At 44.5% G+C, this 142,047-nt stretch overlaps 5 protein-coding genes, 2 long non-coding RNA genes, 2 other non-coding genes and 1 pseudogene across 47 annotated transcripts; 5 read left to right on the top strand and 5 right to left on the bottom strand.

Annotated features, from left to right (window-relative positions):
* Nucleotides 1-23,181: 23,181 nt before the first annotated feature.
* SH3BP5L (SH3 binding domain protein 5 like) lies at nt 23,182-36,467 on the bottom strand. The gene is made up of 7 exons (XM_047730930.1): nt 36,361-36,467; nt 35,308-35,920; nt 29,335-29,397; nt 29,045-29,173; nt 27,337-27,498; nt 26,428-26,601; nt 23,182-25,895 (listed from the first exon to the last, which is right to left on the bottom strand). Exons 2-7 carry the CDS (start codon nt 35,488-35,490, stop codon nt 25,449-25,451), a joined length of 1,158 nt encoding a protein of 385 aa, XP_047586886.1. The 5' UTR covers nt 35,491-35,920; nt 36,361-36,467; the 3' UTR covers nt 23,182-25,448.
* Nucleotides 36,468-36,822: 355 nt separating this feature from the next.
* Nucleotides 36,823-56,869, top strand: ZNF672 (zinc finger protein 672). Of its 21 annotated transcripts, XM_047730910.1 has the most exons (5): nt 36,823-37,030; nt 37,287-37,478; nt 50,259-52,237; nt 52,949-53,052; nt 54,293-56,869. In XM_047730910.1, exon 5 carries the CDS (start codon nt 54,554-54,556, stop codon nt 55,928-55,930), a length of 1,377 nt encoding a protein of 458 aa, XP_047586866.1. In that variant the 5' UTR covers nt 36,823-37,030; nt 37,287-37,478; nt 50,259-52,237; nt 52,949-53,052; nt 54,293-54,553; the 3' UTR covers nt 55,931-56,869. The 21 variants fall into 21 exon arrangements, with proteins under 21 accessions (XP_047586866.1, XP_047586885.1, XP_047586883.1 ...); XM_047730929.1 differs by lacking the exon at nt 37,287-37,478 and having other exon boundaries at nt 52,115-52,166; XM_047730927.1 differs by lacking the exon at nt 37,287-37,478 and having other exon boundaries at nt 52,115-52,171.
* A 535-nt stretch (nt 56,870-57,404) lies between these two features.
* On the bottom strand, nt 57,405-65,888 carry ZNF692 (zinc finger protein 692). Of its 8 annotated transcripts, none has more exons than XM_047730902.1 (12): nt 65,764-65,888; nt 64,928-65,115; nt 64,614-64,645; nt 64,009-64,272; nt 63,361-63,409; nt 63,128-63,253; nt 62,589-62,810; nt 62,424-62,501; nt 62,246-62,324; nt 60,732-60,846; nt 58,003-58,102; nt 57,405-57,882 (listed from the first exon to the last, which is right to left on the bottom strand). In XM_047730902.1, exons 2-12 carry the CDS (start codon nt 65,101-65,103, stop codon nt 57,579-57,581), a joined length of 1,545 nt encoding a protein of 514 aa, XP_047586858.1. In that variant the 5' UTR covers nt 65,104-65,115; nt 65,764-65,888; the 3' UTR covers nt 57,405-57,578. The 8 variants fall into 8 exon arrangements, with proteins under 8 accessions (XP_047586858.1, XP_047586859.1, XP_047586862.1 ...); XM_047730903.1 differs by having other exon boundaries at nt 65,671-65,773; XM_047730906.1 differs by having other exon boundaries at nt 63,128-63,250; nt 65,671-65,773.
* A 147-nt stretch (nt 65,889-66,035) lies between these two features.
* LOC125100617 (uncharacterized) lies at nt 66,036-82,223 on the bottom strand. The gene is made up of 3 exons (XR_007127609.1): nt 82,213-82,223; nt 66,452-66,456; nt 66,036-66,361 (listed from the first exon to the last, which is right to left on the bottom strand). It is a non-coding gene; the product is annotated as an uncharacterized LOC125100617 (long non-coding RNA).
* Nucleotides 72,524-75,424, bottom strand: LOC125100616 (homeobox protein NANOG-like; annotated as a pseudogene).
* On the top strand, nt 76,346-76,451 carry TRNAL-CAA (transfer RNA leucine (anticodon CAA)). The gene is made up of 2 exons: nt 76,346-76,383; nt 76,406-76,451. It is a non-coding gene; the product is annotated as a tRNA-Leu (tRNA).
* On the top strand, nt 76,749-76,820 carry TRNAE-CUC (transfer RNA glutamic acid (anticodon CUC)). Its single transcript has one exon. It is a non-coding gene; the product is annotated as a tRNA-Glu (tRNA).
* LOC125100618 (uncharacterized) lies at nt 76,749-81,052 on the top strand. The gene is made up of 3 exons (XR_007127610.1): nt 76,749-76,823; nt 79,498-79,501; nt 81,028-81,052. It is a non-coding gene; the product is annotated as an uncharacterized LOC125100618 (long non-coding RNA).
* A 27,024-nt stretch (nt 82,224-109,247) lies between the features above and the next one.
* Nucleotides 109,248-140,719, top strand: PGBD2 (piggyBac transposable element derived 2). 12 transcript variants are annotated; one of them, XR_007127562.1, is made up of 4 exons: nt 109,347-109,455; nt 115,855-115,968; nt 123,014-123,075; nt 140,644-140,719. XR_007127562.1 is itself a non-coding variant. In XM_047730654.1 (4 exons), exons 3-4 carry the CDS (start codon nt 123,059-123,061, stop codon nt 134,833-134,835), a joined length of 1,767 nt encoding a protein of 588 aa, XP_047586610.1. In that variant the 5' UTR covers nt 109,347-109,455; nt 115,855-115,968; nt 123,014-123,058; the 3' UTR covers nt 134,836-135,071. The 12 variants fall into 12 exon arrangements, 9 of the variants coding, with proteins under 9 accessions (XP_047586606.1, XP_047586611.1, XP_047586607.1 ...); XM_047730654.1 differs by lacking the exon at nt 140,644-140,719 and adding an exon at nt 133,086-135,071; XM_047730652.1 differs by lacking the exon at nt 140,644-140,719 and adding an exon at nt 133,083-135,071.
* An 83-nt stretch (nt 140,720-140,802) lies between these two features.
* LOC125099671 (olfactory receptor 56-like) lies at nt 140,803-141,750 on the bottom strand. Its single transcript, XM_047728951.1, is given in 1 exon segment — nt 140,803-141,750. A coding segment is annotated over 1 exon segment (948 nt).
* Between the last annotated feature and the right edge of the window lie 297 nt (nt 141,751-142,047).

Below are 142,047 nucleotides of genomic sequence, written 5' to 3'. Positions count from 1 at the left end.
CATATGATTCTTGTTCTTTCTTTTATTAATGTGTTGTATCACATTGATTGATTTGCGGATGTTGAACCAACCTTGCAGCCCTGGAATAAATCCCACTTGGTCGTGGTAAATAATCCTCTTAGGTACTGTTGAATCCTATTGGCTAGTATTTTGGTGAGAATTTTTGCATCTGTGTTCATCAAGGATATTGGTCTGTAGTTCTCTTTTTTGATGGGATCCTTGTCTGGTTTGGGGATCAAGGTGATGCTGGCCTCATAAAATGAGTTTGGAAGTTTTCCTTCCATTGCTATTTTTTGGAACAGTTTCAGGAGAATAGGAATTAGTTCTTCTTTAAATGTTTGGTAGAATTCCCCCGGGAAGCCATCTGGCCCTGGGCTTTTGTTTGTTTGGAGATTTTTGATGACTGTTTCAATCTCCTTACTGGTTATGGGTCTGTTCAGGCTTTCCATTTCTTCCTGGTTCAGTTGTGGTAGTTTATATGTCTCTAGGAATGCATCCATTTCTTCCAGATTGTCAAATTTGTTGGCGTAGAGTTGCTCATAGTATGTTCTTATAATTGTCTGTATTTCTTTGGTGTTCATTGTGATCTCTCCTCTTTCATTCATGATTTTATTTATTTGGGTCCTTTCTCTTTTCTTTTGGATAAGTCTGGCCAGGGGTTTATCAATCTTATTAATTCTTTCAAAGAACCAGCTCCTAGTTTCGTTGATTTGTTCTATTGATTTTTTGGTTTCTATTTCATTGATTTCTGCTCTGATCTCTATGATTTCTCTTCTCCTGCTGGGTTTAGGGTTTCTTTCTTGTTCTTTCTCCATCTCCTTTAGGTGTAGGGTTAGGTTGTGTACCTGAGACCTTTCTTGTTTCTTAAGAAAGGCTTGTACCGCTATATATTTTCCTCTCAGGACTGCCTTTGTTGTGTCCCACAGATTTTGAACCGTTGTGTTTTCATTATCATTTGTTTCCATGAATTTTTTCAATTCTTCTTTAATTTCCTGGTTGACCCATTCATTCTTTAGAAGGATGCTGTTTAGTCTCCATGTATTTGGGTTCTTTCCAAATTTCCTCTTGTGATTGAGTTCTAGCTTCAGAGCATTGTGGTCTGAAAATATGCAGGGAATGATCCCAATCTTTTGATACTGGTTGAGACCTGATTTAGGACCGAGGATGTGATCTATTCTGGAGAATGTTCCATGTGCACTAGAGAAGAATGTGTATTCTGTTGCTTTGGGATGAAATGTTCTGAATATATCTGTGATGTCCATCTGGTCCAGTGTGTCATTTAAGGCCTTTATTTCCTTGTTGATCTTTTGCTTGGATGATCTGTCCATTTCAGTGAGGGGAGTGTTAAAATCCCCTACTATTATTGTATTCTTGTCGATGTGTTTCTTTGATTTTGTAATTAATTGGTTTATATATTTGGCTGCTCCCACGTTAGGGGCATAGATATTTAAATTGTTAGATCTTCTTGTTGGACAGTTCCTTTGAGTATGATATAGTGTCCTTCCTCATCTCTTATTATAGTCTTTGGCTTAAAATCTAATTGATCTGATATACGGATTGCCACTCCTGCTTTCTTCTGATGTCCATTAGCATGGTAAATTGTTTTCCACCCCCTCACTTTAAACCTGGAGGTGTCTTCGGGTTTAAGATGAGTTTCTTGTAGGAAACATATAGATGGGTTTTGTTTTTTTATCCATTCTGATACCCTGTGTCTTTTGATTGGGCATTTAGCCCATTAACATTCAGGGTAAGTATTGAGAGATATGAATTTAGTGCCATTGTATTGCCTGTAAGGTGACTGTTATTGTATATTGTCTCTGTTTCTTTCTGATCTACTACTTTGAGGGTCTCTCTTTGCTTAGAGGACCCCTTTCAATATTTCCTGTAGAGCTGGTTTGGTGTTTGCAAATTCTCTCAGTTTTTGTTTGTCCTGGAAGCTTTTAATCTCTCCTTCTATTTTCAATGATAGCCTAGCTGGATATAGTATTCTTGCCTTCTGTTTTTCTCGTTTAGTACTCTGAATATATCATGCTAGCTCTTTCTGGTCTGCCAGGTCTCTGTGGATAAGTCTGCTGCCAATCTAATATTTTTACCATTGTATGTTACAGACTTCTTTTCCCGGGCTGCTTTCAGGATCTTCTCTTTGTCACTAAGACTTGTCAATTTTACTATTAGGTGACGGGGTGTGGACCTATTCTTATTGATTTTGAGGGGGGGTTCTCTGAATCTCCTGGATTTTGATGCTTGTTCTTTTTGCCATATTGAGGAAATTCTCTCCAATAATTCTCTCCAATATACCTTCTGCTCCCCTCTCTGTTTCCTCTTCTTCTGGAATCCCAATTATTCTAATGTTGTTTCGTCCTATGGTGTCACTTATCTCTCGAATTCTCCCCTCGTGGTCTAGTAGCTGTTTGTCCCTCCTTTGCTCAGCTTCTTTATTCTCTGTCATTTGGTCTTCTATATCGCTAATTCTTTCTTCTGCCTCATTTATCTTAGCAGTGAGAGCCTCCATTTTTGATTGCACCTCATTAATAGCTTTTTCTATTTCAATTTGGCTATATTTTAGTTCTTTTATTTCTCCAGAAAGGGCTTTTATATCTCCCGAGAGGGTTTCTCTAATATCTTCCATGCCTTTCTCGAGCCCAGCTAGAACCTTGAGAATTGTCATTCTGAACTCTAGATCTGACATATTACCAATGTCTGTATTGATTAGGTCCCTAGCCTTTGGTACTGCCTCTTGTTCTTTTTTTTGTGGTGAATTTTTCCGCCTTGTCATTTTGTCCAGAGTATATGAAGGAGCAAGTAAAATACTAAAAGGGTGGCAACAACCCCAGGAGAATATGCTTTAGCCGAATCAGAAGAGATCCCAAATCGTGAGGGGGGAGAAAGGGGATAAAAAGGTTCAGAAAGAAAAAAAAAAAAAGAAAGAAACAATTAAAAAAAGAAAACCAATAAAGAAAAAATATAAAAAGGGGAAAACATATTAGATAAACTAGTTAAAAAACGTTAAGAAAAGAAAAAGGTAAAAGTTAAAAAAATTTAGCAGAAGAAGAGAAAAAAATTGAAAAAGAAAAGAAATTAAATTAACTGCAAGACTAAGGAGTCATGGGGAGAAAGCCATGAGTTCCATGCTTTGCTTTCTCCTCCTCTGAAATTCTGCCACTCTCCTTGGTATTGAAACTCCACTCCTTGGTAGGTGAACTGCGTCCTGGCTGGGTTTCTTGTTAATCTTCTGGGGGAGGGGCCTGTTGTAGTGATTCTCAAGTGTCTTTGCCCCAGGCGGAGTTGCACTGCCCTTACCAGGGGTCAGGCTGAGTAACCCGCTCGGGTTTTCTTTTGGGAGCTTTTGCTCCCTGAGCGCTTTCCGTAGAGTTCCGGAGGACAGGAATGAAGATGGCGGCCTCCTGGTCTCTGGCCTGGAGGAGCCGAGAGCCCGGGGCCCCACTCCTCAGTGCGCCCTCAGAGAACAGTGCCCAGTTACTCCCATCACCCTGGCCTCTGGCCGCACTCTGAGCTGACCAAGACTGCGACCAGTTCAAGGTAACCCTGAGCTTAGAGCTCACTCCTTGGCTCTGTCTCTGTAGCTGGCTTCCCCGTTCTAATACCTGTAAGCTCTGCGACACTCAGACACCCCTGATCCTTCTGTGACCCTGCAGGACCTGAGGCCACGCTGACCCTGCGTGGGCTTCACCCCGGTTAAGCCTCTGGAGCAATGTCCCTCAGGGGAACAGACTTTTAAAAGTCCCGATTTTGTGCTCCGTTGCTCCGCCGCTTGCCGGGAGCCGGCCCCTCCCCCCGCGGTCTATCTTCCCATCGCTTTGGATTCACTTCTCCGCCAGTCCTACCTTTCAGAAAGTGGTTGATTTTCTGTTTCTAGAACTGCTGTTCTTCTTCTCTTCGATCTCCCATTGGATTTGTAGGTGTTTGCAATCTTTAGATAAGTTATCTAGCTGATCTCCTGCTACCTGAAGTAGTCTCAGCCTGCTACTTCTCCACCATCTTGACTCCTCCCCCCAGTGTTTTTATATTCTTTGGATAAATAGCCAGTAGTGCAATTACTGGGTTTTAGGACAGTTTTCTTTTTAATTTTTTGAGGACCCTCTATACTGTTTACCACAGTAGATGAACAAGTTTGTATTTCCACCGGTAGTGCAAGAGTGTTCCCCATTCCCTACATTCTTATCAACACCTGTTGTTTCTTGTGTCATTGATTTCACCCATTCTGACAAGTGTAAAGTGATATTTCATTATAATTTTGATTTGCATTTCCCTAAGTATGAGTGATGTTGAACAACATTTCATGTTCCTCTTGGCCATCTGTATGTCTTCATTGAAGAAATGTCTGTTCATGTCTTCTGTTCACTTTTTTTTTAAAGATTATTTATTAATTTATTTATTTATTTGACAGAGAGAGATCACAAGTAGGCAGAGAGGCAGGCAGAGAGAGAGGAAGGGAAGTAGGCTCCCTGCTGAGCAGAAAGCCCAATGTGGGCCTCGATCCCAGGACCCCGGGATCATGACCTGAGCCGAAGGCAGAGGCTTAACCCACTGAGCCACCCAGGCTCCCCTTCTGTTCACTTTTTAAAAAAGATTTTATTTATTTATTTGAGAGAGAGAGTGAGCATGAGATGGGAGAAGGTCAGAGGGAGAAGCAGACTCCCCGTGGTGCAGCGAGCCCAATGTGGGACTTGATCCCAGGACTTTGGGATCATGACTTTAGCCAAAGGCAGTCACTTAACCAACTGAGCCACCCAGGTGCTCTTCTGCCCACCTTTTAATTGGATTATTTGTCTTCTGGACTTTGAGTTCTATCAGTTCTTTATACATTTTGGATATCAACCATTTATCAGAGGTATTATCTACAAATATCTTCTGCCATTTTGTAGATTGCCTTCTAATTTTTTTTATCGTTTCCTACACTGTGCAGAATCTTTTTATTTTTATGTAGTCCCAATAGACTTCTCTTATTAGTTTCGGAGGTAGAATTTAGCAATTCATCTTTTGCAAATAACACCCAGTACTCATTACATCAAGTGACCTTCTTAGGCCCATCACCCACTTACTCCATTCTCCCACCCTCCTACACTCCAGCAACCCTCACTTTGTTTCCTATAGTTAAGAGGCTCCCATGGTTTATGTTCTTCTCAATTTTCATCTAATTTTATTTTTCCTTCCCTTTCCCTCTGTTTTATTTCTTAAATTCCACATATCAGTGAAATCATACAGTATTTGTCTTTCTCTTACTGACTTATTTCACTTAGCATAATACCCCATAGTTCCATTGACATCATTGCAAATGGCAAGATTTCATTCATTCATTCATTCATTCTTTTATTACTCCATCCTTCATGAGGATGAGCAATATTCCATTGTATGTATATATACTACTTCTTCTTTATCCATTCATATGTTGATTATATCTGGGCTCTTTCCATATTTTGACTGTTGTGAACATTGTTGCTATAAACATTAGGGTGCATCCACCCCTTCAAATCACTGTTTGTATCCTTTGGATAAAGGCCTATTAGTGCAATTGCTGGGTCATAGGATGGTTTTATTTTTAACTTTTTGAGGAAACTCCATACTGATTTCCACAATGGCTGCAACATTTTGCATCCTCACCAACAGTGTGAAAGGCTTCCCCTTTTTCCACATCCTCACCAACATCTGCCGTTTCTTGTATTGTTAATTTTAGCCATTCTGACCTTTGTGAGGTGGTATCTCATTGTGGTTTTGATTTGTATTTGCCTGATGACAAGTGATGGGAAATACTTTTTTCATGGGTATGTTGGCCACTTATAAGCCTTCTTTGGAGAAAGGTCTATTCATGTCTTTTGAACATTTCTTGACTGAATTTTTGGGGGGTTTTTTGGTGTTGAGTTTCAGAAGTTCTTTATAGATCTTGGATACCAGGCCTTTATCTGATAAGACATTTGCAAACATATTCTATTACATAGGTTGCCTTTTAGTTTTGTTAACTGTTTCTTTTACTCTGCAGAACATTTTTGTCTTGGTGAAATCCCAATAGTCCATTTTCTAGACACATCCAGAGATGTTTCTAGAAAGAAGTTGCTATAGCTGAGGTCAACAAGGTTTTAGGATATTGAGGTATGTTTCTTCTACCCTTAAGCTGTGGAGAGTTTTAATCAAGAAAGGATGCTGTAGGAGAAGAGTTAAGATGGCGGAGGAGTAGCAGATTGAGATGACATCAGGTCGCAGTAGTTCAGCTAGATAGTTATCAAACCATTTCAAACACCTACAACCCCAACAGGAGATCAAAGAGAAGAATAACAGCAATTCTAGAAACGTAAAATTGACCACTTTTTGAAAGGTAGGATGTACATAGAAGTGAATCCAAAGTGATGGGAAGATCAACCACAGGGGAGGGGCTGGCTCCTGGCAAGTGGTAGAGCAACGGAGCACAAAATCTGAACTTTTATAAATCTGCTCCACTGAGGGACATCACTCCAGAGGCTAAGCAGGGGTGGGGCCCTCACAGGAACAGTGTGGTCTTGGGTCCCACAGGGTCACAGAAGGATCAGGGGTGTCTGAGTGTAGCAGAGCTCAGTGGTATCAGAGCGGAGAAGCCAACTACAGAGATGGAGCCGAGGAGTGACCTCTCAGCTCGGGGTCACCTTAAACTGTGATCCATGGCTCTTAAACTGCTCTTGGGCAAGGACCCCACAAGTGGCAGATCCAGGGAGACCCACCATCCTCTGCCAGAAGAGCAGCACGGTAGGAATCTGCTGGGTTTGGAGACTCTGAAAGGGGCTGTGTGCCAGAGACAGAAATGCTTGGTCACAGCCAGGTGAGCTTGGAGCATGGCTGGAGACCAGGGAGACGGGAGTGATTGACTGCTTTTCTCTGACGGTGCACTGAGGAGTGGGGCCCCAAGCTCTTGACTCCTCTGGGCTGGAGATTGGGAGGCCACCATTTTCATTCCCTTCCTCCAGAGCTCTATGGAAAGCATTCGGGGGGAAAAAGTTCCCAATAGCAAACCTGAGCAGATTACTTAGCCTGGCCCCTGACAAGGGTGGTGCAATTGTGCCTTGGGCAAAGACATTTGAGAATCACTACAACAGGCCCCTCCCCCAGAAGATCAGCAAGAACATCCTATCAAGATGAAACTCACTGATTGAGAAGAACAGAATTCCAGAGCTAGGGGAAAGCAAAGCATGGAATGCATGGCTTTCTCCCCATGATTCTTTAGTCTTGCAAAGTTAATTAATTTTTTTAATTTTATTTTTTTCTTATTCTAATTTTTTTAACTCTTCCTCTTTCCTCTTTTAATGTTTTTTAACTAGTTTATTTAACAATACCTTTCTTTTAAAAAAAACTCTTTGAACCTGCACTATTATAGTCATATTTCATCCTTCAATATATCTAACTTTATTTTTTGTATACATATAGGGTTTTTTTTTTTAATTTTGGGATACAACTTCTTCTGATAGATCAAAATATACCCTAATCTAGCACAGGGCTCTGTTTGAGTCTCCAACCTGAGCAAATATTCTCCACTTTTTTATTTTCCAACCAACTTATCAATTCCTTTTTTAGAATCTTTTTAATTTATCTTTATGGTAATATTCCATCCCTTCCTCATGCTTACCCTTATTTTGGTACATATGTTTTCCTTTCTTTAAAATTTTGGGAGATAATTTCTTCTAAGAGACCAAAATACAACCAAAATCAAGTGGGTGGCTCTGTTCCATTCACCAGTCTTTTCCTTATACCCTTTCTTCCCCTGCAATTTGGGATCTCTTCTGATTTGGTTAGCGTACATTTTTCTGGGGTCTTTGCCACACTTTTAGTATTTATTCTCTCATTCATATATTCTTATCTGGATAAAATGACAAGGCAAAAAAACTCACCACAAAAAAAAGAAGAAGAAGAAGAACAAGAGGCAGTACTGACAGCTAGGGACCAAATCAATATGGACATTGGTAATATGTCAGATCTAGAGTTCAGAATGATGATATTCAAGGTGCTAGCTGCACTCAAAAAAAGGCATGGAAGATATTAGAGAAACCCTGTCTGAGGAAATAAAAGCCTTTTCTGGAGAAATAAAAGAGAACTAAAATCTAACCAGGCTGAAATCAGAAAAGCTATTAATGAGGGGCAATCAAAAATAGAGACTCTTACTGCTAAGATAAATGAGACAGATGAGAGAATTAGTGATATAGAAGACCAAATGATGGAGAATAAAAAAAAAAAAAAAAAAGACCAAAAGATAGACAAACAACTACTGGACCATAAAGAGAGAATTCGAGAGAGAAGTGATACCATAAGATGAAACAATATTAGAATAATTGGGACTCCAGAAGAAGAAGAAAGAGAGAGGGGAGCAGAAGGTATACCCGAGCAAACTATAGTAGAGAATTTCCCTAATATGGCAAAGGGAACAAGCATCAAAATCCAGGAGGCACAGAGAATACCCCTCAAAATCAATAAAAATAGGTCCACACCCTGTCACCTAATAACAGTAAAACTTAAAAGTCTTAGTGACAAAGAGAAAATCTTGAAAGCAGCTCAGGACAAGAAGTCTGTAACATACAATGGTAAAAATATTGGATTGGCAGAAGACTTATCCACAGAGACCTGAAAGAACTGCATGATATATTCAGAGCACTAAGCGAGAAAAGCATGCAGCCATGAATACTATATCCAGCTAGGCTATTATTGAAAATAGAAGGAGAGATTAAAAAGCCTCCAGGACAAACAAAAACTAAAAGAATTTGCAAACATCAAACCAGCCCTACAGGAAATATTGAAAGGGGTCCTCTAAGCAAAGAGAGAGCCTAAAAGTAGTAGACCAGAAAGGAACAGAGACAATATACAGTAACAGTCACCTTACAGGCAATACAATGGAACTAGATTTATACCTTTCAGTAGTTACCATGAATGTAAATGGGCTAAATGCCCCAATCAAAAGACACAGGGTATGGATAAAAAACCAAAACCCATCAATATGCTGTCTACAAGAAACTCATTTTAGACCCAAAGACACCTCCAGATTTAAAGTGAGGGTGTGGAAAACAACTTACCATGCTAATGGACATCAAAAGAAAGCTAGGGTGGCAGTCCTCATATCAGATCAATTAGATTTTAAGCCAAAGACTATAATAAAAGATGAGGAAGGACGCTATATCATACTCAAATGGTCTGCCCCACAAGAAGATCTAACAATCTTAAATATCTATGCCCCTACCATGGGAGCAGCCAACTATATAAACCAATTAATAACAAAATCAAAGAAACACATTACGATAATACAATAATAGTAGGGGACTTTAACAGCCCCACTCACTGAAATGGACAGATCATCTAAGCAAAAGATCAACAAGGAAATATAGGCTTTAAATGACACACTGGACTAGATGGACATCACAGATATATTCAGAACATTCCATCCCAAAGCAACAGAATACACATTCTTCTCTAGTGCACATGGAACATTCTCCAGAATAGATCACATCCTGGGTCACAAGTCAGGTCCCAACTGGTACCAAAAGATTGGGACTATTCCCTGTATATTTCAGACCAAAATGGTCTGAAACTAGAACTCAGTCACAAGAGGAAAGTTGGAAAGAACTCAAATACATGGAGGCTAAAGAGAATCCTACCAAAGATACAGATGTAGTGAAAAGAAGGGCCATCAGTACCCCAATGTTTATAGCAGCAATGGCCACGGTCACCAAACTGTGGAAAGAACCAAGATGCCCTTCAACGGACGAATGGATAAGGAAGATGTGGTCCATATACACTATGAAGTATTGTGCCTCCATCAGAAAGGATGAATACCCAACTTTTGTAGCAACATGGATGGAACTGGAAGAGATTACACTGAGTGAAATAAGTCAAGCAGAGATAGTCAAATATCATATGGTTTCACTTATTTGTGGAGCATAACAAATAGCATGGAGGACAAGGGGAGATGGAAAGGAGAAGGGAGTTGAGGGAAAATGGAAGGGGAGGTGAACCATGAGAGACTATGGACTCTGAAAAACAATCTGAGGGTTTTGAAGGGGCAAGGGGTAGGAGGTTGGGGGAACCAGGTGGTGGGTATTAGAGAGGGCACGGACTGCATGGAGCACTGGGTGTGGTGCAGAAACAATGAATACTGTTACGCTGAAAAAAAAAAAAGAATGAATGGGTCAACCAGGAAATTAAAGAAGAATTGAAAAAATTCATGGAAACAAATGATAATGAAAACACAACTGTTCAGAATCTGTGGGACACAGCAAAGGCAGTCCTGAGAGGAAAGTATATAGCGATACAAGCTTTTCTCAAGAAAGAGGAAAGGTGGGGCACCTGGGTGGCTTGGTGGTTTAAAGCCTCAGCCTTCGGCTCATGATTCCAGGGTCCTGGGATCAAGCCCCACATTGAGCCCCACATCGGGCTCTCTGCTTAGTGGGGAGCCTGCTTCTTCCTCTCTCTCTGCCTGCTTCTCTGCCTACTTGTGATCTCTGTCTGTCAAATAAATAAATTAAATAAAAAAAAAAAAGAAAGAAAGAAAGAGGAAAGGTCTCAAGTACACAGCCTAACCCTACACCTAAAGGAGCTGGAGAAAGAACAGGGAAGAAAGCCTAAACCCAGCAGGAGAAGAGAAATAATAAAGATCAGAGCAGAAATCAATGAAATAGAAACCAAAAAAAAAATTAGAACAAATCAACAAAACTAGGAGCTGGTTCTTTGAAATAATTAATAATATTGATAAACCCCTGGCCAGACTTATCAAAAAGAAAAGAAAAAGGACCCAAATAAATAAAATGATGAATCACAACCAACACCAAAGAAATACAATTATAAGAACATATTATGAGCTACTGTATACTAGCAAATTTGACAATCTGGAAGAAACAGATGCATTCCTGGAGATGTATAAACTACCAAAACTGGGAACCAGGAAGAAATAGAAAACCTGAATAGACCCATAACCATTAAGGAGATTGTAGCAGTCAACAAACATCTCCAACAAACAAGAGCCCAGGGCCAGATGGCTTCCCAGGGGAATTCTACCAAACATTTAATGAAGAATTAATACCTATTCTCCTGAAACTGTTCCAAAAAATAGAAATGGAAAGACCACTTCCATACTCATTTTATGAGGCCAGCATTACCTTGATCCCAAAACCATACAAAGACCACATCAAAAAAGAATTACAGACCAATATTTTTGATGAACACAGATGCAAAAATTCTCACCAAAATACTAGCCAATATAATCCAACAGTACATTAAAAGGATTATTCACCATGACTAAGATGGGATTTATTCCTGGGCTGCAAGTGTTGCTTCAACATCCACAAATCGATCAATGTGATACAATACACTAATAAAAGAAAGAACAAGAACCATATGATACTCTTAATCAATGCTGAAAAAGCATTTCACAAAGTACAGCATCCTTTCCTGATCAAAACTCTTCAAAGTGTAGGGATAGAGGGTACATACCTCAATATCATCAAAGCCATCTACAAAAAACCCAAAGTAGATATCAACAAAGAAAAACTGAGAGCTTTTCTGGTAAGGTCAGGAACATGGCAGGGATGTCCATTATCACCAGGGCTATTCAACATAGTACTAGAAATCTGAGCCTCAGCAGTCGGACAACAAAAAGAAATTAAAGTCATCCAAATTGGCAAAGAAGAAGTCAAACTATCACTCTTTGCAGATGATATGATACTTTATGTGGAAAACCCAAAAGACTCCACTCCAAAACTGCCAGAACTTGTACAGGAATTCAGTAAAGTTTCAGGATATAAAATCAATGCACAGAAATCAGTTGCATTTCTCTACACCAACAACAAGACAGAAGAAAGAGAAATTAAGGAGTCCATCCCATTTACAATTGCACCCAAAACTATAAGATACCTAGGAATAAACCTAACCAAAGAAGCAAATTATCTGTACTCAGAAAACTATAAAGTACTCATGAAAGAAATTGAGGAAGACACAAAGAAATGAAAAAAATGCTCCATGCTCCTGGATTGGAAGAACAAATATTATGAAAATGTCTATGCTACCTAAAGCAATCTACATGTCTAATGCAATCCCTATCAAAACACCACCATTTTTTTTCAAAGAAATGGAACAAATAATCCTAAAATTTATATGGAACCAGAAAAGACACTGAATAGCTAGAGGAATGTTGAAAAAGAAAGTCAAAGTTGGTGGCATCACAATTCCAGACTTCAAGCTCTATTACAAAGTTGTCATCATCAAGACAGTATGGTACTGGCACAAAAACAGACACATAGATCGATGGAACAGAATAGAGAGCCCAGAAATAGACCCTCAACTTTGTGGTCAACTAATCTTCAACAAAGCAGGAAAGAATGTCCAATGGAAAAAGACAGTCTCTTCAACAAATGGTGTTGGGAAAATTGGACAGTCATGTGCAGAAGAATGAAATGACCATTTCCTTACACCACACAGGGAAATAGACTCCAAATGGATGAAAGACCTCAATGTGAGACAGGAATCCAACACAATCCTTGAGGAGAACATGGGCAGCAACCTCTTTGACCTGCTTTTCCCTCCCCTGCTGTGATCTCTCTCACATTTGCTCTCTCTCAAATAAAATTTTTTTAAGAATATTTAAAGGACTAGCATCCAAAATCTATAAAGAACTTATCAAACTTAACACCCAAAAAATAAATAATCCAGTTAAGAAATGGACAGAAGAGGGGCACCTGGGTGGCTCAGTGGGTTAAGCCTCTGCCTTCAGCTTAGGTAGTGATCTCAGGGTCCTGGGATTGATCCCTGCACCAGGCTCTCTGCTCAGTGGGGAGCTGCTTCCCCCGCCCCTCTCTCTCTGCCTGCCTCTCTGCCTATTTGTGGTCTCTGTCTGTCAAATAAATAGATAAAATCTTTTAAAAAAATGGAAAAAGAAATGGACAGAAGATATGAATAGACACTTCCAAGTAAGACATCCAGATGGCTAACAGACACATGAAAAAATGCTCCACATTACTCATCATCAGGGAAATACAAATCAAAACCACAATGAGGTATCATTTCACACCTTTCAGAATGGCTAAAATTAACAGCACAGGAAACAACAGATGTTGCAAGGATGCAGATAAAGGGGAGACCTCTTACACTGTTGGTGGGAATGCAAATTTCCAGAGTGCAGCCACTCTGGAAAAGAATATGGGGGTTCCTTAAAAAAATAAAAATAAAACTAACCTATGTATGATCCAGCAATTGCACTAGTAGATATTTACCCAAAGGACACAGAAGTACAGATCCAAAGGGGTTCATGTTTATAGCAGCATTATCAACAACAGTCAAACTATGGAAAGAGCTCAAATGTCCATCACCTGGATGTGATATATAGAGAGAATGTAATACTATTCAGCCTTCAAAAAGAATGAAATCCTGCCATTTGCAGTGATGTGGACAGAACTATGCTAAGCAAAATAAGTCAATTAGAGGACAAATACCACATGATTTCACTCATATGTGGAATTTAAGAAAAAAAAAATGAACATAGGGGAAGGAAAAAGCAAACCATAAGAGACTCTTAACTACAGAGAACAAACTGCGGGTTTCTGCAGGGGAGGTGTGTCAGGGTTGTTCTAAATGGGTGGTAAGTATTAAGATGGGCACTTGTGATGAGCACTGGCTGTTATACGTAAGTGATAAATCACTAAATTCTACACCTGAAACCAATTTTATCATATGTTAAGTGAGCAGAATTTAAAACTTTAAAGAAAAAATAATTTGTTCTTTCTCCTTATAAAGAGAGCTTAAAGTAATTAGGCTTCTTTGATATGTTATGTTACATGGGAAGCATTGTTAAGTAAGGTGTAATACTAAACCTTCTTTATGTTGTACTTATATAGGTATATGTAATGTGTTCCAGAAATTATATGGAATTCCTGGGAATCTGTTATCATTAATAAATTTTTTAATCTTTTTTTAAAAGATTTTACTTATTTATTTGAGAGACAGAATGAGAGAGGGAGAGAGAGAGAGCATGAGAGGTGGGAAGCTCAGAAGGAGAGGCAGACTCCCTGCTGAGCAAGAAGCCTGATTCGGGACTCAATCCTGGGACTCCAGGATCATGACCTGAGCCAAAGGCAGTTGCTTAACCAACTGAGCCACCCAGGTGCCCCTATCAGTCATAATTCTAGTTGTTACATTAAAATTTTGTATATATAAGAAATAGCTACATTTCCTTATCATTTGAATTCTCATATCTTTAATAATGGAAAATTTTTAGTCCTTTGTCATTTGCAAAAAGTTATTGGGGTTTTTTCCTAATGTTTTTGCAAAAGCGAGATTCCTAGAAAGGGCTTTACCAGCTGCTCTTGACCACTAACATTGTGAAACAAAAGGCATTGAACCTTCGGTACAAATCTCATAGCTGAAGAATTCAGCTCTACCTGTCATCTAGCCCTGTAAAATCCTAGAGACCTCCAACTCAAATTGATATGGAAGAGAAGTACCTGGCATAGAGGGAGACTGCTTTCTCCCAAGATAACAAATCAAGGCTTTCCATTTTAAACATGAAACCCTTGAGGCACTTGGGTGGCTCAGTGGTTAGGTGTCCAACTCTTGATTTTAGCTCGGGTCATGATCTCAGGGTTGTGAGATTGCGCCCCCATGTCAGTCTCCACACTCAGCATGGAATCTGCTTTAGATTCTCTCTCTCCCTCTGCTCCTCCCCCATTTCACACTCTCCCTCTCTCAATAAATAAATAAAATCTTTTTTTTAATGACATTTTTTTCTTCTTTTCTTTCTTTCCCTGACTCTGACATTGGCTTGGAATGATAATGCCACTGTGCATATCTCCCAGGCCTGCTAAAGGCCATTCAGTCTTCTGGATTTGTCATCAAAAATTATTGTCTGTCTATATTGTACCCTTCTCTTTTTGCAGCATTATTTACAACAACCAGGATATGGAAGCAGCCCACAGATGAATGGATAAAGATGTGGAGTGTGGTTTTTATACACACACACACACACACACACACACACACACAATGGAATATTTCTCAGCCATCAAAAAGAATGAAATCTTGCCATTTACAGCCAGTATGGATAGACCTAGAGGTATAATGCAAGTATAAGAAGTCAGTCAGAGAAAGACAAATACCATATGACTTCACTCACATGTGGAATTTAAGAAACTAAACAAATGAACAAAGAAAAAAAGACAAACAAAAAACAGATTCTTAAATACAGACAACAAACTTGTGGCTGTCAGAGGTGAGGTGGATAAGGGAATGGATGAAATAAGGAAATTAAGAGTACACTTACTTTGGGATACATGAGGCAGTTTAGTTAAGTGTCTGCTTTCAGCTCAGGTCATGATCCCAGTGTCCTGGGGTTGAGTCCCATATCAGGCTCCTTGGTCAGGGGAGAACCTGCTTCTCCCTCTGCCTGCCATTCCCCCTGCTTATACTCTCTCTCTCTCTCTCTCTCTCTAACAAATAAATAAAATCTTTTTAAAAAGTACATTTATCTTGAAGAGCACTGAGAAATGTGTAGAAATGTTGAATCATTATATTGTACACCTGAAACTAATATAACACTTTGTATTAATTATACTTCGGTTAAAAACAAACAAACAAAAACCATCTCAGATCTGTCCATGATGCTAGAGATCCCCTGGTTCTCCCTGTGACCAATTTTTCTTCTACCCTCAGTGTCATCATGAACTAAAACCAACCCCTCCTATAAGTTACTTACAGGACTTGACTTTTATGGCCAGAGCACCCAGTGCTTCATTTTTACCTTACTCCAACTATAACTGTCATACTTGACCAGTTAGACACAACCTACACAAACTATAGTAAATTTGCACTCCCATGTTCTTATTATTATCTAAGCTGGACTACCCCCAACCATGAAAATCTTTCCAGCAGCACCCATTGTTTGCAAGAAACTTAGAACAACCTTTATACTTCAAGCTCAGAGATTCATTTCCTGAATATGCTGAAAATATCACTCACTCCTGGCTTGAATGGACAAAACTGTTGTGAACAAATTCTATTAATAGTGCCACATTAGTGGGAATGGTTTGTGCCCCAACAGAATTTATCCTTGTCTCGGGTGGTTATCATTTTTCTTTGGCCTATGAACACCTAGATGGCTGGCGCATAACTGGGCAATGCCTTTTATGTTATCTAATTGTGCCCCTAACTGTCCACAATCAAACTGAAACACTCATTAGTAAATTTCCCTAAATTTATGTCATCAAGTTAGAAAGGATGTACCAGGAGACATTCATAAGTCAGGATTTACTTCCTTTGGCAGGTCCTTACTTCCTTGGTTAGGAGTATGAATGAGCTATAATCAGGAAACTTTCAACTCTTGAAAACACTGCAGATACTGTTAAAGCAATCACTGCCCAAAAAAACTTCTTAGACTCTCTGCCCAAAATAGTTCTTGATGATAGGACAGTTCTTGACTATCTTTTAGATGAGCAAGGTGCCTGTGGTATAGCTAACACCACTAGCTGCACCCAAATTAATGCTTTTGCGCAAGATAAAACTTAGCTACATCAGGTCACTAAACAAACCACTTGGCTTAAGTGAGTCCCTCAGTGGGATCCCTCTTTGACTTAATTGATCTTAATTCATCTGAGCCTTGGGGACCAGGATTCTAAAGTTAATCCCAGACACTGGGAATTGTCCTGCTTATAATAATTACAGTAGTCTCCCTGGCACATTGTATTCTCTCAAAAGCTTTATAGTCATGTTCACCACCACTAACCACCAAAAAAATGATCTCCCTAAAACTGGAATGTCAGAAAATGAAGAGAATAACTGATTTTAAAAATGTTAACCTGAAGTTGTGACCTATGAATACCATAGAGATTTAGCAGAAAGATGTCAAGGCCCATGAATACCACACAGAGGATCAGCAAAAACTGTGAGAACTTCAGCAAAGTAGCTAGGAGGGGCACTAATGCCTTAAATTTTGATCACATCTCTCAGTTAAGGGGGGAATTGCTAAAAATAAAACAACAGACCCAAAATAGTCACTTATGTTAGTCCCCATGTCAGGCAAACTGAGACTCACTATTTAACTACACTTTCAGCCTCTCCCAAGAATGGAATCTTAAACCAGTCCAATCAGAAATGACCTGTTCAGCACTAGTGAGGTAATCCACAGGACAGATCCCTGCCATTCCCTAAAAGTGACCTTGCCACAACCAATCCATTCTTTGTTAGTATCGCTTCCTTGTCCTATTCCATTCTGTCCATAAAATTCTTTCGTTTTGTACAGTTCCTCAGAGCTCCTTTCTATCTACTAAATGGGATACTGCCTCATTCATGAATCATTGAGTAAAGTCAATAAGGTCTTTAGACTTTACTCAGCTGAATTTCATTTTTTTAACAACTCATCATATGGTTCTTATTATTAGATCTCAAACACTGTTGGAGTCAAGAGAGGGTGAGGCATGTCTGAAACAAGATTTATCAGTGAGTTCCCTGACATCAGAACCATAAATCTCTACCTGGCAGTCAGCTACAACTCCAGGAATAGACCCACACCTACCAATCTTTTTTTGTTTGTTTGTTTGTTGGGGAGAGAGGCTACATGTTTTTATTTAAATTCTAGTCAGTTAACATATAGTGTAATATTGGTTTCAGGAGTAGTGATTCACTACTTACATTAAACACCCACTGTTCATCCTCAGTACCTCCTTAATACCTATCATCCATTTAACCCATCCCCACCCACCTCCCTCCATCAACCCTTTTTGTTCTCTGTAATTAAGAATCTCTTGTGGTTTGCCTCCTCATTTCTTCCCCCTTCTCATATGTTCATCTGTTTTGTTTCTAAAATTCCACATATGAGTGAAATCATATGGTATTTGTCTTTCTCTGACTGATTTATTTCCCTTAGCATATTCCCAAGTTCCATCCATGTCATTGCAAATGGCAAGATTTCATTCTTTTCCATGGCTAAGTAATATTCCATTGTATATGTATGCCACATCTTCTTTATCCATTCGTCTGTCGATGGATATCTGGGCTCATTCCATATTTTGGCTATTGTGGACACTGCTGCTATAAACATTGGGAGGAATGCATGTACCCCTTCAAATCAGTACATTTGTATCCTTTGGATAAATACCTAGTAGTGTAATTCCTGAGTCATAGGGTAGTTTTATTTTGCACTTTTTGATGAACCTCTGTACTGTTTCCCAGAGTGGTTCCACCAGTTTGCACCTCCACAGTGGAAGAGAACTCCCCTTTCTCTGCATCCTCACCAAAATCTGTTATTTCCTGTGTTGTTAATTTTAGCTGTTCTCAAAAGGTGTGCAGCCCACACCTAGCAACCCTGAGACAGGTCAAGATAAGGGAGAGTGATAATATTTGACCTGCACTCAATGTCCAGGTACCTCTGAGCATTTCTGGTACTAGCTCAGTCACCTGGATTTTCCTCTTCTTATCTCAGGTCCATCCCTCCAGATGACTACATACATCTTCATGTCTCTCTTCCTCACTTCCCTACTTCTTTTACTTTCTCCAATTCTTGTGGTTCCTCTAGTTACAGAGTGTTTTCTCTCATTCCTCCCCACCTTTTTATGCTTCCAGATGAATTTGCCTATCTTTGAGATTCTGCCTTCTTGTCTTGTTGCTTTCTCCCTGGAAGCATCTTTTATATTTTTTAAGGAAAACTAATTCAATTCAGAAATAAATAACGTATCTAAAGTGGCACATGAACATACCTGGTAGCACTTTTTAACTTTGCATTTGTGTTGGTGCCATGAAGACATAGCTTCCTCCCTCTCTAAAGGAAACAATACCAAGGTCTCGTGTACTGTATTGTTATTGGGAGGTACCCCTTCCGACTGGGTAACTTTACACATTGTTTTCCAATAAATGCAACTAACTGTTTGAAAAAGGAAGAGTTCGTGATCAGAGGGGCTTAGGAAATCATGTCCAAAGTGGAATTGGTGGTTGGGTAAAGATCAGCTGGAGGAAGGCCAAATGGGAGAACAAAAACTCATACTCCCACCCTGTGGTGCATGGGCAGGTGCACTTCTGGCCTCTCTCTCCAAGGAGAGTGGGAGGCTGAAACCACAGCAGTACTACTGAGGTCAGAAGGAGAAAGGGGTGACTTTGAGAGACCTTCATTCTCCCCTAGCCAGCAGCAGCCTCTGCAAGTCCTGCAGCTCAAGGAGCTTCATACCAGGAAACCCTCTGTTTCCACTGTTTCCTCCACTGCTCTCTCAGTCTCCCAACCTCTGTAAGAGTTCCTGCCTCATCTCAGGGTGTTGAGAAGACCTTTCCTGTTAGCATGTTATTGCAGAAATCACAAGGAGAGAGAAAAAGGGACAAGGTGGCCTAGGACATCGCCGCAGCTAAGAAAGGATGAATTTGTCTGCTCTTAACAAACTTCACAGTCCTTATCTCCATGCCATCCTAGATCAAAATGTTGTCTCAAATGGGGAAGAAACTTGCTTTTATGCCCCTCTTCCCAACGATGTTGATGAAGTCAGCTGGCCTATCTCCACTGTGGGCAATAACCACCTGCCTGCCATGAGGAAGGAAAAATCACTGCCCAAGTTCTTTGACACCACCTCATGTCCAAGCAGAAATGTCTAGCAGCTCTTTACTGCTTCCAGGCTGGGCCCTAACCAACCCTGGACTTGGGAGTCCTCATGCTCAGACCCTATAACTCTCTACAAACACATCCACCATCTGACAGCCTTCACCAAAATACCTCTCACAGGCCCCAACCTCCTCCGTCAGCTGTATCATCTTAGTGCTTTTGATAAACTGAGGTGGTATCTACACAGTCTGGCCCCCCTTCTTGAAGACTGGAACACCAGAGCCCAGAGGAGCTAAGTTCCTCATCCATATGCACACACCCTTGCATGACAGGTCTCTCTAGACAGTACAGTCAGTGCTTTTCAGTCCTGGTTGGATCTGCCCCCTTCCATACTCAAGTGTCCCAGTTTAGACTATACATAATGTATGCTCACCCTATTTTGTAGAATGCCTATTGTACCAAGTTAAGTGTTGAGTGAGATGGAGTCAGGGACAACACCAGGAGTGACACTGAGCCAGTCCCACAAGTCAAAGGAACCTTGGGGATTTGGTCCGAAGTCCATGTGAGCTGGGCCTCAAACCACAGGCAGAAGTCTAACAGGTTAAGCAGGGAGAAAAGTTGTGCCAAGAGTAGCACAAGTATAAGCAAATCAATGGACAGATGTCTGGTGAAAAGTATCCCATGCCAAACCCTGAAAACACCAAGATAGGTCACCTCACCAGAGGTCAGGTCACCACAGGTCACCACAGGACCTGACCAGAGGAGCCTAGGACAATTTCAGAAGAGTAAGGCATGGGGACAAGAGGACTGGTAAAATGGAGTGCAAGGGGAGGATTCTTACCACCACCTCTCCAGTCTGAGGACAGGGGCTGGTCCAGAGCTTCAGAGAGTAGGTCTCTGCTCTCTGTTCAGAACAGTTCTCTGTTCTCTTTCTTAATTTCCCAGACCTCTCCTTGGCTACAGCCCTCTTCAATTTATCTATTTGTCTGGGACACCTGGGTGGCTCAGTCAGTTAAGTGTCAGACTCTTGGTTTCAGCTCAGGTCATGATCTCAGGGTCACAAGATTAGAGCCCCAAGTCAAGCTCCAAGCTCAATGGGGAGTGTGCCTGAGATTCTCTCTCTCCCTCTTCCTCTGCCCCTCCCTCGGCTCTCTTTAAATAAATAAATCTTAAAAAATAAAATAAACACCTATTTGTGTACTACCGTGTATGACCTCTTACCTATATCCACCTGTGTTCCTTAACTGGATGTCTAACCCATGATTATTATACCTTCTGGTATTCCTAACAAGCCCTACCGCAGTGTTTGCAACTCTAAAAGATACTGCCAAATATTTAACAAACTACACACTCTTGCCAGTCAGCAAAATGGTCCCCTGGTTCCCTTAATTCAGGGTATGGTGCTGTATGGCAGCCCAGGGCTCATGGATGGTGGACAAAGGGGAAGCCCAAGGCTTATGAGCTGTGGTAGAGGGAAGCCAAAGGGACTTCCCAAGAGGGGAATATGCAAAAAGGTGAAGGAAGGGTAGAGGGATAAAGCACTAAACAAGACAAAGAAGGAGGTGAGTTCTGAGAACAGGACATCAAGAAGCACAGAACATATGGCCTCAAATGACCTGGTGCCCCCCAACCTGAAGCAGTTTTCACACACAACAGACCATCCCAAGCACATGAGGGATGCAAGAAGACCACGTGGGGACAGACAGGGTTGCACTCTAATGCATACACCCCATCTCCTACCCCCTCCAGGTTCCCAGGACCACCTGCCAAGTGTTAAGGAGGCAAACCTCATAGGCCTGCAGGAAAATGAGGACCAGGACCCAGCTGACTCAGATTGCTCTCCGTTCACTTATTCACTTTCTGGTGGCTGGTGCCCTCTGCTGACAGAGCGGGACCAAGACAACCGGCAAAAAGCACGTCTTCACTGCACACGAGGAAAAGGTAAGGGTGACTACCAAAACTACAACGGGACAAAGAGGTAAACCTTTATTTAAAAAAGAAAGAAGGAGAAGGGAGGAAAAGAGGAGAAAGGGGAGGAAGGGAGGGAAGAGGGAAAGGAAAAGGAAAGGGAAAGAGAGAGAAAAGCTTCCTTCTCTAGCACTAGACTGAAGGAGGCCTCCTAATGTGACCCTTATTTCATCTGGAAGCTGCTAATATGGGATCATTGTGGCTGACACCCACCGACCTGGCAGAGGGTTAGGCATACCCAGATTTTCTCATTTTACAGTAAATTGGAGCTTAGAGAAATTTGAGAACGACCCGTAGGGACATGGAGATATAATCACATGGCTGTGGATACAATGCTGACCTCCTAGCAACAGTCTAACAAAGTAACCTGGCATAGATCTGGACTGGGGGAAGAGGGAAATGGAAAAGTATGTTTACTGAACATTTAGTGCCAGGCATGTATTATGTGCTGGTGAGACTGAGGCCCAACTGCTCACTTGGGGAGGACATAATTTAGGAGAAATTATTATTATTACCAGCCATGTTTTGACATGGTACAGGAACGGGGGAAATGAGACAGCCTCTCGGTTTGACCATCTCTTGCTCATTTTGAAACAAAATTCCTCAAGCTTCCTGATACTTCTCACTTCCCCTCCCCAATAACACTTCTTGAGAGGTGATTCTGCCCACTCCACTTTCTCACCTCTGGTCCCTGTGGACTCAAGTCCAAATGCCTCCTTTACCTTCTACAAGGCTGGGGGAAAATTGGGCATCCCCACCTGTACTAGCATCTATGAAAAGACAATCATGGTGCTACCTACCTTGTAAGGTTGTTGTGGGAACAGGTAAATTCATATCCTGGCACGAGTCACAGTGGATAAGTACAAGACACTTGGGATAGGATAGGGGGATGGGGGAGGCATATTTGCTGTGGCTATTTTCTTCCACATGGAAGCAGCACCATTGGCTCTTAACTCTCCTACTAGCTCTCCATTCTTATCTAGTAGGTGATTTGGTGAAGAGAAACTGAGTGGGCACAGCCAGCCCCTCTTTTCTGGGTCTCATCCACACCAAGTGACTTGCAGGACTGGGTAGGAAGTATGATCCTGGAGTGTCATCTCAGAAAGCCTACTTCCCCAAGGACATAGGCCATGTATTCTCATCACAACTTTTCCAGTAATAAAGGGAATATTTTGGCACCCATCTGCCTCACCACACTTTATTTCTCAATTAGAAAGAGAGGTCAGTTGAAGGGCATTCCGGTAAGCAAAATGGTAGATTAAATCCAGTGATGTTGTAATGGAAAGACAGGATCAGATACCATTTACATTGTTTATTGTGATGACGTGCTTTTGTGCTGTTATGGACTGAATTGCGTCTCCCTCAGAATTCATATGCTGAAGCTGTAACCTAGTCAGAATGTGACTGTATTTGGAGATAGGGTCCTTGCAGAAGTTATGAAAGTAAAATGAGGTCATTAGGGTGAACCCTGATCCTATATGACTGGTATCGTTATGAGAGAGAAATCTGAACAGACTCGTACACAGGGAAGATGAAGACACTGGGAGAAGACAGATCTGCAAGTTAAGGAGAGAGACCTGGAACAGATCCTTCCCTTACAACCCTCAGAAGGAATTAATCCTACTCATGGATTGACCTCAGGCTTTTATCCTCTGGAACTATGAGAAAGACAATTTGTTAAAAAAAAAAAAAAAAAAAAAAAGTCCAGGTTGGGAAAGGTAGTCTCACACCTGGACAGTACCTGTCGAAGGGTAAACAGTGCATGTTCAAAATGCAGTGGCTCCTGATGGCCCATCCGCCACCTGAGATCACCAGGGTCACTGCTCTGCCCTTCCATCTCAACTTCTGCCCTTCACTCTTCCCCTCAAGGGTCTTCAAGACAACCATTTCCCATCAAGTTTCCAGTGGGTCTCCTGCCCTCCTCCCTGGCAGTGCCTTCTCCACCCTTTGGATGATGTCCTCCTCACCTGGCTCGAAATGTAGGCGCACCTCTGGGGCTGGGGCTGAGGGTGCTTGATCCAAACCTTTCACTCTACACATCCATGGCTCCCGAAGTTCTCATCCCACCCCAACCTGATTCCACTAGATATTTCACAGGCTGTGGGTCCAAACACACTCAAATCCTTTGCACCCCACAACAGATCAAGTCGTGATTTGAGTGTCACCTCTCATCTACATTAAATTTTAGATAGACAACATAAAAACAGTATTATGTCCTAAACACTGCAGGAGGCAAAAACTATCTGAAATTTAAGTCTCCTACAACCCTACTTTTGTCCCTCCCCTTCCTTCATGCTCAACTGCAGACACATCCAGGACTGGCACCTTTGTCTTTTCTGGACCACTAGAACAATGTCCTCTCCACACTGCCGACCCCTCACCACCTGAAAGGTGGGAGGAGGAGGCATCTCCCCTGCCCTGATTCCCCCATCAAAAGCCCCCCCACACACACACTCTGCCCTCTTCCTCCCTCCCCTGACAGGGACAGCAAACATTACTGATACATAAACTATTTTATTTAAATAAAATCAGGGGCATACCCTTTTCTCTCTCTCTCACACACACACACACACTCACACACACACACACTCTCCCCCAGCATATGCACACACGCATGCCCACGTCCTCCCTCCCTTTCATCCCTTCACCCATGGCCACCTCAAACCAATGGTTCTCATAGTGACCACCTTAGCACAGGGAAACACCCTCCATATGAAAGCCCACTCATCCCAGGTGACAACAGCAGCACAAAGGCCTAGGTGCAAGCTGTCCTGCCCAGAGTCCAGCTCTCAGACCTCTTAGGGTAGCAAAGGAGGAAGGACCAGTTCTCACAAGGCACCCAGATCTAGCGTGGCTTCCCCACCTTCCCCACCATAGGGCCTGGAGCACCACCAAACACCCAGAGCTGCTCCCCATGGAGGGTGGGCTCCCTCACCCCAGAGCAACCCATACCTACAACAGAGAAGGCTGTGCAGCCAAACTTGAGCACTTCCCTAAGGGATCCTGGAGTAGGTATTGTTTGGTTTGGGAGAGCGAGAGGGAGAGCAACTGAGCACCAATTACCCCGCAGGAGGGTGCTGAGATTCAGCTCAACATCCTCTACCCAGAAAAAGTAAACCCAACTCTGCAGCAGGAATGGCAAGGGCTTCAACCATCAGGACCTCATTACATGTTCACCTGCCAACATGGACCCTTGTTAGAGACCCACTAGCACCTTAGCAATGTTAACGGCCCAGCCCAGCTGGGGAAAACACCATGCACATGGGAGCCTATCTGGAGCGGGTGGTGTCCTCTGTGTTGACAGTGGGGTTGGGTTTCACCTTCTCTTGACGCTGGTACCCTTCAAGTCCTGCTTTGTGGCACACATAGCAAAGTGGCTTAGGTCATGAGGAGGGAGCACTGTAGGGATCAGTAGTGTCTTCCAGACGTACACAGTCCTACAGCACATTTCAGGTTCCATATGGGCAGGCCGGGACAGAGGCCAAGGGCACAAGTCTGCCAGAAGAGCTCTGTAGCATCCCTAGATCTTGGAAGATAGGGAGGTGGAAGGAACACCTATTTCCTCGAGCTAGGGGCCAAGATGCCAGGACCTGGGTCCCACACCCACCTTCTCCGATGGACTTCCCTGTGCCTTCTAGACCAAGTTCCCTGAGGAGAAAGCCAGACAGATGGAAGGAAAGCAGAAAGAGGGCAGCAAAGGGCATCAGACCATGAGGAGCTAGCAGGAGAGGGCAAACGTGAGAGCCAGAGAAAAGCCTTCTGAAAGGGTAAGGCAAAGAGAGCTGCCACCTGCGAGGAGGGACCTGGGAGGGCAGGGACGGGGAGAAATCCACCAGAGGCAAGGACCAACCTGACCTCTCCAAGGGAAACAAGGACCTGAGGAGAGGGAGCACGGGGCCTGTCCAGCCCTACGAGGGCCAGTGGTGGTGAAAGGACAAGCCACCCTGAGCATGGACTACAGGCTGATGCTGCGCTGGTGGCGGCCCCCACGGCTCCCGCTCCGGGTACCCAGCTCCTGGCCGTCCAGACTGGTGTGATCTGAGAGGCCCCGCAGGTGCTCTACAGAGTCACATTTCTGCAGGTCCGAAGCCACCGTGCGCAGGCTCAGCAGGCTAAGCGTGTCTGTGTCGGGGGCAGCCCCAGGACCCAGGCTACTGCCCTCCTCCAGGCCCCCGCCTTCAGCCCCCTCGATGATCCCACTGTCCCCATCCTCCCCACCATCAGGCCCAGCCTCTGCCCCGACAGGGGAGGAGCGCCGCTGGCCTGGGACATGCAGGGGCTGGCCCCGGCGCCGTGCGTGAATCTGCTCGCTGATCTGCTCCAGGTTGCGCAGGGCAACTGAATAGCGAGTCTTGGCCTGGGCCACCTGCTGTTCCAGCTCTGTCACCTTGGCCTTGTGCTCCTGAGGAAGGAGGAACAGAGTAAGGTGATCAAGCACTCTGAGCCCCCTGAGCACTCTGCACAGTGCCCAGACCACCCAACACAAAACCGCAGGGCTCTACCCCACTCAGCCCAGCCCCCCTCGGTCCTCCTCTTTGGATTCCTCTTCCCCAGCCTTCCTGCCCGGCTCCTTACCTAAACCTGACCATCTTAAGACCTTCCCTCCAGGTCCTCATTCCCACCTACTCCTCCTCTCCCCACTGTTCCCTTTCCCTTTCTGGCCAGTTCCTGATCCCCATTCTCCCTGGTTTCCCAATTCCCACTTTCTCTCACTTACCTCCTTTCGACTCCATTTTCTGCCAGTACCCATCCTCCAAGCCCAACTCCCACTCCTGTGGGTCATTCTAAACACCTGTCCTACCACCTGTCCCACCACACTGGTCTGGCAGATGGCCCGGAGAGGCACAAACATCCCCTCTAACTGCCCTCACTCTCCATGCCTGTCCCGTTCCTGCCTGTTCACAGACCCTCCCCCTCTCCCACTCCTCCCCTACCTCCAGAATCTGGCTGAACTGGGCCTTGAGCTCGAAGTAGGGGCGGCTCTTGCCAATGGCACGCCGGAGCGTCTTCTGCAGGGCCTGGACCCGAGCTTCAGCCTGCTGGCACAGCCGGGTCACCCGCTGATGCTCCCGCTCACCACGAAGCCGCTCCTCCTCTGCTTCATTCACCTAGCCCAGACAGGGCAGAGGACATCCGTCACTGACCGAGGACGCATGCTTTTGCCTCTTGAGACATGATCATCCTTCAGGAGCTGGCATTTGCTGCTAGAGACTAAATGTTTGTATCCCCCCAAAATTCCTATGTTGAAATCCTAACCCTTAAGTGATGGCATTGGATGTGGGCCCTTTGAGAGGTTGGGGGGGCAGTTTAAATGTGATTAGTGCCCTCATAAAAGAGGTCCTGGAGAGCTCCCACTCATCCCTTCCATCTCAGTGAAAGCTTTTTCACCACACTGAAAGGACCTCCAGCTGTCTAGGAATCAGGAAGCAGGCCCTCACCAGATACAAAATGGGCCTGCACCTGAGCTTGGACTTCCTAGCCCACAGAACCGGAAGAAATAAACTGTCGCTTAAGCCACCCAGTCTATGTGATTCTGCTGTAACAACTCCAATGGACTAACATCTTCACAAGGTGAAGGTGGCTGACAGCTGATACCAGGGATCCTCCCATACTCCCCTCTCCTTTGAGTAGCTGAGAAATGATACACAAACTACGCTTCAAAAGGTACACTAGCAAAGCCCAGCAGGACAGAGAGCAAGGAAAAGGTTTGGCCTGAAACAGAATCAAGGCTGAGGAAAGGCCTGAGTGGAGAAGACAGAGAGGAGGCAGGAGGGCAATGGGATGAAAGGATAGCAAAGGAAGCAGCTGAACCTGGGAAGACCTGCTGACACAGCCTGGCTCACCTTGCAGGTGGCATGGTTGAGCATCTCCTGCCAGGTGGGGTCTAGCCGGTTCTTGTCAGCCATGACACCCTGCTCAGCCACAAACACCATCTCCCGGGCAGCATTGTGCATGCTCACGGCCCGCTCGTACCGCAGCGCTGCCTTCTGGGTCTCTTGCTGGGCCTGGGAAGAGAGGGCCATCAGGATGCGGAGCCCCAAGGACCCCCGCCCGCCCATGGAGACCCCACTTAGATGAGGACAAGAAAAGGAGGAAGGCCAGTTGCAATGTCGGCTTCACTTCCCAAACTGCACTGAGCATGAGGGCCAAAAAAGTAACATTTTACCTATAAAGAGTATTTTGTAAGGCTATGACTTAAATAAAGAAAAGTACAAACAAAGATTGGAAGATGATACTGCCACTAGAGGGTGAGTGTGTGAAATCGGCATTTGCAAAGGCCACCGGCCTTTAGATGCAAGGTGGTTAGTGACACAGAGCAAGTCTTACAGAAAACACACCCCTGATTTCATCAACTCCAGCCCAGCAGGTAAGCTGAAGGAAGGAAGACAAGCACTCAGAGACAGTCATCAGAGCCATGCTTACCACAAAACAATGGAAACCAACCTAAGTTTTCAGTTACAAGGAACTGATTAAATGAAAAATAATAATAAAAGGAGGAAATATTAGGCAGTTCTTAAAAATTACAGCATCTGGATATATATTTTTTGACATGGAACCATGTCATAATATAAGTAAAATAAAGGAATAAAAATAGCACATACCATGTCATCTCATTTTGGCAAAATATATACCCCCCTCCCAAAAAATTAAGGGGTTATCTGTGCTGTATTAAGTATGTTTTTTATTTTCTATATTTTTTGATGCTTTGAAATCTTGGGGGCCTTGTGGCCCTTCCAGGGCTAGCTAACTCCTAAAAATAATAAACTCCCCTATGAGCACACCTCTCAAATGCAAACCAACCAATCCAAATCCCACCACTCCCTTTATCTAACTCTCACACACCAGCCAGTATTTCCCCTGCCCTATGTTACCCCAGGGCCGGGCACCAAAACACAGAGACCACCCCCATAGCCCAGAGCCCACAATTATTCAAGCTATCGAATTCTAAATTTGCTAAAGGTTGCCTACCCAGGTTGCCTACCCTGCCTTACCCGTTCCTTCCCATTATAAGCACAATAAAGGCTCTAAGCCAAGGTTTCCTCTAGTACCTTCCGTCCCCTACATGGTGTGGCATGTCCTTTCTTCTTGGAAATGTTAATAAACTCTCCTTTCAAGGCAGCTGTCTCTGTGTCTGCCACCCTACCATACTTGACTAAAACAAATCCTAGGTACAAAAAACATGAAACATGCACATGGTAGGATTTGGGGTGATTTTGGTTTTCTTCTTCTTTTTCAGTTATGGTTACATTACAATCTTCCAATAATGAACCCACAGTATTTGTGTAGAAAGAAAGAAAAGAAAGAAAATAAGGGGAGGGATGGGGAAGGGGAAGGGAGAGAAAGGAAAGGAAAGGAGAAAGAAAGAAAAAGAAGGGGAGGAAAAGGGTAAAGGAATGGCGGGGTGAGCAAAGAAAAGAGAAATGAACCAAAGGGAAGAGACATAAAAAAGAAATGAGAAAGTGTTCCGTCTCACACCCCACACAGAGACAGAAGAGTCCAGGGCCAGGCTCTGCACATGGCCATTCTGGAAGGCACATCTGCTGGCCATACCTCCTTAGCAAGCCGCCGAGCCTCATAGTAAGGCCGGGCCTTCTCGATGCAGCTCCCCAAGTGGGAGCCCTGCGTGTTGAGCTTCCTTGCTGACTCCTGCAGGATCCTCCGATAGGTGGTCCTGGCCTCCTGGCAAAGGGATAGGGACACAGGGCAGAGGGAAGGCATATGTGTGGGTTCCAGCTCCTCCAGCTTTTCATACATGCCCCTTCCCTGCCGCCATATTGAACAGCGAGAGGAGACACCTCCAGGAACAGCCCAAGGGTATAAAGAAAAGGAGCAACACTCACATCCAGCTGTAGCTCCACCTGGTTGATCTCCTCGCTGGCCTGGTTCAGATGCTCTAGCTCTTCCTGCCGGAGAGAGGCAAAAAATTAGAGCAGTAGAAAGTATCCTCATGCGAACCACGTGGGCTGGAAGGGCAGTGCAAGGAGGGAAAGTCCACCTGACCAGAGAAGGGAAGAGATGCAGGACGCTCTGTGGAATGGCTCCCTTGAAAGAGACCTAATAACATAGTCTCCTGCAATCCTCCCCAACTCTATCTCTGCATCCGATCATTAAACCCCCATTTTAACAATGAGGAAATCAACATTCAGCAAATGGAACACACATGAACCCGCAGCAAAATGGCAGCAAGCCTGCCCTCTCTTCATCAGATCGTGCCACCTTCTCTTCACACTCTGGCCAAAGGTTTCTGCGGAGCTAAGTCAGAGACCGCTACCCCTAGCTATTCACCCATCACAGGTTTTTTACATATGCATCACAGCTCAGCATTGCTGAGACCCCAGCACTCAGAAAACAAAGAGGTGGCCACTCTCCGCCCAGTAAGCAAGCAACACGCCCTCAGCAGTGTAAGCAGCTGTAAGAGGTGGGCATGATGGGGGCAGCAGGGTCATCTGCCTTGGCAGGAAAGGCCAGGGCAGGATGCTCAAAGTACTTGCTCCTAGGCTGGGCCTTGATGGGATACAGAGAAAAGAAAACCACCAGTGACAGGAAGGAGCCAAGAATCAGAAGGAGAGCAGGTGCCTGGGGCAGGGAGCTTGTCAAGTAAGAAGCCAGCAAGGCTGGGGCACAGGGAAAGGATACCACAACTTTTCCCAGTGGCAGGGGAAGCCCCTCAGAGTGTGGCACCACCTGGTCTGTGGTTCAGGAAGGCAGATCTGAGCAATACGAGGGACGTTTACAAGAGCCAAGGAGAGGCTGTCTGCAGTATTCCAGGTGGGTAAGGACAGGGAGGATACCAGACGAATGCAGGACACAGAATTATGAGTCTGACAGGTAAGTAAGGTCAAAATTAGGGAGTATCACATGACTCAAGAGGCTTCTAGGCCTGCCTGGGCAGTGGGCTGTCAGAGACCCCAGGTCCTCACATAACAGAGTCTGTGGCAGGGAGGGATAACCTCAGGGAGAAATCATGAGCCCACAATGCCAAGGACACTCCTGAGAAAGAGCAATGCCCAGTGAAATTCCTGACACTCAGCTACGGGGTCCTCTCCCAGAGGCCTTGCAGCCCCTGGACAGGGTGGTGGAACCCAGCCTGAGTCTGCTTGCTGCCCACGACCCAGACATGACCTGCACTTGGCAGTGAGTGATGCTGCCATCACTGGCCCCCACACACCTCATCTGGCCCTTCCAACAACCCAGTATATGATCCCCTTTTAGTCTTTTTATTTCTATGCCTTTCCTCAACCCCTAAAAGGTTTGAGTCAGCAATTAAGAATCCAGGAAACCAAATTATATGCCCAAATTACAGTGAAAGGAAGAAATATATAACAGAACCAGGAACAAGGATAGGGAAATATGCACGCCGACAACAATGCACGCCCTGCCTCAAAGAAGGCCATAAATTTGGCTCCTAACTTAACAGAACAGAACAATCCAACAAATATATGTGAGCCTCACATTGAATTTTTAGTTTTCTGGCAACCATTTCTTAAAAAATGCAAAAGCAAACAGGTTAAGTTGTTAACAATACATTCCATTTATCCCAAATACCCAAAATGTTAAAATTTTAACATGTTATCAACATAAATTATAAAACATTTTTACATTCCTTTCAATCTATGCCTTTGAAATCCTTGCACATTTGAGCCTTAGGGCACATCTCAACCTGACCAGCAGCATGTGACTCCCACCCTGGACACTGTGGGTCCAGAAGCTGGTGCACGTTAGTCACACAACCCAGTGACCATAAGATCATATCAAAATGCTGTGGAACTACAAGAAGTGATATGACTCAAAGGACCCCTGAAGAGGACCAGGGGCAGAGCCAGCACCACCCGACACACAGCTCTGAGTTTCACAGAACTTTCCTACCCAGGACATCGCCTGCAGTCGATGGAAAGATTCCTCAAAAACCACACTTCTTGTCAGGATGAGAGGCAACCTCTCCCACCATGAGCCTACTCTCCTCTAGCTCGATTAGGCCCACAGCGGGTTTCAGGCTATCCGGGAGAGGAAGTAACAGTGCTTTCAGCAGCTCCTGCAAGAATACTCTTTCTCAGCTCATTCAAATTTGCTAGATCGGAAACAATAAAGCAGGGAATTAGGGGCAGAATTGAAACTGGACCTAGGACCTGATGAAGAATCTAGCTGTCCCGCTACTGTGACCACCATCCTAGAACTAAGGACATCTTTGGATGGATGCCTCAGAGAAGACAGGAGTACAATCACCTAGAAAAACCACAGCCTTGGTAGGAAAAGGACATGCAGGCCTCAGGAGGCAATAAACTGAGCCTAGAGGAGAAGAGGAGGTCAGTAAAGGCCATCTTGCAACATTCCCATGGGCAAACCAAGGTCCGATACTGGATCCCATTCAGTTCCATGGCCCAGCGTGCTCCCAGATCCTAACAAGATCATCGCAGGAGTGAACGGCTCTCCACAAATCATCCCACTGGGAAAAGGATGTGAAGGGCTCCAGCTACCGGCAAAGGGCAGGAGTGGGCACATCTTCCTGTAAGGGAACTTGTGCCCACACAGCATTTCTAGCGACTAAAATATTTTGATGATGAGGTCCACCACTCAGCAGCAAAGCTCTTTCTAACAGGACCAGGAGACCGGGGAACAGAATAGGCTAGAGGGCAGGGTGGACAACCAGGCTGGGGCAGACCCAGGGCAAGGCTGAGTGGGAAGCCAACGAGCACTCAGGGCCCTGTTTGGGGAAGCTGGCAACACATTCCATTTGGCCTGCTCCACCAGGGACTCCTGGCACCCAGGTGAAACGGAATTTGAAAACAATGAAGTCTGAGTCAGCACACATCATCCATCAGGGAGGCCGCAACCAGCAGGGAGGGTGACCTTCCTGGGGCACACCGGGCACATTCCAAAGATGCCAGGCCACTGAGTCAAAGGCACGGGTGCTCAGCCGACAGATGCTCCCGCCCACCTTGCACAGGCCACTGAAACACTTAAGCCCATGGTGATGTAGGGCCAGGGTGATGCATGGCCCAAGGATTGAGAAATAGGGGAAATTGGACTGTCCTGTGAGAGCTAAACTGATACTTGGGAGGAGGATGAAGAGGTTACAAAGTCACTCTGAAGAGCCTACAGAGGAGGTAAGTGACTGTGCCCACTCACCTGAGGAGGATGAACATGCCCATCACAAACGGAACTGAGAAAGTCGCAGGGGAAGAGACGCAGACCCATCCTAGCACCACCCTCCTTCATTTCTTCCCTCCACTGCGACCCTTGCGGAAAGCTGAGTACCAGACTGAAGGCCTTAGAGAACTATGCTGAGGTCAAGACATGGAGACAAAGCCAGTGGCCTTCCCTGGGGAACATCACACTCCAGGCAGGCCTAGAGCTGGCCTCCAGCTGGCTTCCCTCCAACTTCCAAAGGCATCCCACCAGACAACAGCGACACAAACTGCCTGCCAAGAAACCCTACTCCCCACAGGAGTAAGAGCCTTGCCTTAAGAGTGACCATTTCTGGGAGTTTCAGAAAATAACAGAGTCCCTAGCCTTTGGGATATCCCCTGGCTCAGCAGAGACGTGTAGGCTGCATGTCAGATCCACTTCTCACCCCACCAACCCAGAATTCACATTTCTGGGCATGGCTCAGGAACGGGTCTTTTTAAAACCTGCTGGTGGATTATGACAGGTCTGTTAGTGGAGACCCACAAAATACACTGAGAATCCATTTAAAGTACTGAGACAGTTACTCCCGAATAACATGGTCTTGTGTACTGTCAACACCAAGAGGGAGCTCACATGACACATGTCCCAATGTCTTCCAAACACAGAAGGGCTGAATGCTACCAGCTTTCTCTGTGAGAGGTGCCCCTCACATCGGGCTACCTCTCCCACATGGCAAGAAGATGCAAAGGCCCTGCTAAGGGCAGAGCACCGGCCCAGCCACAGTGTGCCACCCAAGGTGGAGGCCCATACGACAAGACCTACCCTCCATACATGACCCACACCATTCCACAATGTGCCTCCCTGTTTAGCAAGAGAGACTACAGTCTGCCTGTCCCTCTCGCTCCGGTAACACTGTGAGCTCCCTGGATTCAAGGCAAATCTTCTGCCTTCGTAGTACTCTCCGGCCCTCATCCAGGAGGACTCTGATGGTGGAAATTGTTCTACCTCTGCAATACCAAGGGCAGCTGGAGAACTGCAATTCTATTTTTTATTTAATTTTTATTGATCTTACTGAAGTAGCCATATGCAGCTAACAGCTACTTTATTGAACAGCACAACATGAGAGTGCCTCTTCGTGCTGCGGCCTTTGCCTGTGTGGGCACTGGAAAAACACACAGGAGCAGGAGAGCCTGAGCAAAGAAACCACCCACAGTAGATTCTCCCCTGGAGCAGAGCAAGGAGCACTGGAAGGAGATGCATGAGGCGCATCACCCAGCCGTCCTCCCCACAGAACAGAGAGGGATCTCTTTCCCAAAGTTCTACCTTCGAACTTTCACCAAGAGATAAGCAGAAGAGTTGTGAGAGCCAAGAATCAGGACCATGGCAGAGCAGAGCGACAAGCTGAGCCAATCAGCTCCACCAACTCCTCACTTTATAGATGAAGGAGGTGAAGCTCGGAGATTACATAACTCGCATGAGAATCACAAAGCAGGGGGCTGGAGGTTGCTCCAATCTCGGCCCAACGCGTTTTTCCCTACAACTTAATTCCTCAGTAGAGGACGAATCTGTGGAATTAGCAGGAGAAACTGAGCTGTTTTCTATGCGACACCCATGAGACACGGCAGAAATAAATTACTGGCTCACGCCAGTAAACAAACAGCTCACCACAGCTCCAGTGTAAGCGTGGACACGGCTTCCTGCCCCCACGTCCAGGGAACCCCCAGCAAGAGGGCAGGAGGATACTAGGATCAGATTTTATCTCTTCTTGACTCACAGAAACAACCTAATAAAGGCCTGTTGGCAGAGAAGCCCAGGAATGCAAGCCCAGAGATGCTTTTGCTCATCTACAGGTGTGAGTCACCTCTACATCCACATCTTGGAGATGCTGCCAGACCTTACAGCAGACTCAGCCCCCAACACACGGGAACCTCCCGCCTTCACCCGCCCAAGCAGCTTTCCCCGTCATTGCCCGGAAACACTACAGTCCCACCTCCGCTGACCAAGCATCTCACCCGCACCAGTGCCTGTCCTCCTCCCCCACAGCTCCGAGGTCCCCTTCAAAGATCTGCCCATCCTAACAACTACTAGCCTTTTCGATACTCCAAGGTAATAAATCGGCTTCTTTGTTCATGGGTTGTAACCAGCATCCTCAGAACTGGGAATCTGTGTTATTAAGACCTGACCATGGCTCACAACCACTCCTTAAACACATCGGGACTTCCCTGGAGGCCTCCCTCTGTGGAGCCACTGCAGGACGTGTCCTGTCCCACCGTTTACAGATGCGACCGTCCCTGGGGAGGCGCTGATCAGGAAAAGAGAGAAGATTCGAAACTGCCTCCCGATCCCAAAACCACCGCGTCGCACAGCGCGCCTCTGAGCTGAGAGCCCCTTCGCTTGTCTGGAAAGGAGAACGAGTCCTCCTCTCCGCTGACCCAGAGGAGGCCCTGCATCTGAGGCCGGTCTGCGGCTTCGCGGTCGGGAGGCCTTCAGCTGCGGACCCTCTCTGCCCTGGCATCACACACAGCGCTCTCAGCACCGGCCATGCCGTCCTGCGACGACCTGCTGACAAGCCTGCCTCCCTTTCCTGCCCCAGTGCACAGGGCACGGGACAGAGGGTCAGTCTGACCCTTCGCTCATCGGACAGCTCTCCCGGAGAACTGGAATCTGGGCGCCCTACGTCTTCTCACCTGTATCCGAGGATCCAGCTCTTCCTCTTCCCTGGGAGACAGTTTGGCCTCGCTGCCCTGGCTGCCGCCTCTCCCGGGCTCCTCAGCGACCGGGCTCCGCGGGGCTTCATCCTCTACCACCTCGGCCCGAAGCTCCCCCTGCGGGGTCTCCCGCCCCCTGGGCGCCGGCCTGAATTCGGCCATGCTAACGGAGAGAGGGCACAGCCCTACGCACAAGAGAGGACTGACATGCTGGGACCAGGGCCCCAGCTTGGGACCTCCCGGGCTCTGGGCCGCAAGAAGAAGGGATTCTCCTCTCGGCGGGTGGAAGAGAGGACAGAGGGACAACCCCACACCGGGTTAGAGGCCGAGATTCAAGGCGTCGGAGGCGCTCCTGCAGCGATAGCCTTGTCTGTGGAAATGTTCTTCCCTGCCCGCCACGAGTAGTCCACCGGGGGAGACCCGGAGCAGCCGCTCCGAGGCAGGGGGCAAAGGGGGTCTGGATCCCAGGCCGAGGCCTGCGAGGAGTAGCACCATTCGGGAGGGCGGAGGCAGGCGCCTCCAGGCTGTGGCGGCAGCTGGAGAGACAAGGCTGGGCCCGAACCGAGGCTGCTGGGTGCCGGTCTCCGGGGAGCTGCGGGGGAAACAAAGGCCAAGTGCACGGGCAGCGTCAGAACACCCTCGGCCCCCCGGGAAGCGCACGCTCGTCCTCGCAGATTCCCACATCCTGAGCAGACCCCGGCGAGACTACTTTCCCCGGCCCACAAGGGCTTGAGGTCCGACACCTCCGCCGTCCCAGCCACTCCCCGGCTTCCCTCCGAGCTCCCATCCTCTCTCACACCCCCCCTTCCTTCAGCCCGCCCCTACTCCACCCCACCCCCGACCCGGGCTCAGCAATTCCCCCAGTAACCCGTCCCAGCCCCGCCCCACCTCCTCTCTTCAAACCTGAGGACAGCCTGAGCCTCCCGCTCCCAACCCCACTCGCTCCCTCAAATCCCGAAGACCCTGCCCCCAGTCCTCCTACACAGCCCGGGGCAAAGCCTCCACCAACCCCCCACGCGCACCGAACCTTACCTCAGTTTACCTTCCCGTATGCTGAGCTCCTCTACTGCAAACAATCTTCCCCCTCCCTCCCCGCAACAAGCCCGTCCAACCAAATGCGCCTGGGCCGAGAGGAAGCGGAAATACATCATCGGCTAACCCCCGCCCCCCCTTTCGCCCCTCCGTACACGCGCTCTGGTTTGTGCGGCCACATCTGGGTACCCCAGTACGTCGTCCCCGCCGGACCTTTGGTCTCCGTACGAAATGGCGTCCTGCGGTGCTCATGGTCGCCGCCGTACATTGCCTCTAGCCCATCCTGAACCCCGGCTGAATGAAATGGAAACATCAGCGTGTTGTGCTGAGAAACGCCGGATCTGGGATAGCAGTCGAGAGTCCCTGGTGGTTGGGGAAGGGGTAGAAATAAAGCGAAGATCGGACAGTCCCTTCGAATAGAATGCTGCCATCTTGCTTCAGGCGCGGCGGCGCAGGCGTCCAGAAAGCTACTTCCGGCCTCTCCCGGGAAGGCCGCAGCGGCGCCTGAAGTGAACCTGTTGGCTACCGCCGCAAAGGCGGTGTGGCGGCCGGAGTGCTGGGACAATCCCGCTCCGCAGTTAGGACGGAAGGTCGTGGTCCTGAAGTAACTGATCACTCCGGGAAGTCAGCGGTGCCTTAGTAACGATGGCTGAACTCACAGCTGTAATAGGTAAATGTGACCCCTCGGGGTCGCCGGCCGGCGCCATGACTGTGGTCCCGGCGCGGCGCCTCGGCAGCCCCGTGCGCGGCCCGGCCCGGCAGTCTCCCACAGGCGGGAAAAGAAGTTTCCCGCGCGAGCACCCGTTAGAACCCTAGGCCACCTGAGCTCGGTGCTTCAGAGCCCGCGAGGAGTTTGTTATCTTGCCTTGTATGTCGGCGAGGGGACCTGACCTGAACGACCCGGTTGGGGGTGGGGTTACTTCTAGGTACCGGCAGGCGAGGCTTACGGGGAAGACTTGAGGGCTCCGGTCTTATTTTTGCAAAAGACCTAACTTACTGAGAGCCGCCTCAGGGGTTGCCCTGATCGCCTCAGGAAAGGCGAGTGAACTGAATGTTCTCCCTCGCCTCACGAATGACCACATCCAGGAATAAATGAAGAAGAAGCGGTGGAGCCAAATGTATCCTTTTAAAAGTAATTTAAGGAGCGCCTGGGTGGCTCAGGTCATGATCTTGGGGTCCCGGGATCGAGCCCCACGTGGGGCCCCCTGCTCAAGGGAAGCCTGCTTCTCCCTACCCCGCTCCAGTTCTCTCTCTCCAATAAATAGATAAAATCGTTTTGGTTTTTTTTAAGATTTTATTTATTTATTTGACAGAGCTCACAAGTAGGCAGAGAGGCAGACGTGGGGGCGGGGGGTGCTCTCCGCTGAGCAGAGAGCCGGATTCGGGCTAGATCCGAGGACCCTGGGATCATGACCTGAGCAGAAGGCAGAGAGGCTTTAACCCACTGAGCCACCCAGGCGCCCCCAGATAAAATCATTAAAAAAAAAAAAAAGAAAAAGAAAATAAGTGATTTAAAACGGATTTTTTTTTCTACAAAGTTGGAAATTTTATTTTTTTATATTCTAGAAGTGACTTCTCCACTGAGTCAGCGGAAAACTGAGTTAAAGCGTCTAAGTGGACGGATCTCGTGGATAATGATACCTCACGTTCCTTTTTTGTTACTAAGGCAGCCAGGAAAATTACATACCGAAATTAGAAGCAATGTATTTCTTTGTCATTTGCTAGTAACTGATTTTTTAAAACTGGAGTTTCACCGTAATGACTCCCACTTTACCCACGGTCTTCTGTCTAACCTGGCCTGAATTCTCCAGACCTTTTCTAGCCAGCACTACTTCCATACCTGTCCTCCTTACACCTTGTGTTGCAGTCGGTGGTTAACAGTGGTGAGCTGCTTCTAGTTGTCAACATACTTCTCTTGGATCAGGTGGGATAACACCACATGTAACCTAGATCACATCCTCAAGTACACTAGCCTCCCTGTTATCTCCACCGGCCTTTCCTAGGGTTAACTCTTACTGAGACCAAATGTAGTATCATTGATTAATTGTCATCTCTCTGGCAGTTTTGGGATTTTGTTGCGGGGAGGGGTGTTTTTTGTGTTTTGCTGGATTTGGATAATGTTTCAAGTAGGAGGAGTTTGGGAGCAGTGTGCACTGGCTTGTTTATGGAGGTCAACACAAACATGATGAATTAAAACTTTTCTCTAGTACAGCACTCTCTTACTGCAATGACAAATGTTCTGTGTCAGCCCTGAGCAGTATGGTAGCCACTAGCCATAGGTGGCCATAGAGCAGTTGACATGGAGCTAGTATTATTAAAGAACAGCATTTTAAAACTTAATTCTAGGGACACCTGGGTGGCTCAGTTGCTTAAGTGTCTGCCTTCAACTCAGGTCATGATCCCAGGGTCCTGGGATCAAGTCCCACGTCAGGCGTCATGCTCAGTGAGGAGCTTGCTTCCTCCCACTGCCTGCTTTGGCTGCCGCTCTCCCTGCTTGTGCGTGCGCGTATGTGCGTAGGCGCTCGCGCTCTCTCTCTCTCTCTCTCTCTGACAAACGTTTCTTAAAAAGGTGACATTAAAACTCATCATAGAAAGTTTTTAAAAAAATTAACTCTAGTTTAAATAGTGACATATGGCTAATGAATGGAATCGTTAGTTCTCGAGCATGTCTTTCCTACATCTCTTCCAGGCACATACTCAGCTTTCACATCTTCAATACAAAACAGATGTCTCTCCATTGTCATTTTCCTCCTTTCTACTCTCCCATTTACTTCCACAGTCTAGCTTCTGCTTCTGTCAGTTCACAGAAATTTCAGACATAAGGTCATCACCCATGCTCTGAATATCAGCAAATCACTGACATCTGATACTAGGTTATTTATTCTCTCTCACCGTTCTTTAGCTTCTGAGTCACCCTTGTCCTGGGTTTCCCCTTCTCTAGCCTGTTGATTATTCCTTCATGTATTATGTCTATGAGTGTCTACTCTGCCAGGATTTTATGTAATGAAGAAAAAGACACTTGTTCCAGTTTGCATGTAGCTTATAGTCTGTGGTACTTGTTTTATAAATCAGTGACATTCAAACTAATGGGACCACAACCCAAAAATGTTTTACCTTGTAACCCAATATATGTGTATTTGTGTAAATATAACAAAAGTTTCAGGAAGAGATCTTTACTCAAATTTCCTGCAAAGCTTAAGCTTATTAAATTTTCTGTACTTTTTTTTTAATGATGGTGGAGACCTGTGCCACTGATTTCATGACCCACTCATGTTTGAAAACCTTACCCTACATGCCAGGACTTCTCAGGCTCTGATGCTAGCCTACAACCATCTCATGCATCATGCAGCCTGCTTTCTCTGAGACCCCTTGCTAAAGCGCATGGCCCCTACCCATGGCTACTATTCCTTTCTTAGAACACTATCTCCACCCAGACCCCCCCCCATAGATCACATTTTGAGATCCAGCAGCTTCTTTTCTAATTTTTTTTATTTTTTTTCTATTTTTTTATTAACATATAGTGTATTATTAGCCTCAGGGGTACAGGTCTGTGACTCGCCAGGTTTACACTTCACAGCACTCACCATAGCACATACCTTCCCCAATGTCCATAGCCCAACCACCCTCTCCATACCACCTCCCCCCAACAACCCTCAGTTTGTTTTGTGAGATTAAGAGTCTCTTATGGTTTGTCTCCCTCCCGATCCTATCTTGTTTCATTTATTCCTTTCCTACCCTCCAAACCCCCCACGTTGCCCCTCAACTTCCTCATATCAGGGAGGTCATATGATAATTGTCTTTCTCTGATTGACTTATTTCGCTAAGCATAATACTCTCTAGTTCCATCCACGTCGTCACAAATGGCAAGATTTCATTTCTTTTGATGGCTGTATAGTATTCATTATATATATCACATCTCCTTTGTCCATTCATCTGTTGGCAGACATCTAAGTTCTTTCCACAGTTTGGCTGTTGTGGACATTGCTGCTATAAACATTTGGGTTCACGTGCCCCTTCAGATCACTACGTTTGTATCTTAAGGGTAAATACCCAGTAGTGCGATTGCTGGGTCGTAGGGTAGCTCTATTTTCAACTTTTTGAGGAACCTCCATGCCGTTCTCCAGAGTGGTTGCACCACCTTGCATTCCCACCAACAGTATAGGAGTGTTCCTCTTTCTCCACATCCTCACCAGCATGAGATCCAGCAACTTCTCAGACCAGTGGCCTTTGCAAGGATTACCTCTCACTGAGTACAAATCTGATTTCATCCCCTTTCCCAACTCCTACTTCTATATTTTGTTGGTGAATGGTTCTACCATCTACCCATTTACCTGGGGAGAAACATAGAAGACATTAAGAGACAGAGTGCTAGTGGGGGTGGAGGGGGTGGGAAGAGGCAAGGAGAGAGGGAGAGAATCTTAAGGAGACTCCACACCCAGCATGGACCCTGATGCAGAGATAATGACCTGAGCTGAAATCAAGAGTAGGATGCTTAGGGGCGCCTGGGTGGCTCAGTGGGTTAAGCCACTGCCTTCGGCTCAGGTCATGATCTCAGAGTCCTGGGATCGAGCCCCGCATCGGGCTCTCTGCTCAACAGGGAGCCTGCTTCCTCCTCTCTCTCTGCCTGCCTCTCTGCCTGCTTGTGATCTATCTGTCAAAAAAAAAAAAAAAAAGAGTAGGACGCTTAGTTGACAGCCACCCAGGCAACCCATCAGGCTTTCATTGGTAACTTTTATTTTTTTAATTTCTTCACAGAAATACTTTAAATTACCTTCATCTTTAAAAACTCTTTTTGTGGTTAACTACCCTTCTATGTTCTTTGATATTTTTTCTCTACCCTGAGTCAGATATTTAATACATACCAGCATCTGCTAATGAAACATAATAGTTTACTAATGGATAGTGACAGAAGACAGATAGTGGTTGCCAAGGGGAGAAAAAGGAAGTAGTATAAACTGGAACAGAGAAATTTGTGGGTAGTCGATGTGTTCTCTATCTTGACTGTAGTGAGAACATGGTTTGTATCTACATGTCAGGACTTTTCAAATTGCGCATTTTGCAGTGCAAATTACTAACCACTGTAGGAACACAGCGAACTACCAGGCACCTGCTCAAATTGTACATTTCAGTATGTGAGATTTTATGTCTATTATACTTCAATAAAGCTTTTTTTTTTTAATTTGGAAACTTGCTCTGCGAAATATATAATGTAAAATTTGCTAATAAATGTTAATTAAAGGGGCAGCCTATATTACTAAAATCCCTGAATCATTTCTACTCTTGTTAAATCTGCTGAGTTTTTGAGAAATAAATTATTTTCCCCTTAGCTTGTCATCTCATTGAACAATAAAAACACCAAACATATGTTGTGTTAACCCTCTACCAGGTACTATTGAGTGGGTTTATTTCTATCATTGTTCCTCACAACAACTAACTGAAGTATATTGTACCTCCATGTTTTAATTGAGGAAATATAAAGACTAAAGGTTAAATAACTTGCCCAAGATCATATTGCTGGTAAGTGATGGCACTAGTCTTTGAACTAAGACAGTCCAGGCCCTTAGTCACAATGTTAAATTGCCTCAAGCTTTATATAGAAAAGTATTTAATATTACTTAAAATGTTTTGAGTAATACATCATATTTTAGGTTTAACGGTACCTACTTAAATTTTAAATGCCTCGAAATCTGAAGGGAACTGAAATCAGAAGATTTTCTAAAGATACTACAGGTTTGCGTGTCATACTAGCAGTGTTTTACACTTCTGCTCCTAAAGTGCCTTTAAAGTGATTTCAATCATAAAACCTGATTTTATCCTTATCATGTATTTTACTTCAATTTTCCCCCAGAAGTTATGCCTCATAATTTTAAGCTCATTTTCCAAATCTTATTTTGTGAACCAATGATTCTTACATGTGAGTTTTGAATATAATTTTTATCTTACATAACATTTTTAAATTTATTTAAATTCAATTTAACATGCACTGTATTAATACCTTCAGGAGTAGAATTTAATAATTCATCAGTTGCTTAGAACACCCAGTGCTCATTACATCAAGTGTCTTCCTTAATGCCCATCATCCAGTTATCCCTTCCCCCTGCCCACCACCCTCCAGCAAACCTGTTTCCTAGAGTTCAGCATCTCTTGTGGTTTGCCTCCCTCTTTTCATCTTACTTTTCCTTCTCTTCCCCTATGTTCACCTGTTTTGTTTCTTAAATTTCACATATGAGTGGAATCATATGCTATTTGTCTTTCTCAGACTGACTTATTTCGCTTGGCTTAATACCATCTAGTTCCATCCATGTTGTTGCAGATGGCAGGATTTCATTCCTTTTTGATGGCTAAGTAATATTCCATCATGTATATAGACCACATCTTTATCCATTCATCTGTCAGTGTACATCTGGGCTCTTCCATATTTTAGCTACAGTGGACACTGCTGCTATAAACATTGGGGAGCATGTACCCCTTTGAATCACTATGTTGGTATCCTTTGGGTAAATATGTAGTGCAATTGCCTGGTCATAGGGTAGCTCTATTTTTAACTTTCAAAGAACCTCCATACCATCTTCCAAAGTGGCTGCACCAGTTTGCATTCCCACCAACAGTGTAAGAGGGTTCCCCTCTCTCCACATCCTCATTAACATCTGATGTTTCCTGAGTTGTTAATTTTAGCCATTCTGGCTCATGTGAGGTGGTGTCATTGTGGTTTAATTTGTATTTCCCTGATGCCAAGTGATGTTGAGCATTTTTTCATGTGTCTAGCATAACTTTTTTTTTTTTTTTAAAGTTAGCACTAAGGACTAAGAAATTTCAGGTGAAGGGGAAGAAAAGACAGAAATTTCATCACTAAGGATTTAGACATCATCCATATCTAGTTTACTAGAGCCTTTCACAGTTAGTTTACTTACATAAATGTAGAAATAAGTAGCAGTCTCTGAATCCGCAACTGAGACTTTTAAGTTGACTGCAGAATTTGAGCTGCACAACTTCTGGTCACTTCCTATTAAGAGTGCTATTTATATTTTTCAATTTTTTATTTAAATTCTAGTTAGCTAAAATAGACTGTAATCCTGGTCTCAGGAGTAGAATTTAATGATTCATCACTTACATATAAACATCAATTACTGAACACAAGGGCCCTCCTTAATACCCATCAACCATTTAGTCCATTCCTAGCCCACTTCTCCTCCACCAACCCTCAATTTGTTCTCTATATTTAAGATCTCCTACAGTTTGCATCTCTCTAAGAGTGCTGTTTAAATTAAAAGACATTTAGTCTATACTGCCCAAAGCAAACCACACATTTAATGCAATCCCTCTCAAAATACCACCAGCATTTTTTCACAAAGCTAGAACAAACAAACCTAAAATTTGTATGGAACCAGAAAATACCCCAAATACCAAAGCAATCTTGAAAAAGGAAAGCAAAGCTGAATGCATGACTATTCCAGACTTCAAGCTATATTATAAAGCTGTAGTCATCAAGATATTATAGTACTAGCACAAAAACACACACACAGATCAATGGAACAGAATAGAAAACCCAAAAATGGACTCACAACTACATGGTAAACTAATCTTCAGCAAAGCAGGAAAGAACAATCAATAGAAAAAGACAGTCTCTTCAACAAATGGTGTTGGTAAAACCTGACCACTTTTTTACACCATACACAAAAATAAATCCAAAATGGATGAAAGACCTAAATGAGGAAACACCAAAATCCTAGAGAACATAGGCAGCAATCTCTTTGACCTGAGCCATAGCAACTTCTTACTATTTAAGATTTTATTTATTTATTTGAGAGAGAGGAAGAACGTGTGAACTAGCAAGGCAGAGAGTAAGAAGTAGGTTTCCTACAAGCAGGGAGCCCAGTGAGAGGCTGGATCCCAGGACTACAGGATCATGACCTGAACTGAAAGCAGACGCTTAAATGGCTGACCCACCCAGGCACCTCTGCAACTTCTTACTAGACACGTCTCTGGAGGCAAGGGAAACAAAAGCAAAAACGGACTATCGGGATTTCATCAAGACAAAAAGCTTCTGCACAGTGAAGGAAACAGTAAAGAAAAGAAAACTAAAAGGCAGCCTACAGAATGGGAGAAGCTATTTGCAAATGATAAATCTGATAAAGTGTTAGGATCCAAAATCTGGAAAGAACTCAAAACCCCAAAACCAAATAATCCAGTTAAAAAATGGGCAGAAGACATGAACAGACATTTTTCCAAAAAAGACATCCAGATAGCCAACAGACACATGAAAAGGTGCTCAACAACACTCATCATCAGGGAAATACAAATCGAAACCACAATGAAATACCATTTCATACTGTCAGGATGGCTCAAATTGACAACACAGCAAACAAGAGATGTTGGCAAGGACTGGGAGAAAGGGGAAACCCTATTATACTGTAAACTGGTGCAGCCACTCTGGAAAACAGTATGGAGTTTCCTCAAGAAGTTAAAAATAGAGCTACTCTATGACCCAGCAATTGCCCTACTAGGTATTTACCCAAAGGATACAAATGTAGTGATTCAAAAAGGCACCCCCAATGTTTATAGTAGCACTATCCACAATAGCCAAAATATGGGAAAAGTTCATATGTCCATCAACTGACAAATGGATAAAGAAGACGTGGTGTGTGTGTCTGTATACGTTTTGTATACAGACACACACAAAATGGAATATTACTCAGCCATCAGAAAGAATGAAATCTTGCCATTTGCTGTGACACAGGAACCAGGCTGTGTGATGGTAAGTGAAACAAGTCAGAGAAAGACAAATACCTTATGATTTCACTCATGTGGAATTTAAGAAACAAAACAGATGAGCATAGGGGAAGGAGAAAAAAGGTGGGGGTGGGGGGACAAACCATAAGAGACTCTTAACTATAGAGAACAAACTGAGTGTTGATGGAAGGATGGGGGATGCTAAATGGTGTTGGGTAGTAAGAAAGCACTTGTTATTAACAAGAACTGGGTATTATATGTAAGGGATGAGTCACCTAAATTCTACTCCTGAAACCAATATTACACTGTATGTTAACTGGAATTGAAATAAAAATTTGAAAAACTGTATTTAAAAGACATTTAATCCTCTGTGTCACATCATTAAAATTAATATGTATATTATTGATGTATTTTATAAGTTGTTTCTCTCTTCCTGAAAATCAAAATCAAAATTTTTGATTTCGATCAAAATCAAAAATTTTGATTTGGCTTTACAAGTTGCAAATGCAACTTGGAATTAATAAAAAATAAAAATCCTCATTGCTTAAAAAAATAAAATCTGCAATTCAAAATTTTATTAGGTTACCTGTTCTTTCCTCTCTTCATTATAGATTGTTAGATTTCGCTTTTCCATCCTTGGTCCTTTCTACTATTAGAAAACTGTCAGTTGACATCTGTGAAATTATCTGGGAAACAAGAGAATTTATCATGTTCTAGAGGCCAATGTTTTTATTGTAAATGGGACTAAAATTGGAATCCTTGAAGAATAGAAACATTGTATTTAGTAATACAGGAAGTAAATGAAGTTGAAACTCTCCTCAGTCTTTATATCATTGTAACAGCAAGCCTTCCAAATTTTATTTGATCAGGCTCACATTTCAAATAACAGATTGAAATAGTGGTCTATACCCTTAACTCTGCTTGCTTACCTTTCATTTTCCTCTCAACTGTAATGCAAAGCATGTGCTATCTGCCACATGCCCACAATGAATATTTAGTTCTTTTACTCCCCTTTCTGTCTGTCTCTTCTTAAACCACTAACAGTGCCCTCTGGCCAAACCCAATGAACTGATGTTGCCATGACATTACTGCACTTACGCAAGCTTTACGCACTGACTGTTTTCTCACATGGGATCCAAAACCTCACCCTGTCTTGGGGTGCCAGGGTAGCTCAGTCAGTTAATTGTCCAAGTGTTGGTTTCAGTTCAGGTCATGATCTCGGGGGCCTGGGATTGAGCCCCGTGTCAGGCTCCATGCTCAAGGCAGAGTGTTCTTGGGATTCTCTCCCTCTCTCCCTCTACATGCACCCTCTCTCACACACAAATAAATGAATCTTATTTAAAAAAACAAAAACACCTTAGCCTGTCTTGAACCCTTCTTTTTATCAAAGTCTTTAGTGCTTCTACAGCTTCCTCCTTCCAGAGACCAGTGCTAGGCTTCTATCCTCAGTCTCTTTCTTATCCACAGCCTCTCTGGGAAATGTCATCCATTCTCATAGCTTCATTTTTTCACTTCTAACTTCTTGGTCCTTACAAAACCTGATACACCATGGCTCCTCCCCTGCCCAATGAGAGAAGTCCAAACTCTTGAATGTAGCATCATTTCTTCTAACTGTACTGTAAGAGCATGTTATGAGCACATTTCTATATTCCCATTGCCCAGCCAGGTGAAACTGGGTGTGCCCTCAATTAAAGTTTTGTGGGAGGGAGGGATTCTTTGAATTAGCCAAAGTACTTTGAGTTTCCTTTCTCAACACCTCTTTCCCCTCCATTTCCTAGAACTCCTGCCCTGTCCCACTCATCATCCTCCACAGAATTCTGATCTGTATCTGCTTACATTTTGTCCTCATTCTAGAGCAAGAGTATACAAACTCCTTTCCTGCTTATCCCATCTCTCTGTCCCAACCCAATCCCAGCATCTCTACATTGGCAGAAAGCTCCCACGGTGTGGAAATCATTATCATCATCCTAATACAAAATCTTGGCTAGGTGTTAAATCTATGAAATTTGCTGATGACTTATAGCAGAATTCTGTTCTAGCTTTATACCACTTTACACTTGACATATAATGGGAAGGCATTAATCATGGAGGTCTGTCTTCCCACACCACTCCTCAAGAGACTCAATTTCTGTTTTGTCTCATACTCAATTCACTTCCTTGAATGTAAGCAGGCATTCAGGAAAGAGCAGTCAGTAAGAATGCCTTCAAGCTTACAATTTAGTAGGGGAGATAAGATGTACATAATTCTAAAGTGTATGGTAAATTATAATAAATTCAGACAGTGTCTTATGCCTCTTATGGCCTGTAAGGACAACAAATACTGTACTGAAAGGCAACGATCTGGGTCAGAGATTTTCAAGGTGACAAATATGCACACAAATTCTTGACCTTTTTTCTTTCACTAAACTCAGTATTCCTGTTCCAGTTATTATGCCCCTCTGTAATGACTCCCACAGGAAACAAAAATCCACACACACCCCCACATTTTATCTCCACTGAGTTCTTTCCTCCATAGTTACAGGGAAAAAAGTTATCTGATCCAGACCTCTTTCATATGACAGTTTGTCAAATTTTGTGTACAGTCATGAACACGTTTCTCCTTTGCAGGTTAAATATACCCAGACCCTTCAATTATGTAATTTATCACTATCCTAGTCACTCCTCCAGAACTGGCCAACTGTATCACATGTCATCAGTGCTGAAAAATGAGTCCAGAAATGTCCTAATTAATCCCTTTTCAGGCCTGAAAGTCTTATTCTCAACTAGTACTCTTCTGCATAACTACCTTACCTGCATATGGCACTTGACAGCAAGCACGTTTTTTCTTTCCTACTCTCCCACCTCTATCCCTTCCTGGTTCAGGCCCTCATCACCCCAGGCCTGTGTCCTGTGTCCATTTTTTTGCTTCCCTACCTGCTGGTGCAATCCCTGGACTCCTTACACAGCACTGTCACATGTGAATCAGCGAACACTCCATTGAGCTGTGCATCACTCATTGTGATGTGCAGTGCCTATGCTTCAGAGCATCAATTATGAGCAAGACAAGGCCTTTAACTACAGAGGTGACGGCCATCATCTGACTATACCAACGTGTAGAGAGGGTTGCATTGTAGCATGGGTGCACACCCAAGACCGAGGGTGGAAAACAGCATTCCAGCATAGGTTAATGGAGACGGCATTTGACTAAACTTTTAAGAATGGTTGGAATTAAAAGCAGGAGAGCATTCCAGGCTGAACCAAGAGGTGGGGCCTGAGGAGTCACATGTACAGTGGTTTACTGGGCTCCTGAGCAGAGCAGAGGGATGGAAACTCTGGATGTGCAGGAGGAGCAGTACAAAGTGTTCTCGAAAGGAACATTAGGGCAGGTAAAGAATGACCCTGAGTGCCATCCTCAAGAGTCTCTTCTGGATAATCCTTGAAGAAGGGGCTGTTGGGCTCCCAGTTGCATTTCCATCTCTCAGTGGAAGACACTGCAGTCTCAACATTTGGACAAGAAGCCCCGCCTAGCAGCTCTTATAGAGGAGGCTGGGAAGCAGACCGGAGGCTGAAAAGCAGTTTGGGGAAAGTGTCCCCAAACCTGGCAGTGCGCCTCTGGGCGAGTCGCCAATTCGCGGGAACCTCCAGGGCCGAGCTGCGGGGAGGATCGCACTGTTTCCATAGTGTGGCCTCACTATAGACAGTCACTGACTTCTACTGGGACGATTTGGGAGGGTGGCCCCCGCGGTCCGTCCACAGCAGGAACCCGTTGGCCGGGAGGCAGCTGCGGGAATCCCGTGCGCGTCCCCGCGGGCGTGCGCGAGCAGCTGGAGGAGCGGACTGGGCATGTGGAACTCCGCCACAGCAGGCTGAGACCGTGCGCAGCGCCCTTTCCTCGGATTGGGCGGAATCATGCCCGGAGAAGGCAGAGACTGGTTAACCCTGGGAAGAGGGCGGAGCCTTGTCAGGGAGGGAGGCGGGACTTGGCTGCCAGTGGTAGCCCTGCCCCCTTGCGGCGTCTCGGGCGCGGGCTGGCAACGGTGAGCAGTCCGGGGAGAGTTTAGGCCTCCTAGTCATCCCAGCAACCGGTGACGCGGCCCTCATGAGGCCCACCACTGGCCAGCCGGGGAAAGCGGGGCCAGAACGTGACTCCCTACCCTGAGGAGACTCCCAGCTCCCCACTCGGCGGCCGCGCGCTCCGCCAGCCCCTTCCTCCCTTCAACGCCCTAGTCCCGAAGTCCGGGAGGCGGGGGTCAGCGAGCCAGCCGAGTGGGAACTGCGCGGTGTACAAGGAGCCTGTCGGCGACCGGTGAGGGGACTGGGGCTGGGAGGGCAGGGTTGGCACGGGGCAGTGATCCCCAGATATCGCCCGTCTTCTCCCCTCGGCTCCCGGCGACTAGCGTCTGCGGCAGAGGCGAGCGCGGCTCGGCTACGAGTGACGCTGCGGCGGGGCGGGACGAGCGATTGGCCAGTTCCCGCTCGCCAACGCCGGCGGCCTGCTCCTCCCAGGCCTTGCCCTCTGCCTATCCTCCCCCGTCTTCCCCTGCTGACCTTCGGGGCCGGCGGCCCCACGACGCAGACATCGCCGGGCTAAGACGGACTAAAAGGGTAGTGTCGCCCACCAGGCCCCGTCGGCGTTAATCGTCTCCGACTCCTCGCTAGGTTTTCGATGGGCTGGCGCCGCGGGCGAGGAGCTGGGGTAGGACTGTGGGTAGGAAGTTTCGCCCTTGGAGAATCTGCCTAGCGACTGGTGATGAAAGGTGACTGAGGCGCCCGGATTGGCTGCCTTGCGACTTACTCAGGTGTGGCCTTCCGCTTCCGGTGGATACTTGCGCGCCCTTTCCGTCAGGACTAGGTAACAACCCTTAAGCTAAGTGACCCGACTCCCTGATTTCCTCTGAAAGCTCCCGGGGTGTGTCGTGGAGCTACAGTACAGAATGCCCACACTGTTCTAACCATGTGAAGCAGGGTTCTTTGGGGGTCAGGGAAGGACTTACAAAACTTGCAGAACGTTCAGAATCCTTGAAGTAGAGCAAGGAGTCAGCCCCCGTGCTCGGGATCCTCTTCAGAGGAGCTGTCCTGAAGAGGGTAAGACCTAAAAACGCAGCCACCACAGTTCTCAGACTTACACATACCTCAACCGTCTTTTCATATGAAATGTTGTGATCGCTTCCTTTACTGAGTTCTCCCAGACAGGAGTGTCTGACACCTGTCGTCCCCTGTCCAAGGTTACACAGCTAATAATGGAAGAAGCAGAATTTGGACACTTGCCTACGCATGTTACAGTTCCATTTCAGTAAACCAAAGCAGAGCATTTGCAGCATATGCGGTATATAGGGCTATGGAGGATAAGCTGACTGGTGAGAGGCCTCCTCCTCCAGTACCCTGCCATTGGGAAGAACTGTATTCCAGATGAACACATCATGTTTAAAAAGCACTGGATGCCCAACTTCTTGCTAGGCCCAGGTAAGTTGCAAAACACCATGTATCATCCCTTCCCACATCCCGGTTCTGAGATGCTCTGTCCCCCTTTGGGTTGCAGTTTTGCCCATGTGTCAGAGGAAGTAAAGAATAGACTATCCTATTACGTGTGTTCTCTCCCTGCCAAGATCCCAATCTTCTCCACGGTTTCCAGTTCACAGGAAAATCTGTGTGAAGGCAAAACATCCAAAACAGCGTACTTGGATCATGATCAGGCTAGGGCACTTGGGATGGAAACCAGCTGTAATTCCTATTTCTAGCAGTTCCTTAAACATGCCAGACTGAATCTGAAGCTGAAATGGGGCACTTCTTTTGAAGTACTGGACCTTGTTTCTGTTAGGTCAGGAGTGGCTATTTTGGTTCTCTAGATTCCACACTCCATCCTTACTTAGAAAAGGGGCTGAAACCTTCCTGGAATGGATGGGACTACTATTCCCTGTTACTTTCCTTGATTACTCAGAATAAAGCCAAGTAAGGGGACGGGGCTGTGGGGTGTGAAGGTGCTCAGCAGAGCTTCTCTTAGGAGGGGTTATTGGAGCAGAGCCCTGAATAAAGAGGCGAAGGGACTTTACAGCTGGAACTATAAATGGGAAGGCCCCAAAGTAGGCAATTAATTTAAATAATACATTTCATTTAGCCCAATATATCCAAAATATTATTTCAATATATAGTCAACATTAAACATTGAGATATTTTGCATTCTTTTTTTCATACTAAATCTTTGAAATTAGGAGTGTATTTGACCCTTACAGCCTATCTCAATTTGGACCAGCCAGTCACATTTCCAGCGCTCAGTCCCATATGGCTCATGGCTACTGTAGTGCACAGCACATCTGGGGACAGCCCTCAGCCCCACTCCTGCACCAGCTTTACCCGGCTGTGGCTTCAAGATGGAGGAATTGCAAGATGATCACTTGTCTCTTCATCCTGCCCCAGAAGTATTGACCTGGCGGAACAGATAGCCAGGAAAGAAAATCTTTGTACTAACTGAAGGACACAACTCAGAAGAAAAAGAACTAAGCTGCTCTCGTAGTAGATTGTTAGTTAATGTACTAAATGCTGGTTAATTACCACACTCTTGATCTGTAATATGTTAGATATGGTTAGATGGGAAATGAAATACCTGCAATATCTATATAGAAACAAAAATAAAGTGATATATGAAACTCCGTTTATTTTTAATCAATTGTGAATGTTAATTTTTTTGTTAGCTTATCTTACTTAGTACCTGTTTTCAGTTACATATATAATATTTGTACATATTTGTACTTATAACTATTTAATATAAATGCTTGATAAGTACTAAAATATTTTAAGTATTAAACGATTAGGACTTTTCACCAACTCACATGTTATTATCTCCTTCCCTCTTTCTAAACCCTCCTGTACTTATTTTTTTTTCCTCCTGTACTTACTTTTTTACTTAAAATGAATTTGGTGGTATAACAACTTATAAAACTCTCAGTCAGAAAAAAAAAAGAAATTCTCAATTGGGAAACTGGTTAGGATAGTCTAGAAATCTTTTTTTTTTTTTTTTTGTACAATAATAATATTTTTTTTCTTTCAGATTTCCTCCCAAGCATAGACCCTTTTGCTTCCAGGGCAAACTCCAGCATGGGGTGAGGTACAGAAGAAAGACTTCAGGGGTGTACTCTGGCACTCAGTTACCAAACCTGCCCCCTAGATCAGGGTCTGTCTCACCACATCTATAATGGGGGAAAATTTTATCTTTGTTTATATGCCATTTATGTATGCATGTTTGTGTTTGTGCATTCTTCTTACCTTCCTTGGGCCTGTGCCCTGGGAGGCAGAGGGTAGGTTCCCAGAAACTTGGCCTGAGAGGTGCCATGGTCCCTGGTGTCCCTCAAGTGAGGTGGAACCCTCACCAGCATGGTGCATTGCTCTCTTTGGCATTTGGATCAAACACTGAGTCCTGAGGGAAGTTTTATTCACATGAGGGCAAACATTCTTTTGAACTGACAACCCAGAATAGACAGGCCAAGTATCTGGGCTGAAAGTTCCCTCTGGAAGAACTGAGACATTCTCTTTGAAGACTGCTTTCAGGTCTGCAGAGGGGCTCCTGTCCCTGCTTTCAGCTTTTGCTTAAACTCATTCTCTGTGAATAAAATGTCTGGGATTTAAAATACCACAGGCCAAAAAAAAAAAAAAAAGAGAGAGAGTGTGTGGGAGAGGAGTGTGATAGATGAAATGGAATAGCAAAATGTAGATAGATATATGCTAAAGGTGAGGGATTCATATTATTCTTCAGTTTTTTATATTTGAAAATGTCCATTTAAACAATACTCTCCTCCAAAAAGTACTCCTCTCTTCTTTCTTTCCCTGCCTCTGTCCCCTTTGCTCATTGTAAATTCATGTTGTCCCTCTTACTTCATCCCTGCAGGGTACAGAACATTCTGCTCCAAAGGCATGAGAAGAGAACATCATATATTGGCCACTCCTGCCCAATGTGGAGGGGAGCAGAAACTCCAGAGCCCATCCCTGAAGGTTTGTGGCTTTCAAGGCTTTTTGTCAGTGGATCCCATTTTTTGGGGTATTTTAACCTGAGCTCTGGGTATTTATGATGTTTCTATCTGCCAATAAGAAAATGACTGCTGATCATTTTGTTTGCTTCCTCTCCCTGATCTATTGACTGACATAGCCTATAACTCATAGCAACTATACCTAATCTCCACTGAATTTAGCTGGGACCAATCCATGAACCTTGAGGAGAGTAGTCAGTGATGAGGCCCACAGGAGGTTCTGTACAGAAAGGCTGATCCTGCTCCCAGACAACCACCTGGACCAACTTGTCAAAAGGACTCAGGGATAACATTTGAGATAAAAAGGATAGCAGATCAGATCCCATCCTCATAAAGGGGTTTCTCTGCTACTCTGGGTTCTCAGATCCCTGGAGCTAGGGCAATGAGAAAGGTTTGCAGAATATTTACAAACAACTTGGATGACCTGAGAATTAGGAAGGAATGCGTCTTCCTTCTCCACAGTTTTCCTGAAAATGTGAAAAGCACTTCTAGGGTAATGCCATTAACTTTCAGTATTATTCTTTTTGGATTATTCATGTTCCTTTTTGGCCTTTTCCTGGATCCTGAGTTGCTTTATCAAGACTAGGCCAGGGAACTTTGAGGCCCTGTACTGGTGTGGAGTGATTATCAGCTACTGTCCAAAGCCAAGGCAATACTTTGCCATTTCTTGGATAACCATCCCTTGCCCAGGCCCAGCCCCTCCTGAGATTTTTGCCCAAACTGCTGCTTTTCTACAGGTTTATGCTTCATCTCATTGCCCTCCTTGTCTTTCCAGCCTAGATTTGGCTGGGTTCACATTGGTGACTTTAGAAATCAGGGTCTCAGAGGAAGGTGTTGATGTAGTTGAGGCCCAGGGGCCCTCTCATTGCCTGTCCCTCCTTGGTGTTTTCTAGTGCATGTCCAGGCCAAGACCTCTGATCTAAGAACAGAAAACAGGCTGCTGCGTACTCCTCATTCCCTGCCAAGCAGAGTTTTGGAAGCAAACTCCCTCTCTGAATCCCTCCTGCCCTTCCTGATGGCATGAGGACCACCCCCCAATACTTCTAGGAGTCCTATGGCTTTGCCTCCTCTTGGAGAGTGGAATCCAGGAGATGACCTAGCTGAGGAAGTTACAAGAAATAGGGGCCCTGTGCTTGCCTCTCCATTCCCCCAAGGTGTAGCTGTTGCAGCTGTTACTGTGGCTTACAGTGACTCTCTCCCTATAGGGTGAAGGGTGAAGGGTGAACCTGGCTGCAGTCCACCCTAGAAAAAGCTGCAGAGCCTGCCCACAAAAGAAGGAAGCTGACATCTGCAGGCCAGTTTTCCAGGCCTCCCCTTCTTCCCTCTGCTACTCCCTTTGTAGGCCTTCAGGAAACTGAAAATAACACGCAGTTTGAGGCGGTGGACCCCGGCGTGGGAGTGGCACACATCCCTGCCAGCCTGGCCCCCAGCCTGCGTCCCGAGGGCACCCCAGCCTAGCTCTCACCATGTTCGCTGCATCAGAGGCGGCGGTGGTGGCCGCGGCGGCAGCAGGAAGGCCTTACGTGTGCGGCGAGTGTGGCAAGAGCTTCAGCTACAGTTCGGTGCTGCTGCGCCACGAGCGTGCCCATGGCGGCGATAGCCGCTACCGCTGCCTCGACTGCGGGGAGCGCTATGCACTGGCTGCTGACCTCCGTGCACACCGACGCGCGCATTCTGGCCAGACGCTCTACATCTGCAATGAGTGCGGCCAGAGCTTCCGTCATAATGGCCGCCTGGACCTGCACCAGAGCACACACAGACAGCGCGGCCGCTCCTGCCCGTGCCGCGCGTGCGGCCGCAGCTTTCCGCACCTCTCAGCTCTGCTGCTGCACCGGCGCCGCCGGCACCCCCCCGAGCGGCCCTGCCGCTGCCCCCTGTGTGCGCGCGCCTTCCGTCAGAGTGCGCTCCGCTTCCACCAGGCGCGGGCACACCCGTGGGGTACACCAATCGCGCCTCTCGACCCCCTCCACCGCTGCGCACAGTGCCCACGGGCCTTCCGCAGCTCTGCAGGGCTGCGGAGCCACGCTCGCGTCCACGCGAGCCAGCGTCCGGCTCCTGAGCCGCACGCGCTGGGTGCGCACCAGTGCAGCGTGTGCGGGAAGAGCTTCGGCAAGAGCTCCACGCTAACACGACACCTGCAGATGCACTCGGGTGAGAAGCCCTTCAAGTGCCCGGAGTGTGGGAAGGGATTCGTGGAGAGCGCCACGCTGGTGCGCCACCAGCGAACGCACACGGGGGAGAAGCCATACGCGTGCGGGGACTGCGGGCGCCGCTTTAGCGAAAGTTCCACCCTGTTGCGCCATAGGCGCAGCCATCAGGGGGAGCGGCCGCACGCATGCGCCACGTGCGGCAAGGGCTTTGGGCAGCGCTCAGACCTGGTGGTGCACGAGCGCATCCACACTGGTGAGAGGCCCTTCCCGTGCACCGAGTGCGGCCGCCGCTTCAGTGACCGCTCTGACCTCACCAAGCACCGGCGCACGCACACCGGCGAGAAGCCCTACCGCTGTGAGCTGTGCGGCAAACGCTTCACATGCGTCTCCAACCTTAACGTGCACCGGCGCAACCATGCCGGCCATAAGCCCCACAAGTGCCCCGAGTGCGGCAAGGCCTTCAGCGTGGCCTCCAAGCTGGCGCTGCACCGCAAGACTCACCTGGGCGAGCGGCCGGCACAGTGCGCCGAGTGCGGCAAGTGTTTCAGCCACAGCCGCTCGCTCTCCCAGCACCAGCGGGCGCACACGCGCGCTCGAGCCGCCGCCGCTGCCGCCCAAGCCACCGCAGGAGCTGCACTCATCCTTGCTGGGCGAGCAGAACAGGAAAAGCCGGACTTCTTGTGTCCCAGCTGAGGGACACTTGCTGAGAAGCTTTGCTATAGTAGACTGGGCACGTATGGATGCACTGCCACAGGGAGGTCTGTGTAAAGACAGCACGGCCGGCTGTCGCCTTTCCCCATCTTCCATGGTAGCCCTTCACCTGGACTGGGTCCAGGCCCCTACATTTACTTCCCTGGTCAGCTTTTCCTGTCCTCCATCCTTCCTGTCCTTCCCCTGGGGTGTAGGGAAGCAGGAAAACTTCCTAGACAGGAAAGAGAGCCCAGGTATGGGTATATTCCCACTGCTGCTGTTGTGCCCCCCAAGGTTTTTCTGCTTTCCGACCTGGGTTCGAACTTCTCTTGTCCCATCCCCTTTTCCACCCCGAGTCTCCTCTAGCTCTCCTTCCCGTGTTCGTTTGTTGTCCTGCCTCTTCAGATAATGATCACAGATGTGGCCACAGGGACAACCCACCCACCTTGTGGTCTTCTTGACTCTTGGTTCTACTTGAGCCTCTGCTGCTTTCTCCCTAGGCTCAGAGATGGGAAATTTGTAGGCAGAGAGATGATGGGACAGCACATTTCAGTGAAAGACATCATGCCAGAAGCCACCAGCCTGCTTCCTAGCAGAGAAGGCCCACCACAGTGAAGCTGGGTGAGAGCCCTCAGCAAAGCAGCCATCAGTCCCATGGAGCACACCTGATGGTATCCATATCAAAGTGCCTCTCAGGGCAATATTCTCCAGCTAGGTTGGGGGACATTAACTTTCAGACCTAGACCGAGACCCTGTGGGGTCTATAAAGCAGAGTACTGCCAAGGGGAGCATCAGAATACTATTTCCAAATCAAGCCTGGAGCCATGGGCAAATGGAGCTCCACAGAGTCAATAGTGCAGGGCAGAAAATCTGGAATTGGCCGGTGGTTGTTTTGCTTACGACTGGTGAAATAAAGCTTGGTGTTTGGGAGGGTTCCAGAAACCAAAAGCCTCCTTTGTCATATCAGAGGCTACCATCTTTGCAGAATTCGGGAGTGATCCAAGAGCCAAGCCGTTTTGAAGTTCTAAGATGTCCCCTCCCAAGGTAGCTCAGTGATCTTGCATGCACAGCCCGCTTGATTTTGCACTGGAAGGCAAGACTCTTCAAGCATGTACGTTTGGTTCTCTTGATCAATGCAGAGTACCAATGTGGCTCAGGCTCACATGCTCCATTCCTGTTCCAGCTAATCCACTGGATTGACCCAGTGCTCTGGGTCACTGGAATGACCCAGTGCTCTCCATATGTCACAGCCTGTCCTTCTTGAGTGCAAGAACAGGTATGACACTCCACAGAAAAGGACTGCAAAGTGCCAAAGCAAACAGAGAAAGAAAGCTGGGTCCTTGAGGTAGGGGCCTGCAGAGAGAGCAATACAGCCCACACCCATGGTAAACTCAGGCATATTCTAGCAGCGCCTGCTTCTAGAGAAATCAGGATTCCTACACTTCAGGTGCCAAAATACTCACTCTGCCCACGTACGTCCATGTGAAATACTGGGTTTATTCTGTCCTTTAGGAAGACTAAAGTAGCCTGGCTTTTCTGCCCCCACCCTAAACTCCCTGACACCCTGGTTTCTGGGAACCAGGCACCTGGCACTTCTCTTCCTTGCTCCTCTTCAGTCTCCAGGGTCTGGTTCCTCAGAGCTCAGGAATGCTCACTGCTGAGGAAGCACGGTCAGAGCCTGAGGAACCACAGAGGGCCTGGACTCATCACCAGACCCCAGGGTCACAGAGGCAGAGATGCTGGGACAGGGCTCCAACGGGCTGGGTGACTCTTGTGGGACTGGGAGCAGGGCTGGATGGCTTTTGCTGCAGTGAGCTGCAACGCTGTCTGGCTTCTCGAAACGCTTGCCGCAAAACTCACAGGGGAAGAGCAGAGTAGCGGCTGTCTCCGCATGCTTGCGCCGGTGCCAGTTCAGGGAAGCCTTCTGGCGGCAGGTGAACCCACAGATCTCACACCTGAGCCAGGGACAGCGGAGGGAAGGACAGGGCTTCAGCCCATCGTGACTTCCCCAGGGGCTCCCCCTCCTTCAGCTCTGTCTTGCTGGCCCACCCGCAGTCCAACCTCCCCACACTCACTGCAGGGGTTTCTCTCCAGTGTGGATGCGCCGGTGGATGACAAGGTTGCTGCTGGTGCGGAAAGACCGGGCGCAGAACTCACAGATGTAGTCCCGGGTGTCTGCGGGTTCACAGGGGTCACCCCAGCATCCATCCCCAGGCCGTGGCCCCTCCTCAGCCCAGCCCACCTGCCAACCCTCACAGGAGTACTGGCCCCAATCAACCAGCTTATGCACGCCCCCCCAGGCCCCCAACAGTGCCCCTTGGCTGTCAGCTGCCAATCTGTTCCATTTTCCCTGAACCTTCCTCCCTACCAGCACTGACCACCTGCCCTCTGTGCTTCTCTGGCAGCTCTCACAGTCCTGCTGTGGTTTTTCTCCTATACCTCCCAAGTCTCTAGGCAGGCTCTACAGGAGGTATCCCTGCTTCTTGGGGCATTCTTTAGACATCTGTCTCACCACCACGTGTATAACCCCACACGTACCCCTGCAGCCTTCTTCCCCATTACTCCATCACATTCCCCAAACCTCTGGCCCTAGGCCCTCCCCTCAGCCATTACTCGTGCTATTGCTTTGCCTTTGCCTTCTACACGTCCAGTACTCCACATTTCTGTTCCCGGACCTGCACTGACCTGGTCTCCCACCGCTCTCAGCCACCACTCCCAGGGCATGCCCCATCACTGCACCTCCTTGAAATCGCCATTTTAAGCATCCCAGTTCCAGCAAGGGCCTTCTACTTTGTCCCGCTACAATAAGCCTGTGACTGCAGGCTGCCAGTTCAGCAGCCTGTTGCCTTCCCACTGTCCCCCTCCACACTCCTTACCCAGATCCCTTTCTGGGGTGTCTTTGTAGCCTCCTTCGCTCACACTATGAATTCACTGGCCACTCTCTCCCTGAGTTGTACCAAGGTAAACACAACCCTTGGCCTGTTCCAGGAATACACAGGTGTGGTATGGGGAGCAGAAACACAACCCACAATCCATTCACCTACCCCTCAGCCTTTCCTTTTCATTCACAACCACAAGTCCCAAGGGCCCACCATATGCCTCTGCATTTCATGGCCAGTTCACTCTGCCGCTCTCAAGAGTCCAGAAGGCAATTTTTCATACCACCTCCTCTCTCTGCTAGCTCATTCAGCAGTGGTCTCATTCTTCAAGTCACCAGGGAGAGAGAACCCAGAGAGATTAAGCACATAGTCCCCTGACCTCATCCATCCGCCAGCTCACCTCTGCCCATATACGTGACTATTCCTTTCTCCGTCCACTGCAGTCGCCTTCCAGCTGTGCAGAGACCCACTGCTTCTCCCTGACCAGAGGTTCCCTCCTTCCCCCCCAAACCCAGACATCAGTAAGCCTTTTCTCTCAGTGGGATCATTTCCATCTCTGTACTCCCAAACTCACAGCCTCCAGCTAAGACCCCATTTCTCTACCTGTCTTCACAGCAACACTCCAGAGAGTGGCCCATACTTGCTACCTCTACTTCCCCAGCTGCTCCCTGCCTTGAACTCACTTCATTCTGGCTGTCCTCCCTTGTCACACACCACCTTTGTCATCTAGTCAAAGGTGGCTTCTTACCACCACATCCAGTGGCCTGTTCTCATCTTACTCAGTCTCGTAGCACTGGCACAACCCACCCCCCACCCCCATAGAACAGTCTCTCCACTTGGGTCCTCAAATACTGCTCTTTTCATCTGCTTCACCAGGTGCTTGGGAGCTGCCCTTCCCACCTGCACCGCTCAGAACTCTCTTCTACCTAAGCTCACTCCATGTAGGTACCCTCTATCCTCAACCCCAAACACCACCCACCTGCTTGTGATGAACACATTTTTCCCCCCATCATCTCTGAACTCCAGATTCACATCTTCTGGGATGTCTAAATTAGCACGTCCCAAATAAAATGTCCCTTTCCTAAAGCCTGCCTCTCCCTTATTTCCAGGAAATCTCATCACCTCTGCCCAGTTGCTCAGGCTGGAATCCTTCAAGTCAGCCTTGATGCCCTCCTGCCAATCCACCTGTGGCCAGTTTGTCCTTCTCACAGTGGCCGTTGGGCTCTACCTTCACACTCCCATCAGCCTCCAGCCACGTCCCCCGACCAACCCAACTGGACCTGCTGTCACTGTGTGCTGCGTGTTCCTACAGTCCCATTTCTCCACATGGCAGTCACTTTGCTCCTCTTAAAGTCAGTTGTGTCCTTCTGCCATACACGACTTTATCTCGTTTGGCCAGAGGCCAAGCCATGCTGATGGTAGCCTTGGAGACCCCCAACCACCTGTCTGATCTCTTTTCCTTCCTTTCTAATTTCCTGGCCTCCGCTCCCTTCCTGGAACACACCACACAGAAGCCAGGTCAGGGCCTTCCCAGTGCTGCCCATAGACATGGACAAGCCTCAATTTCTCCTTTCACTTAGGTTTTTGTTCAAAGCATCTTCCCTTTCTACCAGAGAGACTCCTCCCTTGTGCTCTCCCTCCCCTTCCAGACTTTTACATCTCTTTGTACCCCTCTTATCACTAGAGTGGACGTCTTATGAAGTAAGGATTTCCTTCTTTGTTCACTTTTGTATCTTAGCACCTAGAACAATCTCAGGCAGGCGGGTGCTCACCATACAGAGAACATGAATATGAGAGTCATCCCATGGAGGGGTGATGGGACATGCAGATAGGAGGTGATGGGCCCCACAGGGAAGTGAAGGGACCCATAAGGGCAGGGGATAGCACCCACAGGAAGAAAATGAGGAGGCATTTCTACCACTCACCACTGTGCAGTTTAACATGCTCCTTCAAGTGTTTCTTAAAGTTGAAGGACTTCCCACAGGCTGGCTCTGGGCAGGAAAAAGACTTTTGGTGGATGTGCTGGTACTTCTTGTGGTGCTAGGAAAGGAAACAGGTAATGTCAGGGAGGCCACCAGAGCTGGCCCAGCAGGCAAGGCTCCTCTGCCCGCCCCCTTTCCCCATTAGTTCTGTCACCACCAGCTCCCATCATCCTGGCCAGTCCTCATCTGACTGCGAGCACCCCATCCCATCCTGACACCAAACTCTGCCCTCATCCTATCCTGTCCTTGACTTGCATTATCTCACATTTCTGCCACAACCTTCCTTACAAAGCCCAGTTCTCTGAACAAAAGGCCATTCTGGTGACACTCTTGGTTCTCTAATCATGAAGTTGCTGTCTGCTGGGAATGAGAACACAATCTAGGTAGGTATGACTACCTTCAATATCAGTGTACAAAAATATTGCCCAGACTGCCTACTTTATTAATAGCTCATCACGGGTATATATTATATGACGTTTTCCTAAATCTGCTTTGGAAACACACATACACACACACACACACATGCATGCTCTCAACCTGGAACACTTTAAGGGTAGTGTGTTCTTTAACTCCCAGAGTATGTCTGGGAAATTGTTCTCCTGTCTGACCGAATTTTACATCCTGGCTCTGTAAACTGCATGGGCTGTCCCCTTTTCTATAATCCCACTTTCCCGTAGTTAAACTGCTGCTTGAGGCTGCTTCAGTCTTCTTCATTAACAGCCTCCTGTTTGACTAGCCCCACTAAAGTCCTTATCCCAGAGCTTTCCTACCACAGGGGGCTGACGTACCCGTTTCCTCTCCCAAATCCCATCCACCACCGCTTCGCCATCCCTCTGATCTGGGCTCTCCCTCAGCTTCAGGACGTCATCTGGGAGGGCTCTGGGTTAGGTGTGGGTCTGTGGCCCTTCCCTCTTTGTGCCTCAAACCTCTCCTGCAGCTAGACTGCATCTTCTGGTCCTCTGGCACTAGAACTACCCACTCCAGCCAGCAGGACCCAGTGGCTGAGTGCAGACTCTGGAACCCCAGCACAACCATGCACTAGCTTTCAGTGTGCCTCAGTCGCCTCACCTGTAGGAGGAACAGTCTTGGCACCTACTCCCTAGGGATGTTTTGGAGACCAGAAGTTGATGATCCACATCAACTGCTTAGAAAGATGCTAGCACTCCAAGACCCTGAGGAATGCCACTGTCATCCCCATGTGACCCTTGGAGGGCCCACACAACCAGCAGTGGCGAGCAACAGCTGTGCACCTGACGCTTGGTTTTCTTATCTACAGCTGTCTGTTGAGTGATTAACTCTAGGTGAGCTCTGCAGGTCCAGCTCTTCTCTTCCTCCAAATCCACCCACACCCCAAGCTTCTTTGCTTCCGCTTCTCCTTCACCTCTGCATTTCCTTAAGCCATTCTCATATACCTCTAAGGCCACATAGAGCCCAGTCTGTGACCCTCATGTCCTCACATTCAAATACTGCCGGTTGGAGAAGATCCTTCCACAGCCAGGGAAGTCACAAGGCAGCAGCTCTCTTTTGGCAGCTTTCCTGGGGGGGAAGGATAGGCAGGAGCATAAGGACTCCCACAGGCTCTCCTCAGCCCCCTCTTCTCACTCCCCTCCCCAAGGCCCCCTCCCTGAGGCCTACCTAATTCTCTTGGGGCCGATCTGTGTCGTGTCCTCCTCCCAGGCCAAGGTCAGAGCAGACTGGGCCTGACTCCCAGGGCTACGGGCAACAAAGAGGGAGCAGAGGGCCTCGAGGAAGGGCCATGTCCCAGGATGCCCCTGCCCTCTGTCTCAACCATCAGGTTACCTGGCCAGGGGCTCAGTCTGCTGGGCTACTTGAGGTGTCCCTCTGAGTTCTGGCTGTACCCCAACTTCCATAGGCAGAAGAGCTCCAGAACCCGATGAGGATGTTGATGAAGATGGTACAGCAAGAGGATTGAGGGGAGCTGCTGGGGCCGGGGGTGTCTCCCCGTCCTTAAGTGCATGGGTGACAGGGGAAGGAAGTACTCTGGGGGCATCTGGATCACTGCTGAAAAGAGAAGGAAAAGAAGGGCATTATCTCCCCGGGCTCTCAGCTGGCCTTCAACCCAACCCCAGCCCCTAAATTGCCAAGATCCCAATCTCAGAACAATGCTACTCATACCCTAGGATCTATGTGCACACCTACTTTCGTCTTTCATTTTCCTCTGAGCCTACCTTCATCCCCTTTCCCCAATTCAGAGCCTCCAATTCTTTCTGCCTTCCCCACCAATAAGCCTTTCCCTTGAGTCTGGAAAGCCTGGGATCCCTGACCAGCTGTTCCCTCCCTGCTGCTCTGTTCAACATCTTTCCACAGCCCCAACTTGCTCGTCTGGGGAGGAGCTGTAGGTCCATGGGCTGGCATCACTGAGCATCTCCTCTTCATCCTCATCTTCCTCCTCCCCGTCTTCTCCTGGGGTTGGGAAGGTCTCCAGTAGGGGTCCCACTTCCCTGCTGGACCAAGAAAGGGAAGCCTCAGGCTCTGCTCCCTCACCCTCGATATTCACCCAAGTCCATCCTTTCCCTACCACCCCCACCCACCCACCCCCACCCCACCTCACCTGGGCAACTTGGCCTCCGGAGTCCTCTCATCATGCTCAGATGCCAAACCTGCTGGCAAAGGTAGGGTCAAAGGGGAAGGAACTCTGGGCTGGGGGCATGAGGACACATACATTTCTAAGGTCCGAAGTGGTGGGAGGACTCTTGGGAAGGAGGAGGAGGGTGCAGAGGCTACAGGAATCGGAAGGGGTATTTTCTTTGGAGAGGATATATTCACATGGTTCAAAAAATAAAAGTATAAAAAGGTACACTTTGAAAAATCTCTTTTCTGATACTGTCCCCCAATCACCTAGTTCTTCCCACAGAAAACCTGGCTTCCTACATGCCCTTATACATATATATATATGTATATATACATATATGTATATATACATATATATACATCCATTATATATATATTATATATAATATATATATGTATATATATATATATTCATTCTCCTCTTATTTTTCCACCAATGGTAACACAACATAAATCTTATTCTGTATTTTGCTTTTTATACCTAAAAATATATTTGAGGATATACTTCCTTGTCAGCGTAGTTTCTCCACTAAGAAAGGATCATTTTTAGAAAATGGGGCTCTAAGCCACAGAGATGGGAACCATTCTCCCTCGCTTTTCTTCGTAACTCTTCTTTCCTGAAGCCTACCTGCAGGCTCCTGCCCGCTCCTGGCCTCCAGACACCAGCTTCTCAGGGCAGTATTTGGACAGGAAGCTGGCTTGGACTTCTCTGGAGATATGGAGCCTGAAGAGGGGCCCCAGGAGAAGGTGTGGCCTGCAGAGCACTCCCACACAAGCCCCCCATCTTGGCCCCCGGGCCCCCGAAGCCCTGGCACCAGGCTGCACTCTCGGCTGTGGGCATGAGACAGGAGCACCAGATACTGCAGACCCTTGGGAGGCAAAGGCTCAGGACCTGAAGTGGTGAAGGCAACAGTCAGGGCAAGCTGGGAAGCCTCCCACTCTCACCCTGGGACACGCCCTCACAGCCCTGTCCCCCAACGCCCTGGGCAAGGCCAGTCCCTAGTTCAGTTTACCATTCTTCAGAGCCGAGAACCCCCAAGGTTCTGAGACGTTGCTGTCTTCTCCGCAGGCTGCCCCCATCAAACTACCCTGGGCTCCCCAACTCCCCCACCTTTTCCCAAACTCACTCAGGGTCCCCTCTGCTCCAGTCCTTCCTAAGGCTGCTTCTGGGTCCTGTTGCCCCTCTCCCCTCCCTGGCTCCAGAACTCCTACCTCTAGTGATCTCCTCCCTACCTGCACAGAGCACACAGCCTGAAGAAGTGTACCTGCGAGGGGAAGGGGGCGGGGGGAGAAGACAGGCAGTTTAGGGAGGGATCCCGGCCAGCGGGTGCCCTCAGCTCTCAGCAAGCACACACTTTCGGGCGCCCTATTCGCCGGGGACCAAGAGGAGGGAAAGGGACCCACAGAAGCCACCATCGCACAGGCCGTTTGGCCGAAACGAGGCCCGTGCAGGTGGGGAGGAGCAGAGGGCCGGCCCCAGACCCGGGAAGGGGACTGGGCGTGGTGACTTGGGCGCCCTCCCCCGCAGCCCCGCGCCCGCCCCTAACCGGTCCAACAGGAACTTAGCGAGCTGCGAGTGCAGGGAGAAGCCCAGCCGCTCTTTGAGGAGGCACCACTGCTCCATGTGGCCGCCCAGGCGAATGCGGCACTTGCTGCGGCGCGCGTCCAGCTGCCGCCGCTTCTCCTGCCGCCTGCGGGACGCGTCCACCGGGGAGGAAGCCATGGGCACCGGGACCTATCGGGCGGAGGAGACGCGGGTGTGGGCGGGCCCAAGTCCCCGGCTCCGCCCGCCGCGGGGGCCGCAGTTGGCTCGTCCGCGACCTGGGAGCCGGACCAAGTCATTCCGGCGGCGTCCGCGGCCCCGGCGCCCTCACCGCCCCGGCTGACGTTACGGCGCGTGGAAGCCAGCGCCGGGCGGCGGGCGGCAGCGAGACGGGGTCGAGGCCGAACGATGGCCGGACCCGAGACACCGAAGCGCTGGCACGGGGCTGGGCAAGGGCGTGAGACTCACGGAGGACTTTCAACTGGGGCTGCTCGGGGGGCAGGAGCAGTTTCCCCCTGAGGAGAGCACGGGCCTTTACTGGCGGGCGAGGGACGGGGAGCTGGCGCCGCCTGGGGGCGCTCTTCGTGGCGGGGCGACCGTGGCTGGGGCCGGTCTGGACGGCGCCCCCACCCCGGCTCGGGCCGCCCCACTTAACGCTCACTGTGCGTAGGACACGCCGATTCCGAAGGCAGCGCCCAGGCCACCGAGAGCGCCAGCCGCGGTCCACCCCCACCTGGCTGGCCTTACCTGCGAGCCCCCACCCGCCCTCAGCCCGACTGCGCCTGCGCCTCCCCCGCCTCGCGCGCAGGCCCGGAGAGCCGCGGGAGGACTAGGGCCCACCTCGCGCCTACCGCCGCCGTTTCTCTTTTAAGAGGAACCCGTCCCCCTCCGCGTCGGTGGCTGCAGCACGGAACAGAGGTCGGGGCGGCTGGGAGGGGACGAGCCGAGGCCTCGGCGTGCGCCTGCGCATTGGTCGCGGTGCGCACTGCCTGCCGGGAGGCGTAGTTCCCGCAGGGATGGCCCGAGCTTGCCTCTGTGCTGCGGGCAAGCCGTGCGGAGGTGGTTTCTGTCGCGAGTGCCTGCGCTTGATGCGGGAAATGTATAGAGCCAGGTCCTGCCCCCTGGGTGCCAGCCCCAGCCCCTCCAGCCTGCTCAGGGATGTCGTCTCCACAGCTGTTCCTGTTTTGTACCTCACCAACAATTTCTCCCTCTCAATTGCCACCAACATGCAAACACGTGCCGCAGAATCAGCCAGCCTGAAAACCACCTAGACGTCTCTCTACAACCCAAGGGCCCATCCAGCTACGGACCCTTCCCTCTGGGGCATCAAAAGTCCTCTGAAAAGTTGCCCAGATTCACTATGGACTCTTTTTCACTTCCATTCTCTCTTCAGATGACTCCGGGGGAGAGTTCCTCCCCATCAAGCCATTGGAACGGCCTCTCCACCTTCAGAGCAACATCTGACAATGCCGATGTTTCCCTCCATACTCCTCTACCCCAAACCCCAGTGGCTTCTAGGACTTCACACTTTTCCTGGTTTTCTACCTTCCTCATTTGCTCCTCCTTTCCTTTGCTGGACCCTCCACCACTGTACCACCAAAATACTCTGTCCCCATGGATTGGAACCAAGATCAAATATTCTCTTGGATCTTTTCTTGAGTGATCTACTTGTCCCATGGATTTTTTTTTTCTTCTAAGTTTTTTATTTAACTTGCAGTTAGTTAACATACAGAGTAATATTGGTTTCAGGTGTGGGATTTAGTGATTCTCACATATAACACAGTGCTCATCACAACCTGTGCCCTGCTTTATATCCATCACTTATTTCACCCATCTCCCACACCCAACTACCCTCGAACAACCCTTAGTTGATTATGTATAGTTAAGAGTTAGCTTTCTGGCGCCTGGGTGGCTCTGGTCATGATCTCAGGGTCCTAGGATTGAGCCCCCACCCTGACCTGCCCTCACCCCCCTTGCTCCTATGTGCTTTCTCTCTCAAATAAACAAGTAATTTGGGGGGGGGGAAGAGAGAGAGTCTGTTTTTCCTCCTTGTTTTCTTCTCCCTACCTGTTAGGCTTCTTAAATTCCACATATGAGTAAAATCATTTGGTATTTATCGTTCTCTGATTCACTTATCATAATATACTTTAGCTCCATCCTGTTGCTGTAAATGGCAAGATTTCATTCTTTTTGATGGCTGAGTGATAGAAGTATATATATGAATATATATATATATATGAATATATGTATATCACATCTTTATCCATTTTATCCATTCGTTAGCTGATAAAATGAACATTTGTTCTCTTTCCATAATTTAACTATTGTGGACATTGCTGCTATAAACATTGGGGTGCATGTACCCCTTCAAATCAGTATTTTTGTATCCCTTGAGTAAATACCCAGTAGTGCTATTGCTGGATCATAGGGTATTACTATTTTTACTGTTGGAGGAACTTCCATACTGTTTTCCAGGATTACTGCAACAGTTTGCATTCCCACCAACAGTGAAAGAAGCTCCCTTTTCTCCACAACCTCACCAACATCTGTTGTTCCCTCTGTTAATTTTAGCCATCATGGCACTGTGAGGTGGTATCTCATCATAATTTTGATTTGTAGTTTCCTGATGATGAATGATGTTGAGCATCTTTTCATGTGTCTTTTTTCTTTGGAAAAATGTCTATTCATGTCTTCCACCTATTATTTAAGTGGATTATTTGTTTTTGGGGGGGTGTTTAGTTTAATAAGTTATTTATATATTTTGGACAGTAACCCTTTATCAGATATATCATTTGTAATTATCTCCTCCCATTCCATAGGCTGCCTTTCAGTTTTGTTGCTTGTTTCTTCCACTGTGCAGAAGCTTTTTAGTGATAAAGTCCCAACAGTTCATTTTTGCTTTTGTTTCTCTTGCCTCTGAAGATGTGTCTATTAAGAACTTGCTACTGCTGAGGTGCCTGGGTGGCTCAGTGGGTTAAAGCCTCTGCCTTTGGCTCAGGTCATGATCCCAGGGTTCTTGGGATCAAGCCCTGCATCGGGCTCTCTGCTCGGCAGGGAGCCTGCTTCCTCGCCTCTCTGCCTACTTGTGATCTTTGTCGGTCAAATAAATAAATAAATAAATAAATAAATCTTTAAAAAAGAAAAAAGAAAAGAACTTGCTACTGCCTAGGTCAAAGGGAGTGTTCCCAGTGTTCTTCTCTAGGATTCTGGGGTTTCCTGTCTCACATTTAGGTCTTCCGTCCATTTTGAGCTTATTTTTGCATATAGTGTAAGAAAGTGGTCCTGTTTCATTCTTCTGCATGTGGCTGTCCAGTTTTCCCAGCACCATTTGTTGAAGAGACTGCCTTTTTTCCATCAGATATCCTTTCCTCCTTTGTCAAAGATTAGTTGATCATATAGTTTTGGGTCCATTTCTGAGCTGTCTATTCTCTTCCATTGATCAATGTGTCCATTTTGCAGCCAGTACCATTCTGTCTTGAGACTACATTTTTGTAATACAGCTTGAATTCAGAATCCTCATGCATCCAGCTTTGGCTTCCTTTTTTGAGATTGCTTTGTTATTTGGGGTCTTTCGTGGTTCCATACAAATTTTAGGATTGTTTGTTCTAGCTATGTGAAAAATGCTCCTGGTATTTTGATAGGGATTGCCTTAAATGTGTAGATTGCTTTGGGTAGTATAGACATTTTAGTTTTGTTTAGTTTAGTTTCTAGATATGCAATTAGCCATTATTAGCTTTTGATGTAGTGTTCAATGATTCATTAGTTGTGCATAACACCCAGCGCTCATCATATCACATGCCCTCTTTAATGCCCATATCTCAGTTACCTCATCCCCTCACCCGCCTCCCCTCTGAAATCCTCAGTTTGTTTCCTGGAGTTAAGAGCCTTTCAGGGTTTGTCTCACTTGCTGATTTCTCCCCATTTAGTTTTCCTTCCCTTCCTCTATGATTCTCTGAGCTATTTCCTATATTCCACATATGACTGAAACTATATGATAATTGTCTTTCTCTGCTTGACTTATTTCACTTAACGTAATCCCTTCCAGTTCCATTCATCTCGATGCAAATGATGGGTATTTATCCTTTCTGATGGCTGAGTAATATTCCATTGTATATATGAACCACATCTTCTTTATCCTTACATCTGTTGAAGAACATCTGGGCTCCTTCCACCGTTTGGCTATTGTGGACATTGCTGCTATGAACATTGGGGTGCATGTGCCCCTTCTTTTTCTACATCTGTATCTTTGGGCTAAATACCCAGTAGTGCAGTTGCTGGGTCATTGGGTAGCTCTATTTTTAAAGTCTTGAGGAACCTCCATACTGTTTTCCAGAGTGGCTGTACCAGCTTGAAGCCATTCTTACCACCAACAGTGTAAGAGCGCTCCCCTTTCTCCACAGCCTCACCAACATTTGTTGTTCCTTGTCTTGTTAATTTTAGCCATTTTGGCTGGTATAAGTTGGTATCTCATTGTGGTTTTGATTTGGATTTCCATGATGACAAGTGATGTGGAGTATTTTTTCATGTGTCTGTTAGCCATTTATATATCTTCTTTGGAGAAGTGCCTATTCATGTCTTCTGTCCATTTCTGGACTGGATCATTTGTTTTGTGGGTACTGAGTTTGATAATTTCTTTATACATCTTGGATATCAGCCCTTTATCTGTAACATCATTTACAAATATCTTCTCCTATTCCGTGGGTTGCCTCTTAGTTTTTTTGACGTTTCCTTTGCTGTGCAAAAGCTTTTTATTTTGGTGAAGTCCCAAAAGTTCATTTTTGCTCTTTTAGGATGGAATGTTCTACATAGTTCTGTTAAATCTTTCCACAGAGTCCCTGTGTTTATTGTGGGGGATGGGGGTGGAAAATGGCACCTGCCAGCTCCCTTGTTTTCAGAAAAGTCCTGTAACATGTTCCAAAATCATTACAAATAGGTCTGTCTCCCATTTGCCCCCTGGCATTGTGTGAACTGCCATTTTCATGTTGCCTTCCATGTGGACTACTATCTCTTGAAGGGATGCAACCCAGCTATCACTCACACCCCTGGCCAACCCTGTGGTGAGTCAGCATATTTTTTAAGCTCTAGGCTCCAAGTCCCAACTGTTTTTACAAACTCGTGGATTTCAGTCCCTCTGGTTTTTAAAGCCAAATGTTATGTGGTTTAGTATTACCCCTCTGAGCTCAGGATGGGAAAGACCATTTCTCTGCCCTCTCCATGTGTGTCCTCCTTGGCGCAGTCTCCCTCCACCTTTCTGACCTTCGTAACCTATGAGATGCAGCTTCTTCACTGTATTTAGTGGTGGAGTTTGTTCTGTCAGTCTTTGGATCACTTCCTATTTTATTGACTTGGATACTGACTTAGTTTTAAACATGGGATGTGCTGATCTCAGGGTCCTCCTACTGGGTCATATTCCTGATTTGTAACTTGTGTGAAAACATATGTAGCCCTGCCTCAAATGTTTTTCCCCAGAGTACTCCCTTCTTTGTGATGATTGTGTATCCTAAGTTGCTGTCCTTGGATACAATTCGAGTCCTTGGGCTCAAATAAAAGTCTTCCTTATTTTTTTTTTTTTAAGGTTTTATTTATTTGTCAGAGAGAGAGAGAGCAAAAGCAGGGGGAGCAACAGGCAGAGGGAGGAGCTCTGCTGAGCAAGGAGCCCAATGTGGGACTGGACTCGAGGACCCTGTGATCATAACCTGAGCCGAAGGCAGATGCTTAACAAACTGAGCCACCCAGGCATCCCTCTTCCTTTTTTTTTTTTTTTTTTTTTTTTTTTTTAATCCTACAAGGTTTGTTCATTTTGTGTTGACAACAATGAGTCCCAGCTGTATCCAGAATTCAACTCTCTCTCACTGCTTGGCTTGCTGCCACCCAGTTTAGTCAAAGGGCCTTGTAGTAGCCTGTCAGTTGCTCTCTCTGCTTCACTCTTGCACTCTAGTGTCTAATCACCACACAACAGCCAGGACATCCTGGGACAGCAGACCATACCTCAGCTCAAAGCTGTCCTCTTCACTCTGTGTCTTGCACAGACTGGCATCAGTCCCTCTCACTCAGTTTCAACCATACTGTTTTCTGGCTTTCCTTGTTGGCCTTTGTATTTGCTCTTCCCTCTTCCTGAAGCCCTCTGTCCCCAGATACTTTACATGGTTGCTCCCTGACTCTACAAATTTCTGCTCAAAAGGAACTTCCTGAGAGGTCTTTCTCATCACCTGCCTCTACCTTTCTTTCTCTGCTTTATTTTTTGTCACAATACTTATCACTCCCAACATATAATAATTTTGTTTATTCTAGGTCTTCCTCTCCTGGAATATAAGCTTCTTAAGAACAGATACTTTGTTTTCTTCTCTGCTGCCTCCAGGGTCTTAGGTAGAGTAGGGCCTTCTCTGGGCATGGCTGGCAGTGGGGGTGAAGGCAGACCAAGCAAGCTGAGGAAAGGCAGCTAGCTCACTGGGGCACATGGGAGACCGTGTAGTGGGGTCAAGCTGGCCAAAAGGTCACAAAGGCCAAGTAAGCTACCAGAGAACTTGAATATTATCACAAACAGTATAGAAAACGCCATCTCCAAATGATCATGTCCTCCCTTCAGTCAGGGGCACAATGTGGTAAGAAATGATTATCCAAAAGTTGTAAATAGACAACACAGATAAATAGTGACAAACATTCTCCCGACTCAACTTTACTTAGGCTCCTCTTGTCACTGGCCTGACCCCCTGAACTCAGGAAACTTCTAGTAGAAGCTTCTGTGTACTGTCAATCTTTCTTGCAGAAACTAAACTACTAGAAGCTCCTGTGTAGCTGTTAGTCTTAACTTTTAGAAACAAGCTAACAAACTACTAGAACAGAAAAAGAAACATTTGAGGGAGAGCCTGCCCAGATGAATCAGAAAGTGCCAGGAGTGACCAACAGTGACTTCAGCCTCATTATATTGTTAAAATCCCTTTCTGAATATTCATCCCGCACCCTAAAAGAGCCAAAGTTTCCTCCTTTGCGGAGACACAGCTTTGGAAATTACTCCCTGTCATCTCCTTATTCATACAAATAAAGATGGCCTTGTAAGGCAACTCCACCTGGTGTAATCTCTGTCTGTAACTCACTGGGGAGCAGGCGCACTTTGGTCCAATAACTCTTTGAGCCCTTTTTTCAACGAGGCCTCAACCTTGGGCTTCCACGTTCATCCTTGCACTTTTTTTTTTTTTTTTTAAGGTAAAGTGGTATTTATCCCAAAGATACAGATGTAGTAAAAAGACATCGAAGCCTTCAGTTTAGGTCATAATCCCGGGATCCAGGGATCCAGTCCAGGGATCAGGTCCAGGGATTGGGCCCTGGATAGGGCCCTGGATCCGGCTCCCTGCTCCCTGTTCTCTCCTCCCTTCTTGGCAGGGAGCCTGCCTCTCCCTCTCCTTCTACCCCCTGCTCATGCTCTCTCTCACACTCTCTCCCTCTTTCAAACAAATAAGTAAAATCTTAAAATAAATAAAATACAAAACCTCTTTCTACAAATAGTAGAATAATGAAAAATCAGGAGTTGTAGTAAAACAGCACAAGGGGCAGAAGAAATCAGAGAAGCACATCATAGTTTAACTCTTTACTGTAACACCTGAGGTTGTCAAAAAGTAAAGCCTCTCAATCTTAGAAAATACGGGTAATCCTTCATCACACATCTCTTTTTACTTCCTATTTTATTTTTGTTTTTAATTTATGTTAGTTAACATACAGTGTAGTATCGGTTTCAGGAGTAGAATTCAGAGATCCATCACTTCCTATTCTTGAGGTTAGATTCTAGAACCTAAAAATATTCAAATTAGTATTATATCTAGTTATCTACTGCCAGAAACATCTTCTGTTATGTTGTCCACAGCAGCTAATGCTACTGAAACCTCTTTGATTAGACTCCAGTCATACCCCCTCAACTGCTTAAAGAGAAACAATATCAAGGCAAATGTACGGGACCCTAACAGACAAATCCTAGGAGAAGTAATACAGCCACTACCCAAACTGAGATTGAATAATATGCTCATTGTCACACATCTCCAGGCTGTATGCTCACAGAGTACTTCGGGGAAAAAATCCATTATTTGCTAGGTACTAAAATACTGGGCAGTTTGCTCTTTTACACTATGGCTTTCCCCAGCAGTTTTGAAGATAGATCCCAAATCGTTGACAGAATTTTGCTGGAATTGGATCTGGGGCTACAGAGATTCCTCTCCACAGCTGATTGTTCCATGCCTGGTTGTTCCAGGCTTGGGGCCACCGGGTCTGACTATTCCAGGAACAGTTGCTCCAAGACTGGCTTTTCCAGGTCTAATTGCTCCAGTGTGGGTTATACCAGGTCTGGCTGCTCCATGTTCGAAGGTTTCCAAAAGCATTCATCAGGAATCCCTGGGAATAGGCATATAAACTTAGGTATTCTATAGTTGCTGAGCTATTCTGAGTCACACTGTTGCTATTCATTGGCCAGTTGTTTTCCTGCTGCCTCTTACATTTCATTCTCTGGTTCTGGAACCAGGTCTTCACCTGCTTATAGCAAAAGTTCAGAAAGTTAGAAAGTTCTCGCATCTGCTGGAAAGTGAGGTATTTCTGTCTCTGAGATCTGTCACTGAGTACATATAGCTGGGTCCGAGAGAATATGGTTCTGGTCTTCTGTTTCTTGCTCTGGGCTGTATCTTCCTTCTTCACTGTGCTCTCTACGGAAATCGGTAGAAGTTTTACTCTAGGGCTGGTGAAAAAATCAAGGTGTCCTGAATAGGCAGATCCATGGAGGAGGAAAGAGGAGAGACGGTCTCCATCTGGGTGTCTCTGTAGATGACATTTGCAAGGATCATAATTTTCTTCAGGCCTATAAGTCTCAGGCATTGAAGAGTCCCTAGAATTGGGTGGTTCAGGATGAGGTGGGCACTGGGACTGAGCTGTATCCACACTTATTGCAAGGCCATTGTGATGCAAAAGGTAGCTGCCAAGTTGTTCAGACTGGGTAGGGAATAGTTTCCTGGGGCCACAGAGCCTTAGTCTGCCCAGAGCTATGGAGTCTAATTTTAATAATCCTAATAATAATAACAAATGGATAATTTTAATAATCCTGATAGTTCATCCAGGATCCTTTCCTCTTGATATTTAATTGCTCTCCATATCTAATCATATACCTCATCCCCCACCATCCTCCAGGTGGTATCTCATGACTGGCCTGCCTTTAGCAGAAATCCTGTTAGCAAGAATCTCCCTACTCTCTTTTCTCAATCATTTTTCATCCACTGACTCTCATCCCGCTCCTTGACTACAAATTCTGGCTTTTCCTTGCTATATTTAGAATTGAGCCCAGTTCTATATGAGATTTCATGTTCCCTACTACAGCATTTTCTGAATAAAATCTGTTATTACTACTTAACTACTGTCCAATTCTTGTCCTCTTGCATGCTAGGTGTCATAAGAGTGGAGTACTTAGCCTTGTGTAGCAGACCTTTTGGGAATTAACTGATTCCATGGGCACCTTTGATTAACTTGGCTATTTTATAATTTTGCAGGTATAGCGGTTAACTTGGAGAAAAGTGATAGCAATACAAAATGATTTCTCTTTGAGAGCAAGGCCAGAGATTCCTACTTAAGCAATACAAATAAAATTTGTCAAGAGATGCCCCTGAATTCTCTCTGGTAAAAAACAAACAAACAAAAACAACAATAACAAAACCCAAAAACCCCAAACCCAAGTAGAAATCACAACTTTAAGCACCATAGTTTATTACTGATCCTTGGGATCTTAACCTCTCTTCCATCTGTTAGCAATCTTTTTTCAACATTCCTTTGATTGACTCATTATTAAAAAATTTAAAAAATTCTTCAAAATTCCCTTTGAATTGGTCTTAGCACAATTTGTGTCCCTCATTAATGAACTGAATAAAATCTTGTCATGTGTGGATCATATATTGCATGAGAGTCATGTCTTTTACTTCTCAAAATTATTTTTGCAAATGTCACTTCAGCAGGCCTTACTGATCATCCCAGTCTAAAGATACAACCTGCTACTTCACTGCCCTACTTTTGTTCCCACAGCCCGTGTATTCATTGTGCAGATTGTTTCTCTCACTAGCAGTCAGTTTTCTGGGGCGCGGGCTTCGGAGTTTGTTCATTGCTGTATTTTCAGTGGAGCCTCAATACTCAATGAATGAATGAACCAGGGAGGGTCTAGAGCAGAGGAGCTGGGCCTTCCCACTGGTTGCGAAAACACACTAGCTGTTTTTGCACACTTTTGTTAACCGTCCCCCTAACTTATTTTCCGGCTAGGCCTGACTTTTGGACTTCCATGTCTGTGTCTGCACTGTCCAGTCTTAGCAAAATTCCTGCTGGATCAGGTTAGCCCAAATCTCCCATCCTTGATATCTGATCATCCTGGATATCTAATGGGGGTTCCTCATCCTCCACCACCCCCCAAGGTGGTATCGTACCACCCTGTCCGGCCTTTTGAGATAGAATTCCCCCCCTCACCTTTGACGATGTTATCTCTTACTAATTTTCCATCCACTGACCCCCCCCCAAATCTGGCTCCTTAGCTACAAAATTTCAAAATTTCACTTATCTTTGTTGTCTTCGGAATGGAGTCCAATCTCTCCCCCCACCCCCAATGCAAGACCCCACTGCAGTGGTCCCTACACCTACACCGCCCTTAGATAGTCTTCTTTACTGTACTTCAACAAGTGTCGCGAATGAATATTCTTTTTTCTTTAATAGTTAGCATAATCGTTATCTTTAGCACTGTTTCCCCGTTATCTCCAACCACGAGTGTGCGACTTAGCAGAGGAGAGGCGGATCTTGAAGGGCGGCTGGGCAGGGACAGGAAGGCAGAAATACCGAATCACAGTGAAAACTCGCCACTTGCTCTGTGGCGAGTATATTTCCACGAGCTCTCCCTGGATTAACTGGCCGGGATTTCACCAGCGAGGGCCAGGCACGAGCGGCGGAGCCAGGCGTCTGGACGGGGCAAGTAGCCGCGCCCTGCAGGAGCCGGGATTTCTCCTTGCCTTCGCCGCTGCAAGGGCAGCGCCTTCGCTGGGTCCGACGCCTGCGCAGTGGTCGCCAACCCGTTTAGTTTTTCCAAGGGGTTTGGGTCCCACGCCTGCGCAGTGGTCGCCAACCCGTTAGGTTTTCCAAGGGGTTTCGGTCCGACGCCTGCGCAGTGGTCGCCAACCCGTTCGGTTTTCCAAGGGGTTTGCGCTTGGTTAGTTCGAGTCCCTGCGCGGGAGACAAAGGTTAGACGGTTCCGGGTGCATCAGAGACCCCGCACTCTTTGGAATTCTAGGCGAGCCGCAGGCGGGAGAGCGAGAGTCAGCCCGCGCGGCGGCGGCGGCGGGGGCGGGGCGGGGCGGGGCGGGGCGGGGCAGCGAGGCTACCCGCACAGGAAGCGGGTTCGGCACAGCCAGGTTTCGTTCCGGGTGTCAGGATGGCCGAGTGGTCTAAGGCGCCAGACTCAAGGTGCTCACCTTCCCTGCGGGTGTTCTGGTCTCTGAATAGAGGCGTGGGTTCGAATCCCACTTCTGACACATACCCTTTTTCCTTCCCCCAAAGGACCCCAAAATCATCCAGTGGCTGCTGACGCTTTCTTTTTTCTTTTCACTTCATTTCATTTCATTTTTTTTTTTTTTTTCTCAGAGGGCAGCCATTCTCAGAATATAATGCCGCCGCAGCCCTCCGTTACCTCCCTTTCTGGCAGAGGGACTGCTACTAGAAGAAGGAGGAGGTTCAGGCACCTAAAATTTAGCCAATCGTGTTCATGGCCTCAATTTGTGTCATACATGGTATATTTAGTCTAGCTTATCAGAGAAGGTGCAAGTGGCTCTTCCCTGGTGGTCTAGTGGTTAGGATTCGGCGCTCTCACCGCCGCGGCCCGGGTTCGATTCCCGGTCAGGGAATGGGTTTTGGTGGTTTTTTTTTTTGTTTTTTTTTTGTTTGTTTGTTTTTTTCTTCCCCTTTTCTTTTCACTGTAAAACCTCTAACTATATCGGGTAACTTTCACTTTTGGCAAAAAATAACGATCAGAGGACGGTACTACGGTTAGTGAGCGCTGGCTGTGTGTCTGGCATTGTCTTATACCCCGACGCAGGCAGCACCAAATGATTCGAAAAGATATCCCTGGGGTTAAGAAGTCTCTCCAGGTGTCCAAAAGACATTTAGAACGGGACCTTTCACATAGAGGGGCTTCTCAAGGGGGTCTTAGCTTCTCACAAGGACTCAGGTGTTGGAAAGCAGTCTGGTCATTCTCCCCCATACAACATCTACCTTTTTATTCTGAAGATATGTTGAATAGTTAAAATACTGATAAAATACTGACAAAACAAACAACCGTGTTCTCTCTACATAGATACGACATTGGTTAATATTTTTGCCGAATTTCTAGAGAGAAATTTCTTTTACTTGCATCCCCAGCTTGGCACCCATGTGAAAGTTGCAGACATCATTAGGCTATTCAACATTAACATATTATCATGTGCCAATTCATATTCAAATTTCTCCCAATTGTTCCCAAAATATCTTTTGTATCTTCCCGCATCTTCAAAACGAATTGGAAGGGAGCGAAACATATATAAAAACAAAGGAAAAAGAAATTTGAAAGGACAAACATCTAAATGTAACTTATGTTTTTTTATGATTTTCTATAAGTGGTACGATTATGAAAAGTCTTAATTTTCTTTGTTGTAATGTTATGCATATGCTAATTTTTCTACCATGGGTATATAAAATTTATTAGCAGATGAATCACTTTATTTGAAAAACTGGTCATATTTTACACAAAAATCAGCTCAAAATGAATTACATATTTAAATATTACATATAAAACTATAAAAATTTTAGGAGAAAATCGTCAGGACTTAGGGCTTAGTGAAGAGCTCTTAGATAACAACAAAAGTATAATCCATAAAAGAAAACATCATTAAATCAGACCTTGTAAAAATTAAAAATTTATTCTGCAGAAGACCTCATTAAGAGGATGATAAAACAAGGTATAGATAGAAAAAATATTTGTAAACCACATATCTGATAAAGGATTCATACGTAGGATACATAGAGAACTCTCAAAACAGTGGTAAAAAAGTAAAACAATCCAATTTTTAAAATGAGCCAAAGACATGAAAAGGCATTAATATATATTTTATTGAAGTACAAATTAAAATCACAATGAGATACCACCACTCTCTTTGCAGAATGGCTAAAATAAAAAGTAGTGATAACACCAAATGCTAGTGAGGATGAAGAGAAACTGGATCATTTATCATTGTTAGTCAGAAGGTAAATGGTACTGCCACTCTGGAAGGAGTCTGGCAATTTTTTACAATATTAAACATGTACTTACATTACAACTCAACAATTACATTCTTAGGCATTTATCTCAGGATTGATAGAGAAACAGAAATGAAAAACTTAACGTTCACAAAAAAAAAAAAACCTTTACAAAAATGTTCATAGCATATTTATTTGTAACAACCAAAACCAGGAACAGCTGAAATGCCAGTCTGTGGGTGAATGGTTAAACAAACTGTAGAATAGGATTGCATAGACTAGCACCATAGAATACCATAGAATGCTACTTAGCAAAAACAACACATGAATTATTGATATAGGCAACAGCTTGGATAGAGAGCTCAGGTAATTATGCAGAGTGAAAGAAACAGTCTCAATCTCAGAAGGTCAAGTACTTTTATAACATTGCAGGGAGTAGAGAGTTAGGGCCTCCCTGCCCAGACAAGTGCTGGGAGGAGAGAGCTTTGGAGGAAGAGATGAGACACTGACTCACACTCTTTAGGGTTATTAGGAAGACAGCTTCCCATTTCTCCATCTCTGCTGACTCAGTCTGACCTCAGAAGCCCTCTTCTGAAGCACTTAATGGACTGGTTAAAACAGGAAAGACAGGAAAAGTACTCATCTGTCTGAATGGTGGGCTGGAAACTGGCTTGAAGGAGGCTTTGTCATCTTCCCTGGACCTTCCTTTTTCCTCCCTTCATTCTTTCGTTCACAGTTAAAGACTGATTGAGGAAATCATCAACAAAGCGCCAGGCTCTGTGTTACCTTAAATGTCTGTTGGAACAAGGGGCAATTGAATGAAGAAAGGAGAGAAGAAGGAAAGAAAAGAGACTGGGAGGAAGGGAAAAGGAAGGAAACGGAGAGGGAAGGAGGAAGCGAGAGGGAGGGAGGGGAAAAATGGCCAAATGGACATGCAGAGTTAATTAAAGAGTAGACACGTAATAGTGTTTATTACATCACTGAAAAGAATAAGAAAAAGCCCCTACCTCTAAGACCTTCTTATTTGCATAAGTAAATAGCTGTACTGAAAAACAGCTCAACCACTCAATCCATCCTTCATTCAAATCTCTTCATTTACTTACTCTGAAATCTGCCTGAATACCTGCGGAGCACAGGGACTCTCTTCCAGAAGGAGGTTGCCCTGCAGTTGCTCCATCTCTGACCAGGCTTCTAGTGCCCCCCTGGAATTCCCAGAACAGTAGGAACTCAGCAGGCAAGGTCCTCCTTCCCCATCTCAGGGCTCCTTTCTCAGGCCTAGGCACCGGAGTACCTCTGATTCTCCATCAGCAGCTTGGTTTGGGTGGATGTGGGTGGCGAGAAGAGGGTGTGGGGGGTGATTACATGGATCTCTGGGGTGAGCAGGGGTAGCGTTGTGGGCTTGGTGTGGACGTTTAAGTCTACATTACTGGAGGTAATTATCATGTATTTTGTGTTGAATAGAGAGATGGTGGGTAGATGCAGCCACCTGTCTGTGTGAGGGTGTGTATGTGCATCTCTGGAACCAGTGTGGAGGTGAATATATGGGTTTATGTCTCATAGCCTATGCCTTTCTTTAATCTCTCAGTCGGAATATGGGTACTGCAACATTCCCAACATACATGTGTGGGAAGTGGCCACTGAATTCTGCTGTGTGTACCCAGAGCTCCAGAAATCATGCCCTAGTCCACAGAGAACTATAGGCAAAGGAGGAGAGTCTCTCACCCACTGCCCCTCTCTTTTATCACATAGCATGCAGGTATATTATATTTAAAACTGATACACAAAGATAAAAAGGTGAAAACTACATAATTTGTTTATTGTCTCTTGGACAAAATTATTTATTTATCTTTAAAATTTTTATTTATTTATTTGACAGAAAAAGAATGCACAAGTAGAGGGAGCAGCAGGCAGAGGGAGAAACAGGCTCCTTGCTGAGCGGGGAGCCCGTGGTGAGGCTCAGTTTCTAAGCCTGGAAGATCATGATCTGAGCTGAAGGTGAACGCTTACCTACGGAGCCACCTAGGCGACCCCAAACATTGTAGTTTAGACTGACACATAACATTGCAACAATACTGTTCAGTTTTGAAATCAATCTAAAGGGTCACGATGTACCAGTTATTTTATTTTATTTATTAATTTAATTAATTGTCTCATCCAGAAACACTCCCACAGACACACTCATGTTTTTTTTATTGAGATATAATTGACATATAACATTGTATTAGTTTCAGCTGTGCAAAATAATGATTCGATATATGTATACATTGCAAAATGATCAGCACAATAAATCTAATTCACATCTATCACCTTACAGAGTTACATTTTTTTTCTTGTGATGAGAACTTTTAAGATCTACTCTTTAGTAACTTTTAAATATACTCTTGTATATTGTATTACATTATTAAAAATAGTCACCATGCTTATATATACACAATGGAATACTATGCAGCCATCAAAAGAAATGAAATCTTGCCATTTGCAACGACGTGGATGGAACTAGAGGGTATCATGCTTAGCGAAATAAGTCAATCGGAGAAGACAACTATCATATGATCTCCCTGATATGAGGGAGAGGAGATGCAACATGGGGGGTTAAGGGGGTAGGAGAAGAATAAATGAAACAAGATGGGATTGGGAGGGAGACAAACCATAAGTGACTCTTAATCTCACAAAACAAACTGAGGGTTGATGGGGGGAGGGGGGTTGGGAGATGGGGGGTGGGGTTATGGATATTGGGGAGGGTATGTGCTATGGTGAGTGCTGTGAAGTGTGTAAACCTGGCGATTCGCAGACCTGTACCCCTGGTGATAAAAATATATGTTTATAAAAAATAAAATTTAGGGGCGCCTGGGTGGCTCAGTGGGTTAAGCCTCTGCCTTCGGCTCAGGTCATAATCTCAGGGTCCTGGGATCGAGCCCCGCATCGAGCCCCGCATCGGGCTCTCTGCTCAGCAGGGAGCCTGCTTCCTCCTCTCTCTCTCCCTGCCTCTCTGCCTGCTTGTGATCTCTCTCTGTCAAATAAATAAATAAAATCTTAAAAAAAAAAAAATAAAATAAAATTTAAATTCTGCAAAAAAAAAAAAAATAGTCACCATGCTATATAGTAAGTCCCCATGACTTATTTATTTATTTATTTATTTAAATTTTACTTAGTTAACATATGGTGCAATATTGGTTTCTGCAGTAGAATTTAGTGATTCATCACTTAACGTACAACACTCCCTGCTCATAACAAGTGGCCTCCTCAGTATTCATCACCCACTTAGCCCATCCCCTACACACCTCCCTCCATCAACCTTTAGTTTGTTCTCTATAGCTACAAGTCTCTTATGATTTGTTTCCCCCTCTCCTTTTTCCCCCTTCCCTTATGTTTATCTGTATTATTTCTTAAATTTCACATATGAGGGACATCACATATGAGTGACATCATATGGTATTTGCCTTTCTCTGCCTGACTTATTTGGCTTAGCATAATACTCTTTACCTCCATCCATGTCATTGCAAATGGCAAAAGACTTATTTATTTTATAACTGGAAGTTTGTACCTCTTAACCGTCTTCATTTCACCCACCCCCACCTCCCACCTCATTTAAACTCAACTGCCTCCAAAGGCCCCATCTCCAAATACCATCGCTTTTCGAATCAGGGCTTCCACGTATGAATTTGGGGAAGAATGGATGACATTCAGTGCATAACACCTTTCACCCCTCTAGTTCTCCTTGAAGGTAAGTGCATTGCCCCTTCTGTGTGTTGGGAGCCTCATGGGGGCAGACCTTGCAGGCTTAGCTGCCAGGGTGGGGTGGTGCTGGGGGGGTAAAAGAGGGGAGAGGAGGGGCAGAGTCCCAGCTCACAGCTGTTTAGGGAACAAGCGAATTGAATCACTCTGGCCACAGTGTCCCCAGGGCAGAAGAGTCTCATGGTTGAGCACTTCTTCTGAGCCAGGTCTGTATCTTCAATACTGTAATTCATTTAATAGGACAGCACTATTGCCTCAAAAGCAACAGTGTGCCTTGTACGAAAGCAAGACTCAAAGACACTAAGTAACTTGAAAGATCACACCACATATCCAGAAATGGTAGAAACAGCAGAGCCTGGCTCCTGGTTGCTCTGTGTCTTCTGACTCCCCTCAGCAGTGGAGTGGGTGAGGGAAGAGATGGCCCCCTGGGGCCCACGGTGCAGAGGCAGCCAGAGTGCTCAGGGAGCAACATAATTGCATCAGTCAAGCATGCATGGGGTCCCTAAATGTCCTGTACAATTTTTTCCCCCTGCTAGAAATCCCTTTAATGGGCATCAGACTAATCTTTCCACAGTTGGGCAGACAAAAGCACAGTGCTGTTTGCATTGAAGCTTTTGGAAACTAACTCTTCAGGGTGAGTCAAGGAGTTTCTGGGATTTCCTTGGCTCTGCAAGAAGTGGGTAAAGGACAGAGGACCTGGAGAGGTGGAGAGCTGGGGTACTAACATGTTTATGATGAGGCAACATCAGCAGAAGCTCCCAAACCCTGACAATTCCAGCTGCTGTGTGATCCTTGACTGGGTCCTTCTGTAGCTTCACTGATTTCTTGTTTGGTCAGCGCTGCAGACAGTAGAGGGCCATTTTGTTACCTAGGTGGCACTCAGCGCTTGTGAGGGCCCTCCCTACCTCCCTGCCCCCTTCTTCCTCCCTCCCTGTATGTTAAATAACTAAAATTTAAATAAAACTTTTAATTTTATTTATATACTTTTATTTATTATTATTTTATTTTTAAATTTTAAAAAGTGTAAAAAATTAAAACTTTTAAAAGAGAGATATTAGCTCACACCTGTCAGAATGGCTAAAATCAACAACACAAGAAACAAGAGGTGTTAGATAGGATATGGAGCAACAGGAACCCTCTTGCAGTGTTTGTGGAATGCAAACTGGTGTACAGCCGCTATGTAAAACAATATGGAGGCTCTTCAATTAGTTAAAAATAGAGCTACAATTTTGCAACAATTGTACTACATTTGGAGAATAATATAAGACAGATTTATATTCTTGGAAAGGAGTTAAAGAGGAAAATCAGGTATTTACCCTGCCTTCCTTGTGTGTTTTTAAACAATGGGTAAACAAAAAGGAAAGAGGGAGAAATATTCTTCATAAAAGTACTCTCACTAAAAAGAAAAAAAGAATAGTTTTTAAAAAATCATATTTTTAGTCTCCAATAAAACAGTGGATTTAATGGATTTAAGCACTGAGGATCAACAGCTGCTAATATCACAAAAGACAAATTAGGCATGAGGAGCCTGATGAAGGAACACAACAGTATCCTCCATACTCCTGTCAATTTGCAACCAAACTTGCATCCAACTGAGCCTCTGAACCAGTCTGCAGGAAACTCGGAGGACAGAGAAGCAAGCGGAACAGCACAATGAATCCACAAACAGCAACATCCACGCTGGGAGAAACTGCAGGTCCAATGACAGGGACCTTTTAACAGATAAAGGAAAGAAGAGGTGGAGGAGGAACTTGCAAATTAAAAGAGACTTAAGACATTTTGAATTCTGAAAAGCGTGAAGGATGGGACTTAATCATCATGCCCAGGCATGTTCTTTGGGTGATATAAAGCTATAAAGAAACGCAGAGATGGGAGTGAAGATGACAGAGGGTTAGTCTCCTCCTTGAATACAGCTAGATAGTCATCAAATTATTCTGAACCCCTGCACAGTCAGTCAGAGGTCTGATTGAAGAAAAACTGCAAGTCTACAAGTGAAAAACTGACCACCGTTTGGAAGGTAGGAGGTGCGGGGACTTGCATTTGGGGAGATGGAGCTGTGGATAGGGTGGCAGGGAGGGAGCCTGCTTGCAGAGGGTATACTAAGTACTACCTGCAAGCAGCTGAGTGCAAAATCTGAACTTTCAGAAGTCTGCTACAGTGGGGGATGGGCCTGACCTACAGGTGCTCAGGTGGTGAAGCAGGGCAGAATCCCAGGGGACAGTGGGGTCTGAGGATCCCCTGGGTCACAGGAAGAACTGGTGATGCCCAGGTACTGTACCGTTCCCCGGTGTGGGAGCCTGGTGGTGGAGATGCTGGCTTTCTGCTCTGTGTGGCCATAAACTGGGAACTGCTTTGTGGTCCTGTGACCGCTTTCCTAGCATGGCCCAGCAAACAGCAGAGGGCTAGCAAGACACCCTCCCTGGGAGGAACAGCATGGGTCCAGGCCTGGAGGGAGTCCCTAAATTTTGGAGGTTTGAAACTCAGTCGCACACCTGAGATAAAAAATGCTCAGACACAGGCAGGGTAAGCACAGGATTCTGACGAAAACCCGCAAGATCAGAGTGACTGAGTGCTTTTCTGCGAAGGCTCACTGTGGAGTAGGGGAGCCTGCATTTTCAGCTCAGGGACTTGACAGCAAGGCACTGCCATATTCTGGGCGCCCATCAGTGCTGAAAAACTTCAGGGAGCAAAACACCACCACCCAGTGGAGACAAGAGCTACACTCCCCAAGCTGGGCCTCCTTGTGCCCTGGAGGTGTATTTCCATTAGGGCAAGTCCACCGAGATTCATGGCAGCAAGCCCCTCCCACCAAAGCCGGCAGGAACTACTCCCTCCCACTGAGTGTACTGATAAAGGGCCACCCAGCTTCAGCTCTAGGGGAAAATAGTATCTAGCCTCCTTTGTACTTTTTAAATTTTTATTTATTTTTATTTTTGTATTATTTAAATTTTAGGTAGTTAACATACGGTGCATTATTGGTTTTGGGAATAGAAGCCAGTGATTCATCACTTAAATAAAACACCGGGCACTCATGGTAACCAGTGCCTTCCTTAATCCCCATTACCCATCTCCCATCCCCTACCCACCTTCCCCCAAGGACTTTGTTCTCTATAGTTAAATTCTCTTTGTTCTCTATAGTCTCATGATTTGTTTCCCTCTCTTTTTCTCCCTCTCCCATATGTTCAACAATTTGTTTCTTAAATTCCACACAGGAATGAGATCATGTGGTGTTTGTCTTTGTCTGACTGACTTTGTTTCACTTAGTATCACATCCTCTAGCTCCACCCATGTCATTGCAAATGGCAAGATTTCATTCTTTTTGATGGCTGAGTAATATTCCATTGCATACACACACACAAAATAAAATAATAAAAATAAGAATATATATATTTCTATATCTGATATATATACACACCATATCTTCCTTATGCTTTATCCATATATATATAATAGATATAATAATAGATATAAATGTATCTATTCACATCTGCTGCCCATTACTTATTCTGTTTTTTGGGTATTGACAGTGATAAGTTATAGCTAGATTTTGAAAATTAGCCATTTACCAGAAATTTGTAAATATGTTCTCCCATCCTGAAGTTTGCCTTTTAGTTTTCTTGATTGTTTCCTTTGCTGTGAAGTTTTTTTTTATAGATGAAATCTCAATAATTTATTTAAAAAATTTTTTTTAATTCAATTACCCGGGTCACCTGGGTGGTTCAGTGGGTTAAAGCCTCTGCCTTTGGCTCGGGTCATGATACCAGGGTCCTGGGATTGAGCCCTGCATTGGGCTCTCTGTTCAGCAGGAGGTCTGCTTCCTCCTCTCTCTCTCTCTCTCTCTGCCTACCTCTCTGCCTACTTGTGATCTCTGTCAAATAAATAAATAAAATCTTTTAAAAAATAAATAATTTCAATTACCCAACATACAATACATCATTACTTTCAGATGTAGTGTTCAATAATTTATCAGTTGCATGGAACATCATGTACCCTGTCAATGCCCATCACCCAATTATCCCATTCTTGCACCCGCCTCCCCTCCAGCAACCCTCAGTTTGTTTTCAATAGTTAAGAGTCTCTCATGGTTTGTCACGCACTATGATGACTTCCATTTAGTTTTCCTTCCCTTCCCTTATGATCCTCTGCACTATTTCTTCTTTCCACATTTGACTTATTTCGCTCAGCATAATACCCTCCAGTTCCATCCACATCAATGTATATGGTGGGTATTCATCCTTTCTGATGGCTGAGTAATATTCATTGTATACCACATCATCTTTATCCATTCATCTGTCGATAGACATCTCTGCTCTTTCCACAGTTTGGTTATTGTCAACATTGCTGCTATAAACATTGGGGTGCAGGTGTCTCTTCAGATCACTGCATTTGTATCTTTGGGTAAGTACTCAGTATTGCAAATGTGGGGTCATAGGGTAGCTCTATTTTTAACTTCTTGAGGACTCCATACTGTTTTCCAGAGTGGCTGCACTAGCTTGCATTCCCACCAACAATGGAATTGTCCACATCTTCACCAACATTTGTTGTTTCATGTCTGGTTTTTAGTTATTCTGACTCATGTGAGGTGGTATCTCATTGTGGTTTTGATTTGTATTTCCCTGGTGACAATTGATGTGGAGCACCTTTTCATGTGTCTGTTGGCCTTTGGATGTCTTCTTTGGAGAAATGTCCATTTACGTATTCTGCCCATTTCTTTCTTTCCTTTTTTTTTTTTTTTTTTTTTTTAAGATTCTATTTATTTATTTGACAGACAGAAATCACAAGTAGGCCAGAGAGGCAGGCAGAGAGAGAGGGGGAAGCAGGCTCCCCAGTGAGCAGAGAGCCCTATGTGGGACTCAATCCCAGGACCCTGAAATCATGACCCGAGCCGAAGGCACTGGGTGGCTCACCACTGAGCCACCCAGGCACCCCTCTGCCCATTTCTTGACCAGATTCTTTTATGGGTTGAGTTTGAGAAGTTCTTTATAGATTTTGGATACTAGCTCTTTATCTGATAGGTCATTTGCCAATATCTTCTCCCATTCGGTCAGTTGTCTTTTGGTTTTGTCAACTGTTTCCTTTGCTGTGCAAAAGCTTTTAATATTGATGAAGTCCCAATAGTTCATTTTTGCCTCTGTTTCCCTTGTCTTTGGAAATGTGTTTAGCAAGAAGTAGCTATGGCCCAGGTCAAAAGGTTGCTGCCTGTGTTCTCTAGGATTTTGAGGGATCCCAGTCCCACTTTTAGGTCTTTTATTCATTTTCAGTTTATCTTTGTGTATGGTGTAAGAAAAAGGGCCAGTGTCATTCTTCTGCATGTGGCTGTCCAATTTTCCCAACACCATTTGTTGAGGATACTGTCCTTTTCCATTGGATATTTTTTCCTGCTTTGCCAAAGATCAATTGACCATAGAGTTGAGGGTTCATTTCTGGGGTCTCTGTTCTGTTCCATTGATCTATGTGTCTGTTTTTGTCCCAATACCGTGCTGTCTTGATGATTACAGCTTTGTAATATAGCTTGAAGTCTGGTCTTGTGATGTCACCAGCATTGGTATATTTTTCAACATTCCTCTGGCCATTTGGGGTATTTTCTGGCTCCATACAAATTTTAGGATTATTTGTTCTAGCTCTGTGAAAATGTCTATGGTATTTTGATAGGGATTGCATTAAATGTGCAGATTGCTCTAGGTACCATAGACATTTTAACAATATTGGTTCTTCCAATCCATGAGCGTGGAATGTTTTTCCATTTCATTGTGTCTTCCTCATTTTCTTTCATGAGTGTTCTACGGTTTTGTGAATACAGATTCTTTGCCTCTTTGGTTAGGTTTATTCCTAGGTGTCTTATGGAGAAAAGGAAATTTTTAAACTGAAATATAAATTAATCATGAGGTAAAAAATCTTGAGTTCTATAAACTATTTTCCCCTAGAGCTGTAGTTTTGCAGTGCTGTGTGCTCTGTAAACTTGGTGTTCCCCATTCTTCCAGTTAATCTCGGGGAGGGTTCTGCTGCATTGATTCTCAGGAGTCTTTGCCTGGGAGGAGTTGTACTGCCCTTTGCCAGAGGCCTGGGCTCAGTGTAAGCTGTTTTTGATTTTTCTATGTGGCTTTTGTTCCCTGAAGGCTTTCTGGAAGCCTGTAGAGGATGAAAATAAAAATGGGTGACCCAGATCTCCATCCCCAGAGCTGAAAGACTGTGGTCCCTTCTGTTCAGTAAAACTCAGGGATAAGCAGTCTTTACTTTTGTGTGTGCCACACTTTGCAGACTCTTGTGGTGTCTGTCTGCACTGATCCTTCTGGGGGAAGGCAGAGGGTCTCTGCATTTCTATTCTTTGCAGGACGCCCAAGGAAAGCAGTTATCTGGTTGTGTCTTCACCCGTGGTGTCCCTACCTGGGGAAGGGAGAGGGCTGCTACTTTTTTTGTCCTTTGCAAATGCCCCTCCCCAGGTGATGACTGAGCAGAAGGCTAGCTGAAGACAAGGCCTAAGCTGACACCCTGTAACCTCTCCCACACCCCACTCCTGGGTGGGACATGGGTGACATTCTTCCAGGAATCTCCCAACTATCTTAATGTTAATGCCTTGCTAAAGGGGAAAAGAACCTGAACTTGACAATGGCGAGGCCTCTGGTATCATGTAGGTATCTTGTAGGTTGGTAGCATATGAAAGTTTTTTTGAAACCTCCTTTTTCCTTACTTCCCCCAACTCCCACTCCTCAAGACCCCAGAGCAGCAGCTCTTTCTGCCCATGGGTCCTCTCCCCGTGCTTTACTAAAACCACCATTTTGCACCAAAGATGTCTCAGGAATTCTTTCTTGGTCATCCCCTCCAGACCTCACCCCACTGGACCTCACCTATAACCTAAACACCGCATCAGACCCACTGAGAGCTGTCACTGGGTTGTGCAGTACAAATTGTGTACTGTTGGGGAAGTATATTTGCAGCTTATGGCAAACTGAGCTGACAGCCCCCTCCTGGGCTCACAGACTGTGACTGGTTTCCCCACCCCAATACTTGGGAAATCTGCCATACTCAGGCACCCCGTTCTTTCTGTGGCCCCAGGGTCCTGCAAGTTATGCAGCCCATGTGGGTGTTGCGCTGCTTCCTGCAGATAGCTCTGTGTTCATGCTGAGGGGTGGCAGAGTACAAGGTGCTGGCCAGCTCCTTTGTTCCTGGAGAGGCCTCTCTGTGGATGCTGCCTCTCAGGGATGTGCTCCAAGAAGAGTGACTAATTTCTCTGCTCTGTGTCCCAGTTGTCCTTCCAATCATGCTGTCTGTCTCTGGGTTGTTTACCTGCCTTCTCGCCAAGAGCTGGGCAGTGCCCTTTAGAGAAGAGCTGGTTTAGGACTCTATCCCCGTCAACTCCACAGACCTTTAAAACTCCAGGCTTAAGCCCTACTGGCTACAAAAACACAAAAACCTGCTCTTCCCAGCCAGTGGTTTTGGAGAAGTATTCTTGTCCTTTCCCCGTGTGCTCTACTCTCTCTCTCACCCTTCTTTGCAACCACAGCTCCCTCCCCTGCAGAGCACCTGTGACCTCTTCCCTAAACCATGTCTCTCCACTTCCTACTTTCTTTGATGTGCCCTCTTCTTTCCCTGTAGTTATGGAGTTTTTCTATCAGTCTTCAGATCAATTTCTGTGGTATTTAGGATGATCTGATAGTTGTCTAGTTGTGTTTCTGGGACGAGGTGAGCCTAGAGTCCTCCTACTCTGCTGCCATCTTCTATCCTCTCCACCCAAGCTTCTGTTCTTAGCCCATCTTGGAATAAATCTCTTCTCAAAGTTTTCCTATCCTGTATGTGCATTTCTATGTACAACATGTCCCTTTAATAATCTGTCTTAATGTATTTTGTGCAAACTGTTGTTGCTAAATGGCTTGCTGAATTCACCTGCAGTTTTCACCAACTTGCTCCACACCCAGACTGGCTGAGTAATGAAGACAGAGGTCTCTCAGTGGCTGCTACATGTCAGGTTTCTTAAGGAATGCTTATTTTATTAGCATAGAGGACAGAATTATCAATAATATGCATGTATGAATTATTACTATTAATATCACCAGCCTGATCCTTGAGTGTACTTCCATTAATAGGAAGAAATAGTGTTGTTGATCTTAATCCTAACATGATCACCTAAATGAGCTCTCACCTTGGTGACTAATTACTCTCTTGTGCTAAGAAATGAGGGTGATTTTTGATTTGGTACCAAGGGATTTGTTACTTTCAGGACTCTTTTATGAATAATTTTTGCTCCAAGTTTGACCTTCTTTTATTCAAATTATAGACTCGGGTATTGAACAAATGGTACAACTGAAGAGGAAAAATGTTTTCCTAAATGGTTGGGATGGAAGATGGTTTTGGAGGGTTTGGTTTCCATGTTGGGGAAGTATATTTATGGAGTGAAAAAAAAAAAAATCCCAGCTCCCTGCAATCCCATACCGGACTCTTGACACTTGCTTCCTTGCTTCCCCAAGAGGGAGGCAGCATGTGTGGTGGTGCGGCCCAAGCCTGGCCTTTTGGGGGAAAGGAGTGTTGGCAGAAGCCAAAGGATCATCATAATTAATCTTCATTAACTAGTGCTACTTGGGATCTTCCCTCAAGTATTCAATAGGAAACTTTTTAAGAAAACAAAGCTTACTTTTCTGTGATAATGAAGGCAATCAAGGAACTATAGTGGAAGACTCATAGTTTTTTGAAGAGCAGGCTAATCAAAAAATCTCCGGAGGGTAAGACGCGGTTGCTTCCTACAGCCAATGCACTCAACATAGATCATATTTATATACGTTTAGGTGCATATATACATGTGTATGTGTATACAACACACATGTTTATATTTATTTTAAAAATATTTTAGACTTACAGAAAAATTACAAAACTAGTCAAAAGAGTATAGCTTCTTCTAATGCTAATATTTTATGAAAGCATAGCACTGTTGTCAAAACCAGGAAGGTAACTGAGCTATTGGCCTTACTCACATTTTACAAGATTTTTCACTGGTGTCCAACCAGGATCTTGTATTGCATGTGATTGGCATGTGCACTTAATCTCTTTCTAAATGTTTTACGTTTGATCTTTTTCATGTAATTCTTATGACATCATGAGAATTAATGACATACTGTCATTATGTCCGTAATTCTCAGATTAAAAAAAAAATTGAGAGAACCAATGTGATTAAGAAATTCATCCAAGGTTACAAAGCTCCTAAGAGGCAAGGTGAAGATTCAAGTTCAGGCCTCCAGGTCCTCAAGTGTGACCCTTCACCACACATCATACTGTCTCCAACTAGCTTAAGGTCCATAGGAATAATCCATGTTGTGAAAGGACCCAGTTCACTCATGCATACAGTACGTATCACACATGCACCACACACACATGTACACTCTCCACATACCACACATATACACAAACCACACATACCACATGCAAACCACATACTCTCACATACACAGAGTCACACACACAGTGATACACACTCACACTGTCATAACTGAAATAAAATTTGTATAGAATTTATCTCTACTAGGTGTGGTGCTCTGAAATTGTGTCTTCTATTTCACTTTTTAAAATGCTGGGCTTTGGGGCACCTCGTGGCTCCGTGGGTTAAGCCTCTGCCTTCAGCTCAGGTCATGATCTCAGGGTCTTGGGATAGAGCCCCGCATCGGTGTCTGTGCTCAGCAGGGGCCCTGCCTCCCACCTCTCTCCCACCCTCCTCCTGCCCCTCTCCCACCTTCCTCCTACCCCTCTCCCACCCTTCTCCCACTCCTCTCCCACCCCCACTCCTGCCTGCCTCTCTGCCTCCTTGTGATCTCTGTCAAATAAATAAATAAAATATTTAAAAAAATAAAAATAAAAAAAATAAAATGCTGGGCCTTGCCAGTTTCATTCATGTTTCTATAAAGGGTGGGGAAAACCTACCTGGAGTCCATTTGCTTGAGAGATGCCCACACGATCCTCTCCTCTGTGTGTTAACCACAGGGCTAAGACAGCAGCGGAACCCAGAGGTGAGGACAGAGTGTACTGGTTATACTGCAGGTGTTTTTGAGAAAACCTTTAATTATGAGTGTGGAATATGGTTTACACTTTTTGAACTTTCCCATGCAAAAAAAAATTTTTTTTAAAGATTTTATTTATTTATTTATTTGTCAGAGAGAGAGAGCAAGCACAGGCAGACAGAGTGGCAGGCAGAGGCAGAGGGAGAAGCAGGCTCCCCACAGAACAAGGAGCCCGACGTGGGACTCGATCCCAGGGCTCTGGGATCATGACCTGAGCCGAAGGCAGCGGCTTAACCAACTGAGCCACCCAGGCGTCCCTCCCATGCAAATTTTGAAGGTGCTTGATTCCATGATTTGTTATCTATTTTTTTAATGAGAAATTTAAGTACTTCAGGGGAGAGTCACAAGAAAATGATTTAGGATACTTTTTAAAAATGTTCTGAAGAAAAGTCCAGTCTCTTGTAACCAAAGTCTATATAGCTGGTTTTTACTTTTCTAGGCAAAGTCCAATAAAATGAAAACTCTTTGTGTGGTCTTTGCAGTAAACAGTGGACTCAGACGTGTCTAAGCTTGGCATATTCCAAAGAAATCCTTATGTGGCTCTGGGGAGATAATCTATAAACCCATGGAATATCCTGCCTGATAAAAGTGTCTTCGTTTAATTGGGGCTTGGCCCATCCAAGATAGTCTATGCCAACAACCTGACTTATGTTGGGGGCCTTGAGCCATGTGGTATCAGCTTGATCTTTGGAGGGGCTGGAGACCCGTCAGCCACCCAGGCAGTCAATCATATCTATGCGACTAACTCCCAATAAAAACCCTGGACACCAAGGCTCACTAAGCTTCTCTGGTTGACAATACTCTGTATGCGTTGTCGTACATCATCTCTAAGAGAACTATGCCCTGTCTATATGACTCTACCAGAAGAGAATAACTGGAAGCCTGCACCTGGTCTTTCCCAGACCCTGTATGTTTTATCTTTGCCAATTTTAATCTGCATTCTTTCACTGAATAAACCACAACCATGAATATAACTGTTTTTAATCAGTTCTAGGAGTCCTTCTATTGAAACTCAGAGTGGTCTCCAGGATCCCCAAAAGGTCTGGACACACATGGGGGCGGTGAGGGCATGGGTGTGAGCAGTGAGGTTCTGCTGCTCAAGGGAGTGAGCCTGTGGCAACTGACTTCTGAGGACATTGTGACTGACCAACTCTGATTCAGAAAGCAGCTGAGGAAGAGGAGGAAGCATGGGGACATAAGTGGGGAGAGGTTCCTGTGTGCCTTTGGTGGACCAGGAGAAACAAAGTCAAGGTTCTCTTTTTCAGAACCCCATTAATTGGAACCTTCTTTTAATTGGAGAGCTGTTTTTCTGGCATTGCTTTAGAAGGAGGTAGTTAAACTATGGGGAGATGGGTTCTCTTGAGGATTAGGGAACTGCAGCCTGGGGCATCCTAGCTTCCACTTCCACTGGGGAAGTGCAAGTTCAGGGGCCCTGTTTTATTTAAAGTGAATGATTTGAAGAAAGAATAAAGTGAATGATTTGAGAGGGACTTAGTGATGGTCAGTCACCATACCGTGAGCAGATAAATACATTTCAGGAAGATTCCAACCCAAAATTTCTGTTTTATCTCCACATAACTGAAAGTTGAGTTGACGACAGAAATCTATGCTCCTTCCTTGGGATTTGTTTAAATTGCCCGGGCTTCCTGACCAGATCTGGGAGGCCAAAGGAAAGGAAGTGTCCTTTTCTTTCCACCTTGGCAGTGGAGATCTTGCCTGAGTGCATGGGCAAGTATTGAGACTGGCTTAGGGACCCAAGCTTACCCAGTTCAGCTTCCCCGGTCAGGAGGACAAATGACCAGGAAGAGGTCAGGTCAAACTGAGCTTCTGATCTCTGCACATCCCAGGCCCGACCTGTTCCTCTCATTGCCATATTTTCATCTTAACCGATGGCACTCTAGCAGCTCAACACAAAACTAGGGGGGATCAGCCCAGACTCCTCTCTTGCACTCACATTAGCAAATTCCATCCACTCCACCTTCCAGTATAACCCACCATTTTGTAGCAACATTATTACTCCCACTCTGGTCCCACTCACCTTCATCTCCTGCCTAGAAAATTCAGTATACTATTTCCCAGCCTCCCTCCTTCTTTCCCTGCATCTGCAGTGCCCCTCTTTGTTGAAACATCAACACAGCAGCTGGATACCTCATCTTCATGGCTTTGCTGAAAATAAAGATGCTACATACTATTAGTTGGGCTCACAATTGAATTTGAATTTCATGTAATAAGTAAATAAATACTTATAAAGGAAATAAGTATTTATTTATTCATTTATTTTTTTTAAAGAATTTTTTTTCTTTTTTTTATTTGACAGACAGATCACAAGTAGGCAGAGAGGCAGGCAGAGAGAGAGAAGAGGAGGAGGCAGGCTCCCTGCTAAGCAGAGAGCCCGATGCGGGACTCAATCCCAGGACCCTGAGCCAAAGGCAGAGGATTTAACCACTGAGCCACCCAGGCGCCCCATATTTATTCATTTATTAATACTCTTTTTAAATTTTTGTTTTCATTCCACTTGTTAACATAGAGTGTTATATTAGTCCTCTTTATTTTAAATTGAAGCCCTCTTCCATCTTCCTGTCACCCTTTTCTGCTTTATTGTTCCCCAGCAGATTTATGATTAACATACCACATATTTTACTTGTTTCTATAAGTTTTTTTTAAGGTGAGGTTCACATTACAAAAAAATCATTCGTTTTAAGGTGAACAATTCAGTGGCATTTAGTACATTTACAATGTCCTGCAACCTGCAATGTCCTGCACCACCACCTCTATCTAATTCCAAAACACTCCCATCACTCCAAAGTAAAACCCCATATTAAGCAGTTTCTCCTTATTTCCTGCTCCTGCCCCAACGCCCATGCCCTTGGCTTTGGTAACCATCAATATGCATTCTATTTCTAGGATTTACCTATTCTGCATATTCCTTATAAATGGAATCGTACACTTGGCCTTTTTGTATTTGGCTTCTTTCACCTAACATAATGTTTCCACATGTATCAGTGGTAATATGTATTAGTAATATGTATCAGTATTTCATTCCTTTTCATGGCTAACTAATACACACACACACACACACACACACACACACACATAACAGCATGTTTATCAATTCAGCAATTAATCTTTGAATTGTTTCTACACTCAGGTTATTGTAAATAGCGCTGCTATGAATATTTGTGTACCTGTATTTGTTTGAGCCCCTGTTCTCAGTTCTATTGGGTATACATCTAGGAGTGGAATTGTGGATCATATAGTAATTTTATGTTTAACATTTTGAGACTGCCAAGCTATTTTCCACTCACCTTCCCAACAGGTATGTTTTCCAGTTTCTCCAGGTCCTCACCAACACTTACCATTCTCCATCTTTTATTGGCTTGTTGCTTTATTACAGTCACTCTCAAAGGTGTGAAGTGGTATCTTGTTTTGATTTTCATTTCCCTAATGATTGATGGCGTTGAGCATCTTTTCACATGCTTATTGGCCATTTGTACATCTTCTTTGGAGAAATGTCTGCTCAAGTCCTTTGTCCATTTCTTACAAGTTTTTTTTTTTTTAATTATGGTTATTTAGGGCACATGGGTGGCTCAGTAAGTTAAGCATCTGCCTTTAGCTCAGGTCATGAACCTCAGGGTCCTGGTATCAAGCCCTGCATCTGGCTCACTGATCACTGCAGAGCCTGCTTCTCCCTCTCCCCACCCCCACTCATGCTCTTTGACTATCTTTTCCTCTCAAATAAATAAATCAAATATTTAAAAATAAGTAAATAATAAATCAATTATGGTTATTTAACATATAGTGTAATGTTAGCTTTAGGTGTACAACATACTGATCCAAAACTTCCATTCCTTCAACCATTTTTAAATTGTGTTGTTTGTTACGTTGTATTGTAAGAGTTTTTTTTTTTTAAATCTATTCTGGAAATATAGATATTGAGATATATGATTTGAAAATATTTTGCCCTTTCTGTATGTTGTCTTTTTGCTCTCATGATAATGCTAAATGTGAGACAGGAATCTGTCAAAATCCTAGAGAAGAACACAGGCAGTAACGTCTTCGACATCAGCCACAGCAACTTCTAGCAAGACACATCTCTAGAGGCAAGGGAAATAAAGCAAAAAATGAACTTTGGGCACCTCATTAAGATAAAAATCTTCTGCACAGCAAAGGAAACAGCCAATAAAGCTAAAAGGCAACCGACAGAATGGGAGAAGATATTTGCAAATGACATATCAGATAAAGGGTTGGTATCCAAGATCTATAAAGAACTTCTCAAATTCAACACCCAAAAACCAAATAATCAAGTCAAACAATGGGCAGAAGATATGAACAGACACTTCTCCAAAGAAGACATACAATGGCAATAGACACATGAAAAAATGTTCATTATCACTAGCGATCAGGGAAATACAATCAAAACCACAATGAGATACCACCTTACACTAGTCAGAATGGCTAAAACCAACAAGACAGGAAACAACAAATTTTGGTGAGGATGTGGAGAAAGGGGAACCCTGTTACACTCTTGGTGGGAATGCAAGGTGGTACAGCCACTTTGGAAAACAGTGTGGAGTTTCCACAAGACATTAAAAACAGCAATGACTCATCAATTGCACTACTAGGTATTTACTCCAAAGATACAGATGTAGTGATAAGGAGGTGCACCTGCATCATAGTGTTCATAGCACAATGTCCACAATACCCAAAGTGTGGAAGGAGCCAAGATGTCCTTCAACAGATGAATTGATAAGAAGATATGGTTCATATATACAATGGAATATTACTCAGCCATCAGAAAGGATGAATACCCACCATTTGCGTCAACATGGATGGAACTGGAGGGTATAATGTTAAGGGAAATAAGTTAAGCAGAGAAAGAAAACTATCATACAGTTTCACTCATGTGTGGAATATAAGGAATGGTGCAGAGGACAATAGGGGAAGAGAAGAAAACCTGAATGGAAGTCATCAGAGTAGGTGACAAACCATGAGAAACTCTTGACTCTGGGAAACAAACTGAGGATTTACTAGGCTAGGGAGGTGGATGGGGTAACTGGGTGATAGATATTAAGGAGGCACATGATGTGATGAGCACTAGGTATTAGACACAACTAATGAATCATTGAACACTACATCGAAGCTTAATGATGTACTACTAGATGCTGGCTATGTGAAGATAATTTAAAAATATAAATAAATTAATTAAATAAATGTTATTTAACACAATATAATATTAGTTTCAGGTGTAAAATATACTGATTCAAAATTTTCATTACTTCACCCATTTAAGTTGTGTTGTGCTTTTTTTTATGGTGCATTATAATAGTTTTTTCAATATATTCTGGAAATAAAGATACTGAGATATATGATTTGAAAATATTGTGTTGCCTTTTTGTTCTCATGATAATGCTCTTTGATATACAAAAGACTTTGATTTTGATGACATCTAATTTATTTACTTTTTCTTTTGTTACTTGTGCTTTTGGTATCATATTTAAGAATCCATTGCTATGGGGTGCCTGGGTGGCTCAGTCGTTAAGTGTCTGCCTTCAGCTCAGGTCATGATCCCAGGGTCCTGGTATTGAGCTATGTATCAGACTCCCTGCTTGGCAGGAAGCCTGCTTCTCCTTCTCTCTCTCCCCCTGTTTGTGTTACCTCTCTTGCTGTATCTCTCTCTGTCAAATAAATAAAAATTTAAAAAAAGAAAAAAAGAATCCATTGCCAAATCAAAGATCATGAAGATTTACTCCTATATTTTCTTCAAAGAGCTTTATGGTATTAGCTCTTATATTTAGGTAACTGATCATTTTCAGTTAATTTTTATATACAATGTAAGGTAGGTATCTAATATTATTGTTCTGTATGAGGCTACCAAGTTGTGCCAGCACTATTTGTTGGAGACTATTCTTTCCCTGTTGAATGGTTTCGACAACTTTGTCAAAAAACAATTGGCCACAGATGCTCAGGTTTAATTCTGGGCTTTCAATTTTATTCTACTGATCTCTATGTATATCTTTATGCCAATTCCCCAGTTTTCCTTTTTTCATTTATTTGTTTCAAGTTTTTATTTAAATTCTCATTAGTTAACATATAGCGTAATATTATTTTCAGGAGCAGAATTTAGTGATTATCAGTTACATATAACACCCAGTGCTCATGATAAGTGGCCTCCTTAAAACTCATCAACAATTTAGCCCATTGGTGTCCACCTCCCCTCAAGCAACCCTCAGTTTGTTCTCTATATTTAACAGGCTCTTTTAAGAGACTGCCTCTCTCCCTTTTTTCCTATGTTCAAGTGTTTTGTTTCTTAAATTCCACATGTGAGTGAAATGATATGGTATTTGTCTTTCTCTGATTGATTTATTTTTCTTAGAATAATACACTCTAGGTGAATCCGCATCATTGCAGATAATAGAAAGATTTCATTATTTTTGCTGGTTCCATTGTACATATACCACCACTTCTTTCTTTTGTTTGTTCTTTCATTCTTTTGTTATCTATCTATCTATCTATCTATGTATTTATCATCATCATCTATCTCCAAGTTTTTACTTAAATTCCAGATAGTCAACATACAGTGCAATACTGGGTTCAGGAGTAGAATTCGGTGATCCAACACCTACACACCACCCAGTGCTCATTGAAACAAGAGCCATCTTCAGTCCCCATCACCCCATTTAGCCCATCACCCACCCACCTCCTTCCATCAACCCTCAGTTTGTTCTGTATAGTTTGATTTCTTACCTTCTTATGATTTCTTACCTTCTCTTTTCCCTCCACTTCCCCTATGATTATCTGTTTTGTTTCTTAAATTCCACATAAGAGTGAAATCATATGGTATTTGTCTTTCCTTGACTGATTAGTTTAGTTTAGCATAATACACTCTAGCTCCATCCAAGTCATTGCAAATAAGGAGATTTCATTCTTTTTGTTGACAGAGTAATAGTCCGTTGGATATACATACAACTGCTTCTTTATCCATTTATCAGTCAATAGACATTTGGGGTCTTTTGTAATTTGACTATTATTGATAATGCCACTATAAACATCAAGGTTTGGTTTTCTTTTTCAACATTCTCCTGGCTATTCAGGATCTTTTGTGGTTTCCTACAATTTTACAGAATTGTAAAGAAAAAATATATAAACAAAAATAACACTGAATGCCATGAAAGGAAGCCAAAAATCAAGAACATATCTATAAAATGTAAATGTAAAACTGAAACTTAAAAAAAAGACTTAAAAAAGAGTTGATAAAATAAGAAACTAGTTGAAAGGGGGAAAAATGAGAGGAAAATTTTAAACTGAAAAACCAGAGAATCATGAGAAAAAAACCTGGAATTCTATATGTTATTTTGCCCTAGGGAAGGAGTTTTTCATCTCTGTGTGACCCATAAACTTGGTATTAGCTTGATGTTCCTGCTGGTCTTCTGGGGGAGGGGCCTGTTGAACTAATTATCAGGTGTCTTTGCTTGGGCAGGGGGGCACTCCCTTGCCAGGGACCCTAGCTCAGTGTAAGTGTCTTCATGTTGCTCTGTGTGGCTTTTGTTCCCTAAATGCTTTCTGTACTGCTTTAGAGGATGGAAAAAAAAAAATTTAAATGGCAACGCCTGGATCGCCAGCCCTGAAACTGACCAATTGTGGCCCTACTCTTCAGTGTACTCTCAGGGGAAAGCAGTCAATCACTTTTGTGTGTGATAAAACTCTGAAGATTCCTGTTGTTTGCACACACACCAATCCTCCTGGGGAAAGGAGGAGGGTCACCGTGATTCTGCAGCTTGTTGATCCCTTGCTTGGAGAGTGGTCACCCCATTGTTCAGTGATTCCGTTTATCACAACACCCAGAGGAGAGCCCACTCCCTGGCTCACTGATTGTAGCCTGCTTCCCCATTCCAATACTTGGGAACTCTGCTGCACTCAGGTATCCCTCTTCTTTCTGTGACCCCAGGGATCTTGAGAACACACTGTCCCACCTAGGATTCTGCCCCATGTCAACACCTGAGCACCTTTCAGGCAGGGACATCTCTCACAGGAGCAGATTTCGAAAAGTTCCAATTCTGTGCTCTACTGCTATATCACTTTCTGGTAGCTGGCTTACAGAGGCTCCCTACCCCCATGGTTTATCTTTGGATATATCCCCTCAGATTTGCTTCTCCACACCTCCCACCTTACTACGAGTTGTTGCTTTTCTATTTGTAGAATTCCAGCAATTCTTTTCTTAGATCTCAGGTTGAAATCACAGGTGTTTGGAATGATTTGATAGATATCTAACTGAATGGGACCAGATGAAATGAGGTCCCTAATCAAAGGACCAGATGAAATAAGGATTTCCTACTCATCTGCCATCTTCCCTCCTTCTTCAGTACTATTTTAAAAAACAATGGAGGGAGTGGAAATCTCTGTGTCATCACACAAAAAGCAAATAATCCCATTAAGAAATGATCAGAAGACATGAATACACATTTTTCCAAAGAAGACATCCAGATGTCCAACAGACACACAAAAGGATGCTCAACGTCTCTCATCAGGGAAATACAAATCAAAATTGCAATAACATATCAGCTGACATCAGTCAAAAAGGCTAAGATTAACAACACAAGAAACAACAGGTGTTGATTAGGATGTGGAGAAAGGTGAACCTTCTTGCACTGTTGTAAGGAAAGCAAACTTGTTCAGCCACTATGAAAAACAGTATAGAAGTTCCTCCAAAAGTTAAAAATAGAAGTCCTTTCTGATCTAGCATGTGCATCACTAAGTATTTACCCAAAGAATACAAAAATACTAATTCAAAGCAATACATGCACCCAGATATTTATAGCAGCATTAGCCAAAATATGGAACAATAGCCAAATTATGGAAACCTCTCATAGGGGACCATCAACTGATAAAAGGAGAAAGAGGATATTTTATATATATATGCATATATATATGCATATATATATGTATATATATATGTATCTACATTCCATTGTGTGTGTATATCTATAACATCTATACCTATAATTGTATAGCTCTATATAGGCATACACACACACACACAATGGAATATTACTCAGCTGTAGAAAGAATGAAATCTTGCCACTGTATTGACATGGATAGAGCTGAAGAGTATTATGTTAAGTGAAATAAGTAAGTCAAAAAAGGAAAAATACCATATGAGTTCACACACATGTGAAATTTAAGAAACAAAACAAATAAGGAAAGAGGGAAAAGAGAGAGGCAAACCAAGAAACAGACCCTTAATGAAAGAGAACTACTGCTGGTTACTGCAGGGAAGGTGGGAGGTGATGGGTTAAATAGGTCATGGGGATTAAGCAGTACACTTTTGATGAGCGCAAGGTGTTTAATGGAAGGACTGAATACTATATGGTATACCTGAAACTAACATTACACTGTATGTTAACTAACTGGAATTTGAATGAAAACTCACGTGTAGAAAACAAAAGAAGCATATGTAAGGGTTGGTAAATTTTATGGCAGTCACTGTTGTGACAGGATTAACTTAGTAAATTCGGTACAAAGCTTATTTAAGAGAAGGAAGGAATAAAGTTAAATTTTAACCAAAATGGTAAAAAGCTCCAGTTGAAGTAAAAATAAGCTATATAAATGATTTAAACCTTTCTAAATACAGGATACCTAAAACCCCAATATGGTATGCCCTAACCTAAAACTAATGGAATCGTTAATTTTTATTTATTTATTTTTGGCCAGGATAATAAGAGCAGCTACTTAAAACTCGAAGGCAGTGTAATAGTGAATGTCTTTATAAAGGACAGAAAAAGGGAAGACACACAAACACACCGTGAGAGGCCATGTGAAGACAGAGGTAAAGATTGGCATAATGCAGCCAGAAGCCAAAGAAGCTAAGGACATTCATCATTGGATTTAGGGCCCATCCTAATCAAGGCTGAGCTCATCTCAGTCTTTATTTTCATAACATCTCCAAAGACTCTTATTCCAAATAAGATCAGATTCTGAGGTTCTGGGTGGATGTATGTTTTGAAGGGGCACCATGCATCCACTAAGGATTTTTAAGGTCTTCACTACCATAAGCAAAGCAAAAGTTTCTTTGTATTAAAAAGAAAACTTCTGAAGGCCCTCTAAGGAGACAGCTCAGACAAAAAGAGAACACCAGATCCACTAGATGGGTTTACCTAGGAGAACCTGGAACCCACCCCTCTGTCATTCCCCTCTTTCCTTTCTTCACCACAGCCCATCTTTCCATGACTATCATTTTTCTGTTTCTGATCATACCTATTTCTCCCTTTATCCTAGATCCCCCCTCCTCCATATCTCCATAATCTTCAATACACCACAGTAGGGACCTGATGTTTCTGTTGGTTTGTGTGCTGTTTTATTCTGGAAAAGTTTTAGCCTTTCATTCTCAGATTCTTCCATCCTCTATTTGAGCCCATTCATGAAGACAGTCTCCAGCACACCTATTGCCATATGAATAATAAAAATCTCCTGTATGCCCTTTGTATTATCTGAGGAGGACAGAAGTGGCAAGCTGAGCGAAGGGGGAGGGCTCTGTGTAATCCCTCCCCGAGTTAAACTCTATGATTTAGCTAGAGGTTGTCAATATTTCCATTTCCTAATTCTGAGTAGAGCAATCCTGCCAATCAAGGAAAACCTCAGGTTTTCAACTGAGTACTTACACAGGAGAAATGGCTTAGATAGGGATCCTATCTGTTAATTTGGACAAAGGTTGGGCATGATCTAATAGGGATTTCTCCACCTCAAAAAGATAAGTGAGTCACATCCACTAACTTGCTAAGTAAGGTCTCAAAAGAATGAGGATTCCAGTATATATTTAACATGTCCAGTGCCAAACCCCTGATCTCACACCAAACCTGCTCCTTCTGCCATCCCTCCTTTCTCAGCTGACATCAGTGCTGTTGTACTGTGAAGGCCAATAACCTCGAGTCTTCCTTGACCCCTTTCTCTCATTTTCTGCATCCAATCCATCTAATCTATGAGGAAATCTCGTCTCTACCTTCAAAAATATATCCAGAATGTCTCTATTTCTCTCCCCCTCTCTATCATAAGCACCCTGGTCCAGGGACCTGTCCATTATGTCTGATCAGAACAACTACGGCAGCATCCAGTCTGGCTTCTAGCTCTACTTCACTTCCTGCGGGACTTGTAAAAGCTACATTGGAATGCATTCCTCCTCTGCTTGAACCCTGAGTGAGCAGTGAAGCTGGCAATGGCCTACCACACATCAGGTACACTGTCTATTACCTCTCTGGCTTTACTTCTCTGATTCTCTTATTCACTCAGCTCGGATCATGCTGTTCCTCAAACTCGCTAAGCTCACTGTCCCCACAGAGCTTTTGAACATGCCATTTTCCTTGCCTCAATTATTTTCCCCCTGGATTGCTAAATGGCTTGTTCTTCCTATCTCTAGCCCGTCTTCTCAGTTAGGCCTTCCGTGACCGCACGCAGTATTTAAAACTGGACTTACAGCACTCCTGGGGGCTCATTTTGGTTAGCTCTCTGTCTTTGGCTCAGCTCATGATCCCCAGTCCTGGGACTAAGCCCTGGGTTGGCTCCCTGCTCAGCGGGTAGTCTGCTTCTCCTCTCCCTCTGTCCCTCCACCTCCTGCTTATGCTCTAATAAATAAATTCAATCTTAAAAAAAATAGAATAAAACTGGATTTACTGTCCCCCTTCCACACATCACTTTTCTTCATAGCACTCTCTAATGTATATTTCACTTGCTTGTTTATTGTTTTTCTTACTACTGTGTAAGCACCATGAAGACAAGAGGATTTTTTTAGTCTCTTTTTTCCCTCGCTGTTCTAACAACAGTGCTTAGGGTAGGGCAGTGACTGTCACAGAGTGGGTATTCCTTAGACACTCGTTGAACAAAGAAACAAATGAGACACAATTTCTGGGGAACAAAGCAATCTAACAAACACTGCCACTACCTCACTTAAAATAGTAACCTTACGGGGCGCCTGGGTGGCTCAGTGGGTTAAAACCTCTGCCTTTGGCTCAGGTCATGATTCCAGGGTCCTGGGATCGAGTCCCACATTGGGCTCTCTGCTCAGCAGGGAGCCTGCTTCCTCCTCTCTCTCTCTGCCTGCCTCTCTGCCTACTTGTGATCTCTGTCAAATAAATAAAATAAAATCTTAAAAAAAAATAGTAACCTTACTTAAAATAGTGAACCCCACCCTTCTAGGGTTCATCCTTTATCCCCTTAACAGGCCATATTTTTCACAGTATCTATCCCATTTTGACACATTACATGTTACTTGATTCTTGAGTGCTTCCCCTATTAGGAAGTGAGTTCCCTGAGAACAAGCACTTTTAAAAAAAAAGATTTTATTTATTTATGTATTTGTCAGAGAGAGAGGGGGAGCACAAGCAGGCAGAGAGGCAGGCAGAGGCAGAGAGAGAAGCAGGTTCCCCGCTGAGCAAGGAGCCCAATGTGGGACTCAATCCCACCTGGGATCATGACCTGAGCCAAAGGCAGCGGTTTAACCCATTGAGTCACCGAGGCATCCCAAGAACAAACCCTTTCTGCTCTCCGCTGTTTCCAGTGTCTAGGGCCTCCTGCATACATGTAGAATGAACAATGACAAAGTTGAGTGCACCACTGGCTGCAGAATCTCACAAATTGGCAGAACTTATTTTTTTGACCCAGTATTTTGGAACATTCTTTACAGGGTTAAATAACACAAGTTCAACCAAGTAAATTTTTTTTTTTTAAAGATTTTATTTATTTATTTGACAGAGATCACAAGTAGCCAGAGAGGCAGGCAGAGAGAGAGAGAGAGGAGGAGGAAGCAGGCTCCTTGCTGAGCAGATAGCCTGATACGGGGCTTGATCCTAGGAGCCTAGAATCAAGACCTGAGCCGAAGGCAGAGGTTTAACCCACTGAGCCACCCACGTGCCCCTCAACCAAGTACATTTTTAAGATCTATTTGGCTTCATTCATTTATTCATGAATCAGGAAGCATCCCATCTAGCAAATAGACATGAGATCCAAGAGGCTGCAGGAAAAAAGTTTTTTAAAGGTAGAGTAGAAAGAAGAAAATTATTATCAAAGAATTCATTGTTTTAGGCAAGGTTGCCCTCCTAAGGGGAAGAGAGGGTGTATATCATTAAATTTCCTAATGCCAACCAAGAAATCCCCATGGTGACTGGTTAAAGGTTACATATCTTGGGGTGTGGGGCAAGGTTTGAAACTGTACTCAAGTTCTCCAAGCATGCACTGTATATCTGCTGGGTAAATGAGTAGGAAAACTACCTTATCCTTAGGACAATGCTTCTTGTTACTGCATTCTTTGATGTTATAACTTGTTACTTCTGCTTATATGTCAATCTTGAATCTTTTGAACTCTTACAAGATGTAAAATATATATAACCCTATAAAATCTGTTCATTCTCCAGAGCACTTCCTTCTTTGTGAAGATCATGTTTCCTGGGCAGCTGTCTTAACCTGGGATCAAATAAAACTTTCTTTCTGTTAGAGATTCTAAAAGGCTTGTTCATTTTGGAAACTCACTTTTATGTCCTGCCTTATTTGGGGGCTCCCAACCTGATGGTTATCAACCCAAATTGCTCAGGACACAAAATAAGCTTAGTAAGATTTTGTTTTTGTTAGATATCTGCAACTCTTAGGACTATCATTCTTAGACCTAAAATAAGCAGATGTGCTGCAAAGTGGGATGTTTGACTCTAGAATTTAAGAATCCCATTAGCTAGGTCTTTGGGTTTCTCAGACCTGAACTAATACCTAACAGGGATGGGCTACATGGTTAATGTTTGTGCATGTTTTACAGGGTACCTTGTTGCATGGAAGTTTTCCTGACATCGGTGGGCGACCTAGTACCAATCTAACCCTTTCCATGACCCACCTATCTTATCACATGAGTCTTCTTTAGGTGGAAAGTGCTATAATAGCCTTTAAGTGCTCAACCCATGCCCACCAATATTTGCAGCTTTTTGGCTTCTGAGATCCCCACTAGCAATAGCCCTTATCTACATAAAACAAGACAAACAAACATGTGCACCTTAATGTATTGGCAGTAACAAAGAAATGTTAGTGCATCCTGGGCACAAGAAGGCCTTGTGTGCACACCATTGTCAATTCCCATGGAATCTGCTGAAGTTGTCCATCCGGGGAATCGTGGTCTGAAAGGCCAGGTCTTTGGCTCTGGGCTGACCCTCTGCCAGTTCAGTTGTGCTCCAGGCAAATACACAAGCTCAGCTGGTTCTGGGGATAACTGTCTGCCAGCTCAAGTTGATGTGCTCTTTAAAAGACTGCCAATTAGATTGGGAGCTCAAACACAAAAGGAGTGGAACTCAGAACTCAGAAGCACTTACCCATAGTCCTTGGAAATATGAGAAAGACAGTGACGTCAAAGGGGTGATAGAGAGCATGCCCATTTTTCTTCTTGTCCCTGAAAGCTGCCAGAAACTTGCTTCCAATCCCACTGCTGCTACCAAATCTGTTAAATAACAGAAACTCAACAGAGTAAATTTTAAAAATCTAATTGGTTTTATTGATTGATTGATGAATCAGGCAGCATCCAATCTGGCAAGTAGAGGGGAGCTCCAAGGGCTACAGAAAAGGAAATGTTTTCAAAGATAAGGAGGGAGTGGGGAAAAAAAAGGGAACTATTAGCTAAGAACCCATTGTTTCAAGCAAACGTGTCCTTCCAAGGAGAAGTGAAGGGATCTGTCAGTGTATTCCTAGTGCTGACCAGGAAATCCCCATTGTTGACTGGCTGAAGACTGTATTTCTGTGTGGTTGAAACCACAATTAGGATAGGCATTGAGCACTGCTTTACTGATTTGAGGCCTCAACCTAAATGACACCATTTTAAGCCTATGATTTTCTTTTTAACAACAATGACAAAAACAAACAATAAACAGCTTAAGGAGAGAAGCGAATGCAAAACCTCTGCTACCTGGCTTTCTTGGATGTTTAATATAGTTCATTCCCAAGAATATTTGTGTTTAGACAAATTCTTTGCGGCCAAGTCATCCTTTTCTGTGAAGTACACTGTCCCATGTAGCTTATAAAGCAGTGATTCTCAAGGTGTGAAGGTAAGGGTGGGTTGGGGTGAGGGGGGGATTTTGCTTCCCCAATGTTAAAAAGAAAGCTACAGGCCCCAAATGGTGTCACTTAGATTGAGTCCCTAAATTGGGGATTAATACTAATCTAATTGCAGTTTAGAGGCAGCTGGCTAACTCAGCCAGTAGAGCATACGGTTCTTGATCTTAGGGTTGTGGGTTCGAGCCCCACATTGGGTGTGGAGATTACTTAAAAAAAATAAAACCTTAAAAAAAAAAAAAAGGAAAAAAGAAATTGCAAAACAAAACAAAACAAAACAAAACAAAACAAAAAAAAACAGGGGCACCTGGGTGGCTCAGTGGGTTGAAGCCTCTGCCTTCGGCTCGGGTCGTGATCCCAGGGTTCTGGGATGGAGCCCCGCATCGGGCTCTCTGCTCAGCGGCGAGCCTGCTTTCCCCTCTCTCTCTCTGCCTGCCTCTCTGCCTACTTGTGGTCTCTGTCTGTCAAATTAAAAAAATAAATAAATAAATAAAATCTTAAAACAAAAAAAACCGAAAACTTGCAGTTTCAACCTCTCCCAGAAATGTAGTCTTTACCAGTAAGTTGGGAATTTTTTGGATCAGTGCCAGTCTTCTCCATTGAGCCCTCTCTCCATCCCTCAAAGGCAGGTGAGGTCCACTGCAGATAGAGTCCTTGCCTTTCCCCTTACAAGGAAAAGAAGTCTTCCCAGAACAATCCTTTTCGTTTGCTAAAAGCTTTCTTGCCCCACCTTCCTTCTATAACGGCCTTCCATTTTGTATAATTTCTCATAGCGTTCTTCTATTTGCTAGATGGGATGCTGCCCGATTTGTGAATTATTTAATAAAGCCAAGTACATCTTTCAAATGAACTCAGTTGACTTTTTTATTTAACACTGCGGACACTGGAGACCTATTTAGTGGTCATAACTGGAGGGAGAAGGGGGTAGTGCTACTGACACTGAGTGGGCAGAGACAAGGGGTGTTCAAATATACTACCATCAAAACAGCCAGATTTAGCAAATAAAAATACACATGGGGTAGTGTGTCCAAATAAAATACAGAACTGGGGTGTCTCAGTCATTAAGCCTCTGCCTTCAGCTCAGGTCATGATCCCAGGGTCCTGGGATGGGGCCCCGCATTGGGGTTCTTGCTCTGGGAGAAGCCTGCTTCTCCCTCACCCACTCCCCCTGCTTGTGTTCCCTCTCTTGATGTCTCTCTCTGTCAAATAAATACAATCTTTAAAAGCGATGAATTGTAAATCAACACTGTTGTTTACCTGGAAATCAAACTTAACGAGTCACCACGTCCTTTATCCGGTGATTTCACGCCTCAGGCACAGGACAGGCCCCCACCACAAAGACTTCTGCGGGCCAACACGTCCCGACTGCAGGGGTTAGGAGACCCCGCCACAGAGCAGTCGTCTTGGAAACCTGGTCTGCACCCGGACCGCCCCAGGGCGGCAGGGCGCGCATTGCGGGGCCCCTCCGTGTCTCCCCCACAGAACTCCAGGATTTGCTCTTCTATGGAGTTCCCAGGTGAAGCCACCGCCGGTCTGGGGCCCGCACAGGCCCACCGTTCCCCGAAGCGTTTCGTCTTGGTGCGGGTGTGGAGCCAGAGGACACCGTGAAGCCGAAGAATAGGGAAGGCAGGGTTTTACTGGCAACCGGGAGAAAACCGGGGGTCTCTGGACAGCACAACCGGGCAAGCGTGAAGAGACGGGAGCGCGCGCATTCGTGAAACGGCTTTCACGGGGCCCTCAGCGCGGCAGCGGGCACAGGCCCCGCCGAGCCGACAGGTGCAGGTCAGCCCTGCGGGCCACCCCGGCCGGCACCGTCGGCTCTGTGGGAATCCTGCGGGGCCGGTGCCCTCGGTCCTGCATCGGGGCGCTCCGACCCTGCAAGGCGACTCAGGCACGGGCGCCCCGGCGGCCTTCCCGGCCACCGACGCGCTGTGCCCTGCCGACCGGGTGCGTCGCGGTCGCCGCTGAGGTGGTCCGGCGAGATGGCCCGGCGACCTCGAAGGACCGTCTCACGCTGAGAAGGGGAAGGCTGACTTTTCCCGGAGTCCTCCCTGCCTCCCGATGTCTTTTCGTCCGCAGACCCCCCCACTCCCAGACAGAAAGACGGCTTCGCGCCAAGAAAGCCGCCGCAACAGCAGCGTCGAAACCGCACTGCGAGCGAGCGGGGCGGGCGGAGCCGGTACTTCCCTGTCCGCCGAGGAACCTTGCAGTTCTCTCTAGGCTCCGCGGAGGCCCCGGCCTCTCTGTGGTTGCTCGGGATGGGGGCGTGGCTGGGGGCGTGGCTGGGGGCGTGGTCCAGAAGGCGAGCCCAAGCGCCGCGAGCGCTCTCGTGCCGGCCGTTGCGCGGCCGCGACGCCCCGGGCTGCCGCGGCGGGGCGCTCCGGGCTAGTTGCCCCGCCGTGAGAGGCCTCGGCTGCCCCGCGCGCAGGTAGGCGTCGGCCCGCCCGAGTCGCTGACCTGCCCCGGTTTGGGTGTGTGAGCGGCAGGGCCTGGCGTTGCGTTTTCTCAACGGTGCCCGAGGCACTGGCCATCGTGGCCGGCGCGCGCGGGGGGCGGGCGGGAGGGACTGGTACAGGGACAATAGGCGTTCGGGCCCCCGAGCTGCCGGGGCCAAACGGAGGCGCTCCCGCTGCGGGGCGGACTCAACCGGGGCGACCCGAGACCCTGCGGGCAGCCGGGGTGCCGTGACGCAGGGTGCACCGGGAAGCGGTGGCCGGGACCTGCGGGCCGCGTCAGGGCTGCGGTGGGGCCTGCTGGGGGCCAATCTCCGGCCGCACCCCCCACCCCCGCCCAGGGAAGGGGTGGCTGCGCGACCCGCCGGATGCGGGCATCGCTGGCGTTCCTGCCGCCTCTGCCCGCCTCTGCGAGCGGACTGTCCTTTGTTTCCCTCTTCCCTTCTTCGTGGGTCGGTGTGGTGGGTAGAGCTGGGGGCGCGGTGTCGCCTAAAAGCTTCTCCGGAGCCCGGTGGCACGTGGCGCAACTTGGAGGCGTTTACATTTATAAAATGTCTTATTTTTATTTTTTTAAATTCTTTTTGAAATAATTTCACAATTAAAAAAAAGTTGAGAAACGAGTACGAAAGTTTTCTCAGTTGTATTCCCTTAGACTCCCCAGATGTTAACGTCTAATTTAACAGACCAGGAAGACGAGGACACTCAGTCACTTCGACAGGTTTTATTCAGATAGGTCTGCTCCTGTCTCCTTTCTGTTCCTTTTTTGTGGTACAGGATCCAAGTCAGGATTTAGTTGCATTTAAATGCATTAAATGCATTTAGTTGCATTGTCTTGTCTCCCTGAAAAAACTTACATTTTAAACAGGGGAGGCTCTTGTAACCCACCAAGACCCTTCAGAGTGGCCTTGGAAGCACCAAGTCTCAAATCAAAGGGTCTTTTCAAATTCCTTCGTGCCAGGCCCAAGAGAGAATGTCCAGCAGGACCTCTGGGCAGTTTTGGCACCAGTGGTCACCCTCTGTGCCCTGACCCATCTAGTACTAGCCTCGCAGCCCATCCTGGTTCTCCTCCTACTTCTCAGACCTACCTGCTTCTGTCCTGGTATCTCTGAAGATCCCGTCCTTGGCCATCTTCTCTTACCATCTGGACAATTTCCCTGGGTGATCTCCTGTGGCTTCGAGGATTCTTGTGGTTTTGAGCATACCACAAATCCTCAGAAAACTCACCTGTTTATGATTCCGGCCCAGGCCATTTCTCTGTTCCAGACTCAGATAGCCTGTGGCCTACGCAGTGGCTTTACAGGCTATCTCAAAAGCATTTCTGCCTCGATATGAGCATATCTCAGCTTGAACTCAGGCACATCTGGTCCTCTTCTAGTGTCCCCAGAGTCTGTGAATGATGCCACCCTACCCTAGCCACTCAGCCACTCCTGGGAAAGGCCTCCCTGATGAGCTCTTTCCCTACCCCAGTCAATCCAGACTTGGTTTCCTTTTTGAACCCTCCCTGGGCTGGCCCACTTTTCTTGTTGGGAACCACCATCCTGTCTTATGTCTCCCTGTGCTTGCTTTGGTGCCATTACTCAGTTGTCCACACCAGAGTCACACTAAGCTTACTAAAATGTACATGTGATTGTGCCATACTCTGCCTATAATCTTTTAAAATTTCCCTTTACTTAAAAAAAAAAAAGATAAATTAAGATAAGACCATTAACTATAAAGAACAAACTGATGGTTATCAGAAGGGATGGGGGTAGGTACATGGGTTAAGTAGGGGGTGGGGATTAAGGAGAGCAGTTGTGATGAGTATCAGATGATCTGGAATTATTGAATCACTATATTGTGTATGTGAAACTAGTATAACACTGTTAACTCACTAGGATTAAAATAAAAACAAAATTAAAGATGCACAAGTAAATAAAATTTCCCCATGCTGTAGGACAAAGGTAAGACTTCTTAATGGTGACCTCAAGGCCTCATTTCAGAATTGCTGGTCCAGTTTCTTCCTGTACCCTCTTCCTCAGGTTCCCTGCTCTGCTCTGACTGGCTTTGCTTCTCTCTTGGCTTGCTGTTCTTCCTACGGGGATTCTGTTCCCTGTGTGCTCAGGGAGTTCTTACTCTTCCTTGCAGATCTCCATCTAGTCATCCCTTCCTTAGGGAAGTTTTCTGTGACCTCCCTAACTAGGTCCTATTGTGCAGATCCTGATCTCTATCATCTTCTCTCCTTGGTAGCTCTGTTAAAGTAGCAATTTTATACAGAAATGCTTAGGACCTGGTAGACACTTTTGATGTTTGCCAAATCAATGAGGACGTGTGGGGGTACGCAATCTGGTTGCTCAACAGCCTCCGTCTGAACATTATTGTTGTTGGGAATTTGCGTAGTATATAGGGGGCACTGTGTACCCTTGTTCCGTTTTTCTGTTGGTACTGTCAGGCAGGGCAAGAAGGAGCCACACAGGAGGGGATGGAGAGCTTAGAGAGAATAGCCAGAGGAGCATTGAAAAGGAGAGGTGGCTTCTGCTGCCCTTCTTGCTTAGTTTCCCTTTCCATCAGGGTTGAATCCGCTATCGTAACTGACTCCACTGACAGACTAGACTCTCTCCTACTCTTCCATTTTCTATGCATGTTTTAGAGAATCTTTACAGATGTATTTTGGTTAGGGTCAATCATATGTCAGTAGTTCCTAGTTCTGTTCTAAACAGCTGACTTGGAGTCAGAAGGTGAAGTGGAAATGAAGGCCTGATGGAGGAGGAGGTGGGTTGGGTCGCCTGAACGATGGCTGTTTGCTCTGTGGTGTGAGTTGTTCAGTTCAGCAAGTACTCACCGGGGGCATGCCAGGAGCTGTGTTGGCTTCTGGGGATAGAAAGGTGAACAAATTCTGCAGCTGCCTGGCCGGGGAGCACATGGTGAGGTCAGCAATGTGGTAATCAAGGTGAGAACCATATGAGAGGAACCCTTGACTTGGAGAAGGATGTCACCCGGCCAGCCGAGGCAGGGGCTAGGTAGGGAGACCCTGGGGACCAGGCTGGGTGGTGGCCTTGACCTAATTCCAGGACCCTTGCAAATGTGACCTGGGGAGGTTCTCAGCAGGGTGTGAGGATGGGCCTGTGTCACAGTGACTGGGTGGGGGCTGTCACTGAGTGCTGGTGAATGGAAGAGGACGGAGGACCGCCTGGGGCACAACAGAGAAAAAGGTATTGAGATGAGCTATTGCTGAGGAAGTGGTAGCACAGATCACACTCTCTGACCCCAAACCAGCCAGACATGTTTGAATTTTATCAAAGTCATACTAAAGCACCCCCAATCAAACACAGAATTTCTGCAGCAAAATGTATGGATATCTGCAGTTAGGAATAGAAATAGACATTCCAAAGAGCCTCCCATCATTTTAGATTTTGCTGTCAGAGTGTTGCCAAATTGTGAAGAAATGTTCAGTTTTCCCAGCATTTTTGATTTGTGGGAATTGTGGGTGAGGGGTTGTGGATTTGAAATGATAGCAAATGGTTATAGAGTGTCCGCATGCTTATAGAGCTTCACATGCACTGACTTTTGTCTTCATAACAACCCTACTAGGATCAGTACCTGGAAGATCCCTTTGTAGAGGTGAAATGAGGGTACAGACAGGGTCAGTGACTTGCCTATAGTCACAGAGCTCACAACTCTTGGCTTTGTCGTCTACATTCTTACCAGGCTGCTGACTTGTGAATGGGAGGTGAGGAGAGGGTTTGAAGGACCAGGTCTTTCTCCCACTCTTCAGTCACCTAGCACCTATAGCCAGCCAGCCCAAGTGCTCCCAAGTGCTCAGGAAGGTCAGAAGGGAAGGGAGGTGGGAGCCCCCTAGAGGTGGATCCTAGAGATTCACCGAGGGCCCATGGGGACTCGTTTCCAGGATGCTGCATCTTGTGGTCTGGTTGGGCAGTGAGTTTTCCTCAAAAGCTGTAGGGGAAGTTACATGCAGCGCCAAGTAGAGCAGAGAGAGGAGGAGGTGAGATGGTGAGAGCCACTGTGCGTAAGCTGTGATGTGGGCAGGCTGGGCTTTGAGAAATAGGGATTTTGTAAGGAGATTCTTCATGAGACTCTAGAGTGGGGAAATGACTGTTCTCTAATTTTCTTCCACGTGCTGCACAAGATACATTGTTCTGGAACACCCCAGATGAACACTTTCTGCAGACCGCTGCCCATCTGGGGGCACTGAGCAGGTCACCCTGGTAGTAGTTGCTCACGTGTGTGCTAGTATCTCAGTGCCTTTGTGTGTGCATGTGTGAGCGTGCAAATATATATATATATATATATATATATATATATATATATATATATATATAATATGCATTTTGTGCATATTTTGCATGCATTATATATCAGCAGGAATAATGAAACAACTGAATATCCCACTCAGTTTAAGAAATAGAACCTTTAGGGCACCTGGGTGGCTCAGTTGGTTAAGCTCTGCCTTTGGCTTAGGCCATGATCCCATGGTCCTGGGATCGAGTCCCACATCAGGCTCCCCTTGCACTGTGGAGAGTGCTTCTTCCTCTGCTTGCTGTTCCCCCTGCTTGTGCTCTCCCTCTCTCTGTCAAATAAATAAATAAAATCTTAAAAAAAAATAGAACCTTACGAAAACCTTAGAAATCCTCTGTGTGTCTGCAAATTGTATCTTTTCTCTTCCAGAGGTAACCACTATCCTCAAGCTCCTTTTAATCATTTCCTTGCTTTTCTTTAAAGTTTTACCATGTGTATGTATGTGTTTGCAGATTATATATTTATAATATACATATTAGTTTTGTTTATATTAGTTTATATTTTATTAGTTTATATTCTATATATTTAATATATATTACATAATATATATTAGTTTTGTTTAACTTTTTGGTCCTTGTAAAATGAAGCATGTAGCAAGCTTTCTGGTTCATTTTGCTCAGTGTATTTTTGGGATTTGTTCATGGGTATGTGTGGCTACAGTTCTTCATTTACTTTATCTGTCGTATTCTACTACATCTGTTCCAGGGATGGCCATTTGGGCTGTCTCTGGTTTCTGCTATCACAAATAAACAGTGTTGGAGTGGGCATTCTTGTCCCAGTCTCCTTGTGCACAGAGACGGTAGTTGTACTAGAGCAGTGGTTATTTAGTAGGGTCGGGGGGCATGAAGAGGGGAAAATGCGTGTGAAGGAGACAGGGAGATACTTTGAGTTGTCATACCTAGCAAGGGGGGAGCTACTGTATCTAACCGGTAGAGACCACCCATGCTGCTAAACATTCTATGATGTCCAGGACAGCCTCCCATCTCTTCCAGCCCTCCCACGCGTTAAAGAATTGTTCAGCTTCAGGTGTCAGTGCTAAGGCTGAGAACACAGGCTCCAGAGAGATACCTGGGCCGAATTGCTGGTTTGGGTGTGTTCAGCTTTATTGGATACTAATGCATTGTTTACACTCCTTTTAAGCTGGTATAGCCACTCTGGAAAACAGTATGGATGTTTCTCAAAAAGTAAAAAATGGAACTCTACCCTATGACCCACCAATTGCAGTACTGGGTATTTCCCCAAAACCAAAGGGGCACGTGCACCCCAGTGTTTATAGCAGCAATGTCCACAATAGCCAAACTGTGGAAAGAGCCCAGATGTCCATTGACAGATGAATGGATAAAGAAGATGTAGTATATATACAATGGAATATTACTCAGCCATCAAAATATGAAATCTTACCATTTGCAGCAACATGGATAGAACTAGAGGGTATTATGCTAAGTGAAGTAAGTCAATCAGGGAGAGACAATTGCATGATTTCACTCATGTCGAATTTAGGAAAGAAAACAGGATCATAGGGGAAGGGAGGGAAAAAAAATAAGACAAAATCAGAGAGGGAGAAAAACCGTGAGAGACTCTTAATTCTAGGAAACAGAGAGTTGCTGGAGGGGAGGTAAGTGAGAGGATGTGGTAACTGGGTGATGGGCATTAAGGAGGGCATGTGATGAAATGAGCACTTTTTTTTTTTTTATGCAACTGGTAAATTACTAAATCTACTTCTGAAACAAACAAAATTGCCAGCCTAGTATATGTGAAATGGTATCTCAATTGTTTTTAAAATTTTTATTTCATGTATAGTAATGAGATTTTCATGTTTGTGTGCTGTTTGTATTTTCTTTGAGGAGTGCGTCCTGATATCCTTTTGCCCATTTCCCTGTTGTGTTAATTGTGTTTTTCTTAATTGTTCCTGTGATTTCTTTTTATGTCTTAAGTTCTTTATATCTCCTAGATACTAACTCCTTATATCTGTTACAGATAACTCATTCTATTTATGAGTTTCTCCTGATGAACCAAAAAGTTCTTCATTTAAATGTGGTATAATTTATCAATCATTTTCTTATGGTTAACATTTTCTGCAGATAGATGTGGTTCCTGCTGGTTCCCTAGGTAGATGTGACTCCCTTTAGGACCACATCCAGGCAAGACTGGAACTGGATCACAGTTCTCCTTCAGGGTCCACAGCTGGGACCAAGGTGTGCAGGTTGGCCTCTGGAGTCTTGGATAAGTGTGTTTCCTCCTGGTTCCCTGGGCTTCCTCTTAGACTGAGGCAGAGAGAGGTTGAAACCAAGTCACTGGGCCGAGTAAGGGTTTGTAGCAGACCCTGCTGTTGGTGGGCCTAATGCTACAGGCATGGCTGGGGATTGCTGGGTCCGTAGGTGAGCAGGACTAAGGGCAGGGCTAGGAGCTTGGACACGGAGCTGCTTTGGGATCCATAGTCTAGTCCAAGGCTGGCAGGCCTGTTACTGGGGTGTGTACAGTGTGGTTCTTCCTGAGTTTCTTGGTTCATGGGACTGGTTGCAGGAGTAGGGCCAAGCAGACCTGGAGCTGAGTCCCTAGAGAGCTGGGGCTACTTTTGGAGAGCTTGCCACCAGAGTCCTGGCCTGTCTTTTCAAAGAAGTGCTTCTTAGTCTTGGGGTTCACCCAGGTTTTGAAGCCTCCTACCTGGTTCCCAAAGCTCATACAAAAGCACTTCTTCCGTGGTTGGCTGCCATATCATAGTGTAGGGAGACAAGCTGGGGCCTTTCCGTTCTGCCATCTTGCTGATATCACTGCTGTTTATTTAGGATAGACTCACAATGTCATTTCTGCTGTTCAAGTCTCAGTAATTTTGTCTGCTTGATCATTAATCTCTGGAAGAGTATATTGAAATCTGATATTATTGTGATAGATTTGTTGGTGTCTACAGTTAATTTATATTTTGAAATGGTTATTAAATGCATACAATTTAAAATTATTCTATCCTTTTAGTGAGTCAAAAACTCCCGTGAAGTAACCTTCTTTTCCTCTGATAATGCTTCTCTTTATTTTTAATTATAAAACTTAACATAAAAGAAAATGTACTGTCTTAACCACTTTTCAGTAGTGTTAAGTATGTTCACCTTGCTGTGCAGCCAATCTTCAGAATATTTTTGTCTTGCAACATTGAAACTCTATCCCCATTAAACATCGTCTTCCCATTTCCCCCTCCTCCCTCCACTGGTAACCACCATTCTACTTTCTGTTTCTATGAATTTAAGTACTGTAGAAACCTCATGTAAATAGAATCATACAATGTTTGTCTTTTCATGACCGGTTCATATCATTTAGCATGTCCTTAAGTTTCAGCCATGCTGTAACACGTGACTAGATTTCCTTCCTTTTTATGGGTGAATGATAGTCCACTGTAAGTATATACCACATTTTCTTCCATTCATCTTTAATGGACATTTGAGTTGCCCCCACCTCTTGGCTATGATGAACAATGCTGCTGTGAAGATGGATGTCTCTTGGAAACCCTGCTTTCAGTTCTTTTCACTGCATGCCCAAAAGTAAGATTGCTGGATCATACAGTAGTTCTCTATTTTTAATTTTTTGAGGGACTACCAGACTGTTTACATAGTGGTTGCACCATTTTACATTCCTATCAGTAAAGCACAAGCGTTCTCATTTTCCATAGCCTCACCAACATTTCTTATTTTCTTTTTAATAGTGATCATCCCAGTGGGTGTGAGGTGATACCTTATTATGGTAGTGGTTTGCGTTTTACTAATGATTAGTGATGTTGAACGTCATTTCATATGCTTATTGGCCATTTGTATATCTTCTTTGGAGAAATGTCTACACAGGTTCTTTGTCCATGTTTTAATTGGGTCACTTATTTTTTTTTTTTTTAAAGATTTATTTTTTATGGGTCACTTATTTTTTTTGCTGTTGTCGGAGTTATTTGTGTATTAACATCTTGTCAAATAATATGATTTGCAAATATTTTTCCCATTCCATTAGTTGTCTCGTCACTCTCTTGATTGTATCCTTTGATGCACGTTTAATATTTGCTTTTTTGCTGGTGCTTTGGCTTCATAGTCAAGAAATCATTGAGAGATACAATATTCTGAATCTTTATACCGTGTTATCTTTGAAGAATTTTGTAATTTTAACTCTTACGTTTAGGTCTTTGTTTTTAAAATATTTTATTTACTTATTTGACAGAAAGAGACACAGCGAGAGAGGGAACAAAGCAGGGGGAGTGGGAGAGGAAGAGCAGGCTTCCCACCCAACAGGGAGTCTGATGTGGGGCTCTATCCCAGGATCCTGGGACCATGACCTGAGCCAAAGGCAGATGCTTAAAAGTTGAGCCACCCAAGCGCCCCTTTGATACATTTTGAGTTAATCTTTGTATATGATGTAAGAGCCCACCTTTATTCTTTTGCATGTAGATACCTAGTTGTTTTTTTTTTTCCTTAACACCATTTGTTATAGAGACTGTCCTTTCCCTATTGAGTAGTTTTTACATCCTTTTTGAAGGTTACCTGACCATATATGTGAGGGTTTATTTCTGGCTCTGTTACAATTAACTGGTCTCTGTATCTGTCATTATACCAGTGTCACACTGTTTCGACTTCTTTCGCTTTGTAATATGTACTGAAATGAGGAAATGTGAATTCTCCTACTTTGTTCTTCCTTTCCAGAATTATTTTGGCTATTTGGAGTATCTTGATTTTAGGATGGATTTTTTTATTTCTAGAAAAAAAAATATATATATATATATATATCCCCAATATTTTGGGATTTTGATAGAGATTGCATTGAACCTGTAGATTACTTTGGGCAGTATCAAGGTCTTTGATGTTAAGTATACAAACCCATGAATACAAGATATCTTTCTATTTTTGTGTATTTTTTTTTAAATTACTTTATGTTTTGTTGTTTTCAGTGTATAGTTTTTGCAACCTCTTTGGTTAGGATTCTTCCTAAATATTTATTCTTTTCATGCTGTGGTAAATGGAGTTGTGTTGCTAATTTCTACTTCAAGTTGTTCATTGTTAATGTATAGAAATGCAACTAATTTTTGATATCTTGATTTTGACTTCTGCAACTTTGCTGAACTTACTTATTCTGACTTTTTAAAAAATTTTTACATGTAAGATCATGTTATCCACGAATGGATAATTCTACTTCTTTCTTTCCAGTTTGGATGCCTTTTATTTCTTTTCCTTGCCTAATCGCTCTGGCTAAGACTTCTAGTACTACGTTTAATAGAAAGGCCAGAGGAAACAACTTTATCTTTATCTTGTTTTTAGAGGAAAAGTTTTCAGTCTTTCACTATTTTGTATATTAGCTGTGATTTTTTTTCATATTTCATCTTTATTATGTTGAGGTAGTTAACTTTTAGTCCTAGTTTATTAAGAGTTTTTTATAATAAAAGAGTGTTGAATCTTGTTAAATGTTTTTTCTGCATTATTTGGTGTGAACATATGGCTTTTGCCTTTCATTCTGTTCTCTTGGTATATTACATTGGTAGATTTTTTTATTCTCAAGTTGAACTATCCTTGCATTCCAGAAATAAATCCCACTGTGTTGTGGTATAGAATCCTTTCAATGTACATTGAATTTATTTTGCTAATAATATTTTCTTGAGGATCAATATTTGTCAAGGATATTGGTTTTTAGTTTTCTTCTAGTATCTTTATCTGGCTCAAATATCAGGGTAATGCTGGCTCAGTTATTATATTTTTCAGCTCCAGAATTTGCTTCTTTTTTTTTTTTTTAAGATTTTATTTGTCCACTTGACAGAGAGAGATCACAAGTAGAGAGGCAGGCAGAGAGAGAGAGACAGAATTTGCTTCTTTTTATTAATATTCTCATTTTATTCATATATTCCCTGATTTTGTGTCTTTCTGTGGTCTCTTTTAGCTCATTGACTATCTTTAACAAATTGTTTTAAATTCTTAACCAAGAAATTCAGCAGTCTGACTTTCTTTCAGATCCATTTCTGGAGTTTTATTTTGTTTCTGTCATTGGGCCATGTTTCCCAGTTTTTTGTATGTTCGTGATCTGTTGTTGGGATTTGGCCATTCAAAAAACAAAACAAAACAAACAAACAAAAAAAAACCCAGTCTCCTCTCTCAATCTTTATGGCCTGGCTTTGTTCAGGGGAATACTTCACTAGTCAGCCCACCTAGAAGTTTCAAACCTCATCAACATTTTCTGTACTTTTAATTGTTTCAATTACCATGAGCGGCTTGTCCCTAATTTCTTCTCAGAAGTGTATAATCTTTATCTCTCCCTGGCATCTGCATGTAAAACTGTAGAATTTCTTTAGCTCTAGTGTATTGTGACACCTGCCTACATTTTCAGTAACCTCCAAACTGCTGCCATTCCCATCAGTGCTGCAAGTCTGGTGAGGCAGAAATCTATCCCTCAGGCAGCCACTAGACAAGCCAGAATGTTGAACTCGTAGTCTGCTCTGATTTCCATCCCAAGGGAAAAGTTGCTATGTTTACCCTAGTTGTCCCTTACTGATCTGATAGGAAGAGATCTGTCTGTGCACAAAATGCCATGAACTTTTCTATCCTTTTAAATGGAATCCCATCTTATTTTTCTGTTGGCCTGGGTCCCACACCATTTCAAGTGGTCTCTAGAGTTCTCACAAATGTATTCATGTTCATATATTGTTGCTAACTTGCATTTCCCTGGGGATGAAGGCCTGGAGCTCAGTAGTCCACCATCTGCTGACATCACCTCTCTATTTGTTTTTTGAATTGTCCTCACATTCCATTCTTTTCTTGTAATGTCCTTATCAGGCTTTGGTATTGGGGTAATGCTCATCAAATCATCAAATGCTAATCAAAGGGTGTTCCTTCCCTTTGTTTTGTTTTGGATGGATTTTAGAATAACTGGCATTAATTGTTCTTTAAATGCTTGGTAAAATTCACCAGTGAGTGCATTTGATGTTGGGTTTTTGCTCTTTGTTTTTGTCTTTTTGTTTTTGTTTGTTTTTTGGTTGGGAGAGTTGGCATTACTGATTCAGTCTTTCTACTAGTAATTGGACTGTTCAAATGTTCTGTTTCTCCTGGTTCAGTCAGTAGGTTGTGTGTTTCTGAGAATTTATCAACTTGTTCTAGGTTGTCCAGTTTATAGGCGTATAATCAATAATCATTCATTGTAGCCTCTGTGATCCTTTGTTTCTGTGGTATCAGTTAGTTTCCCCTCTTTCATTTATAATTTTGTTGATTTGGGTTCTCTCTATTTCTTGGATACTGTAGCTAGAAATTTGTCTGTTTTGTTCATCTTTTCAAAAAACTAATTCTTAGTTTTGTTAAGCTCACCAATTATTTTTTTGTTCTCTATTTTGCTTGTTTTTGCTCCAGTCTTTTATTTCCTTTCTGCTGCTAACTTTGGGCTTAGGTTATTCTTTTTTTAAAAAATTTAATTTAATTTTAAAATCCAGTATAGTTAATATACATGTTATATTAGTTTCAGGTGTACAATATAGTGATTCAGCAGTTCCATACATCACCCTGTGCTCATTGTAAGTCCATTCCTTAATCCCCATCACCTATTTTAACCATCCCCAACCCACCTCCCTTCTGATAGCCATCAGTTTGTTCTCTATAGTTAAGAGTCATTTCTTGGTTTCTCTCTCTCTCCCTTTTTCTTTCTTTGCTCATTTTTTTTTCTTAAATTGCACATATGAATGAAATCATATGGTATTTGTCTTTCTCTGACTCAGTTCACTAAGCATTATATTCTCTGACTCCATCCATGTCTTTGCAAATGGCAAGATTTCATTTTTAATGGCTGAATAATATTCCATTATATATATAAATATAAATATATATACATATATATATATATACACACCACTTCTTTATCCATTCATCTGTTCTTTTTATAGTTCCTTGAGGTATAAAGTTAAGTTTTTTATTTGGGATCATTCTGTGTTTTTTTTTTTTTTTTTTTTTTATGTATGTGTTTATAGCATTAAGCTTCTCTCCTAGAAATCTTCTGCTGCAACCTAAATGTTTTGGTATGTTGTGTTTCCCTTTTCATTTGTTTCAGATACTATTTATTAATTTTATTTATTTGAGAAAGAGAGCACACGAGTTGTGGGGGTACGGGAGAGGGCCGAAAGAAAGGGAGAGAGAAAATCTTAAGTAGGCTTCACACTCAGTGCATAGCCCGACGCAGGGCTCAGTCTCACCATCCTGAGATCATGACCTGAGCCGAAATCAGGAGTTGAATGCTTAACCAACTAAGCCACCTAGGTACCCCTCAGGGTACTTTTTAACTTCCCCTTTAATTTTTTCTTTGATCCCTTGGTTGTTAAGAAAATGTTGTTTCATAGTTAGTTCTTTATATATCTTGGACTTCACTATCTAATACAGTGGCCACTGGCCAAAGCGCATGTGACTGTTTTCATTGAAATTAATTAAAATTACATAAAATTAAAAATTCATTTTCCTAGTCACACTAACCATATATATCAGGTGTTTAATAATGACATGTGGCTGATGGCTACCATATTGGGCAGCATTGGTAGAAAATATTTCCATTATTACAATAGGTTCTATTGGTAGTCTTTTTTTTTTATTTTTAAGATTTTATTTATCTTTTTGACAGACAGAGACCACAAGTAGGCAGAGAGGCAGGCAGAGAGAGAGAGAGGAGGAAGCAGGCCTCCCACTGAGCAGAGAGCCCAATGCGGGGCTCCATCCCAGTACCCCGGGATCACGACCTGAGCTGAAAGCAGAGGCTTTAACCCACTGAGCCACCCACGTGCCCCTCTATTGGTAGTCTTTTTTTTTTTTTTTTCCTCTATTGGTAGTCTTGATAGAGAATAATAGTTGTCAACCAGGTGCAGTTTTGTCCCCTATGGGACACATGGCAATGTCTAGAAACATAACTGAATTCCATAGCTAGGGGATTGGTGTTCTACTAGTATCTAGTGGGTAGAGGCCTGGAAAACTACTAAACATCCCATAATACACAGGATAGCCCCCCACAACAAAGACTCATCCAGCCCACATGCCAATAGCTCTGATGGTGAAGACTGTGCCCTACAATATATTTTGGTGTGAGGTAGAGAGCTCAATTAGCCAGTTGACGGCACCATCTCCTGTGTGTACTCAATCCATCCCCCTCTGGTTGCTGGTGAACCTTAAGCTAGAGATGTTTCTTCCTTTAAAGTGTGGAGAAGGTCCCGTTGCCTTGTTAATTAAGATACGATTTTCTAAAAAATCAACTTCTGTTGTCTTACAGGTTCTTTGACTGCACATATAGATAACTCTATGTTTCCAATTCATCATGGCTTCAACTTCAAGGTAAGTGTGTTTGATGAAAGGCTTTATGCAAGTAATTACTCCTCTCTTTTTGAAAGGCCAAGCCCATGACAGTTTTAGCTCTTGGCCCTGCTGGCCTCACTAAGCATTTGGTGTCTAGGGAGGAAAAAGGAGGAAGAGAGAAGAGAAAAGGAGATTGGAAAGAAGATGAGACAGAACAAGGTAGTGTATGCGGTATGGGTGTTGTTCTGTAGCTCCAGTGTCTACCTTGTATCTAAAAATGTGATTTACTTTTCTCTTCTTTTTTTATTTTTTTAAGATTTATTTATTTATTGAGTGAGAGAAAGCACAAGCAGGAGGGGCAGGGGGAAAGGGAGAGCACACTCCAGGCTGATTCTCACAACCCTGAGACCACGACCCAAACTAAAACCAACAGTTGGTCGCTTAACTGACTGTGCCACCGCCACACCCCTTCCTCACTTTATAATCCAGAAGATGGTTGCTGTGGACTGCCTTAGTCCCTGTAAGCTTTGCCACTCGACAAGTTTTTCCCCCCCCCCAAGTTTTTATTTAAATTTTAGGTAGTTAAGGGGCACCTGGGTGGCTCAGTGGGTTAAGCCTCTGCCTTCGGTTCAGGTCATGATCTCAGGGTCCTGGATCAAGCCCCGCATCTGGCTTTCTGCTGAGCGGGGAGTCTGCTTTCCTTTTTCTCTCTGCCTGCCTCTCTTGTCTACGTGTGCTTTCTCTCTCTGTCAAATAAATAAATAAAATCTTTAAATTTTAGGTAGTTAACATATACTATAATATTGGTTCAGGACTAGAATTCAGTGATCCATCACTTACATATAACACCCAGTGCTCCTCACAACAAGTACCCTCCTCTAATACCCATCACCTAGTTACCCCATCCCCTGCCCACCTCTCCTCCAGCAAGCCTGTTTGTTCTCTATAATAAAAAATCTCTTGTGGTATATTTCCCACTCTTTTTTTTTTAGTTCCTTCCCCTGTGTTCATCTGTTTTTTTTTTTTTTTCCTTAAAGTCCATATATGAGTGAAATCATATGGTATTTGTCTTTCTCTGACTGACTTTCCTTCACATACATAATCCCCTCTCATTCCATGCACATTGTTGTAAATGAGAAGACATCATTCTTTTTGATGGCTGAGTAACATTCCATTACACACACCCCATCTTTATCCATTCATCAGTCCATAGACATTTGGACTCTTTTCATAGTTCTGCTATTGTTGATAGTGCTGCTATAAACTTTGGGGTTCATGTGCCCCTTCAACCAGTATTTTTGTATCCTTTGGGTATATTTACCTGGTAGTTTGTATATTTACCTAGTAGTTTGTATATTTACCTAGTAGTATAATTGTTGGATCATAGGGTAGTTTTATTTTTTACTCTTTGAGGAACCTCCATACTGTTTTCCAGAGGGGCTGTACCAATTTGCCTTCCCACCAGCAGTGCAAGAGGGTTCCCCTTTCTCTGCATCCTTGCCAACATCTGTTCCCAATGTTGTTAATTTTAACCATTATGACAGATGTGAATAGTATCTCATCATGATTTTGATTTGTATTTCCTTGATGTTGAGTGATGTTGAGCATCTTTTCAGGTGTCTGTTAGCCAGCTGGATGCCTTCTTTGGAAGAATGTCTATTCATGTCTTCTGCCCCATTTCTTAACTGGATTATTTGATTTTGGGGTATTGAGTTTGATAAGTTCTTTATAGATTTTGGATACTAACCCTTTATCAGCTCTGTCATTTATAAACATATTCTCCCATTCTGTAGGTTACCTTTTAGTTTTATGGATTGTTTCCTTCACTGTGCATAAGCTTTTAATCTTGATGAAGACCCAGTTGTTCATTTTTGCTTTTGTTTCTCTTGCATTTGGAGACGTATCTAGAAAGAAGTTGCTATGACCCAGGTCAAAGAGGTTGCTACCTGTGTTCTCCTCAAGGATTTTGATGGATTCCTGTCTCACATTGAGGTTTTTCACCCACTTTGAGTTTATTTTTGTGTATGGTGTAAGAAAGTGGCTCAGTTTTATTCTTCTCCTTGTGGCTGTCCAATTTTCCCAACACCATTTGTTGAAGAGACTTTTTTTTTTGCATTGGATATTCTTTCCTGCTTTGTCAAAATTAGTTGACCATATAGGGCTACGTCCATTTCTGGGTTCTCTCTTGTGTTCCATTGATCTGTGTGTTTGTTTTTGTGCAAGTATCATACTGTCTTGATGATTACTGCTTTGTAATATAGTTTAAAGTCCAAAATTGTGAGCCTCCAGCTTTGGTTTTGTTTTTCAAGATTGCTTTGGCTATTTGGGGTCTATTGTGGTCCCATACAAATTTTACTATTGTTTGTTCTAGCTCTGTGAAAACTACCTCTGGTATTTTGATGGGGATTGCATTAAATGTATAGTTTGCTCTGGGTAGTATAGACATTTTCCCATTTGTTCTTCTAATCCATGAGCATGGAATGTTTTCCCATTTCTTTGTGTCTACCTCAATTTCTTTCATAAGTGTTCTATAGTTCAGAGTTACAGATCTTTTACCTCTTCAGTTAGGTTTATTCCTAGGTATCTGATTGTTTTGGTGCAGTTGTAAATGGGATCAATTCCTTGATTTCTCTTTCTGCTGCTTCATTATTGGTATATAGAAATGCAAAAGATTTCTACATCTATTTTGTATCCTGTAACTTTGCTGAATTTATCAGTTCCAGCATTTATTTTCCTGGAGTCTTTTGGGTTTCCTAAATAGAGCATCATGTTGTCTGCAAATAGTGAAAGTTGGACTTCTTTGCAGATTTGAATGCCTTTTATTTGTTTTTGTTGTCTGATTGCTGAGGCTAGGACTTCTGGTACTATTTTAAATAATAATGGTGAGAGTGGACATCCCTGTTTTGTTCCTGACCTTGGAGGAAAAGCTCTATTTGTCCCTACTGAGGATGATATTAGTTGAGTCTTTCATACATGGCCTTTATGATGTTGAGATATGAGGTATCCCAACTTTGTGGAGGGTTTTTATCAAGAATGGATGTTGTACTTTGTCAGTTTTTTTTTTCCCATCTATTGAGATGGAAAATATTCCATCTCTTTCCATCTTTTGAGAGGATCAGACCTTTACTTCATTAATGTGGTGTATCACATTGAATGCTTTGTGGATATCAGACAATCCTTGTAGCCCAGGAGTAAATCTCACATGATTGTGCTGAATGATTCTTTTAGTGTAGTGTTGGATTCAGTTTCCTAGTATGTTGAGAATTTTTCCATCCATGTTCATCAGGGATATTGGCTTCATTGGGGTCTTTCTCTGGTTTTGTAATCAAGATAATGCTGGCCTCAATAGATGATTTTGGGAGGTTTTCTTCCATTTCTATTTTTTTTTTTTTGGAACAATTTGAGAAGAATAGATATTAACTCTTCCTTAAATGTTTGGTAGAATTTCCCTGAGAAACCATCTAGCCCTGACTTTCATTTGTTGGAGATTTTTGATTACTGATTTAATTTATTTGCTGGTTATGGGTCTGTTCAAATTTTCTATTTCTTCCTGATTCACTTTTGGTGTTTATATGTTTCTAGGAATTTATCCATTTCTTCCAGATTGTTCAATTTTTGGCATATTAGTATTCATAATATTCTCATAATTGTTTGTACTTCTGTGGTATTAATTGTGATCTCTCCTCTTGCATTCGTGATTTTATTTATTTGGGTCCTTTCTTTCTTTCTCTCTCTCTCTCTCTTTTTTTTTTTTTTTGTGGTAAATCTGGCTGGGGTTTTATCAATCTTATTAATTTTTTCAAAGAACCAGCTCCTAGTTTCACTGATCTGTTCTGGGTTTTTTTGTTTTTATATCATATGTTTCTACTCTGATCTTTATTATTTCCCTTCTTCTGCTTCCTTTAGTCATTATTTACTGTTCCTTTGCTAGCTTCTTTAGGTATAAGGTTAGGTTGTATATTTGAGACTTTTCTTGCTTCTTGAGGTAGGCCTGTGTTGCAGTATTCGTCTCTCTTAGGACTGCTTATGCTACATGCCAAAAATTTTGGACTGTCCTGTTTTCATTTTCATTTGCTTCCATGTATTCTCTTTAATTTCTTTAATTTTTTATTAACCCATTCATTCTTTTTTTTTTTTTTAAGATTGTATTTATTTATTTGACAGAGAGAGATCACAAGTAGGCAGAGAGGCAGGCAAAGAGAGAGAGAGAGGGAAGCAGGCTCCCTGTTGAGCAGAGAGCCTGATGCGGCACTCGATCCCAGGACCCTGAGATCATGACCTGAGCCGAAGGCAGTGGCTTAACCCACTGAGCCACCCAGGCGCCCCTAATCCATTCATTCTTATGGTGTTCTTTAACCTCTATGTATATGTGGTTTTTCCATACTTTTTGTTGTGGTAAACTTCAACTTTCATAGCCTTGTGGTGAGAAAATATGTGTGGTATGATCTCAGTCTTTTTGTATTTGTTGAGGCCGTATTTGTAACCCAGCATGTGATCTCTTCTGGAGAATGTTCCATTTGCACTCAAAAAGAATGTATATTCTGATGCTTTTGGAAGAAATGTCTGGAATATATCTGTTACATCCATCTGGTCCAGTTTGTTATTTAAAGCCATTGTTTCCTTGTTGATTTCCTGCTTAGATAATCTGTCTATTGTTATAAATGGGCTGTTAAAAGTCCCTTAATATTACTGTACTAATTGATTTTTATATCTGGGTACTCCAATTTGGGGGGCATAAATATGTATAGTTATTAGATGTTCTTGTTGATAAGACCCCTTTATAATAGTGTCCTTTTTCATCTCTTGTTATAGTCTTTATTTTAAAATCTAGCTTGTCTCATATAAGTATGGTAACACCAGCTTTCTTTTGATGTCCTTCAACATGATAGATGGTTCTCCATCCCCTCACTTTCAATCTACAAGTGTCTTTAGGTCTAAAGTGAGTTTCTTATAGGCAGCATAGAGATAGATATTGTTTTTTATACATTCTGATACTTTGTGTCTATTGATGGGAGCATTTAGTTTGTTTACATTCAGAGTGAGTATTGATAGATATGAATTTAGTACCATTGTGTTACTCATAAAGTCACTGTTCTTGTAGATTTTCTCTGTTTCTTTACTGTTTTTGTTGCTTGTGGTATTTATTTCCTTCTCAAAGGGTCCCTTTTAATATTTCTTGCAGGGCTGATTTAGTGGTCATGAACTCCTTTAGTTTTTATTTGTCTGAGAAACTCTTTCTCTCTCCTTCTATTCTAAATGACAGCTTTGCTGGATAAAGTATTTTTGGCTGTATATTTTTCCCATTGAGCACATTGAATATATCATGCATCTCTCTTCTGGCCTGTTACGTTTCTGTGGGTAGGTCTGCTGCTAACCATATATGTCTTCCCTTGTAATTTAGGGATTTCTTTTCCCTTGCTGTTCTCAGGATGTTTTCCTTATTTCTCTGTTTTGCAGATTTTACTATACTATATCTTGGTGTTGCCCTGCTTTTGTCAATTTTGGTCCAAGTTCTCTGTGCCTCTTGGATTTGGATGTCTGTTTCCTTCACCAGATTAGGGACGTTTTTCAGCTATAATTTCCTCAAGTAAACCTTCTTCCCTCTTTCTCTAATTCTTCTGGGACTCCTATGATATGAATGTTGTGTGCTTTATGATGTCGCTGCATTCCCTAAGTCTACATATGTCATCTAGTATTTTAATTTCCTTCTTTTCAGCTTCATTATTTTCTATAATATTATTTTTTATATCACTTATTTATTCTTCTGCTTCTTCCATCCTTGTTGTCATTATATCTAATTGGTTTTGCATCTCAGTTGTAGTATTTTTTTTTTATTTCAGACTGACTAGTTTTTAGTCTTACCTCTGTGGTAAAGGATTCTCTGGTGTCTTCTATACCTTTCTCAGGCCCAGCTAGTATCCTTACGATTTTGTTTTAAAATCTGGGTCAGGCGTATTACTTATATCTGTTTTGAATAGATCCCTAGCTGTGACTTTTTCTTGTTCTTTCTTTTGGTATGAGTTCTTCCCCGTTGGCATTTTTGCCTCAGTCTCTGTCTTCCGTGTGTTAGGAAAGCCTTTGTGTTTCCTCCTCATGGGAGTAATGACTACATTAAGAAGTCACTTAACGGGCACCTGGGTGGCTCAGTGGGTTAAGGCCTCTGCCTTCGGCTCAGGTCATGGTCCCAGTGTCCTGGGATCGAGCCCCACATTGGGCTCTCTGCTCTGCAGGGAGCCTGCTTCCACCTCTCTCTCTATCTGTCTGCCTCTCTGCCTACTTGTGATCTCTGTCTGTCAAATAAATAAATAAAATCTTTAAAAAAAAAAAAAAAAAGAAGTCACTTAAAAAAAAAAAAAGAAAAGAAAGAGGTCACATACTGACCAGGGCCTGGCCTTTTGGGAAGTGTTTCTGGTGTGTGCTTTGTGCACTCTGCTGCTGTGTTTTTTTTTTTTAAGATTTTATTTATTTATTTGACAGAGATTACAAGTAGGCAGAGAGGCAGGCAGAGAGAGAGAGGGGAAGCAGGCTCCCCACTGAGCAGAGAGCCCGATGTGGGGCTCGATCCCAGGACCCTGAAATCATGACCTGAGCCGAAGGCAGAGGCTTAACCCACTGAGCCACCCAGGCGCCCCTGCTGCTGTGTTTTGACTGCTTTTTCCCTCAGGTCAGTTCTCTACAATGTTTCACCCTACTTTCAACGAGGAGTGTTTGACCCTTGTCCAATATGAGGTGAGTCTGAACTAGGTGTGCTGTGGTCTTCCTGTTAAAAAGGCTAGAGCCAGGGGCGCCTGGGTGGCTCAGTGGGTTAAAGCCTCTGCCTTCGGCTTGGGTCATGATCCCGGGGTCCTGGGATCGAGCCCCACGTCCGGCTCTCTGCTCGGCAGGGAGCCTGCTTCCTCCTCTCTCTCAGCCTGCCTCTCTGCCTACTTGTGATCTCTGTCTGTCAAATAAATAAATAAACAAAATCTTTAAAAAAAAAAAAAAAAGGCTAGAGCCAGGGGTGACTGGATGTCTCAGTTGGTTAAGTGGCTCCCTTCAGCTCAGGTCAGGATCCCAGGGTCCTAGGGTCGAGTCTCACATCAGATTCCCTGCTCAGCGGGGAGTCTGCTTCTCCCTCTGCCCCTCCCCCTGCTTCTGCTCCCCTTCCCCTCAAATAAATAAATTAAATCTTGAAAAAACAGACGAAAGGCTGGATCCAGTATCCACTAGAGCTGGTTTTGTTTTAATCTATGTTTGGTAGACTTGGGTGTGGGGAGTTTGCACTGGTTTTCTGGGAGAGAGGCCCAGCCCTTCCTCCGGTTCCCCATCACACTTGCCCTAGTGAAAAAGCACCTAGAGCTTAGGAGAGTGTGTAAAGCCTCCACTGTGTGCGCTGTACTGCTCACTGAAGTCCATCAGTGCTGACTAGGGCAGATGGCGGCACATAAAAATGGCGTCACCCCACTCTTTGTTCCCTGGAGATGGGAGTTCGTGCTCACTGCTATTCAGGAAACTCTCACAGAAGAGGGAACAACCTCCCCTCATTTGTCCCTGGCTTCCCTCACATCCCTACCTTCACCCTGTGTCTGAGCTGTTTGCCCACCCAGTGGCCATCTCAGGCATGCTGTCTGGGTTTCAATACTCCACATTTTCAGGATCTAGTGTAGCATGGACCTACACTAATCCTCCGGGGAAGTGTCTAGCCACACTGTGGCTGGTGCTGCTTCGTCCGTGAAGGACAGTCACCCAAACGTGCAGGGACTTGGAGTTCATGGTAAAATGTAACACAAAAGCCAATGCCCAGGTTAGCTGTACTCAGAAGCTGCCTCTGCTCCTATGGTTATGGGCAGGGCAGCTCACTGGTGTTGCTGGCTGTTTTGTCCCTGGAGAGGCAGCGCCACCTCTCCCAAATGCGCTCCAAAAAGACTACTCCTGGGTTTCTGCCCTCTTTCTCCACAGGAGCACCTCTATACTGGCCAGGCTCCAGCCTTGGTGAGGGTGTGAACTCCTAACACTTCAGACTTTGAGCTCCACTGCTTCTAAGAACTTGCTATAATCAGCCCCGCTCGTTTTTTTCCCCTCAGTGGTTTTGGGGAAATGTTTTTCTTGTGCAGTGCCCTCCACATGTACTCTCTCACATACTTTCTCTCCTATCTCCCTGATCAGGGCTCCCTCCCCTCCCCACCACCTACGATTCTTTCCTCTCCCAAATCCTGTCTTCACACTTCCTACCTTCCACAGTGTAGCCTCTTTTCTCCCTCTAGTTGTGCACTTTGTTTTTTTCAGTCCTCAGATTGATTTCTTAGGTGTTCAGAATGATTTGATATTTATCTAGCTGTGTTCCAGGGACAAGGAAAACATAGGGGCCCCCTACTACTCCTTCATCTTTATGCCTCCTCCCCTTCTCCAGGAGTCTGAAGAGCCATGTGCAGAGGGTGTCTGGTGGGCAGGGCTGCAAACAGCAGCTCCGGTAGTGAGACTTGTGGGAGGCCTGGATCTGCTGCTACAAACCAGGAGAGGCTAGGGTACTTGTGTCAAAGGCTACTGTCCCCCAAGAACCCCTCTCCGAGGTCCCTGGGACCTGGGGCTTTAGTTTTTCTCTCCCTTCCTGGCCCACACAGAGCATGAGAAGTACCTTACTTCCCCTGAGGTCACACCTCCTGTGCCCTGGCTTCGAGCACAGAGGCTGATGGAGTCAGTGTCCGGGACGTGAGGTTCAAGTGAGTCTCTAATGCGGTTTGAACTCCGAAGTCCAAGGGCAGGTCTGCAGAGAAGTCACTTCTGTGGTAAAGCCTGTGTCCTCCCTCTGGTTGAAATTCTTCTCATGAGGAGGTTGGGCCAGAGTGGCACAGGGCAGCCTTAGTGCCCACCTTCCCTGCCCTGTGCACTCTCACAGCCACAGTGATAGGCCTCACTGCCCTGCTCCATCCACTCTAGAGGGCTTCCCGTGACAGCCAAACACAACAGAGTGTCCTGACAAGAGCCTCTAGAGCTCTGCTCTCCTCCTCTTCTTACCTCTGAAGCTTCCTTGCTTTTTACAGAGAGTAAGTGCCTTCAGGCTCAGGGTCTTGTACCTGTAGTTCTTTCTCTGTGCCTGAGACACCCTGTATGTAGCTGTCTATAAGCCTCACTCTCTTTTTCAGGCCCCCACGTTGTGAGCCTTCACTCATCATCCATGTAAAATAGCAACTCCAGTCCTCCTCTTCCACTATATTCTCTGTCCCTTATCCAGGATCCTCCTTTCACGGCCTGGTGCCATCCTGCATAGCTACTTGTTTGTTGAACCGTCCTCTTCCTCCTCCAGTTAGAGCAGTTGCTGTACAGGTCAGGAGGGGAGTGTGCCCACTGCCTGTCCCTGGGAAGTGCCTCCTCATGGTTGCTGCTCATGAAATACAAGTGTCTCTTGGCATCCGATTAGTTCCCACCTGTGCAGGGAGAGTCAGGATAGCAGGGGTTTCCACATTTCCTGAGTCTGTTTGGCTTCTGAATTGCAGCTAGGAGATAGTAAGATGTCTGATGTCGAGGGAGTCATCTGAAAATCTGTCTGAATCTGCTCAGGTCCTGTACTGGGGTAGTGGGAGTTCCAGTAGGGGAGTTTGAGAACTTGGGAAACAGGAAACTTGTAACTGCTAACTTAAAAGGGAAAGGGAAGACCCAGGTCAGACGGTGGGATGAAAGGAGAGCCCCTGGGGCCACTGAGTCAGAGGACATCAGTGGGTGTGACTTGCGTAGCCCAGGCTCCTGGGGGTGGTCACTGTTACCTGGGAGATGACCAAGGTTCCTGAATTTATCCCTAGAGGCGATCCTCTATGCAAAACACTTTAAGAAGGAAAGAACCGAATGTCTCTTTAGAATGCCTCCCCTTGAAATACATTTGTGCTTGAAAGAGTAATGTGTGCTGGTCTGAAAAATCCCCTTACCTGGCCCTGGGCCTGGTGGTGCTGGGTCTGGGATGCTGTTGAGGCTTGGGACTCTGTGGTGGGAGCGCCGTCCTCTCAGGCGGTCCTTGAACAGAGTTTTCGCTGACGCATTGTCTCTGCTCCACATTTTGTTTGCTGTCATTGCAGCAGCTTTACTGTTGGGAGTGGAGCCGGTTCAAAGCCAAAGTCTACAAAGCTGCTGGAGGTCCTGAATGCACTGGAGGAGTATGAGTCTGGCCACAGCCGGGAGGAGATCTTCATTGCGCCTCCGGACAATGCCTCAGGGGACTTCACTGACGAGGACTCCGGTGACGAAGATGGCCAGCGAGGTTCCCACCTGCCAGGCAGCATCCTGCATGCCTTTGTGGTGCCCGAGGATTCTGGCACCGAGGAGGAGGAGGACCTGCCGCCGGCCACGAAGCGGCAGAAGGTCATAGTGGAGCCTCAGCGTATTTGGACGAAAAGAGATATCCGGCCCGACTTCAGCAGTTGGACGGCATCGGATCCTCACATAGAGGATCTCAGAAGCCAGGAACTGAGTCCTGTGGGCCTCTTCGAGTTGTTCTTTGATGAAGGAACAATTAATTTCATTGTTAATGAAACCAATCGTTATGCTTGGCAGAAAAATGTCAACCTTGGGCTCACAGCTCAGGAATTAAAGTGTGTTTTGGGCATTTTGATTTTAAGTGGGTATATATCCTATCCGAGGAGAAGGATGTTTTGGGAAACATCCCCCGATTCACATCATCATCTTGTGGCTGATGCAATTAGAAGGGACAGATTTGAACTGATCTTCTCATACCTGCATTTTGCAGATAATACTGAGCTGGATGAAAGCGACAGGTTCGCCAAAGTCAGGCCTCTCATTGTCCGGATGAATCGCAATTTCCAGAAGCATGCGCCCCTGGAAGAGTTCTACAGCTTCGGAGAGTCCATGTGTGAGTACTTCGGGCACCGGGGATCCAAGCAGCTGCGTGCCGGGAAGCCCACGCGGCTGGTCTACAAAATCTGGTGTGGGACAACCAGCAGGGGCTACCTGGTGTGGTTTGAGCCCTCCCAGGGCACGCTGTTCACCAAATCGCACAGGGGCCTGGACCTCGGGGGCAGTATGGTGGTCAAGTTCGTGGACGCGCTGCAGGAGCGTGGCTGTCTGCCATACCACATATTCTTTGACAAGGTTTTTACAAGTGTCAAACTCATGTCCATTTTGAGGAAAAAGGGGGTAAAGGCCACAGGAACTGTTCGTGAGTACAGGACTGAGCGATGTCCCCTCAAAGATCCCAAAGAACTGAAGAAAATGAAGAGGGGCTCGTTTGATTATAAAGTTGATGAGAGCGAGGAGATTATCGTGTGCCGCTGGCATGATAGCAGCGTGGTCAACATCTGCTCCAATGCCGTGGGCATAGAGCCCGTGGGGCTCACTGGCCACCATGCGGGAGCAGCCAAGACGCGGACCCAGGTCCATCAGCCCTCCCTGGTGAAGCTGTACCAGGAGAAGGTGGGGGGTGTCAGTCGGATGGACCAGAATATTGCCAAGTACAAGGTGAAGATCCGTGGCATGAAGTGGTACTCGAGCTTCATCGGCTACGTCATCGATGCTGCCCTCAATAATGCCTGGCAGCTGCACAGGATCTGCAGCCACGACGCCCAGGTGGACCTCCTGGCCTTCCGGAGGTACGTGGCCTGCGTGTACCTGGAGAGCAATGCTGACATGTCCTCCCAGGGGCGACGAAGCAGGCGGCTGGAAACTGAGAGCCGCTTTGACATGATTGGGCACTGGATAGTCCACCAGGACAAGAGGACCCGGTGTGCCCTCTGCCACTCGCAGACCAACACCCGCTGCGAGAAGTGCCAGAAGGGCGTCCACGCCAAGTGCTTCAGGGAGTACCACATCCGGTGATGCACGGTGGGCAGAGGGAGCCCTCTGGAAGCTTGGTTTGTGAGATGCCCACAGCCAGTTACATACAGTACGTGGAGCACTAGGTTTTGCATTGGAAAAGAGACCTGAATCCCTAATGATGTGCTTTTGTATCCCCCCTCATGTCCATTACATTTATATTTTTATTGTCTTCTGTGATGCCTACATGTAACATAAGTCACTATTTATATTGATAATTATAGGTGTTTCTAAGTCTCTATACTGTTATTTATTTCAATGATGGGCCCCTTTTTATTCAAATAAAAATCTTGCTCCAGGGGCTCCTGGGTGGCTCAGTGGGTTAAAGCCTCTGCCTTCGGCTTAGGTCATGATCCCAGAGTCCTGGGATCGAGCCCCGCCTTGGCTCTCTGCTTAGCAGCGAGCCTGCTTCCTTCTCTCTCTCTGCCTGTTTTTCTGCCTACTTGTGATCTCTGTCAAATAAATAAATAAAATCTTTAAAAAAAAAAATATTGCTCCAGGTGATACCTGCGTCCTAGTAAAGAAAATCAAATACAGCCAAAAACTTAGAGAAACTTTCATGAAGACTGAAAAAGTTTTATAATTGTATGCTATTGATTATAATCTAAGTTAGGACAATAGTATATAAGCATGGTATTAATATGATGAAGGATATTTTGTCACATTATTTCACTTTAACACTAGCAAACTGTCCAGGGATAGATAATCTGCCTTGTGTTTATCCAGATGGCTAGATTTGTAGAGTTTGTATTTTCTGATAAAAATATTTTCCTAATTCAACTATAGCCTTATGGAATCCATTTTTATAACTAATGTGAGATAGGACACTGTTTTCCCCCCAAAATGATGGTTTGTATCATTTATGAAAATATATGTGTATTTCCCCATTGATTTAAATTCTACCTGTATAAATTCTGAAGTTTGAGATTAAGTTTTGAAACATAGAAAATATTTTATGTTGAAAAATAGTGAAATATATTCCAGAAGAATTAAAGAAATACATGTAAAAATTTGGAACTATCAGAAATCAAAGAACGGATGTTGCATGTCTTCTCTTTATTTGGGAAAGAACTTTTTACAACAGCACAAATTTAAGAGGGGCACATATTCTGCTGTACAAAACTAACATTGTCATTCATTACCAAAGTTAAAATGCAAATGGAGAAAATACATTCTAAGTTATTACATTTAGGGACACCTAGGTGGCTCAGTCCATTAAGAGTCTGCCTTTGGCTCAGGTCCTGATCCCAGGGTCCTTGGATCAAGCCCCATATCAGGCTCCCTGCTCAGTGGGGAGTTTCTTCTCCCTCTCCCTCTGCCTCTGCCTCCTGCTTATACTTTGTCTCAAATAATCTTTTAAAAAATAGTAAATAAGGCAAAAAATCTGCATCTTTGTAAAAAAAATTTATTCTGTGAATTGGTATATGGGAAGTCACTATGCCATGCTTGCGATTTTTCAACTCCACGCCAAGTAGTTACAACTGAAGGGTTAGGAATTGAACCTGTGTAATCATAAGGAATGTCATCTAATTACTCAAGCAAGAAAAGAAAAAATACTCAAAATTTTAAAAAGCTGGATTTAAAAAGTTATTTCCCTATCAGTCTTAGTAAATACAATGATGGTATGAAAAAATAACATTCCTCTACCCCAAGCAGATGTCCCTTGCAGGTCTTCCATTTAATTTTGTATTCTAGGCCTTTATAAGTTATCTCTAGGGTGGTGGGTGGCTTAGTGGGTTAAGCCTCTGCCTTCAGCTCAGGTCATGATCCCAGGGTCCTGGGATCGAGCCCCACATTGGGCTCTCTCCTCCGCAGGGAGCCTGCTTCCCTACCCCCACCCCCCGCCTGCTGCTCTGCCTACTTGTGATCTCTCTCTGTTAAATAAATAAATCTTGAAAAAAAAATTATCTCTAAATGTTATAAATTAAATTATTTACCCCCTAGTGTGGAATATCAGCCATAATATGGGATGAATTTTATTATAAAAACATTTTTAAATAAATAAATAAATAATTACATTTATAGTAATATCCTTAGGAAATAAAGATCACATAGACACACTGAAAGCAAGGGTAAAATGTACAATTCTGTAGAAAAATGATGGTGGATAAAAACAAATGAATAGTTAATACATGCAAGAGGTTCCACTCTGTTGGCAATGAAATTCAAATAAAAGCAATTGGTAGATTTTTTTTTTCACTAAATGCATCTGTTACTTACACACCACTGCTGTTGAAAGGTGGCAGACTCATGTGGTACCTGAGGGAGTGTAAATCTGTACATCATTTCTGAAGGCAATTTGATAAGGTCTATCAAAAATCTTCAAACCTGTTCTTTACTATAAAGTGAAGCAGATGTTTAGTCCATAGTGATGTAAGTATTTAAAAGAAGGGAGAAAGGGCATTTTCTTTCTTTGGTAGAATCCTAGTTAGTGTTCCCCTTCCTGGACTACATTGCCTCTCCAAGGATAAAAGACCCTGCAGGTGCCAGCAAATGGCCTTTCATCAGCAGGGGACACAGGTACGTGCAGAGGGGGGTAACCTGGTTGCTGCTTTCTCTTCTTCTTTCTTTCTTTTTTTTTTTAAGATTTTTAAAATGTATTTGTCAGAGAGAGATTGAGAAAGAGCACAAGCAAGGAGAGGGGCAGGCAGAGGGAGAAGCAGGCTCCCTGCTGAGCAAGGAGCCCAATGCAGGACTCCATCCTAGGACCCTGGGATCATGACCCCAGCCAAAGGCAGACACTTAATTGAGTGAGCCACCCAGACACCTTTTTAAAAAAAATTGTATTTATTTGTTCAAGAGCATGCATGAGCAGGGGGGAGGGGTAGAGGCAGAGGGACAAGCAGACTCCCTGCTCTACAGGGAGCCGAATGCCAGGCTTGATCCCAGGATCCTGAGATCATGACCTCAGCCACTGAACGGAGTGAACCACCAGGCACCTCTGCTTTTTGTTTCTACAGCGTAGATCCTGCACACTGAGCAGGCATGGGGCTATTTTTCTGGGACAAAGGACACCAGACAGAGTGACAAGGCTCTACTCTGGAAGAGGAATGGGTCCATGGGGTTTCGGGTCCTTTAAGATTTGGAGTTTTAAATCTCAGCCGTATGCCAAAGATAAAATGCGGGAGAACTGTGGTGCTGGGGTGGTACAAACTCCCCCTTGCCACCAAAACAGTCGGACTTTTGTGGGGGGGAGGGGGGTGTTAGGCTTCTTTTCTTCTTTTCTTTTTTCCCAGGTTTATTTTCACAAACAAAACCAAGCACACCTAGATAAACACTCCCCATTGCAAACAAGAAGGAATCTTCAGACAACTGATCTGGGGAAAGGAGCAGCCACACAGGCGCAGAGTGCACACAGCAAACACCAGAAACACTTCCTGAAATGCCAGGCACTGGACAGTGTATGACTCCTTTTTAATACAGCATTACACTCAGGTGCAGGAACCTAACAAGCTTTCAAAGAAACACACAAAGACAGAAATTTAGCCAAAATGACAAGATGGAGGAATTCACCCTGAAAGGAAGTCAAGAAGAAATCACAGCAAGGGACTTGCTCAAAACAGATAAAACCTGAACAAGAGTGTAGGACGACAGTCATAAGACTACGAACTGGGCTTTAAAAAGCATAGAAGACACCAGAGTAAACTTAGCTGCAGAGATAAAAGACCTAAAAACTAGTCAGGTTGAAAAAAAAAAAAAAAGTTATACCTGGAAAGCAAAAAAAAAAAAAAAAAAAATCAGTATGGGAATTAAAGAAGCAGCACAGAGAATAAGTAATATAGAAGAAAAAAAAATTATGTAAAATAAGGAAGCTGAAAAGAAGAGGGAAAGAAAAGTATTAGATAACTTAGGTAGACTTAGGGAACTCAACAATTCCATAAAACACAATAATCTCTATACCATAGTCCCAGAAGAAGAGTGGGGAAAAGGGGCAGAAGGTTTATTTGCACAAATTATAGCTGACAACTTCTCTAATTTGGGGAAGGACATTGGCATTCAAGTCCAAGGGGGCACAGAGACCTCCCTTTAAAGTCAAGAAAAACAGGTGGACATGTACAGTGAAACACGCAAAATACAAAGATAGAGAATTCTGAAAACAGCTAAGGACAAAAGGGACTTAGCCAATGAGTGCAGAAACAAAAGCAACAGAACTGTCCACTGAAACTTGAAGAGAGTGGCAGGAAATAACCAACGTGCTGAATGGGGAAAATATGCAGCCAAGAATACTTTACCCAGCAAGACTTTCATTCAGAATAGAAGGAGAGATAAAGTATTTCCCAGACAGACAAAAACTGAAGGAATTTGTAAACACTAAACCAGCCCTGATGTACTGATTCTCAGGCTGACTTGTTCTTTGGAAGTAGAGCTCCAGGGTGTAGCGCAGGGCCCCCTGTATGGAGCTCTGGCCTCCACTAGATGGCACTGTTTTGGCCCTGAATGCTCTCAGCACTGATGGGTGGGATGGAAATTGCTGTCTGTTCTAGCCTCAGAGCTGAAAGTTTGAGCCCCCTACTCTTCAGGGAGCCCTCAGAGAATAGCAACCCATCACCCTATTTGTGTCCCTTGTTTCCATCTGATTCCTATATTCACCCTGCCTGTGTCTGAGCCTTGTAATCTCAGGCATGCGACCAAGTTGCAAAACTCCAAATTCCAGGGACTTCCAAGGAGGGGGACCCACACTGTTCTTCCCGAAAAGGGTCTTGCCAAGTAGATAGCTACTATGGAAAACAGTATAGAGGCTCTTCAAAAAATTAAAAATAGAATTACCATATATGATCCAGTAAATTCCATTGCTCTGGGTATTTCTCCCCCCAAATGAAAACACCAATTCAAGGAGATATATGCACTTCTATGTTTATTTCAGCATTATTTACAATATCCAAAATACAAAAGCAACTTTATTGTTCATTGATAAATGGACAAAGAAGAGTGGTGTATATATATGCACAATGCAATATTAGCCATAAAAAAGAATGAAATTTTGCCATTCCTGACCACTTAGATGGACCTAGGGTATTTTGCTAAGTGAGATAAGTCAGACAGAGAAGACAAATATCATGTAATTTTGCTGATATTTGGAATTCAGAAAGCAGAACAAATGAACAAAGTGAAGCAAAAACTTACAACTCATAAATACAGAGAACAAAATGGTAGTTGCCAGAGGGGATGGGAGAGGAATAGGCAACATAGGTGAAGGTGGATTAGGAGATACAAACTTCTAGTTGTAACACTAATAACTCACTAAGATGAAAAGCACAGCATATGAAATATAGTCAATACTGGGGCACCTGGGTGGCTCAGTGGGTTAAGCCGCTGCCTTTGGCTCAGGTCATGATCTCAGGGTCCTGGGATCGAGTCCCACATCGGGCTCTCTGCTCGGCGGGGAGCCTGCTTCCCTCTCTCTCTCTCTGCCTGCCTCTCTGTCTACTTGTGATCTCTCTCTGTCAAATAAATAAATAAAATCTTAAAAAAAAAAAAAGAAATATAGTCAATACTATTGCAATAACTTTCTATGGGGACAGACAATAACCCTACTCACTGTGGTGGGCATTTTGTAATGTATATAATTGTCTAATCACTGTGTTGTACACCTGAAACTAGTATAATTTTATGTCAACTATATTTCAGATTAAAAGAAAAATAATTTAAAAAGAAAATATGTCACAAAAAAAGTAATTAATAGATTTTATATACAAACTTGATAGTATTTTCCTCTGGTTGGTCAGAATATGGGCTTTCCCCCCTCTTTCACTGTATTTTTTGAAAATTTCTAGAGTAAGTAATCATATTATTAATAAATATTTTTTTCAGACCTGAAAAAAAATGTGGTAAGTCATAAGTAATGGGAAACTAGCAGAATCTGTAATGAAGCCAGGAAATCAAAGAGTTTTTTTTTAAAGAGTTTATTTATTCATTAACATTAACTAGGGGAACAATAAAGAATCTGGGTGTTTAAAGAAACAAGTGACATCATCTTTTCTGTTTAAACATCAGCTTTCTCCACAGAACCTTCCTCAGAGCCCCCAACACCTCCTTGTTCCTCAGGCTGTAGATGAGGGGATTAAGCGTGGGGGTAATGATTACATCAAACACAAAGAGATGTTGGTCCACTTCTGAGGGGAGAGAGGAACGTGTAGTTGTGTAGATAATCATGGCTGGACCAAAGTAGAGACTTACCACACCAAGGTGGGAGGAGCAGGTAGCTAGAGCTTTGTTTTTGCCCTCAGGGCAGCTCATGTGGAGAACAGCGAAATAGATGAGGATGTAGGAAGTCACGATGAGTCCAAAAGGGATAAGAAGGAAAGCAATGCTGGATACTAACACCACTTTCTCATAGGTTGAAGTGTCCTCACAGGAGAGCTTCAGAAGGGCCATTACCTCTCAGAAGAAATGGTGAATTTTTCTGGAGCCACAAGTAGAGAAGTGCATTGCATAAATAGCGTGCATTAAGGAGATGAGCACACCCACAGCCCATGAGCCAGTGGCCATTTGCATACAGACTCGGTATGTCATGATGACCGGATATCTGAGGGGGCTACAGATGGCCAAATAGCGGTCAAAGGCCATGAGAGTCAGAAGAACATATTCAGCCACTCCTAGCATCAAGTATAGAAAGATTTGGACTCCACAGCCAATGTGAGAGATAAACCTATGTCCAGAGAAGAAGTTGGCAGCCATCTTGGGGACAGTGGTGGAGATTAACATTAGGTCCATGAGGGAGAGCTGACTGAGCAGGAAGTACATGGGAGTGTGTAGGCAAGCATGACCCCAGATCAGCAGGGCCAGGATGGAATTTCCTGTGATGGCCACCCCAAGACTCAGAAGTACAACGGAGATGAGGAGTTTAGGGTGCTGGGAGTCAGAGAAAAAGCCAAGGAGAATGAAATCTGTGGTGACAGATTCATTTCCTTGCTCCATGCCTTAGTCCACTGGCTTGATCTGGAGGATCATGGAAGAAAAACATAGAGTGTTACTGCTCTTCTAGTATAAATGTACTACTGATTTGAATCTACTCTGGAAACTTGCATAATTACTGAGCAAATCCAAATATGTTGCAATATATTTAATCTATCAATCTGCAGCCAATGTTTTAAATATTTGTGATATGTATTGAATAATGTGACATGTTTTGAAAAAAAAAAAAAAACAACTTGTCCTGTTAGAACATCTTCCTTTAAAAACACAAAGATGCCTTCAAATACATCTCAGGGAAAC

This window comes from Lutra lutra, chromosome 5 (assembly GCF_902655055.1).
Source record: "Lutra lutra chromosome 5, mLutLut1.2, whole genome shotgun sequence".
In the NCBI taxonomy this organism is placed as follows: domain Eukaryota; kingdom Metazoa; phylum Chordata; class Mammalia; order Carnivora; family Mustelidae; genus Lutra; species Lutra lutra.
This window is presented reverse-complemented; position numbering and strand designations above follow the sequence as displayed.

Bases quoted from the DNA above. Each gene is read 5' to 3' on its own strand.
- SH3BP5L (XM_047730930.1), bottom strand. From the start codon at position 35,490: ATGGCCGAATTCAGGCCGGCGCCCAGGGGGCGGGAGACCCCGCAGGGG. The intron at 26,602-27,336 runs GTGAGCCAGGCT...TGTCTGGGCTAG, and splicing joins TCAACCATGCCACCTGCAAG to GTGAATGAAGCAGAGGAGGA. The intron at 25,896-26,427 runs GTAGGGGAGGAG...CTCCTTCCTCAG, and splicing joins AGTTCAGCCAGATTCTGGAG to GAGCACAAGGCCAAGGTGAC.
- ZNF672 (XM_047730929.1), top strand. From the start codon at position 54,554: ATGTTCGCTGCATCAGAGGCGGCGGTGGTGGCCGCGGCGGCAGCAGGA.
- ZNF692 (XM_047730899.1), bottom strand. From the start codon at position 65,222: ATGACTTGGTCCGGCTCCCAGGTCGCGGACGAGCCAACTGCGGCCCCC. The intron at 62,811-63,127 runs GCAAGTTGGGGC...TTCTCTTTTCAG, and splicing joins TACAGCTCCTCCCCAGACGA to CAGTGATCCAGATGCCCCCA. The intron at 57,883-58,002 runs GTGAGTGTGGGG...TCCCTGGCTCAG, and splicing joins ACTGGAGAGAAACCCCTGCA to GTGTGAGATCTGTGGGTTCA.
- PGBD2 (XM_047730650.1), top strand. From the start codon at position 109,286: ATGGGGGCGTGGCTGGGGGCGTGGCTGGGGGCGTGGTCCAGAAGGCGA. The intron at 109,456-133,085 runs GTAGGCGTCGGC...TCATTGCAGCAG, and splicing joins CTCGGCTGCCCCGCGCGCAG to CTTTACTGTTGGGAGTGGAG.